Genomic DNA, 144,179 nt, shown 5'->3' with positions numbered 1-144,179 from the left:
CGGACTCCACACATACATTTTTGTGGAACACATGAATTTCAACCAATAAAAGAGCATATGATGCTAGCATTATACACATACAAATATTTAGAAATTGGGGAAAAAGGAATTGTTTCTCTTTTCTGAGTAGGAAGGTGGGGTACAGTACAGAACACAAGGGACCCTCAGTTTACAACAAAATTTAACATTAATCTTCATTCATGTATATATGTTTCAAAATGACTGTCTAAACTGATGTCAACCATACATATATGATAGTAATGATTTTAACATTAAGCTTGAGCGTACCTTCAATAATCAAGCCATAGTACATAATGAAGAAAAAGTTGTTCCATGGAGAACTAGTTATTTGTTCAAGGAATACCTAGTAATAGGATAACTCATTCATTAGAATTTAACTTCAAAACAAGTATCAGGCTTATGAAGACATAGAACCTAATACAACATAATATCATCCCTATAAGTTAAGGGAAAGAGGACAAAGATTAAAACAGGTTAACTATATACCTTCTTAGCAACAGCTTCATTGCCTTTCTGCCCCTTGAAAAGGTTATCCATCAATTTATGGAGATAATGTCCAAAGGGTCCAGCATAGGCAAAACCATAGAGCTGCAAAATGATTAATGTCTTTAAATATCCACAGACCTTCAAAATTCAATTACAATCGTCCAGTAGGATAGCTCAGTTGGTAGCTACTAGAAATATTATTGGAGGGGTCGGGGTTTGAACCCCTGATTACCAATTTCACCACACTCATAGTGTGAGTCTAGCCACTAGACCAAAAAAATATTCAACTACAATCAAACTATAATCTCTACTATCTGTTTCATAGTAATCAAGTTTTTAGACCTGTTTATTTTCTTAAAAGAAAAAAAAAACTGGTCATTGATTGAAAGTTGTGTAGCACGAACACTTCTGAAAAAAAAAAGCTAGTGTCCGACACTGACACGACATGCGTGATTACCTTAAATTACTCTAATTTTCTCAAATTATAAATTATTGTCGGTCTTGACATCTTAGTATCATTGTCGTGTCTCGAATGTCTATATCGGTGTCAATGTTTCATAGATTGAAAGTAGTAATGAAATGGCATACCATGAAAAGTAGCAATCTTCTGAACTGAAGCTTCTTAGCCCCAGAAATCTTTTGTGCCACAGCATCACTAAAACCAGCTAGAACTGCTGAAGTAATAGCCTAACATAACAATTAACAACACAAACCCACGTTTTTATTTTCCAACAACCTCATTAATCTCTTCAAAATTAAAATGAAAAACAACAATAGAATCGGTCACTTAGAAATTAAAATGAGAAAGTAAAAGAAAGTGAAAGGAAGAATAAACCTTGGTTCTGAGAGGATGAAGTTGAAGCTGCAGGAGGTATTTCTTCCAAGCGTCGTTGACTTTGTCCGACATGGTGAATGTGATTGATCAACCTCGGATCGTCTCTGTCACCGAGATTGTATTGTTTTATGTTATAAATTATGACTAATTCTAATATAGGCTTAAATATGTTTTTTATCGGTCTTTCACATGATTTTCGTTTTAAAGTTTGTTTTCATACTTTTTAGTTTTTGAAGTTTCATCGGTCAATATTTTTAATCCCTATTTTTCATTCAATTCGTGTATATTTTCACATTTTTGAATGATTTTTTGTTTTCATGTTTATAATATTATAAGAACATCTCTATAAAAATTTAGAATTTTTTAACATAAGATGAATTATTTATGAAGTTTAATGCAAAAAAACTAAAAAATTTATATTTAATTCATCTTTTGTTAAAAAAATATAAACTTTTGTAAAAAAATATTCATATAATGTACTAATCATGATTCAATGAAAAATATAGACTAAAAATATTGACCGATAAAACTTCAAGGATTAAAAAGTGTGAAAACAAACTTCAAAAACTAAAACGAAAATTCTAGAAAACTATAGGAGAAAAAAACATATTTAACTCTAAATTATAAATGAGTAACGCAAGACGGAATGAGTGTGACATAAAACGAATAGGAAATTCACTCCCTCATAGCGGAAAAAATAAATGAATTAAATGTTGTAAGTGACTATTTTGAGACAGAAAAAATCAGACGGATAAAGTAAAGTAATTGCACAGTAATTAAGGAGGTTAATTAGTTTCATAATTAGCGAGAATAAAAAACTCCCAAAGTATTATTCTTAGGAATAATTACTTGATCTGGTGGTAATTTGCATTGAACATATAAGGAGGATTACAGTTCGATCCTCTATAATTATGATCGGAGGGGTTGCAATTACTTGATGTAAAAAATGACTCCCAAAACAGATTATACAATCCAGTTAGTAAATAAAAATTTCCCCTTCAAAGGAATAAGTGAGTGTTCTGGTTCAAATTTCGGCTCCATCATATATAATATAGTGTCTCTACAAACTGAGTTAAATTCAAGTTTATGAAGATTCTGTTAGTGTTTTTAGATGAAGGTAATTGCAAAAAACTTACAAGTATTTTTTAAATTTTAAAGTATTCTCTTGACCAATTTTTTTTCAAAGTATTCTCTATTTTACTTCTTCGTCTCAGCATAATTTTTTTGGTACATTTCTCAGCATAAATATTTTATTATAAACAAAAATGTGAAATAATAAATAAATATAAAATAACGTCTTCATTTATATGTAAGAGTCAATATTTAAAATTCGACATTTTACTTATTCATTTTAAATGTAAAATTGTAGGAATTAAACTACTTAAAAAAAAATATAAAGTGGTACTATCTCTTTGTGACAATATGGCAATGACATGTAGGGATTGTAATTTGACCCATACCTAGAAGGTAGCCGCAAAAATTATCCACAACGGTAGGATAAAAACCCGCATTTTGGGTACGAGCACGAGTATGGGTAATTACCCGCAAAAATGAACGGGTATGGGTGCGGGTACGGGTACCTTAATACCCACCCCGCCCCATACCCGCATAATATATATTTATTTATTTTATTTATATTAGTATATTATAATATATGTAAATCAATTTAAAACAATACAACTCTACTAAACTATTACATATTTGTAATAAAAATGTTTATTTATACCATAATATAAAAATAATGTGAATATTTAACATAAATATGAACTTTAACATAAGGTTAGTAATAATTTTGTTTATAATTTTCATTAGTCAATATTAAAATCTTTAAACTTTTTTTAATTCTATTAAAATTATATGATATTTTATAATTGATCAATTTATTTTTAGTAAAAATGCAGGTAACGGGTATGAGTACCTACGTACCCATAGGGTATGGGGATAGGGGCAAAAGTTATTACCCACACGGATATGGGGATGGGTATGAGCATTTTTTCAATCCGCAGATATGAAGATGAGTACTATCCTACTGATACCTTACCATTGCCATCCCTAATGACATGACACATAAGGAAAGTGGAAACAAAGGGAAGGATGGTGAAGGAATTGTTCCCATTCCCACCATGTTTTGTTTGTGGCAATTTGGCAATGACCCACGTATGGGAAAGTGGAAGTTTTGACAACATATGAATCCTTAGGATACTCCCATTCCTTTTAAGAATTTTGGATCTCCATTTTGGGAATAAATAAATTAAAAAAAAACTTAAAATTTTAGTAGTGAATTTGTTTTTAATAATGTGAAATTTACTATATACTTTTGAGTCGAGATCCGTTAACACCTGGTGTCAAATAAAAGTTTGACACCAAATATTAACCATTGATTTTTTATAATCCAAAGGCTAATACATGATCACTTAAAATATCACATGCTATTTAATCCACCAAATCACTCCTTTATTATTTTTCCAATTAAGATTTAATTTAATTTTTTGAATGGCTCCAATTAATTGATATCAAAGATTTCATCAGGTTTCCATCGACATAGATTAATAACAACAAAAAAAAATCACAACTTTAATCTCCAAATATTTTATATCAAAATCACATCCATGGATACCAATCTTTATAATTTTACAGGTGGAAGATTGTCACTAGTTTTATAGTTATATTATAGTATGAAAGATTTGGGAACTCAAACTTTTGTTAATTTTATGGATTTCATACTCATTCTTTTTTACTGAGATTTTTCAAAGCCATTATCATGCCATCGAAATTTTTGTTATAATCATGATACTTGTTTACGAAGCTTGTTGAGAGAGGGAATGAATTTGGAGTAGGGAAGAAGATGAATTGTTTTCTTTATTTCACAAAAGGAAAGATAAGATTTGTTAGATATCATTTGATTTGTTTTAGCTGATTTTTTTTTGACAAATTAGATATTAAGTGAATGAAATTGAGCCATTAGATCAAATAAAAATAAATGGATGAGATTTGGTGTCAATATAAACTTTGACACCTGGTGTCAACGGATCCTGACTCTATACTTTTTATATCTATTTCTCTAAATAGAGTTTGTTATTTCTTTCAAAATTTTAAAAACACCAACTATACATATATAATAGATACTCCATCCGTCCCAAAATATAAGGAAAAATTGGTCAAAAAAATTTGATGTATTTGGACAAAATATAGTACATCAACTATTTTTGACCAATTTTCCCTTATATTTTAAGATTGAATGAGTATATAATAATGTACCCAATGTGCTACGTAGACTATTTACTTTAGTGTATATATATATATATATATTTCATTTTGGCTTGTTAAAAAAAAATAATAATGTACCCAAAACAAGGAAATAAAGATATATTAAAGTGTATGTGTGAAGGGAATTTGAGAGGAAAAAAAAAACGGTTATGCTAACTCACAAAAGTGGTAAATTTTGCAATGAATACCTCATCTTTTTTATTTTATTAACATTGACTACATAACTTTTAATGTATTTTTATTATATTCGGGTTCCTTAATTATGCAACAATTTTCGATGTATTAGCATTTTCCAAAAATATAAATAAGACTGACCATACTCTTAAAACACAATTTTTGTTCATCCTTTCAGGTTACTAGGTTACTGATCATTCAATTGTTTACGAGATGTGTTAATTGTTAGGTAAAATGGTGTTCTCTATTATTCACATAAGGCAATGCACCTTATATAGGCAAGTATACAAGGAGATTTAACACTAGCTTGAACAACAAGCAACTAGTTGGTTCAAGCCAACCTGCGCGCGCACGCCTGTGGGCTTGGCAAGCCAGGCCTGCTTAGCTGCTTAGCTTACAATCCAACAAACCCTCCCTTAAGCTAAACCTCTAATACAAGTATGAATTACAAATTCTAAACAACAGTAATGACATCACAAATGCTAAGTCTATCTCTCAATTTACAAAAGCTCTCAAGCTTTAGTGCCTTGGTCATAATGTCTGCAACTTGATCTTGAGTGCTACAGTGCTCCAACTCAACAATCTTCTCTTTGGTAAGATCCCTCAGAAAGTGGTATCTAACATCTATGTGCTTGCATTTGCCATGTAAAACTGGATTCTTTGACAGCTTAATGGAAGAGCTGTTATCACAAAGTATCACAGTTTCTCCCACCTGTGCTTGACCAAGTTGATCAAGTATCCTTCTCAGCCATACTGCTTGACAGGCACTAGATGCTGCAGCTACAAACTCAGCTTCAGTAGTGGAAAGAGTCACTATAGCTTGTTTTTTTGAAGACCATGAGATTGGTCCATTTCCATACATGAACACATATCCAGATGTGGATTTTCTGTCATCCAAATCACCTGCATAGTCAGAATCTGTCCAGCCTTGCAGTTTCAATTCACCTTGATTCTTTTTGTACAATATCCCTAAATTGATTGTACCCTTCAGATACCTCAGAATCCTTTTCACAGCAGCCAAATGTAGTTCAGTAGGCCTATCCATATATCTTGCTACTAAACATACAGAGAAGGCAAGATCAGGTCTTGTGGCCAAAAGATACATTAGACAACCTATCATTTGCCTATATTCAGTAGCATCAACAAGCTTCCCACCTTCATTCTTTGTTAACTTGCAGCCAGTGACAATTGGACTGCATACTTTGTTACAATTCTCCATACCAAACCTCATCAATATATCTTGAGCATATTTTTGTTGATAGATGAATATCCCATTTTCAGCTTGTTTGATTTCAACACCCAAAAAATACCTCATCCTCCCTAAATCTGTCATTGCAAACTTGCTTTTCATTGATCTTTTGAAACTCTCAAACATCTCCTCATCATTACCTGTGTATATCAGATCATCAACATATAGACTTACTATCAGAATTTTTCCTTCTTTTTCATGTTTGATAAAAAGAGTGTGCTCATATGGACATTTGGTGAATGATTCCTGCACAAAGTATGACTCAATCTTGCTGTACCAAGCCCTGGGAGCCTGCTTCAAGCCATATAAGGCCTTTTTGAGCTTGTACACCTTATACTTATCATTGGTCTGGTAGCCACATGGCTGCTCAACATACACATCTTCAGTCAATTCACCATGTAAGAAAGCACTCTTTACATCAAGCTGATACACTTTCCATCCCTTGCTAGCAGATTAGGCCAATATACACCTTATTGTATCCCATCTGGCAACAGGTGCAAAAACCTCTCTGTAATCAACACCATGCTGCTGACTGTAACCTTTAGCTACTAGTCTAGCCTTATACTTCTCAACCTTTCCATTCTCATTGTATTTAGTTTTGAAGATCCATTTCACTCCAATTCTTTTACTTCCTTCTGGTAATTCAGTCAATTCCCAGGTTCCATTCTTTTCAATGGCTTCAATTTCTTGATCCATTGCTTTTCTCCACACTTCATACTTTGCAGCTTCTTCATATGTGTCAGGATCATCATTGCAGAAAACAGCTAAATTGTGCAAACCATCATCCTCAATTTGCTCTTGTCCAGTCACATAGTCTCTCATCCAACCAGGTGGTCTCCTTGGTCTGGGAGAGATAATGGGATTACCATGTAGATCTTCATCAGAACTTTCAGTGTCACTAACATGTTCAACATCAGGACTTTGTTGGCTGCTTTCTCCAACCTCCATTGGCCCATCATTACTCACTTGATCTTTTTCATCATTGTTGCTTAGAGCTTCAATATCATCTAGATCAGTTGCTTGAGCCTTTGCAGGCTTATTGTCTTTCATTTCCCATCCTTTTGACTCATCAAAGATTACATCCCTGCTAACAATTATCCTTTTATTGGCTGGATCATAAAGTTTGTATGCTTTTGATTCTTCACTCACACCAAGATGAATACACTTAATGCTTTTTGAATCTAATTTCTTCCTTTGAGTGTCAGATACATGTGCATAGGCCACACAACCAAAGATCTTGAAGTAGTGAACTGCTGGCTTCACTTTACTCCAAGCCTCTTCTGGTGTTACTTCCTTCACTGACATGGTTGGACTTCTATTCAACACATATGTTGCCCAAATGACTGCTTCAGGCCAAAATCTCTTAGGTACCCCTCTCTCAGTCAACATACTCCTGACCATATTCAGAATAGTTCTATTCTTTCTCTCAGATACTCCATTCTGCTGTGGAGTGTAGGCTGCAGTGAGTTGCCTTTTGATTCCATGTTGACTGCAAAAATCATTAAATTCATTTGAAGTGAATTCACCTCCTCTATCAGTTCTTAGACATTCAATTTGACAACTTGACTCTTTTTCTACTATTGCTTTGAATTTTTTGAAAGTAGATAGTGCACTAGATTTTTCTATGAGAGGATAGGTCCATGTTTTCCTGCTAAAATCATCAGTGAAGGTAATGAAGTACCTGCTTCCTCCATTTGATGTAGGGTTGATAGGGCCACAGATGTCAGAGTGTATCAATTGAAGTCTTTCTGTAGCTCTCCAATTTGAAGTTTTAGGAATAGAATCCCTATGTTGCTTGCCTATAATGCAGCTTTCACAAGTTTCTGCAGTTTCTTGTAAAGCAGGCAATCCCTTAACCATGGATTTCTTTGCTAAAATATTCAACCCTTTAAGATTCAAGTGGCCATATCTGCAATGCCACAGTTGTGTAAGATCTGAACTTGTAGTCTTGAAGCACATTGGAGTGATCACTGAAGCATGTATCATGTACATTCTATTAGCTGACATCTCAGTGGACATAAGCAAACCTCTGCTTTCATGATACACCTTGCAACTGTTATTGGAGAAGACAATTGTCAAGTTTTTTTGTTGTAATTGGCCAATACTCAGCAGATTATTCTTCAACTCAGGAAGATAATACACACTAGTGATGACATGCACTATTCCTCCAATTTGCAATCTCAAATTGCCCTTTCCCATGACTTGCATTCTTGAATTGTCACCCAATTTCACAGTTTCTCTAAACTCTGAATCAAATTCAAACAGCCATTCTTTCTTTCCAACCATATGATTGCTGCAGCCAGAATCAAGAAACCAGATCTCATCTTTCAATTCACTTTTGACTGGTTCTTTAAGCTTTTCTTGCGCCATAAGCAAGACTTCACCATGTTCATCAAACTCTGCATAGTTTGCTTCTTCCCAAGTTGGACATTCACTCTGGTAATGTCCAAGCTTGTGGCATCTGTAACACTCAACAAGCTCTCTACTTTGTTGTCTACCTCTGCCTCTTCCACCTCTTGAACCGTTTCTTCCTCTCCCCCTACCCCCACCTCTACCATGTGAAGCCTGCAAGGCCTGTTCTTCATCTTTCACTAGGGTAGGCTTCATTCTTTTTTCATGGACCAACAAGCTGCTTTGTAATTCATCAATTGTAAGGGTGGTGACATCATTAGACTCTTCTATGGAACACACAACGTAATTGAATTTTTCACTCATGGATCGCAACACCTTTTCTACAACTATAGTCTGAGTCAAGGTTTCACCTGAAGCACTCATCTTGTTTGCAATTGCTAAAGTTCTTGAGAAAAAATCACTTACAGACTCATTATCTTTCATCTGCAAGATTTCAAATTCCTTTCGCAATGCTTGAAGCTGAGCCCTCTTCACTTTGGTCGAACCTTGATATTTCTTGCGCATTGATTCCCAAATGTCACGAGCTGTGTTGCGTTCAAGAATAGTTTCCAAGATTGATCTTTCAATTGATTGAAAGAGAAAGTTCTTGGCCTTCAGATCTTTGAGTTTGCTTTCCGCTGCAAGTTGTCTTTGTTCTGCAGTTGCGTTTGCAGGCGCAACAATGATGCCATCTTCAATTAGGGACCAATATTCTTTCGATCGAAGCAAGTTTTCCATAAGCATTGCCCAATGATCATAGTGTCCATCAAACTTTGGAATTGATGGACGAAGATAATCAGAATCAGCCATTAGAGGGCAAAAGAAAGCGATCATTCGAGGAAGAAGATGAAGTTTGGGAAGAGCGATTTGTAACGGTTTGTAACGGAATTGTAACTGAATTTGCAAAATCTGCGATTTGCAGTTATCAGGACCCTTGTGGGCTCACTGATACCAAATGTTAGGTAAAATGGTGTTCTCTATTATTCACATAAGGCAATGCACCTTATATAGGCAAGTATACAAGGAGATTTAACACTAGCTTGAACAACAAGCAACTAGTTGGTTCAAGCCAACCTGCGCGCGCACGCCTGTGGGCTTGGCAAGCCAGGCCTGCTTAGCTGCTTAGCTTACAATCCAACATTAATGAGATTCAGATATGATATTAGAATTTGAGAAGCCTATACTCAACCACAAAAGCTAGTTTGAGAGTTGAGGTTTGCACTACCCTTATAAGTGGCGGAGCCAGGACCCTAGATTAGGGGTGCAGAATATTAAAATTTATAACTATGATATTTAAACATATTTTATTCTTTCATATACATTAAACATCACATTTTCTCTCTAAAGGAGTATATACGCATATTGGTATACACCAAACATTTTTTTTTAAAATTTAATTTATAGGGTGTAATAAGTCGGTTTGGTTCAACTTTTTGAAAGTAAAAACTATGAACTAATAAAAAAAATAGTCGGTTTAATTTTTGTAATATTTTCATATGAAGTTTGGACTAAACCTATAAAAATTGTAATATTTTCATATGAAGTTTGGACTAAACCTATAAAAATTATGTTAGTTTGGTTCAATTCAACCGAGTTTAGATTTGTCAAACCAATGATTCTCCTTATTTAAATTTTAAAGCAAACACAACAAATAAATTCTACAATTTATAACTAAAGTTATATGTTTAGTCAAAAAAAAAAACTAAAGTAATATGTTATGCAATATATTTTCTATATTCATCAATAATTTGCTAGTCTAGTGAATTAATTACTTTTATAGGAAATGTATGAATTAATTAATTACTTTTAACATGCGACTTTGGATCGATTCTTTGACCCGATTCTTTGACCCAAAATTTCAATTTTAATTCTAATTGTAGTTAATTAACTCTTATTGTATAATCACTAATATATTACTCCCTGATGTAAGTCACTTTGAGAAAAAATTTGTGTCAAATTATAAATCACTTTATATTACCAATCAAACATTTAATGTTATTTTTATTATTATACCCTTAATTATTTATTACTCTCTATTTTTTCAATTATTCAATTTATCTTTCCTATACCATTAATGAAGAACAATTTTGTAAACTAACTCATAATTTCTCTTTTTCATACAACATTAATTACATTTCTTAATTTGTGTAATTTGGCCAAAGTAACTTATATTTTTGGAACGAATGAAGTAATATGAATAATAATGAGGGTGATGAAATAAAATATAAAGAGGTGAAATTGTAACATGTAGAAGGTAGAGTTTGAATTCAAAATTACCTACTTATTTATTTAAAAAAGTAAAATTGTGGTCACTAAATTATTTCACAAAAGAAAAAGAAACTGTTTTTTTTTATATGAGCACATGAATTTTCTACCTTTCATTATTTTTTGAAAAATTAAAACTATAATATTTACCACTTAGATTATGCACTATACTATATATTTGTGACCATTTTAAACATAAGCCAATCTGCCTCTGTGGTAGTAGTTCTTTCTTTGTGACTGAGATCAGTGGATCGTGTGTTAGGAAAATTAATAAAAGAAAATGGAAATTAAAATTCACGAGAATTAAAGGATGGGCGAAACAGCAGATGGACAGTGAATGGGCCGTGTTAGGAAATGTTGGGTTGTGTGTGCAATTGATTTGAACGGTTGCAAATCAGGTGCAAAATAAAAAACTGAGCGGTTGCAAATATTAATAAATGAAGATTATTGGTATAAATTATGAAAATCCAGGGGGTGCAGCTGCACCCTCTCATACATATGTGGGTCCGCCCCTGCTTATAAAGCTATCTATGTTAGAAATAATATAAAATTATTGATATGGCTCTATCCTAACACCTTAAGGTTTTGGGATAATCGGTTAGTTGACATGGTATCGGAGCTTCTATGACTAAGTGGTCTAGAGTTCGATCCCCGCTCCCCTCACTTTCTAATTAAAAAGTGGAATTTAAGCATATGGTAGGTGGGCCTATGCATTATCCACGCTTCAAGCCCAAGTGGGCTCTTGCGTGAGGGGGCGTGTTAGAAATAATATAAAATCATTGATATGGCTCTATCCTAACACCTTAAGGTTTTGGGATAATCGGTTATTTGACAATCTATGTATGTCATATCTCTAGCCAATGTGAGACTTCTAACACACCCCCTCACGTCCATGACTAAACAAACTGGAACGTGGAATCAACAACAACGGATGACCAAAATATGGGAGGTCTCCACAACAAACAACAAATGGATCTAGGATAGACTCTAATACTATATTAGAATTTGGGAGACATATACTCAACTACAAAAGCTAGCTCGAGAGTTGAGGTTTGCAGTACCCTTACAAAGGCTATCTATACCATATCTCTAACCAATGTGAGTGTAACGAATATCGAGGCCTAACTCATCCTTACAAAACCGGCTTGTAAGGTGAGGATTGCCTCCTCTTTATAAACTCTTCTCAAGAGTCCTATCTATCCGATGTGGGACTAAATCCCACTGAGTGTTGGCCGCTAACACACCCCCTCACGTTTCAGCCCGGCCCAATGGGCCTGAAGCGTGAACGATGTCGGAAGCCCAACGATAGACCTGATAGGCTCTGATACCATGTCAACTAACCGATTATCCCAAAACCTTAAGGTGTTAGGATAGAGCCATATCAATAATTTTATATTATTTCTAACAGTGAGACTTCTAGTTCTCAATCTTCGGAGAATGTGGCGTATGATCACGATTAATATTTATTTGGTTCAAAAACTTTTTTTTTACCTTCTACAAAATTTTGGTTTGTTGAGTAAAAAAATAACATAAAATAATGGTTAGCAAGGGTAGTTCAATGATACTAGGTACTAGGAATATTATTGAAGGTACCCCAATTCTCCTTCTCCACACTTATAGTGTGAGTCTAACTACAATAGTATTATACGTAAGAAAAATTGATTTGCATCCGAATACATTTTTCTTTCAACATGTAGTTCTACAATATTTTCGACGTGTAGTTCTACGATATTTTTGACCCATCAGCGCATATAATGACTTTGGCGTCGTTAGCATTGCAGACTCGGAAGTGTGGGTATTTCGAGCAATTCAATTTCATCATATTTATAGATTTTATCACATTTGTAGATATTTGTTGTTATATGCTATTAACATGGTTGTTGTGGGTTTGTTCACAGATTTATCCTTTTTAATTTTTAGCAATTTTAAATTTATATTATTCGATGTATTCTATCAATTTAATTGAATGAATATTATTTTTAATAAAAAATCTTTGGATAAAACAAGATTACTCATTTGAATATTTAAGTGATATATTGTAATAAAATAAAGTACATTATCAAGTTCCTAACAAATACTTATCTAGTCTTAAATATAAGAGACAATTTGGTGCATAAAAATTCATGTGTATAGTTTAAATTTAAATTGAATACATTCAATTTTATTGACATAACTGTCTCTTATATTTAGGATTAATTATTGAAGAGTAATAAGCATTCGAAAGTGGGGTGCTCCAAAGAAAATTGGAGATTTCATGACTATGACACAGAGCAAATGGATCAACGAAACATGGTGGGAGGCATATGAGGTGGAGGAGCATTTGGTGGTCCAATCCAACCTCTAGAAGGGTCAAAACCTCTTGCTTTAAGTTCAGCATGTTCTTGACATAAGGCACATGCATCACAACAAAAATGGACACAGCAATCACAACATGGTTCAGCTGGTAAACCAAACTTTGATCTCAGTTTCTCTCTGTACATGCATGAGTATAGCCAGTGACATGTAATTGTCATCAGTAATCCGTACACACATCCTTGCACAGCACAAGCTGCATTAATTAATTTTTCAAAACCACCAAAGAATTAATAAACATGTAATTAATTAGTAATTTCACAATTTCTACTAATATACAAGTATTTTGTACAGAATATGTATAGCAAAGTAGGCATGTTAATACGGTTCGATCACTAGTAATTGCGATCGGGATGAGGCTGAAACCACTTGATGTCAGAACTGACCCCCGAACCAGATTAAATTGACAGTGAAAGACAAAAAAAAAAAAAAAGTTGGCATGTTAATGTTGTGTACTTACAACTACGTCCTTCATCCACAATTTCTGCAATTTGGCCAAAGGTGATGCATGGTAAACAGCAAGTTATCAAACCTGCAATGTTTTGTATATCAATAACAGATAAATCATTTAAGCATGGACATATAGACGGCTGACACGTCTACACTAATAATAATTTGAAAAATGATATATTTAATATAATCATAAGTGTTAGGGTCGTGTTAGTGTCCAACACAGACGTGTGCCTGATACCAGGACACGCCTAATCCCGAGGAGTGTCTGCACCATTGCAAATTTGCAAAAAACTGAAAAGAAATTGTGGTCTAACTATATGTATTGATTGATCTTACATGTTCCTGCGTTTTCTCCACAGCCACAGAATTGAGCTGACCATTTAGGTGGGGAAGCACGACCAAAGATGTTCATGTTTAGCAGAAACCTTAACTATGAAAGAACACGGTTAATCAAATGATTGCACAGACATATCTCAGAGAATTTGGGTTGTCTTGTCTATATATAAATACAAATATCCATTGGAAACATCAGTTATCAATTGTTTTGAAGTGTTTGTTAGGATTTAGGAATTAGGACTTGTTCAACTCAAATCAGAATGCTACATGGATTTCATTTCATACCTTAGTCATTTGTCTTTTTGCTTCTTAATTATATCAATGCCGTCTGGTAAATCATGACTTAATTACTAATTAATTGCGTTTGGCCGTCTTCATAATTTTCTATTCTACTAGTATATACTCAGTTGTGTTCCCTTTGACCGGAACAATATTTTAGGCCCTTTCTCCTAAGGATTGAAAGATAAGATCATTTATGCAAGACAAGATCATACCGGGCAAATTTGTTATAGATTTCAGAAAATCATTTTTAATAATTGACTTTTTTTTGAGAAAAGTGATTTTCACTATGATAAAAAAAAAAAAACTTCTCCATTTTCTGTATAGTTCTAAAAATTAATCTCTAAACATCTCTAAACTATTGAGTATCAAAATCAATTTTTTTTACTATTTGTAACAAACGGTATTGAATATAAATATATTCAACGATACTTTATCACTTTCGAAAAGTCTTAAAAATAATAGTACTACATGGGTTCAGGGATATACACCGCTTGACCATCGTAGATGGTGTTGTGATCTTCACGCTTGGTGCTTGGACTCTATGCCATGGAATGTACTTCCTTCTCCAAATGATAGTCCGTATTATGTTTGAATGAGTTCCATGATGTGTACAGTGTGATAAACATGTTGATTTCGGCCACATGTTTTAGATCAGACGATTCTGATCTAAAACAATATGATAACTGTGTGGATTTCAACAACATGAAATCTTGTTCCCTCTCCATGTGTTTATCTTTTGAGACTACATTGAGGTAGCTTCCACGCCACATCATCACAATTGATTAAAGCTTCAATGTCATATTCTATTATATATTACCCCAAGATTGACTGTTTCATGTGCGCAGTGTGGGTTGGGCCTATAAGACCCATATCTTTAGAAAAAATTGGTCAGGGGTGTAAGTAAAATAACGTGTGGTGTTAATAGTTTTTATCCACGGGTGTAATTTTTCAGCCCAATAGTACCAAAGAAGCATCGTAACAGAGGAGCGGAATTTGAAATTCAAAAGGAAAGTATCCGTTGCTCAACGATTTAATTTATCTTATTATATATAAATAAATCGTGTAAGAAAATATCTTCATCTTCATTTCTTCAAAAACCACTTTCAGAGTAACCCTAATCCTCTCTCGATCGCGATTTCACATTTTCGCATTTCCAGGTTTGTATTCAATCTACTAATTCGCGTATCTGTGTTGATTTTTCCTCTTGGTGTATTCAATTTCATGCTGAATTAGGTTTTAATTCTGATTTGTTCTACGCCTATCAATTGTTATAGCATTGATCCCGATCTGTTCAAATATCAATGTTTGAATTTTGTTGAATTAAGTTTGTGATTAATTTATGCATATGAATTTTTGTTTAATTTTGATTTTGATTTGTTTTATGTTTTGCTTTGACTTTAGAACTATATCGTGAGAGAGATGGAGAAAATAGGAGTAGTATTATCGGCGAAAGAGGCGTTCGAGAAGCTAGAGAAAGTTGGGGAAGGAACGTATGGGAAGGTTTATAGAGCAAGAGAGAAAGCTACCGGGAAGATCGTTGCTCTTAAGAAGACTCGTCTTCATGAGGATGATGAAGGTGTTCCTCCTACTACTCTTCGCGAGGTTTCCATTCTGAGAATGCTCTCTCGTGATCCACATGTTGTTAGGTATTTGCCTTATCTGCTATTTTAGGGTAAAATAATTACAATTTGAATTAGATGTAAAATGTAAAATTAGGTTAACTTTGTGAAAAAATTGTCTATTAGGTTATTGGATGTGAAACAAGGTCAGAACAAGGAAGGAAAAACTGTGCTGTACTTGGTTTTTGAGTACATGGATACTGATCTCAAGAAATTCATTCGTACTTTTCGTCAAACTGGACAAAATATTCCACCTCCAGTCATCAAAGTACTGTTTATTTCCATTAATTTTTCAGAATTGGAATTATAATTGATTGATTATTGTTGTAATGTAGTTATTAGGTTATTATGCAATTAATTAATGATTTTGTGAATTTGATTTTTCAGGGCTTGATGTACCAACTTTGTAAGGGTGTTGCTTTCTGCCATGGCCATGGAATCTTGCACAGGTATACTTCATTTATTTGCCAAATAGATAGATTCATAGATTAGTCACTACTAGTACATGATGTACATCCACTTACTTAAGATTGGACCTCTATTATTGAAGGGATTTGAAGCCTCATAATCTCTTGATGGACCGGAAAACAATGATGCTCAAAATTGCTGATCTTGGACTAGCTAGAGCATTTACTGTGCCTCTTAAGAAGTACACTCATGAGGTAAAAGAGATATTCCAGAGCTTGATTAGATAGTTTTTGAAATGAAAATATTAGTTTATAATGGTGGATGTGTTATAGTACATTAGGCTTGGCAGGCTAATAATAAAATGTGTGCCTGTCATTGGATCATGACAAAGAGGCTTGACATTGGATCATGATTCATGACAAAGTTGATGTGAAAAAGAGATAGATTTATGGTTTCTCCCCTTTGTTAGTTTTGCATTCAAGGTGTATGTGATCTTATAATGCGGCTGATTGCATTACTTGTCATTTTCAGATACTGACCCTGTGGTATAGAGCACCTGAAGTCCTTTTGGGCGCTACACATTACTCAATGGCTGTGGATATTTGGTCTGTTGCGTGCATTTTCGGTAAGGATATATCTGGTTCAACCAAGTGAAATGATATTTCTTAGTAATTGTTTATCTTGCAGCATGTTGTTTTTAATCTAATTTTTGTTTTGATTATTACAGCTGAACTTGTCACCAAGCAAGCACTATTTCCTGGTGATTCTGAGCTGCAACAACTCCTCCACATATTCAGGCTGTTGGGGACTCCTAATGAAGATATGTGGCCAGGTGTTAGTAAACTAATGAACTGGCATGAGTACCCTCAGTGGAGCCCTAACCCTCAAAATCTCTCAAAGGCTGTTCCCACTTTGGAAGATGCTGGACTGGATCTACTCGCTGTAATTTATCCCCTTGCTTAGTTAACACTTAAACTTAACTGCTATTACTCTTTATTTTAATAATAATAATGTGATTTTTGTTCTCTATTTTGTTTTCAGCAAATGCTGCAATATGAACCTGCCAAGCGGATTTCTGCAAAGAAAGCAATGGAACATCCTTACTTTGATGACCTGGACAAGACCAATCTTTAGGTTACAAATGTTAATTTGGATGTAGGAACTTACTTCTTATCATGCTTCTCTCGAGCGCATATCAAAATCTGTTTAGGATGATTAACATTTCCTGTGTTATTTTGGTATTCTACCAGCATATTTCTCATCCATGGGTTACATAAACCCCTGCACTTAACAGCTGTGCTGACCTAATATCTACTTTGTGGTGATTGATTAAAAGTGAATTTTCTGTTTAACTGAAATTTATCTTACTATTACTTGCTGTTTTGATGATTGAGTTATCCTTCAGTTGATCAACTCTTTCTAACTGAAGCTTTTGTTTTCTTCATTAAGAATTTATGCAAATTCACATTTTTAAAAGCTGCCATATTTATGCAACTTCACAGTTATGCAGTATATGTGCCATTGGTGTTTTTGTTACTGAACATTGCTGTCATGAAAATTCTGCCATATATAGTTATGTAGTATATGTGCCATTGGCGGGGAGATATAATGGTACAAGTTAAGGTGTACCAAAATGGTGGGGTAATGCACAAACTAAGACCATGAGAAAGAATGGGAAGAACTTGGCAAACAGCATCACTTTTTGACTTATTACTTGACATTTCTCCGTCTACAAAACATAACAAACTCTATCATAAAAACATAACAAAATCAATCTGTAAAGATTTCAATTCTATAATTTGTCTGCTTTTATATTTGATTGAGAGTTTCCAGTCAAGGAGAGACTTGATATTGCCTCATGGATTAGGTGCTTAGTCAAGTCTTCATTGTTTATGAAATTGGATTTCTAGCAACACTTGTTTGCTATAGGTTTGAGATTTTGTACTTTACAGTGTGCTTGGATTGGATGTGTTGCTTTCATTGATCTCAAGTACCAGTGTGATTTCAATGTGAGTTCAATTCATTGAAGCACCTGCTGAGAGGTTCTACATGGCCGGCGGTCACACTTGTGGTTTTGTGAAAATCCAAACACATGCTTAGATTACTTTTGAAGTCACACTTGTGGTTTTGCGTAAATCCAAACACATGCTTAGACTACTCTTGAAATGAACCTGCTTCTTTGTTTCTTTTCCTCATTCCCTCATATTTTGGGAAGCCGATCTTGTAGAGAATGCCAATTCTACTTAGACTTGTTCAATTGGGTCCAAACTAAATAAGTGGTTATAATAAACTCTCGATGGTTAATGAGCTATAGTTAAACGACAAATCATTCAAAAAAATTGAGTTTGAATAATGGTGGAAGACTGGAAGCAATCCAAATTATCAATTAAATTAAATAGACTAAACAATATTTGGTGATTTGGGAAATAAGAATGCTATACAATTATTTACCCAAATTACTAAATAGTAAATAGTATGGTCGTAATAAGGATCTTCGGGTTTCTATAAATTCTCAACCTTGTGACTCGCCCCTATGGAAAGCCTTAACAGGTATTTGGGATCAATTCCAACAGTATACGGTTTTACAGTTAGGGGATGGTAATCACACTAACTTTTGGATGGATAGATGGGTGCCTGATGGATCTTCTCTCATGACGAGGGCTACCAACCAACTGATTGATTCGACTCTTGTTGTAAAAGATATTTTAACAGATGAAGGAAACTGGGATCTTAATTTCTTGAATGATAATTGGCCAACCAACATCGTGAACCAATTGGTTGCCCTTCCTGCACCTAGAGACACAGATGGGCCAGACTCTACAGGATGGAAAGACACAAATACTCGACATTTTACTGTTCATAGTGCTTATGATTTGCAACGGGAGAATGTTCACCATATAGATGGGGACTGGACAGGGATTTGGAATTGGAAAGGACCACACAGAATTCAAACTTTTATGTGGTTGACCGCTCATGATCGCCTTCTGACTAACTACCGCAGGAGCAGATGGGGAGTGGGAATTTCACCCATTTGTCATATATGTGGAAATGAAGACGAAACAGTCATCCATACTTTGAGGGATTGCATATATGCAACTCAAATATGGATCAGGTTAGTTGCATCTAACCATATTACTAATTTCTTCTCTTTTAATTGTAGGGACTGGTGCTTCAAGAATCTTAGCAACGAGTATGGAGCGCAAAAAGAAGGGTGGACATCCATTTTCATGGTGGCATGCTGGTATATGTGGAAGTGGCGAAACAAATCAATTTTCGATGAAAACTTTCGACGACCATCTAATCATATTCATGTGATCCTCAAGATGGCTAGAGATATTGACAGTTGCAAGCATAATCATATTATTAGAGGGCAACAGAAAAAGGACACCATTTTCATTGGTTGGAAGCACCCACTTGAAGGTTGGATAAAGCTTAATTGTGACGGGGCTTATAAAGAGTCAGTGAATCTTGCAGGGTGTGGCGGTTTACTTCGAGACTCAAATGGTCAATGGATTCAGGGATACACTCAAAAGATTGGTGCATGTGATGCTCTACATGCTGAAATGTGGGGTATGTATACGGGAATGAATTTGGCTCGAAGACAATGAGTTACTCATCTCATTGTTGAAAGTGACTCCAAAGTACTAATTGACATGTTTACAAGGAGATGCAATTTTAATGGGGCCACCCCCATATTGATCCGTAGAATTCAGGAGCTCATAAACTTAGATTGGCACATCCAGTTTAAGCATACATGGCGAGAAGGAAACAGAAGCGCTGATTGGCTAGCTAATCATAGTTTAGCACATAGTTCTTTTGATGTAATATCTTTGGAGAGTCCTCCTAGAGAGCTCCAGAGTATCCTCTTTGATGATTTTTCCGGGGCTTGCATGCCTAGGAATGTGTGTTTAGTTCCTTAATTTCTTTTTCTTTTGGGCTTTTGCCCTCTTCATGTACCAAAAAAAAAATAATAGTGCAGGAGAATCTTAGACATACAAAGCAGGTTCTCATCTAACTTATGCAAGAGATAAAAAGGAAATCATCATTTTGTTTCAAGGGACATAGATCCGACCCATTCATTTTGTTTCGGATTTGACTAAAGCCCAAATATGCTAAAGGCCCAATAAATTAAAAGGTACGTTAACTCCAATACATGTTACCAAACATATGATAACTCTCTAATATAAGGATATACGCATCCTTATATAACACATGGCTCCAAGTCACCAACCAATAGCAATCCAGGATAGTACTAAAATAGTCTCTTCGTAGTACTATTCTTTATTCTACATACGTAGTGAAATTGTCATTCTTCATATATACTCATGCAAGTTTTGGCGTATAAATACACATATGCCACAAGTTTTGGCCCTCAAGTCAAATAAATCTCTGCCCATATGCCGCAACAAAAGGTAATGCTAAGTGCCATATATAAGCATTGACGATCAACAAAGTGGCAAAAGAATAACGTTTGGGACCTCATTGCAAATAGGGGGAAATTGAGTGACCCAATTGACATAATTAGAAAAGTTGAGGGAATGAATTTTCTGAAGTTTATTGTTATGATTCAAAATAGCAAATGACGAAATACACTTGGCATAACATAATTGGTTGAATTAAATGGATACATGGCTAGGGTTGTGTATAAATAATAAAATGAGAACCAATAGTTGGATATGAAAAAAATTGATGAAGTCTTTCCTCTATCTCTTCGATAAATCTCTAGTAGGGTAATGGTTAAGTCTTAGACTTAATCTTCTTCTATCTTTTCCTTAATTTTTCTTTTGTATTAAGAACACCAATTCTAATTAGATTCATCTTTTAATTTTACTTTGATTTAATAATCAAATTGCAATTATCCATTTTATCACATTCTCAATTTTGTAAATGTTCTTTAAACTTTAAAATCTTCATCGACTTTAAACTAAACGTCGTCTCTTCACTTTTTACTCATGCATGGATTAATATTTTGTTATGTAAATTTTTTTTTTTGTGTTTTTTTTTACAAGCCAAAATGAGATATGCATTATAGAAAAAGATATCTCCTCAGCACAAGGAGTGAGGAGATTATAAAGTTACAAAATAATTCAAAATACAAAAAACAAAACCATAAAGAAAACTATACAATGCCCAAACAAAGTAGAGGATTAGACCACCAAACTATGGCAGTTCAAAGCTAAAGTACTCCTCGTCGCTTTCAACCACCTAAAAGAGAAAGACTTGATCTTGTCCAAAATCTGGTGCACTGAAGTTGCCGAGCCTCTGAACAATCTATGGTTTTGTTCGGTCCACACAACCCACACACAAGCTAACCATATGAGTTGCATGAAAGAGCGTCGAGCACGAGAACCTCCTGCTGAACTAGTGAACTGAACAAAATAATCCGAAATAATCTGAGCAATCACCAAAGAGGAGTCAATCCACGATCTGACAAGAGACCAAAGAGAACCAAAAGTGCCGCAAGATAAGGCTAGTTATGTAAATTATTTAAAAATTTCACAAATCTAATTTAATCTTACAATTCCCAATATTATTATCTGTCATCAATTTTTAATATTTTTTCAGAGCTCAGAAGTGGACAACATGCAGTGTCCCATTTTTTTGAACTTTCCAAACAGATAATGTGTGCCAATGATCCCTGCTGTACATTTTACTTTCTTGCTTTCCTTTTTACTATATTTTATCTCTAATGCAAATGGCCATTCGCCTAATTGCTTTAACTTTTGTTTGATTTAATGCATCCCTAAAAAATTTTACATAAAAAATTAGTATTACTAGTAATATATTCTTTTTTTTTTTTTTTTTGACATTCTCCACTCACTAATGGAAAGCTCTTCTTCATTGTATTGTAGAAAAATATTAAAAATGCATTTTCTTTAGATACATGTACGAGTCTCACCAAAATTATGTGGTGCAATCTCTATCTCTCTTTGTGGTACAAGGCTCACACTCTTTTCAATAGGACAAATATAAAAGTTGTTAACTATAAATAAGTATTTCTTTCCTTCAAAAAAAAAAAAATTATAAGCGTTTCTTCTATATTTTTATAATCTGCATGAAATCTGCCTTATGAAATCCAGTGGTAACCTAACGCTTGGGCACCAAAATATGTCTACAAATTTCAACTAGCTTTAAATATGATTTTTTTTTCTTCATATAAGTATATATATCATTTTCTTTAAATTCTTTTTTTTATATATAGTTCTTGTAAATTCTTTTTTGTTCTGTTTTTAGAGATGCACATATCCCACTTTTATTTTTTATCCTTACTACTTTGTTTTAGTCCCTGTAAAATTTATTCGTATTAAAATTTATTTATGTACGTAATACGCAGAATAATATTTGATGTCAGTCATTTAAAATAAGAACTAAAATAGACATTACACAAACCAATTTTAATATGAACTATTTTACAAAGACAAAAGCAAAACATTAGAGATAAAAATAATATTTGCAAGGATTAAAAACAATTTTTTTTTTACATGAATTAAAAGCAAAAACATAGTATATTTAAACATTATTCATGAAAAACAATTTAAACCTTCCAAATATTTCAGCATTAGTTAATTATTTTAGAAAAAAAAGAAGCATTATATTGTATTTTAGATAAACGGTTATTATTAATAGGTGTACAAAAGCATTATATTGGTGGTGAGTTTGTAAAAGGCCAAAGGAAAAGAAATATAACGTGGACAAAAAAGGTTAATTTTGAGAGAAATACATTGAATTGGCATGATCATGAATCCTGTTTTAGTTCATTGGTGTCTCCATGATAAACGATTGGAATCATTTGACCAAAAGTAAGAAAATAGCTTGCACACTTGAATTCCGGACGAGGAATGCTATGCAAGGTGAAATACTGAATGTCTTTTTCATTTAGAATCATGATATAAAATTGTGACTTTTTATAAATAGCACTATCTCGTTTTATGTTAGTTTATAAATTTTCACTGGTAAAAATTATATTTTTATAAACTATTATTTCATAAAATATCTTAATAAACTTATAAATAATAATAAACTTATTTTATTTGTATGTTGATCATCTAGAATGATCATCACCTTTGATGATGACTGTAATTTTTATCAAATAAAGTTGAATGCAATGTCCGCAAGTAAAATGTCTTGAAATAAAAGTCATTGAGGACATCGGCTGGCTCTTAAACGACGGCTTGTAATTGTTAAGAACTCTCGTATTTATAAGTGAGTGCAATTACCATCTTACAAAGTCGGTTTTGTAGAGTTGAGCTAGACTGAACTTCTAATTCTATGAGTGTTAAGAAATTGCGTGTTTATAAGTGAGGACAATCCTCACCTTACAAGCCGATTTTGTAAGGTGATGATTGCTCTCACTTATAAACACACATTCATGACGGTCCAATAATGGATCGTGGAGAAGTTCGGTCTAACTTACAATCACCATCATAAAATTGAAAGTTTGGTCTAACTTAACCCCGCAAAACCAACTTATAAGATAAGTATCGCTCTGTTTATAAACACGGGAATTCTTAAAAGTAATATTAGCAATCTCATATTTAAAAAATGTCACACCTAAAAAATAAAGCTTAGTCTCATATTTAAAAAAAAAAAGTGTCACCTAAAAAATCAAGCTTATAAACCAATCTGGATTCATCCACTTTAATAGTCAATAATAGATTAATCTAAAAGATTTAGCTTTGTTTTTGACCTTGTGCTACTAACCAAAAGATAATGCAGCCAAGACAACAACTAACATTGCTTTTTGAAAAAAAGCATGCCGCCTAACTTCTAGTTAAAAATAAAAGATAATTCAGTGAATTCAACATTTTTCATGTTTTTGTGGCTTAAAATTTAAGCTGTACGCGTTAATAAAATAAAATCATTTTGTTATTTTGAGTTTGGACTAAGAAAGATAACTTTCCATTGTCGCCACTTCTTTGTGCACTGATTCATATGACCATGATGTGAAGTATTCTTTGTAACGTTTGAGTGAAGTATATTTGGATTGTGACATGATGTGATCAATATGCATTTTGGCATAAACTTTTAAGTTTCTACAAAATTTATAATCTTATTTTGATCGACATACTGAACATTTTGGGCGAGGACCCTCTTCCGTGAGATTCTAGAGCGTCAATCTACACTATCCAACGTATTTTTATTATTACTTTGTCTTCTAGCACACAAAAAAAAATAAAAAAAAAACAAAAATAAATGATTCAGATTTAACTAGACAACATTTTTAATGGGAGAGCCACAGACCACACAAATGAATTTTTGTGTATTTTAGTATTTTCTTTGTGTCGATGTGTTTTTATGTGTTCTCGGTCGCAAGAGTGTTCAGATGAGATGATATATATCTCTTTTAATTAAATAAAGGTCCTGATTGGATTCAAACCATTTTTAATTTAATCAAGGTTCTGGTGGGATTCAAACCTAAATTTAAGAATGTGTTAAAACTCCTAAAAAGTTTGCCACAAATTTAGATTTCACATAGCTTGAATGATTAATCTCCATAATTACACTCGAAAATAACTTAACTTTCCTCGAAATATAATCATATATTCAATTTCGGGTGTGTGATTTTTCTCAAAAATATTAAAATAATAAGTAATAACTAGCCTTTTAAAACATGCATGATGATTAATTTTCTTTTAAAAATGAAGCAGCCGCCTAATTGGAAATAAAATAAGCCACCACCACTAAGCATGCTATTATTAAGTCCCTAATTAAGGTAAAATATGGATTTGGGATATCTTATCAAAATTCAGTGTTGTCACAATGTTAGAACTTTAGAACTGCAAATGAATATACATACTTATAGCTAGGTCTAATCCTCATGAATCAAGTTGCTGTATATACATAGGAATCTACATCATCTTGCATTACTATAATATATGCAATGTTGCCAGTTTATGAAGAAGATACATGCTTAATTTATTTTTCATTTTTAAGAAATAAAAAAATTATTCTAGTAGAACAGTGCATGAGATTTTGATGTTAAATGTTGGCCACTGAATGCCATTCCAGACAGTTGATCACTCACCAAGTGTCTTGTCCTTCACCATAAGGAACATAATTTAATAGTAAATTAATAGAAATTAGAAAACATATGAGAAGAAAAAGAGGGAAGGGAGAATTAGTGGCTTACTATAGAATGCACTACAAAAATATTTGGAAATTATGTAACCTATTGGAATGGCTTCTTGTTGCCATATATAGATTGACAATGATCTTTGCTCCATTGTTGAAAAGTGAGCACTAAGATATATATGAAAGGACAATGCCATTTTAATTTATTGTAGAGAATATATAGAGATGTATGAATTATATATATATATATATATATATATATATATATATATATATATATATATATATATATATATATATATATATATATATATATATATATATACTTACTTAATAGTAGTATAAACTTTTGAAATAATTAGTTAGTAATAAAACTTAATTGAAAGGCTCAAACCTAGGGTGAGTATAAACACTTATCAATAATGTAATAGTAGTTATGCATGAAGGTGAAAACACAAGAAGGCGGTTGAATTGTGTTTTAAGACAAACTAAATTTTTTTCAAATTAAAGCTTAGTTCTTGTATGCAGCGGATTAAGCAACACAATATCAAAGATAAAGAGATCAAGGGAGAGAAGATAGACACCAGCAATTTATACTGGTTTCCCTTACAAACCGAGAGTACTTCAGTACCCTTGCACTTCCAAGAGATTTTCCACTATAATCACACAAGATTACAAATGCTCAAACACACAGCAAGAGACTTCTACACAATGCTCAAACACCTAGCAAGAGACTTATAACCAATGCTCAAAAGTGGTAATGAGTTTTCACTACTTTGTTCCTTGAGAAGATGTACACACCAAACAGAGAAATATTGACGGTTTGACTCCAACGCTCCTCCAAACTAAGAATGGGGTTGATAAGCTTGATTATCCTTTTATTTTCCTTATGTCCAAACAGAGAAAGATCCTTTTAACTTAATCTCAACGTTCTTTGATAAGATCTGGCATGATAGTTACTTATCAACACATTATGTGCTGATCAGCTTCTGATGGCTTCTTGCTTCTGAAGGACAGATGCCTCTGATGCGCGCTTGCCTCTGATAGACGCTTGCTTCTGAGTCTTTTGAAGGGTCAGGAGCCTCTTGGTTCACCTTTGCTTCTGAAACCTTTCAGAACTTATTTCTTTCCTTAAGAACTTAAAAGTAATCAGAATTTGTTTATAAGATCCTGCGCATTTAAAGTAAATATTAGTATTACCAATTGCGCATTTAATACTTATTGTTATTATCAACACTTATAGATTATACTTGGGGTTTTAGAACCAATTTTGTTCCAACAATGCATGCTCCTTAATTTGAGGATTATTAGTTTTTGCTTGGCAACTACTCTTTTTTAATTATTTTTTTAAAAAAATGCTATGAAAAGAGATATTATTATTAATTATTAATTATTATTTTATAAAGACATTCAAATCGTATTGGTATATATACAGTGTTCGTATTGGCCTTTTGTGTTCAGTTATCGTTATTGATATTGGATTCTCTCAAGTGTAGATTTTATATAAGGAGCCAAATATTATTGATTTATCCTAACATTTGTGTGGTAAAGCTATAGGATCAGGATTTATTGCAATGCAAAAACATACAGTTTCACATTGTTTGCATCTTAGTCGTTGATTATTAGATCGAACGAATCAAATTAATTCATTTACAAAATTACTCTCTCCGTCCCGGAACTTTAGTCCTTTTTAACTTGGGCACAAAGATTAACTTTAATCTATATACACCGATTTTCCCCTCATTTTTATTTTATGTAATACACTTGCATTAACTATGAAAAACTATGCAAAAAGTGTCTGCTCCCTTACTTTTGCAATAGCTACACGGCATATTATCTCTTAAGTGCCTTGCCATATGCCCAATGCCATTATGTTGCGTGTGTTCATTAATAAAACCTAGTAAATATACATTTGACTTAATAATTTACTAGTATTTAGCAAAAAGATTCATTTTATAAGGGTATAAATGAAAGAAAAAAAAACGTGTAATCGTTTCTTGGTTTCTTAAAATAATTAAAATTCTAAAAGGACCAAAGTTTCGGGACGGAAAGAATATATACCCCCTCCGGTCCTTTTTATAAGGAACACTTTGGAAAAAAAATTTGGTCCTTTTTATAAGAAACTTTGACCAATTTTCAAATGTTTTAAATGTTCAATTTCACTTATGCCCTTATTTATTATGAGAGAGAATTTAAAAATAAGTAAGTTAAAGAGTAATTAATTAAGGGTATAAATGGAATAAATTTAAATTTGTAAGAGTATTAAATGAAAATAACTATGTTAAATGTGTTGCCTTGGTCTGTGTGATTTTTTCAAAGTGTTCCTTATAAAAAGGACCGGAGAGAGTACTAGAAATGATTTCAGTCACACAATTCTAATCGAACGACTCTTATCTATTACAACATTTTACAGCAGGAATCCAAAGCTATATAGGTGTACCAAAGAAGTTAGTAGCAGGAATAAAATTAACTTAACTTATAGGATATTAAAATGAGTAAACTGTTAAATACCCCCTGAAATTTTAAACTTCGTCACATACCCCCCTGAAATTTGGAAATAGGCAAATACTTCCATGAAATTTTAAAAAGTCAATCAAATTGCCCCCTGACACTACCATTCAGAGTCCACGCCAGGGGGCAATTTGATTGGTTTTTCAAAATTTCAGGGGGGCATTTGCCTATTTTCAAATTTCATGGGGTATTTGACGAATTTTAAAATTTCAGGGGGTATTTGATAGTTTACTCATACTAAAATGGACTCCTAACACTACAAGAAATCTATTTATTTTCTATTGAATTTTCTGCGGAAAAATAATTCGCAGGTATTCCCATGCAATTAGATATAAATCCAAGCAAAAAGTAGCATGATAAATTGTACAATGCCAATATAGGGAAAGAATCAAGAAGGAATGAATTGGTTGAAAATGCAATTGGAAGTTATTTTATAAGTAAAATGATTTTATTGAAAAATAAAGGAATAACTAATTAAGTACAAGAAACACTCAATACAGTTAGAGATAAAGTAAAAAAAACCAATTCTTCAAAGTCAAGAAATTATAGCTTCTTTGTTCTAATTAATTATCCATAATATATATGAGAACTATATAAAGTCTCGCAAAAGCCAAAAAAATCAGTCGACTAGTTTCCTAAATTGTGAATGCAGTTGAAAGTGGAGCACCACATGAAGGAATATATTACACGTGAATGGATAATTAATTGTTGGTGGAATCACGGTTTGGTTTAAAAATAGAGAAAGTTTATTTTAGCTAAAATACTTAATTATTTAGGCAAAAATAACACATTTTCAATCTATAATAAATATGATGGCAACCAATATGGAAAGAAGAAGGCACATAGAGGTCAGAATAGGTTAGGTTGAGTTAAGCTTTGTCAAATCTTAATCTGATTTATCATAAAATCGAAGACTTGAGTCTGACTTGTAGCTTATCATAGATTTATCTTTTAGGTCTAAGTCTGACCTTTTAAAAACATATATAACGTGACCTATAACCTATTTAAAAGTCTATTTAAGATGAACATATTTAACTAAATAATTATATTTATTTTTAAATATACTTATGAACTAATAAACTAATGTCTTTTTGATAATTAACATGATATTTTAGTGAATTTGACAAATGTCATCATATTTCAATTCTAGTTTATAATAATACATTTATATATGTGAAAAACTAATATAGATTAATCTGTAAAAAAAAAAACTAATGTAAACTAATAAACTTTTTTTGAAAGAAGGTAGATTAATAAACTTAAACTACTAAAGTTAATAATTTATAATTTAATCAAAGTATAAATTTTAATATATAAATAATAATAGCAGTAAATATATTATTTATATTTATTTAAATAGGCCGACCTAGTATGCTAAAAGACATTTTTAGTGACCTGTGGTCTGACCTATTTAACTAAATAGGCTTATAAAAAAGCAATGACATGCTCTATTTAAAGAAATATGTTGACCTAACCTTAGCCTATGTAGACTAGACCATAGATCCCTATAGGCCGAACTAACCTATTCCCACCTCTATGAGAAGGCCGCTAGTAAGGACTTCACATATAGTCCATTAAGGAATCAAAGTTTTACTTATACTTACCGATATCAAAATAATGTTAATAGAGTTGGCAATATGATTCTCTTTAAAAAAAATACTTGAGTTTCATTTCTTTAGTCGGTTATTTAGAAGATTTTGAAGTCCAACTTTTGTTTCGAAAATTAGTCTCATAATATTCCAAAGGTATAAGTTGTAAAGATGTTTTAAAAATGTCTTGTTGTCATTGCAAATACACACAATTTACCGCAATAGTGAATCTCGGCTGTCTATATGCGATCCAACGATTCTTATTTACACAATCCAGATTTTGATAATTTCATACTGTAGTAGATCTTAGTTGTACATTAGTTCTTAATAAATTTAAAGTTCATTATAATAAATTCCCCCATGTTGCAATATTTTAGGTCCAACTTTTGGTCTTTAAATTTGGCATTCACCAAAAGTCACCCTTACAAAATCCCATTAACTTGAAGAGGAAAAGTAATATTATTTGAATTTGAGCTATAATGTCTTAGTGGAAGCAACATAATTTTGTAGTCTTCCAACGTCATCCACACTCAAAATTATAAGTACAGTTGGACTAATTGCCTCCACGATTATAATCCCACTAACTAAAACAATTTCACTTTTCTCTTTGCCACTGTAGGAAACAACTACTTGGATCAATTTTCCTAGATGCAATTTTTGCTGAATGGTGTATACAATTTGCCAAGGAATCTTTACACGTGGAGAGCCACTACTATACTATTACTAGTGGTTTTGGTTTTGTTTGGCTTAATTGATGTTATATGTCACATGGGTAAATATTTGCCCCAAAATTATATTATGCACTATATAAATTTTATGATCATTTTAACTTTTCTTCATATTTTAATTAAGGTTGTTCCCATAAGGTTAGTCTAAGTAAGGTCAACGAAACAATCGATCGTATTAAGCATTTAAATATATTGAAAAAATTACTTGATAAAATTTTATATGTGCTATTGCATGGGTCGTAATATTACGACAATATTTTTTTAACTTATAGTTTAGTAATTAAAATTGGTTGCAATTATAAATATTTAAATTGAAAGAAACAATTACATAGAATATATTTATATATCAATTAGAATTTATCACGTGTAAAATAGTTTTTTTTTTAATTTTTGTTAGTTAAAACTTGTCTCACATATGATAATTATTGTGAATTTTTTATCAGTGATAATTTGTCTCATATATGATAGTTAAATTTTATCTATCAGTTAGAATTTATCCCGTGAGAAATAGTTTTTTTAAAAAAATTTATTAGTTAGAACGTGTCTCACATATAATAATTATTTTGAAATTTTGTCAGTGATAATTTGTCCCATATATGATAGTTAATATTTATATATCAGTTAAAATTTATCCCGTGTAAAATAATTTTTTTTATTAGTTTGAATTTGAATGAAAAGTTTGCAAAGAGTGAGAAATATGTGATTTCAAAGTACATGATGTGACAAAGTCACATGTGCCAACTCATATGATTTCCCTTTGTAACCGGAGTGTCATTGTCATGAATTTGTCTTAATGGCTTGGTCCAAACTCAACTTTTATCTTTCCTTTCCACTCACAAAATGCAAAATGGCTTAGATGACTTGGTTTGTTTACCAAATAGTGTGTACTTTTAGTTCCATTACAAAAAATTTGTACACCAAATACCCTTACTTTGGACACATGTCACCAAATGAATTGAGGGCAATTTTGATCTTCCAACATACAACTTTCTTATATTGTATGGATTAATATTCTCTCAACAAAGATTAAATAAATTGATTGATTACTGTATATAAAAAAAATTGATCGACTATTTCAGTTATGACATCAAGTGGTTCCAACCCCCTTCCGGTCGCAGTTGTGGGGGATCAAATTGTGGTCCTGTCTACCAAGTTTAGCGTCAATCATCACTGAACTAACTAATGATTGGTAAATATTGGTCGACTATTATTGATTAAGAAAATATGAAATAAAATTGATTTTATAAATTTAATAAATGATCGTGTATTTTAAATCAGATGAAAAATAACATTGATACTCAACATATTTATTTCTCAGGTATATAGCCTTAGAATGTCGTTTGTCACAGAAAAAAGGATAAATTTTATGGTTCAAAAAGGATAAACATTACAGGGTGGCATGAAAAGGCTCAAAGTACCAATAAAAATTGCCTCAATGTGAATTAAAGTTTAAACCAATCAGCTAGCAGAGAATAAATGCAAGTTCTAGAAAATAAACAAGTACATGGTTACTCTCATCAGATATAGAAAAGAAAAGGTAATACCGTGGAAATATTTGGTCCAAATCCTCACTGACTACGGTATTTGAAAGTTGAATCATTTTACCTTGCAAAACAATGTCTTTCCTACGCGTCTGCCTGTCTCTCGAACCTTCGCGTTTTCATGAGCAATCACACTTTAGTGTTGTCTTTGTGTAAAGGCTTGCAAAATTTAGATCATTTAATTCTATAGCTGTTACCAAACTGAAAACTTGTAGAGGCATAAAAACATGAGATTTAATAATAAACAAACGATTAATTGATTAACATAAGAGGTTGTCAAGAAATGACATTCAATACATAAAAATTAAATAAAATCGATAGGAAGCGAAACAACATGAATGCTTCAGAATTACTACCCACCTTGGGATGAAGATCCACCAGGTCTGAAGAACATAGGGTTAGTTCTTGTTGTTGTGCTCGCTAGGTTTCCTAAACATGATAGGCAGTCGGCTGGTGCACCCAAACACCTCTGACATGGTTATGATGAGTATCTACCCTATCACTCTGTCTCTGAAAATGGGCTTCAAGATCGCCCAACTGAGAATACTGCTGGAAGTATGGCCAAGGAGGATGTTTGGCTTGGTACTCATGGACTGTTGTTGTCAACCCGAGACCATAGGGTGTGTTCGGTCACAACGAGGGGGAAGCCAGGGGGATAATCCACATTGGGGTTAAGAACAACACTAGAAGTGAGTTGGACACCGCACTTTAACCCAAAACCTCAAGGTGTTAGGTATATGGGTCCTCTCACTTATAAAAAGTTCAACCTCCACTTTTCTAAGAAATGTGGGACTTAACTCACACTTGCTACAACAATCTCCTCCTCAAGTTTGAGTCCTTCAATTTTTTATGCTCCCCTTAAAAAAACGGAAGCTTTTTTGGCCACACTACACTTGCACCGCCGTTTTCATTGTTCAACGGGACACGTCGCCTAACAAACATTTGTCAAGAAGACTTTCGATACAATGAGTCAGTCAAACCCTACGTCGAGCCATCGACTCTGATACCACTGCTGGGTCACGAAGGGACAGCCTGTGGGATCATCCATATTGGGCTTAAGAACAACAATACAAGTTTGTTAGACACCACACTTTAATCAAAAACCTAGGTGTTAGGTTTATCGATCCTCTCACTTATTAAGTATTCAATCTTCACATTTTTAAGCAATGTTAGACTTAACTCACACTTGTCACAATAGAGTGGTAGGTCTCAATTACTTGGTTAAATGTTACTACCTTATTACTATTTTTAAATTTGTACCGAATGATATTGATTATAAAAATAAAATATTTTTTTCTAAAGGAAAATGGTAGGTATCAATTACTTGGTTAAATGTACCTTATTACTATTTTTAAATTCCGAATGATTTTGATTATAAAAATAAAATATTTTTTTCTAAAGGAAAATGCTTAAGGCACGACGCATTTTGTAGTCTGAATTGCACGACACATGCTGCTGCTGCGGCTATACATGCAAACGACCAATTTTACCTTTGGCACTTCCTTTAATTATATATATATATATATATATATATATATATATATATATATATATATATATATATATATATATATATATATATATATATATATATATATATATATATATCATGTTAAGTAATTTTTGAACAAGTATCATGTTAAGTAATTACTGCTATATCGAAAGTAACAAAAAAATTGAGAAAATGTTTTAGAATTCTAATAGTAAAATGTTAATGTATTTTGTTTTTTATTTATGAAGAAAGCTAACATATGCCTGTGTCTTAAAATTAGACGTTGAGTCTAATACATTCCTATTAAATCGATTTGTATGGTGAAGATTGTGTCTACTTTATAAACATATATTCATTTCATTTCATAATCGATATGGAACTTCTTAATACACTCCACATGTTCAACATTGTTGGGCTTGGTACGTGGATATAAATGGTGGGTGACTCGATCATAAATCCAATAGCAAGCGTCCCAACGGATCGTGAAGAGACTTTATTACCATCTTAGAATTGGGTATTAAGTCTAACTCAATCCTATAAAACCTACTTTTAAGGTCTGAATTGTCTCTTACTTATAAATGTTTGTCCAAACTATCTCATATTCGATGTGGGACTTCTTAATACACATTCTCTCTCCCAACACTATGGGCTTAGTGTGTGGATATAAATGGTGGGTGACTCTGATATCGGGTACTCCAATGGATCTTAGAGATGTTTTGATACTATCTTAGAATTGAGTAGTTGGGTCTAACTCAACCCTACAAAACTGGCATATGTAGTGGATTGCCTCCACTTTATGAACACATATAGGCCGTGTGTTAAGAAGTCTCACATCGGTTGCAAAATGGCATGAATATGTGTTTATAAAGTAGAGACAATCATCACCATGCAAGTGAGTTTTGTAGGGATGAATTAGATCAAACTCTCAATTCTACAACTAAGGACACATGTTAATATACTTAATATAGAAAATTAGTCGTAAAAGTTGTCGATTCAACTTTTTCAAAGTCAAAATCTTGTCTTTTCAATACAAAACTTTTATTTTTAAGTTCCTTAAAATCTGATTTTAGGGAAGGCACATGTTAGCAAGTCCATTTTATTTTTGTTAAATTGGAGTCGATCAAAATTTAACTTAGAAGATTATATGTGTATACTATTACTTAAACCCTCAACACTAAACCAAACCAAGGGCCCGCTTGGATATGACTTATTTTTTAGCTTAAGAAAATAGCTTATGCAAATAAATAAACTTTAGTGTTATTTATCAATTTTCACCGACAAAAATTGTATCTTTATGAGCTGTTTTCTCATAAACTACCTTAAAAAACTTATAATACGGAGTAATACATAAAAACTTATTTATTTGCATAAACTGTTTCACATAAGCTAAAAAATAAGTCAATCCAAATAGGTCGCTAGTGTTTAATAGTAAAATATTCTTGTAATTAACCAAGTACAAAAGTAAATTTTAACAGTTTGATTTATTTAAGTTTCTTTTATTTTAATGGTTATGCTGTACTAGTTAAAGAAGCCAAAAGAGATAAGTTTTATATTGAAAAAAAAAAATTGTCATATTTTGAGATAATAAATTATATAAGTCGCAAAGATTATTTTACTATATTAGGGTCCGTTTGGCCTAGTTTTTTTTTCCTCTTCTTTTTACTTAAAAGTAAGAAGCTAGGTCAAACAACAATTTCTAAAAGCTATACTGAAAAAAAATAGTTTCTATATTTTAGGAAAAATTCTAATATATTATCAAATATATCTTTTAACCCTATTATAATAAAAAAACAACAACTTTTATTATTATTTTTTTTTTATAAAAAAATTAAGATTTACCAAACAATTTTAACTTTAATTAAAAAACTATTATTTCTAGCTTTATAATTAAAAGAGCTTCTACACCTAAAAAAAACTAGGCTAGTCTCCTTAAAACACTAATTACCATTTTTCTTTTTCTTTTTTTGGTTGATACCATTTTATTTTACAAAACCGTTTTTTTTTTTTCAAGTAGTCCAGTGATTGGACTCATACATTTTAAATGTGGACAAACGTGGAATCCGGGGTTCGAATTCCGGCCACTCCAATAATGTCGGGTGTGGTTATGGTGCATAAGTTTCTTCCTTATGCACCATGCATAAACAATGAAAATTACTCAACGCACCCCCCATTTACTCCACGCACCCTCATATGCTACCCCATTTACTCTGCGCGACCCCATTACTTGTGCGCCCCCCATTTACTTGCGCGCCCCCATTTGCTTAGCGCACCCCCCAATTTTTTTTTCTTTTTCTCCCCTAGATTTCTTACGAGCCCCCAAGATTTCTAGTGCACCCCCCAGTTTTTTTTCCTCCTCCAGATTTCTAGCGTATCCCCCAAATTTCAATGCGCCCCTTTTTTCCAATTAAATAATAACATTTGTTCCTTTGAAATACATATTATAAGAATCTATTTTCAATTAATTGTGTTGGATGATTATATAGTCATATTTTAATTTAAAATTACATACTAAAACATGTACTGTAATTATGGTTTAATTTATTACAATTAACATAAGTCATTAGATGAAACCATTGGTTTTTTGTTTTATCACAAAACCATTAAACAATTATTTTGGTTTCAAATAGAAAACTATCAAAACCATTAAACCATACTTATGGTTTCAGTAATAATCAGTATTTAAAATCATTAAACCATTTAGTGTAAAACTATTTTACAATACAAATGGTTTCAGTGTATAACTATATATCTAAAACCATTTTAACCAGCATAATGGTTTCCAGGATTTTTAAAATCATAAAAACACAATATTGGTTTCAGTAAACACATAAAACCATTTTACAATACAAATGGTTTCACTGTTTAACTTTCTGAAACCATTTAACCAGCATAATGGTTTTCAGAATAATATTTCATAAATAGTATATATATATATATATATATATATATATATATATATATATATATATATATATATATATATATATATATATATGTTTCTCTCACCTTAGTATTTATATAAAACCATTTAACAATACTAATGGTTTCAGTGTATAATATATGATGAGATTCCGAAAATACCAAATTGGATTAATATTAGTTTGTCTAGCTTTATCGTTCGATTATTCGAGGGATGAGCGAGGGATGAGCGGATGTAAACCCATCGTCCCCTTTTTAATCCAATTTTATTTGCGGAAGACAAACAACCGGTAAGCAAAGCGCACGGCCAACATTCGGTCATTCGAGGATTTAGCGGATGTAAACCCGTCGGTCCCATTTTAAATCCAAATTATTTAATTACAAATTGTTATGTAGGTTGTTATCATTTTTTTGATTTTTTGGTTTAAATTAAACAAATTAAATAAATTAGATAATAAATAAATAAAAAAACAAATAACATCACAAGGGTGCATAACGTAAGGAGGAGAGGTGCATGCAGCATGAAAGAATACAGGCTCAACCCACAAGAAGGCCCAGCACAGCAACAAACAAAAAAAACAGGGAGATGATCTGGGATGTTTGATTAATCAGACAACTCATGCTTGATCAGGAGGGTGGAAGCACTAAGACTGCTTAATCAAGAATCAAAGATAAATTGTATATAATGTAAAAGATAAATACCTTTTTGTAAAGGCTACCATTTTACATAATTTGTTGATTAAAATACTATAATGTTTATATTTTCTAAATTAAGGGTGGATTAGATTGAGATTTTGAAAAATTATTTTGAAGAAGAAAAGAACTTGAAGGATTTTAAAAGATTTTTTGGAATTACTCCCTCCTGTCCTATATATAAGAGAAAATTTATTTTTTAGATTTATTAAGAATTTAATGTATCTGATCTATAATATGGTCTAGATAGATTAAATTTTTAATGAATCTAAAAACTAAACTTTCTCTTATATAGGACCGCGGAGGGAGTATATCTTAGAATTAGTAATTAGGTCTAACTCAACTTACAGAACTGACTTGCAAGGTGTGAATTACCTCTTGCTTATAAATTTTTGTCTAGACCATCTCACATTATATTGACTTTATCAGATTTTAAAAGGTTTTTCTTTTACAATCAGGATTTTTAATACAAAATTTTATGGATTTATAATTGATTTTTTAATTAATTTTAAATTAATTTATAAATTTTTAAGATTTCAAATGACTCAATAAAGTTTGACAAAAAAAAAAAAAAACACAATATCAATAAAAAGAAAATAATTTTATGGAGAGTGGAAGGCTTTGTGGTCTTGGATATGCCTCATCTAATTCAAACTTTCATTTGGATGGTTGTCCATGAGCGACTTCTCACCAATTATCGTAGGAGTAAATGGGGTTGCTGGCATTTCCCCTTTATGTAACAGTTGTGAAATCGAAGAGGAGACAATTATTCAATTTATTAATTATTTTTTTAATTTTATAAATCTTGAGAAATTTCAATCGAACAACAGTAAATTTTATTGTCATAAAACAAAATTTTGATTATCTTAACTCAATATGAGAAGATTTATTTTAATTTTATAAAAGTCTTTATCTACAAGTCATAATTCAATACATCTCTATATAAGTTCTTTTTTATAAAATTCTTTTATTTTTTTACAAGTTTATATATATATAAAATAATTGAAGTGGTCGGGGTTGGAACTCCCACATTTTTTCATATTTAAATGTGTGACTTTAGACACTATGCTATTTAACAAAAAAAAGTCAAATTATTTTTTAAAATAAAATTTTATCAATTTTGCTTTTTCAAAATCTCAATATACTGATTATAAAAAATAAAATAAAAATCTCAATATACTATACAGATTAACATTTTCCTTTTCATAATTAACCTCCTAAACTAACTAAATGATTTAACTCAATTGAATAATAAAATTCAGTTATTAAGGAATCTTTCAGAAAAAAAAGTTTAATTAAATTAAAATTCTGACTAAAATTCTCATCTCCAAGTTACTTTCTCTAAACAAAAGATTAATTAATGTTAAGACAAAAAAAAAAATAACAAATCTTTTAATTAAATTAATTAATGTTCTCCACACGGCTCTTTTTCTCCATCTATCTATATATAAAAGATCTCAATCAGATTCTCTCACTGCACCCACTTCAAGTTAACTTCAAATAACCACATTCTCTCACTTTTCTTTTATATATATACAACTACTTAATTCCTTTATAGAAAGAAAAAAACAATGGTGAAATTCTCAAAGGAGCTAGAAGCACAATTGATACCAGAATGGAAGGAAGCATTTTTGAACTATTGGCAATTGAAGAAACAAATAAAGAGAATTAAGGTCTCAAAAATTCCAAAGCAAAATCACCATCATGTTGATGGAGAATCTATTATGGATTCTCTTTGCTTTATTGTCAAGAAAATCTCTCAAAAACTCTCACCTAGTTCAGACCATGATGATAACACCAACATCATTAAGGTACATATAATGTTTTTATTTTTGGCATATGTTGTTAACTTGTGATTAATTAATTTCTTGTATGTTCAAAACTTGTTGCAAGCAAGCAAAATGTTACACACAAGATGAATGCAAGCTTGGTGCGGTTATTGCGTGTGTCTAACTCCCCACTCCCCCCATTACTTTTTTTTTTTTTTTGGTAGATTCTAACTTTAATATCTTAAACAAATATACCCTTAATTTTTTGTCACCTGGTGAAATATTTGACTCCTACTAGATGTTTCAAAGTATCTTTACGATTTAGGGTTTTGTGGCATGCTATCTTTGAGTTGATAGTGAATTATCTGATTTTTTTTTGCCGGAGTTGAATCTGAATTTCTTTTTTTAGAGAATCGTGTTGCCAAATTTTTCAATATTAGTGTTTAATATACACCAATTATATTAGTATGGTTAATGGTTATAGTAGATTTGTTTAGGCAAAATTACATTACGGGTCCTTTATCTTATTTTTTTGTAACACTTTGGTCCTTTATTTTTTTTTGTAACACTTTGGTCCTTTATCTTTTATTTGTAACACTTTAGTCCTTTATTTTTTTTATTTGTAACACTTTAGTCCTTTTTTTGTAACAGTTTGGTCATTTATCTTTTTTTATTTGTAACATTTGGTCCTTTATTTTTTATAAATAAATAAGATAAGGACCAAAATGTTACAAAAAAAAAAAGATAAAGGACCAAATTGTTACAAAAAAAATATAAAGGACCAAAATGTTACAAAAAAATAAGATAAAGGACATGTAGTGTAATTTTGCCATTTGTTTATTTATTAGAATAAGCAATCATATGTGTAGGTAATTTGGATTGCAAAAATAAATACTAGTAACCACAATAAAAATTCTTTAAATTTGGGTTGTGTTTTACTGTATCTTAATAAAATTAACTTATAAGATGAAAATTGTGTCAATTATAAACATGTTTAATTCTTGATATTCAACTCTCATGCCTATGACCGGACATTTATAAGGTGTGATTCAAGTGGCCCGATAGCAGTATTATCTGTATTATCTTATTAAGTATGAGACTGTTAACATATCCAACCCCTTATACCCAAGACTGAACATCTAAAATGTGTCTCGATAGCAATAATCCTATATTAAATTTTGGTTGAGTGAGACATAATTCTCAACCTCAGATGAGAATTGATCTTAAGTCCTAACACTAATTAATTCTGATTGATATGGTTGCCACAAGATTATAGAAAGTGTGTTAGTGTCCCCTAATTAATACAAACATGATTTATAATGTGGGGGTTAAGGATTCTAATTAAAGTGAGTTTATAGTGGCCTCCCTTTTTTAGTGATAAAAGCCTTTTTTGCATTCTTTTTTTCAAGTTTCTCAATCTCTCACGAAACCAAGCAAATTAAAACATGTTGTGGCGTTTGTTAAACAGTGTACATATTTAATTCTATAATAAGCAAATAAAAAGATAATATAAAGTTAAAAACACACACAATAATATAAATAATATGAACATTTTTCTGATGCGTGCAGGTCAGGAAGAAAACCAAAAATGGCAGTGGTGAAGAATTATACGAAACAGAGCTTGTTCAATTATTTTCAGAAGAAGATGAGGTATAAAATTCATAGCTTAATTCTAATAATATACTATACATTTTTGGACTTAAATAAATCAATAAATATGTGAAATATATATATTTAATTGCACTTTTTTTTTGTGCTTGATTTGGTCATTGTGACTGTTGATAGGTTCGTGTGTTTTTTGTGATGCTTGATGAAGAGCTAAACAAAGTGAACCAATTTTACATTAAACAAGAGATTGAATTCATTGAGAGAGGAGAAGCCTTGAACAAGCAGCTTCAAATTTTGCAAGACCTAAAGCAAATTATTAATGACCGGCGTCGAAAAAATCATCCCTCGTCAAAGACAAATAATAATCCTGAGATTTTTCCTCGTTCACCACCACGGGATTCTAATTACTCAGGTCAGCTTTCTTTATATGATTTTCTTAAGATAGGTAGTAACTTTTAATATTTGATTTTTTTTAAAAAAAAAATTATGGATGGAAGTTTAATATGATAATAGTAAAATGGCCATAGATGAAATGTACCAAAAAAAAAATGGCCATAGATGAAAGTTTAATGACAATTGCAAAAGTTAAAAAAAAAAAATTCAAGACAAGCTGTAAATTAAAAGTTTCAAACAAATAAATTCAAGACAATTGAAAGTTTAATGACAATTGCAAACATTTTATTTAAGTAAATGGGGTTAGATTGACTTTCACAACTTGTTAAACCAATTAATGTGCCCACAAACATTTAGTGCACATTAACTTAAAATATATATCTTTGATGGATTCATTTGGATCCTACAAGACTCGAATGATTAGTGTATGCAAAATAACCGATACAACAACAACAACAAAAAAAAGGAAAACCTGCATATATAAAATAAACAAAAAAATATGGATAAATATATAAATTTCAAAAAAATAAACTTAAACCTTTGGGTTTGTCAAATATGAACCAACCATAAGAGTTCAAAGGTGAGCCTATTTTTTGTAAAAAAAAAAAACGAGTTTAATAATAATAATAATAATAATAATAATAATAATAATAATAATAATAATAATATTTTATTAAAAATAGTAAGAGTCCACCTTCAAACTATTTTTCAAAAATTCTATTTAGATTCACCCTTAAAATACAAGTAAAATCTCTTCATTTAAAGCCTATAAAAGAGACTTTTCTTGGATAAGAAGTCATAGACTTGTTTTAATTGAGAATATATCTCTCATAAGCTACAAAGTGATCATAGCCTTTACTAATTTTTCTATTTATATATAAAAGTAATTAACAAATGAGTTACTTAATCATATAAGCTAATTATTTGTGCAGAAAGTTATGGAGAATCAGACGAAACAAATTCAGAAATATCACATACAGATGAAGTAATAGCAAGTTTAGAGAAAAATGGTGTCAACTTTGTGAATTCAGCAATGAGGACAAAAACAAAGAAAGGAAAGCCAAAAATTGCAATGAGAATAGATGTTCCAGGCACAAACGCAACTAGAGCAATTACAGCTATTACTAGCATGCTTTGGGAGGATTTAGTCAATAATCCAACAGGAGATTTCATTCACAAGAAAAAGATTCAATGTGCTGAGAAAATGATTAGAAGTGCTTTTGTTGAACTCTACAGAGCCCTTGGCTTACTCAAAACTTACAGGTTTCTAAAATATAACAAATTCTAGTAAATCATTAAATTAAATTAGTCTCTGAATGAATCTGTAGGTTCTTGATTTTATGAATATTTAAAAAAATTTCCGACTTTATTAAATTGTCAAGTTAATAGGTTTTTATATTTAACCACTTATTTTCAATCAAGTTCCGATATTTTATGACTTACTATTAATTTGGTCTCTGAGTTTATCTATTTATTCTCAATTTAGTTCATAATTCTCTAAAGGCCTATTCTGAGTAATATTTGATAGAATTATGGACCTTTTTGAAATATTTATAAAGTTAATAATCTATTTACAAAGTTGGGGACTGATTTTATGGTTTACTCAAATAAAATTTATACAAGAATATTTTTTATCAAAAGTAATAATATTTTGACAAAGTACACCAATTTTTTTTTTTTAACAAATACTTCAAAACTTTTAAAAATACCATCATTTGGTGTGTTTTATATGCCTTATTCACATACTATACTATATACAACTATTTGATGATTAAGCAAATTCTGGTCATTCTTTGACTTTGGCAGCTCACTAAATTTGGTAGCATTTACGAAGATACTAAAGAAATTCGATAAGGTAAGGCCTAAACTATTTCAGATCTTCTTTACTTAATTAGTACTATATATTGTAAATATCGTAGTAGTTTAATGTTTGGGATCATCACATCAGACCTTAAGGCATTAGGTTTATGGGTCATATCACTTATAAAGTGTTCAACATTTACTTTTCCATCTGATGTGGAACTCAACTCACACTTGAAATATCAACGTACATATAACATGTCTAGTTAACATGTTACATCATAGACAATTTTTGGAAGAAATCTTGTATGATCACAAATATTTTTTAAGCAGTAATCACACATATGCATGTACTATCTTCGGCTCATTTGCTTAGCATTGTTAATTTAGTTCTATAACTAATTTAATTAAGTTAGCTGCATCTCTACTAACATTGCAAGTAATTTGAACATATATACTAAACTTCCAATAATATGAATAAAAATCATATATTTTCATGTGATGAAATTAACAGGTGTCTTGCCAAAAAGCTTCTGCAAGTTATTTAAAAGAAGTGAAGAGATCCCATTTCGTTAGTTCTGATAAGGTATATATGACATTCATTTTCATTACCTTTTGATTTTGGTGTTTCACAAATTATTAATAATGTGCATAATGGGTTATATTATATGGTATTCTAATAATATGTTACTATATATCATCATAAGGTTGTTAGACTAATGGACGAAGTGGAGTCCATATTCACAAAGCACTTTGCCAACAATGACAGAAAAAAGGCAATGAAGTTTTTAAGACCAAAACAACATAAAGATTCTCATATGACCACCTTTCTTGTCGGTACGTAATATAATGCTTCTATCTTTGTCTACCCTTAATTATGGACCACTTTAGATTCACCAACACTGGTATTTACTTTATGCATAATTTAATGGCAACACTAATGCAATACAATATATAATATATTTGAGTAATGAGCTGAACACTAATGTACAATGAAGCACTCACACAAACACTAGACATGACATAGACACTGATGCGCTAATACTGGAATAATTTAAGACAATGACATAATTTATTGGTATCATATGTGTTGTGTCGTTGTCCGACATTGACGCATGTCTGATATTGAGACACGCCTAATTCGAGAAATTGTGCTTGGCCAGGTAAAATTTTGGTGCACACTAGACAACTATATGAAGCACCAACACTAACACAGATACAAGACACAATAATGACACACTAGCATCGATAATAATTTAGAAAATTAACATAATGAAATGTAACCACATGAGTATGGTGTTTAACACTCTAGAGTTTGAAATGTCTGTGCTACATAGTTAGAAAACGTCAAGTAACAACTGATTAATTTGGGCATTGTTTGGACCCCACTAAGCTAATGGGTCAAATTGTAAATATTTTGTTTTTGTTGAAAATATAGAATTTCCTTTACATATTAATATTTGATCTATGTTTATTAATTAATTTCCTTGTTACTGTCTCTGCAGGGTTGTCTACAGGTTGTTTTGTGTCCTTGTTTTGTGTATATGCATTTTTGGCTCATTTGTGCTCTATATTCTCTCCTAATAATGAGTCAGCTTATATGGAAATTGTCTATCCTGTTTTCAGGTACAAAATTAAACACACTTAATAATAGACAAAAAATATCTACATCAATGTAAATGTACTAATGTTACGAGTGATTTTGTGCAGTGTATTTGCATTATTAAGCTTGCATTTGTTTATGTATGGATGTAACTTATACATGTGGAAAAGAACAAGAATCAATTACAATTTCATATTTGAATTCTCTCCAAGAACATCACTTAAACATAGAGATGCATTTTTGATATGCACTACTTTGATGACAACTGTTGTTGGAGCAATGGTTGTGCACCTTCTTTTAAGGGCTGCTGGCTTTCCTCCTACCAAAATTGATGTACTTCCTGCAATTTTACTTATGGTTAGTCCAATCTATCGAATATTTTGACCGATTAAGCTTGCTTAGCTTGCTCGAAAAATTCAAAAAATTGATTCATAATATCGACTATTTAACTTTTAACGATATTTTAGACACCTTTGTGCTAACTATGAACTACAATTTTCAGACTTTCATAGGTCTGCTCATTTGGCCATTCGACATTTTTTATCGTCCAACCCGTTACTGCTTCCTCCGTGTCATTCGCAACATTGTCTGCTCTCCGTTTTATAGGGTAAACATCAACCTCAATTTTCTCCTAAACACAATTGGATACATTGTAATAACACACATGTCGAAAAACTGAACTTAGCATTGTTAATTTCATTTTAATTTGTCTTTTTAACAGGTTCTGCTAGTAGACTTTTTTATGGCTGACCAACTAACTAGCCAGGTGATTATACTCACTCTGGTCCTTTTTTATAAAAAACAACTCACTTTTTAGATTCATTATATAACTGGTGTATCTGGTCTATATAATATAGACGAGATACATCAGTTATTCAATAAACCTAAAAAGTCAACCGTTTCTTATGTACATGATTGATTATATTTTTGTATTTTACGCCTCTACTAATTATGCATCTTAATTAACAACAAATTTTATGTTATGGATACAGATTCCATTGCTAAGGCATTTGGAAACTACAAGCTGTAACCTTTTAGGTAGAGTTTTCAAAACACATCACCCTGATTCCTGTCATTCTGGAAGGCAATATATGGAAATAACTTATATCATCTCATTCATGCCATATTATTGGCGTGCTATGCAAGTAAGCCTAAGATTGTGAACATGTTACATTGCTAATTAAACCTTTTTTTATTATGTTATTGACTAATAGTACACATGCTTATTGAATTTTGTTACTAGTGTGCGAGACGGTGGTTTGATGACAGCGACATGAACCATTTGGCTAACATGGGAAAGTATGTTTCGGCGATGGTGGCAGCGGGAGCAAGAGTAACATACAGCAGACAAAATGACAATCTATGGTTTGCAATAGTCTTAATCACTTCTGTGGTGGCAACAACTTATCAATTGTATTGGGATTTTATCAAGGATTGGGGATTTTTAAATCCTAAATCAAGAAATCCATGGCTTAGAGATGATTTGGTTTTAAAGAAAAAAAGCATATACTATATGTCTATTGTAAGTTATCACTATCTCTTTATGATTTGAATGAACATAAAACGAATCATAGGTTTTTTGTTAATATCAGAAAATGATATTGGATTGCAGGCCTTAAACATTGTTTTGAGAGTGACATGGGTGGAGACTATCATGCATTTCAAAGTCGGACATGTTGAATCGCGACTGCTAGAATTTTTGTTGGCTGCACTTGAAGTTATTCGACGAGGGCATTGGAATTTCTACAGGTACATTTTTTATCTTAAAAACCTTTTAGATTCTTAGAGATTAGTCCATAAAAATTGTTAAATAGTGAACAAAATCATAGAATGACTCAAGAACTTTATTTGAACAGGTTGGAAAATGAGCATCTAAATAACGTTGGCCATTACCGAGCAGTGAAGACAGTTCCATTACCATTTCGTGAGACAGATTCCGACTATTGAAAAGTCATTTTTGTCAAATGTCTTGCAATGCAAAAGATGCATCTTCAATGGCATTTCTCCTGTGAATCAACACTCAAAATTTTGGATTTCCTGTTTTATATCGAACAAAAAGGAGAAAAGAGATTTCGTTGTCTTTCCTTTTGTTTATTGTCTATTTCTCTTTTATTAAACTGATTTCAGAAATTAGTAGCTTGATTCTATGTAACCTATTATAAAATGTAATCAACAAGAAATAAGTATCAATTTAACTAGTTGAATGAGTACTAAAGACAAAATGTAACTCAGTTCTTCAAAACAATTTTTCCGATAAGCGAAGAGCATCTAGACATCAGGGGACAAAGCAGGCTTCACCCCCATCCTTTATCTATATCACCTTTTATATTAAATATAATATATATATATACAAAAACTGGGGGGCATAAACCTAACCCAGTGCGTCCACATAAAAGCGTAGAACAACTCAAACAATTAAAGATAACCAACTTCACCATAATGTTGCTAATCACTTATTCACTGCATGAACTGCTTTATAATTCAAAGTTCCAAACAATGTATGCAAATATTAAATGAAAAGATATTTTTTGCACCGATCAAAATCATTGGCGAGATATACGCTATTCCATCTTCAAAATTACTGCAATTCTCTTGGCAACACAATATGCAATAGACTGAATAGTTACCATAGGGTTGACACCAATTGCAGTTGGAAGCAAACTTGCATCACACACAAATAGTCCTTCAGCTTCCCAACTCTGTCCATTTTCATCAACCGCACCTTCCTTTTCAGTCATCCCTATTCTACAACTCCCCATCTGGTGAGCAGTCGAATACAAACTCCAAACTTCTTCATGTGACATTGGCCCTCCTGTTGCATATACCGATTCAACGAACATATTCAATTCTTTTTCATTAGTTCCACTACAAACAATTCTCTGTCCGTCACTTCGGTGAGTACCTACTTCAACAGCTCCAGCCGCTATTAGAATCCTCAGCGCCCGCTGCAGTCCGTGCTTCATGTTCTCTTTGTCATATCCGTCTAGCTCGTATTTTATCCTACCCTCACTCCTAACCTCTCCACAGCCTTTGTCTTGAATAATTGTGATCAAATGAACTGTTCTCGAATATCTTAACATACTTTCTTTGAAGTTGAATCCTGATACCCAAGGAAACAAGATAGCAAAACTTCCTGGTCCTAATGCTGGAGTTTCAATTATAGCTTTTACTTTGGAGTCTTCTTCTGATAACACTTTGTGCAGAGAAGTTATTATTCCTCCCTCGTAGGTTTTCCCTTTGAGATCATACATCGAGTCCGGAAAATGTCCCCACGCCAATAACACCGGATGAAGATGAAGGTGTCGGCCGATGTTCTTATTCTTTAGTCCACTCGCGATCATTAAAGGCGGCGTGGAAAGTGCTCCACATGATGAGATAGTTGCTTTTGCCTCAACTTGAATTCTCCATGTAATGTTTTCTGTTAAAACATTTGCCATAACTCCTAAACATTTCTTTCTTCTCACACTCCCTTTCTTATTATTCACCAAAATAAACTTTTCAGCTTTGCATTTTGTTAGTATTACAGCACCATGATCAACAGCATCGACAAGCCATGTAACATCGGTCCCTTGCTTATCTCCTTTTCGACAACCATAATTACAAGAACCACAGTAATGATGTTGCGATGAATTTCTCGGCACATAATCGACTTGAAGACCGAGTTTATTACAACCTTTTCTGAGAACTTGATTCTGTAGTCCTTCCGCCACACACTTATCAGTTACGCCAATCCTTTTACACACCGTGTCCATAGCCGAAAGATATTCATTGCCTGAAAAGAGTGGTAGATTATGATTCTCTGACCAATCCTCGAGCACATAATCTGGTGTTTTAATCGATGCTGACCAATTAACAGCAGAACCACCACCAACTGTTGAACCTGCTAGAATAGCCATATTTCCATCCTTTGACGACAAAGTTCCTCCTAATTCAAAAAGCTCATTCATAGAAGGACCTTCTAGAGAAGAATAATCCTTTGGAGTAAAATAGTTACCTTTCTCAAGAACAAGTACTTTAAGGCCTGAACTTGCTAGAACACCGGCCGCAACTCCTCCACCACAACCGGAACCGACAATTACCACATCACATTTCACTTTAAGGATGTTGTTTTTACCATCTATATCAATTTCAAGACCTTTATTAGAAAGGGATTGTGGCAAACTCAAATCATCCTCATTTATAGCTTCCACTATTCCCTTTTCAAGTGGCCTCTCTTTGTGAATATTGCTTGTGTTCTCATCATCATTGTCAACATGATAACCAATGGCTTCCCATGCTTGGTTTTCACCATTCTCATCACACTGCATAAGTAAAGTGAATATTCCATCACAAACACAATTAAGAAAACACATAAAAAAAATAGGCTAAATTGCACTTTTGGCCCCCTAACTTTCACAAACTTGTGATTTTGGCCCTTTATCTTTCATAATAGATAGCCTCTTTTGCAAAAGGATGACCCTCACTGATTTTGATCAAGTCAACGCACACATGGCAAGTGGCTCGCATGCAACGTCAGCATGTTATGTCACCTATGCTGACATAGCATGTGAGTCAGTAGACACCTTTTTCACGGTTTTGGACAGAAAATTGGAAGTATCAACGTTATTGTCGTTTAAAAATTGTAAATTACCATTTTAATCTCAAAAAACAGATAAAGGAGTTTGAAACTATAAATTAAGTTAGAGAACCTCTAGTGCAGTTTTGCCTCGAAAATATTACTAAGATTGTGAATGAAGAATGTGGCAGTACCTGAGAAAAGAAAACCATGAGGCAAAGGACTTTGATGTAAATAAATATAAGCCTAATAGGTGTGAAGAACCTATGCTTCAACCATTTCTGAATAACTTTTTCTCTATTTTCCAAAGAAATATTTGAGAAGTTATTGATGAAAGTCCATTTATTAGTGAGACAGAGAGATCCACACAGCAACAAAGTTCCCAACCTTGTTGATAGCATCCATAGAATCACTCTTAGGAATATAAATGCTTCTGGCAGTGCTCTTTCAACTAGTATCTCTGCAACCTATGCACATTTTTAGATTAATTTATTAGAAATAAAGTATTTTATACATTTCTAAAAGAGAATATCAAAACCATATATGCAAGCTGATAGATATTTTTTTCACTGATTTTATCCAAAGACAAAATGTGGAAAAAAAATTATTTTAAAATTTCAAGAGTTATTTCTTTGCACATTGGTAAGTAGGACATGTATATGTTTACACAGGGGCAGCCCAACATGTATAGAGGCTTAAAGTAACTTTTATTTGTGAGGCCTTTTAGAAATAAAAGTGTTACAAATAAATAAAATCAAAAACCTCTCGGGTGTAAATTCACCCTACTAGTTTGATAATTGATATATACTACCGTTTTGTTGTTCTTAAAGAAAAATGTATACAATAATTTATTTATTTTTTGTCAAGTAGTCTAATGGCTAGAAAATTCACCTTAAAAGTGAATAAGTGAAGTGTCTCGGATTCGAACCCGGCTCTTGCACAAATATAGTGCGATGTCTTTACTAGCTGAGATAAACTCACGGGGACAAAATGTATACAACAATTTTAACAATAACTAATTGCCATCTTTAGTATAGTATTAGTATATATTCTTTTAACTACTTTGATTTTTTATTAGAGATAATTCATATTTAATTTAAAAATTCATCGAATAATTAATATATCGGGTCTATAAATTCGTTGAATAATTAATGTATTTAATCTATAATATTTAAACTAAATACATAATTATTCAATAAATATATAAAGATAAATTGTCACTTATTAAAAAGACCCGAGAAAAAAAAATTGTTTAAACTCAATATCTTTAGTAGTATCACTTCTTATAACTTTATCAATATCTTGATAAAGTTGGATTCACAAGTTTGTAATATAAGTACCAGTAGTTGATAAGTGTTTGAATTATATTTTCTAAGAAAATTTTTTAGAAATGCTACTCCCTCCGTCCCAAAATTTTAGTCTTTTTGAAGTTTTGTACGGAGATTAAGAAATGATAAGTAAAGTCATTTTTATCCTACTTTATTAAGAAAGAGAAAATATATTTAATTAATGCTTTAATTTTTGTAAGGGTACAAATTGTAAAATATCACTAAATGTGCATTGATTACTTAAAAGGGCTAAAGTTTTGGGACAAAATTAAAAAACTAAAAAAACTAAAAATTTGAGACGGAGGGAGTAATAAGTACCTTTGGGACAATAGTTAAGAAAATAAAAATAATAAATATAATTTTAAAATACAATATTTTCTATTCAAAATTTTATATTTTATTTCCAGTTTTATTTCCATAACTATCATCTCGGGAGAGACTTTAGCATGGCCCATTATCTTTAGAGATTCTTTTATTTATTTATTTTAGTATTAGCCCTTTGATTTTTACAGGATGGAGGTACCGATAATTTAAAATTCAGTTGTGGTGTTAGAAAAATCTGATCAAAAACTATTTTTATCAAGAATTGAATCCGAATTTTTTTCCAATAACTTATACTAAAAAAACTTATTAGCAACTTGAGTTTAATATATCTATCTTATCTTTACAGATTTTGATGTAAACGAGAAATAAGCTACGGAACTTGTTATCTTGACCCAAACATAAATTTGATGAGCATTTATTGTCACATTTTGGTTGGGTGTTAAGGTCAAATGGATCATGCTGGAAAAACTGCGAGACAAATTCAATTATTTTTGTCTTAATAGCTAAAAATTTTACTCTTCAACCGAATAAATTGAGTGTCTAGGTTCAACCAAAAAACAATCCAGTGTCTAGGATTCAAATCGGTCCTTGCATATAAAATGTGAGACAAATTGTAAAAAAAATATGCATTTTAATTAGTGATGTTAGTAAAGAAATAATTAATACACTTAGAAATTTGAAAGATCGAGTTCTTATTTAGAGACGAACTTAAGTAATACTCCCTCCGGCCTCTTTTGTAAGCAAATTTTCTCATTTGCACACTTATTAAGAAGACATCTTTTTATCTTGATTTTGTGTGAAATTTATTAAGAATTCCTAAAATACCCTCTTTAATAAGAATAAATGAATATACCGTAGGTAGTTGTACAAATGAATTGAGCTGTCAAAATGGGCTAGCCCGAATCGACTGGCCTGCAAAGCCCGATTTTTTCCGGGCTTGGGCTTTGAAAATCCTAGCCCAAATTGTTGCCGGGCTTTTTAACCCGTCTCGATAAATTCCGTTTAAAATATGGGCTATCCCAAATGCGCCACGGGCGGCCCGCAAGCCCGAATAAATTATAATAATTTTTTCAAAATAAATATTATAAGTAACTTGTTTTGGATGATTTGAACTTAGTTTGTATTATAAGAGTTTTTTTTGCGCTCTACGAGTGTCTCAAATATCATTCGCTACTTAAGTAGCGGACGGTATTTTTTGTCTCAAATTTATCATTTTTACTACTTAAGTAGCGGATGAGTAAAAATAGGGCGCGCGAGAAACTAGTAGGTAGCGGATGAGTAAATATAGAGCGGGCGAGAAACTCGTAGGTAGAAGATGAGTAAAAATAGGACGCACGACATACTCTTAAGTAGCGGATGAGTAACAATAAGGCGCGCGATAAACTGTTGGGTAGGGGATGAGTAAAAATAGGGTGCACGAGAAACTCATAAGTAGTTTTTTAGTTATTTATAATGTTGAGTGTGATTCATGAACACTAAAAGTAAAAGTAAAAAAATATATATATATCCGGGCGGCCCGAAAGCCCGACAACCCGTACCAGGCGGGGATCGGTCACTAATTTCTATATCTCGTTTTTTATCCGGACTTTTTAGCCCGACCCAATAAAGCCCGAAGCCCAATCGGGCCGACCCAAATGGACCGCCCGTTTTGACAACTCTACAAATATGGCACTATCACTACTTTATGTCAGCATGCTCATCCCTATCCAATTAACTCTCTTGAAACTAGGTGTTATCAGCATGCTCGTTGTAGGTAGTCTACAAATAAATAAATGCACGTGTAGGGGTACTTTTGGGAAAAATATATTTAATAGAGTTGAATTCGTTCATTTTTGCTTATATTTGTGGCCAATTTGATTTGATGCTTTTTTCTTGTAATTAAGGCCGGATGGAGTAACTTGTTTGAGGTGTGTTATATCTACATCAACTTACGGGATAAAAATACGACATCTTCTCTCTCCACTCACAGCACGGAATGTCGGAATCTATGCAGACAAATAATATTAAAAATAAATTAAAAAAAAGTGTATTTATTGTATTTTTATTAGAGAATTGTGTTTGAATAGTATTTTCCAACTTGTTTAACCGTTGATTTAAAAACCAAATGACCTGGTCCGTTTTCTTTCTATAAAGTAGCCTAATGACTAGAATGCACCGATATCACGCTAAATTAACACTTTTTATATCATTTCTATTGTCCCCACCTAAAAGATAACACACTGTTCATATGATGGCAACATTCCATCTTCTTCCCTGGATGAACATCATTTCCTAAATTATGAGCCTTAAGACATGATTTTTCAAACTTGTTGAGGATCTCATCCTCCAACTCTATCAAATATACTAGAACTTGAAATATTATTTGCTTAAATTATAATTGAGTAATCTTTATTCTAGACCAAAACATTCTCCAACAAAAAAGTTGGTGTCCCCTTTCTCTTTTTGTACTTGTTTCTTTTTATATATTTAGGATGTCGCAGTTGTACTGTCTGTCTGCATCTCATTTGCTAAAAAAAAACATTCTATACTCTTCAAAATAATCAATGGCTTGATTATCTTTGATTAAATCAAGCAAAAACCAATAAATTAATAAATAAAACAATAATTAAATATACATGTTAATTGTGACACTATAATAAAGAGTAGTGTATACCTGATTAGGGATAGACAAATCAGAGCCAGAAACTTTCCAGAAGAACTTCATAGCTTTGCTTGTTGGTTGAATTCCTTTTGTCTCCAAAAATTCTGACTCAATAGGAGGCAAAATAGCTTCACATATGCTTGCAAGTGATTCCATCTGAGTTAAAGAAAAATCATGTGTATTATATTTTCCTCTACTATTTCTTCTTCTTTTTCCACCTCTCAATAGAGGATGACACTCTCTTCTTCTCTCCATTATTTCTCAATTTCTCTCTTTCAACTAGAAAGTAGTGTGTGGTACAAATAATTTATTCATTTTAGCTAAGAATAAGAATCGTTGTACACTCATATGTGTGCATGTTTTGCTTCTATTATAATTAAAGACAGGTGTGCAAGCTATGACTATGTGTACATATATCATATATAGAGTACAAAATACACTTAATAATAGCGTTTTGTTTTTTAGTAGGGCAGGGTGGGCCCAGCCACAAATTTTTAGTGGGGCTAAAAAAATTTAGACATTACAATTTTTTTTCATCTTGATAATAATTTAGTTAAACAATAAATAATATGTGAAATTACTACTAATACAATATGTATATCCAAAAAAGGAACAATAAACTAAAAACTATTTATTCAAAAAAAGAAACCAATATAAACTATATCTAAAAACCACAAAATTTATATTCGAAAAAAAGACAAGAAAAAACTATAATTTATTGAATATATGTTAAATCATGTATATCACTTGTTTAACTCAATAAGCTTATAACTTATTAATTTTTATTCCAATTTTACCCGTATTATCTTACTTGAAAAAATTAAATATATTAAACATTTTTTTATGTCATATTATATTTATATGCTAGTTCAATTGCTAATTTTACCAAATCCTATAAATTCAATTAGTTGTCCACTATTTTTTGACAAAAAACTCAAAGTTGATTTTTATAAAAGTAAAGGCTTAATTACATATTTGGTCCCTTATGTTTATTTTATATTTCAATTTGGTCCCCTATCTTTAAAAAGTTTCAATTTGGTCATTTTCGTCAAATTTTTGTTTAAATTGTCGATATATCTAATGAATTTGCGTACATGAACCACTTAGGAGAATACTATGTGAAATTTTAGAAGAAATTAACTCAAAATTTAACAAAAAGTTTGAAAAACTTAACTCAAAATTTAACGAAAATGACCAACTTATGTTGAGATCAATAACATAAGGGATCAACTTGAAATTTGTTAAACATAAGGGACCAAATTGAAACCTAAAATAAACATAAGCGACTAAATATGCAGTTAAGCCAAAATTAAAATATATAACTAAAAATAATACTTCATGTATAACCAAAAACTTGAAATCATCAACAATAGTCTATAAACTAATATTTGCACTAAAAATTAAACTAATATGTATACGAGATACTTACAGTTATCAATAATAAACTCTAAACTAATATTTACATTAATATTTATATGAATATGTATACAAAATGACTTCAAATTATTTATAAAATTTTTATTTTTTATTTTTAGAAAAATTTGGGTTAGGCTGGTGTGGCTATAGCCACACCAAGCCTTGAACAGGTCCGCCCATGGTCAAGGGTGATGATCCCACTATAAACAACAAAAACTTCATTTAGAAAAAATTTTGGGAAAGTTACTTCTGGCGCCCCTGACAGTCATGATCATCCCCTGAAAACCTCATTTTACTCCTCTCGCTACTTAGAAAATGAGTGTGTAAATAGAAAAATAGGGGGAAGAAGTTCGCTTTCTAGAATGCGAACTGCAGCTGAGTTCGCTTTCTAGAATGCAAACTGCAGCTGAATTCGCTTCCTAGATAGCAAACTGCAGCTGAGTTCGCTTTCTAGAATGCGAACTCCTTTTTTCATGTTTTTTTTTTCATTCTAGAGGGTGAATTTGAGCTAAAAAATTGACACTCGCTTCTTAGAGTGCGAAAAGTGCTCGCATCCTAAAAAACGAGAGGGTTGGTTTGATAATTTCAGGAGGTGACCGAGTATATTCAGGAGATGCGAAAAATTCAAATCAAAGTTTGGTATAGCAAGACTCGAACAAACCAACAAACAGGGCAAAGGTAAATGGATGTCATGGGCTAAGGCCCATTACTTTAAGGGACCTAATTGTCTATCTATTATTATGTATATAAAATAAAATAAAAAGTACTTATGCTTAAAGAAAAATGCAAAATTAAGGTCCAACTTTTTTTATACCTACTAAATAAGTGAGTGAGGCTCAATTGGTAGAAAGCTTGATTAAGCATAATTGGTAGGGTTACCAAAATAGGACTCCATAGAAAAAAAATGAAATGATGGCACCACTTTTGCATTTGTTCATGTTGGGTTTGTTTTGTGGTTTTCTAATTCCTGAGTTTTTGTAAGCTATGTATGGGTTATAGCTTTTTTTTTATTTAACTTTTGGTGTCGTTTTGTTTTTTGTGTTCCTAATTTTATTAACAAGTTATTTAACTTCTTTTTTTATAAATTGTTAATAATTAACATATTATTTTTTCATCCAATTTCAATCATTTGGATCTTACAGTTTTTCAATTCTTTTTTAAAGTCAGCATTCAACTTTACAGGTGCTATTGTTCTCTACTTGAGTTTTTTTTTTTTTTTTGTTTCTATTTGAAGCTTAGAAGATGTTGCCAAAGAAACATTTATCTGATAATGAAAAATGAAGAAAATAAATTAAGAGCTAATAAAATCACAACAAAGAGCTCTTGATAAATTTGTTTACAAAAAGGTAGATACACAAAAAGATTGGCTCAATTAACAGTTTATGGATTTTTATTGAATACCGTTAATTTTGATGGGTCTCAATAACATATCAAATAATTTCCAATTTTTTTAAAAAAATTTATGGATGATCTATACGATATAAACTTTCAATCCAACGATAGATTTTACAAAATTCGTATTCGTTATAATAATATTGATATTGATGACTTGTGCACCATGAAACACTTAAAGTCTTTCATGTTAGACAAAGCCTCATTTTAATCCTATTATTATTATTAAGTGTTTGTCTAAATTTCTTGAAAGTAATATATTATCAATTATTTAAATATATAAAATTAAATATTTGTAAAAAAAAAAAAATCAATTATATAAATATAAATATATAATCAAATATATAAATTTAAAATTATTTTTGAAGTGTTATTTAAAAACATATTTTGAAGTGTGATATACATAATCGAGCCAGCTCGTGAACTAAATGAGTTAAATTATATATAGCTCAAGTTCAGCTCATTTAATTAATGAACTTAATTTATAGCTCAAGTTCCTCTTATTTGGTTCATGAATCAAGTTTAACGAATCAATTGTCGAATTGAGTTTCGAATTTTATTCGAGTTGATTCGGTTTTGCCTATCTTAATTAGTGGGAGTAGTATTTATTTGTTTTGATATGATGTGTGGTTGGGTTGTTTCTCACTATTATTTTCTGTGGAGATTTTGCGTGTGGGTAAGCCATGTGGACAAATTGGCAACCTTGTATATTGTGTGGAGGTGTTTAGGGTGAGCTGAAGAATCGAAATCAATGACCCACCAAATTTCAAAATCAAATGTAAATCAAATTTTTCAACGGATGAATGTGGAATTCTTTTTTGTTTTTGAAGAAGTTTGAAAGCATTTTATTTCTTTTGAGACTTTGATGAAGAGTAAGAAATATGTAAATGTTGGACATGTAATCTGATTGGCAACTATTTGGTATTTATAGTGTGCTCGTAACAATATCATGTTTAGAGGAGAAATTGTTAACTTGCAATCCTTAATGGATCATATAATGTATATTTTCTGGTTTTGGTTTATAGCTAGCTAGAATAACAAGTTTGTCTTCTCTTGATTTTTCAGATTGGTGTACTGATCCATTATCTTGCAAGTTTGTCTTCTCTTAATTTTTCAAATTGGTGTAAAGATCCATTATCTTATGTTTCTAGCATCTAATAACATCTTCAACAAATTGTAAGGGTTGAGTACTCTATGTACTCCTTAAAATATAAAGAAAGTATTTATAAACTCATGTCATGATCATTTATTTTAGATGTATAAGCGTGAATTTAATAAGTCGTATATTGATACTTATCTCTTGAAGATATCTTTGTTGATCATCACCTCTTTAAAATTGCAGCCATGAATTTAAGTATAAATAAATTATAAATTGAAACTAAAGATTGTGAGAACTTATAGTGGAGGTCTGCTGTAAATACTTGAACAAAAAGAAGATGATGAACGACATGATGAACATTGCACATAAATTCCAAAGTGTGTGTATCACACTAAGTTTTAGGTTCGATTCATCTTCACTGGTTTATGCAAAACGGATACAAATGGGATAACCACTAAATCCCCTTTAAGATATTTTGAAAACCATGATATGAATTGCACACTTATATCAAGCATATCAATCAATGATAATTTATAAAATAAAGTTTCTTCGATGATTGTTGTGCACTAGAGAAATCAAGAAATGACTTATAAATATTTTTGGCAAAATTTCTAACTGGTGAATCTCATGATTTTCTGATTGTGTATTTTCTATCTCTAAAGTATCTCTCTCTCTCTCTCTCTATATACAGTATATATATAGATAGATAATTCTGTATCTTTTGGTGAAGAAAAATAACTCTTGAAGGGCTCGTTTGGTGCGCATGATAGGATAGTGACATGATAAGATATAAAACAGGATAAGGATATATAATATGATATCAACAGGATAACAATTATCTTCAGTTATCCTATCCTGTGTTTAGTGCACACAGGATAACAAACATGATAACTATTATATCATATTTTTAATACATACTTGCTCATAATAATATGATAAAATATATAACATATTTAAATGACAAAATTACCCTTGTAAAACAATTGTTATTTTTCAAAAAATTATTTATTAATACTTTCAAGTTTATAAATAAAAAATATAAATAAGTAATCAAATAAGTTATATAATTTTAAATAAAAATAATGAGAAAATAATCAAGTTTAATTTTTTATATAAATTATGATCAAATAAATAACTCCATGATATATACATGTTAGATAAGCTAAATAAATATGTAATATATCTCATACGTAAATAATAAAATTATCATTGCAAAAATATTATATTTAATTTGTTATAAATTTAAATTAATATCCCTATTTTATAATTTTTTTTAGTAATTATTTTACTTTAAAATATTGTAATTTTAGTAGAATTTTGATTTTTTAGATTATATAAATTACAATTACCCTTGTGAGAAAATCACATATATACTTAAAAATTAATTATTTTATTATTAACTTACTATCAAATTATTTTATTATTTATATTTTATTAATTTTCATTTTTATTTTAAAATATATTTTATAAGAATAAATCGATAATTTTTTTCTTATCATATCCTGCTGATAACCCAGCTCAAATTCAGGATAAGAATTTTAACTAGGGAGGCAGGATAGGATAAGCTTCAGGATTAATTTATCATATCCTGCTGTGTCACCAAATACTGGATTAAGACATGATATGATACAGTTATCATATCCTGTCTCTTATCCTACGCACCAAACGGACCCGAAGAATTTATGTAATTACGGTTGAAAACCAAGTTATACAATTTATCAAACTAATGATGTTAATTCAATCATTGCAACATTCCAAAAATATATTTTACAAATTCTCTCACAACCAATTCCACCAACTACTTGCGAATTGCGGTAGTTCCATTTAAAATCAGAATTTTTTTACTTTATATAAACTAACCCATCATAATTGGTACCAAAGAGCATGTCTTATGTTCATGTAAAACAAAAAAGTGTGCTTAATATTTCTGCCAAAGAAAAATGTATCACCCAAATTACAAACTTTTGTAGAAAATAAAGAAAGAATCTTAAAATATCCAAGACATGTCGACGTTGACTAAATGAAAGACCAAAATCCTAGTTGGAGATTAGAGATAGGTAAAAGGCGCAGAGAGCATTACGTGGCGCCATAATAAGTATGCGTGTGAATGAACAAATAAAAAAGAACACTCTTTGTCTTCTTGTTTTGTCACACACAACACAACACAACACAACACAAAATCTCGTTCACACATACCATAATCATTTTTCTCAATAAATAATCACTTCCAATTTCTACACTTTCCAATACCCTTTTGATAATCACTTCTACTCCCTTTCATGGCTTCTCTCCTTAATCTCGTTCATCACCCTGCCTCAACTTCTCTCTCTCACTCTTTACCATCTTCTTCTTCTTCTTCTTCTTCTTGTTTCTTTCCACGCAACAACATCAATGTTTTTACTCCAAAGGGTAATAAACATATCAAGCCATCATCCCTTATTGTCAAAGCTGCTGAAACTGATGAATCTATAACTATTCCAATTCCTTCAAACCCATTTGATACTATCCCCAACTTGAAGCTCAATCTTCTGGTAAATTTTTTTATTAGCTTAGTTTTTTTTGGATGTTAATTTTTTCTTATTTTTATATCCCTTAATTTTTAGCTTACACTTGTTGGGTTGGGTTGGGACCTTTTGCATGGATGATGAATGTGTGATTATGTGGTCAATTTCATGTTTAACTATAATTATTATCATGATGAGTGTATGATTAGTTACTAATATTGCAGAGGAAAAATAGTTGAGGAAATTGTTATAATATATATGCATTTGACTTAAGTACCTAAATTTATCTTCTTGGTCAAATTGGAAGCACGGACACAGATTAGGCGTGTCCCGGTGTCGGACACCGACATGACACTTATCATTCCAGTGAATTATGTCATTTTCTCAAACTATTATCGGTGTCGACGTGTCAGTGTCGTGTCCGGTGTTTCCGTGCTTCAATCATATCACACATGTTAAAAACAAAATAATTTTGAGGGGGATCTTTTGTGATCATTATATTAGGTTGTTGATAGTTTTAACCTTAGCAAAGTCTGGTTAATGGACATAATTGTTCCTCCCTTAGGAGCATTAGCATATCTCTGGTCTCAGTTTTACGGATGATCTATCTAGTTAAGATTGTTATTGAAATATATGTTGGCCCTCTTTGGATAAATAACTCAGTTAAGTGCTTATAGTATAAGCATGTATCATATAAGTGTTTATGCAAAAGTTATATGCTATCATGGAGAGCTTATGGAAATAAGTTGTTTACATAAGCCCTCTGAAACAGTCTCACAAGTGTTTATTTCGGTAGATAAGCTCGAATAAGTCAATTCAAGCAAACCCTTACACAACTACATAAGGGGGTTGGTCTTGGTGGTCTGTTTTGAGCCATTGGGCAGTTTTCTTTGTTATTCTCCATTGATTGGTTGTAACTCTTGTTTTTTAGGCTTTTTTTAAAATTTCATAAGCATTTGCCAGATGTGGCACATTGTTTTCGATTTTGGAATGGTGGAAAACTTATTTTTATGATTTACAAAATGCTTTTGTTGTTGGTTTTATTTGTTATTTCATTTTTCCAAAACTCGTTTCTCATGTTTGATTTGTACTGCAGAGTGCTGTTTCTGGGCTAAATAGAGGTCTTGCTGCCAATGAAGAAGACCTACAAAAGGCAGATGCTGCGGCTAAGGAACTTGAATCTGCTGGAGGATTAGTGGACCTCTCGGAAGACCTTGATAAATTGCAAGGAAGATGGAAACTGATATATAGCAGTGCGTTCTCATCTCGTACTCTAGGTGGGAGCCGTCCCGGACCTCCCATTGGAAGGCTCCTTCCTATAACTCTCGGACAGGTCTGCTACTAATCTCGTCTATTGATGTAACATTTGTGTTTATCGTTCTTCATTATCACAAAATATGTTTTTATCTGATTTTTGGTCCTATGAATGTGATTTGATCTGGAAAATACTATTCGATAATAAGTGTATGAAATGTTTAATACTAATTGCTTAATTGGTGCTCTTCCTTTGCTGTTAGGTTTATCAACGAATTGACATCTTAAGCAAAGATTTTGATAATATAGTGGATCTTCAGTTGGGTACTCCGTGGCCTGTACCGCCTGTTGAAGTAACAGCCACATTAGCTCACAAATTTGAACTCGTAGGTTAGTTTTATTTATGCTTTGTGCTTCTATTTTTAAAATTATCTGCATATGCGGCATAGTAGCTTTTGCATGATTTTTTTCTATTCGACAGATATTAGAATCGTAGTATTGTACTACTGTCTTGAGATTGCCTCTTTATTGTGTGTGGTTTGTGATGATTCAGGTTCTTCAAAGATCAAGATAGTATTTGATAAAACCACAGTGAAGGCAACTGGGAATCTTTCACAGTTGCCACCGCTAGAGGTACCTCGAATTCCAGATGCATTAAGGCCACCAACTAATAATACAGGAACTGGTGATTTTGAAATTACATATCTTGACTCGGATACCCGCGTCACCAGAGGAGATAGAGGCGAGCTAAGGGTCTTTGTGATTTCATAAGTTCCCGGTGTATGAACTATGTTTTTTATGATAGTGTATTGTCTTGCTATACGATTTTCGATATTGTAACATTGATATAACCAATCCACACTATGCAGCTCCAAGGGAACATGATACTTTTTGTTTACGTGTAACATATTAATCTTAAAGGAATATTTGTTTATAGATAGATACTGATACCGTTGAGTTTCTCGAGTTGCTTTGAAATAAAGTTCTATTGTGAGGTATAACAAAGAGTCATGCATGTGTCTTTACCGACTTCACCTAACAATGTAGCAAAACTTCTATGACCTAACATCGGATATGGTCCTGCAAACGTTCAAACATAAATCATTAAGAAAGTAGGTTTTTCTAAAGTTGTGTTTGTCTAACGTTCACCTAGACACATATATCGACTAAATTGACTGAGATTGGTGAAATGCCACTTCAAATGCACACTACTTTGTTAGGCTTCAAGTTTTGAACCTACAAGCTTGACCAGTTCTTATTTCATTTTAACTCTATTGTTGATTCAACTGCTAATCCTCACCTGTATCTCATCCCCTCGCTGCTGTTAAAGACAAGTCACAGCAGAACATCATGGAACATTCAATGGTTGTGGTTATAACTCGTAGTTGGAACAATCATCAAAAAAGAAAACTCGTAGTTGGAACAGTAGGTTCACTCTTAATTGAAATAAAATAGCTAGGCTCAACATGATGGGGAATGAGCACTGAGAAGAAAGGTTCAAAATCAACATTAAGGACGTCCGACACAACACAAACACATGGACACCGTCAATGTCAAAACATAAGAGAGGAGTGTTAACATTACACTCTCTATTCTCTAACACACTTTCTAAACATTCTCTTTGTTAGAGCTAGCAAAATAAGAACAATATTTATGATAGTACGTCATAGAATAGTCATTCAAAATCATGTTTTTACTAAATGCCAAAGTTGATTCATTTTAACAAAAAATTAAAGAGCCTATTATTAGACACATTTTAAATTAACCAAATATGTACCAATCAAATTACTCTAATGCTCATATCGGATATGGACTAAATTGTCTTTCGAATTTCATGTACCGCCTTAATGACCATTTCAACCCTTGGAACCTACTTTTCCAGGAGACGGAGAGCTGATATCGAGGTGTCAGACCTTTCAATTGACATAGTGTTAAAGAAACAAAAATAGAAAATATTAAATGTTGAAACATTAAATTTTAAATTTTTAAGCTTTAAAATTTGGCTGTCCCTAATATGGTCCTCAAATTTAAGGGTCCACCGGTGGTCCTTTTTATTTGACTGCCTGTATCCGGTTGCTATTAAGATATACTTTATACATCCTGTTACTTTTCTTTCTCCCAGTCCTCTGCAGAGGACCATCGGTGGACCTTTAAAATTGGGGATCATATTAGGGGCACCCTTAAATTTTTGTATCAATAAATATTAAATTTCTATATTAAGATATTTTAACATGTGCCCTATATGCACATGTTAACAACACTCTAAATTTAAACTAAAGTAGAACGTTAAAGATATTTTTATATAAGATATTATTGTCAATGTCGAGATTTGTTTGTGTAATTCATGTTAATTGTTAGTTAGTTAGGCCTCACAATTAGTTAGGAAGTTAAGAAGTTTGTTATGTTAGTTAGTTACTTGTAGCTTAAGAAATTGTGTATAAATACACACTCACTTGTAACTACTTTGTGTGGCTCATCGTGGATGAATAAAAATTTCTTTACTTCCTCCTAACAACCTATTCTTCTCTAATAGATATCATAATCGTCCATTGTTTCTTGTTCTTGCAACTTGAGAGCTCAAGCCTCAACAAGCCTGATAAGGCGCAAACCGCGCCTACCCTTGTGTGTCTAAGTGCTTTTGTTGTTGTTGGATATTTGAATTGGCTTAATTTTGCTAAAACAAATATGCTAACAAGATGTTGGAAAACATGTTACAACATCCTATTTGCTAAGGAAATCTCGCGCATTTAATATGAGCATCTGTTATATATGGAAATCCACTTAAGAACGTGTTTATTGAAGATTTGATCTGATCAGGTGTTTTTGAGATAAGTCAGACTTAATGGAACAACTGTATGACTATACTTATCTTCTAAAGTCATTCAAACACTTTTGGAAAGTTTTGATATATCTTTGATGAAGATTGAAAATGAATCAGATCACCTTTTATGACTCTCAAGGAGCGTCCTATCTTTTGTGAAGCAAGTGGAGCGTGCTAGCTCACTATTTATATGAAGACCAAGATCAAGACTAAGTATCTCATTGAAAATATTTAGAAATATGCAATTCAGTCTTTATTGAGTCAAAGTGTCTGTATTTGTTAATTGTGATTCTTACTTGTGGATTCTATAACACGAGTTAAGAACTGAGTTTGTTATTTGTAAGGTTACTCCTAAGCTTTGAAGTACGGAGTTAACTGTGTGTGATTCACTTGAAGCTTTTAAGCAAGAGTGAAATATTGTCTTGGTAAGTTGTTACCACATTATTCCCAACATTGTATAAACAACACAGGTTGTGTTGGTTGAGTGGAAGTGAGATGGGATCTCATGTCTAGGAGTTCCTAGGCAGAAGTTGCATGAGTAGTGTCGAGGTTATAAGACGTAAACCAAGGGTTTGCTGGAGGTCTTAGTATAAGACGTAGATCCAAGGGTTTGCTGGAGGTCTTAGTGACTAGAACTATTAGTGGATTTCCTTCCTGGATTGGTATCCCCCAAAGTAGGCAGTTGGCTGAACTGGGTTAACAATTACTTGTGCAATTTATTTTCTGTCAGTTTTTACATGTTACGTAAGATGTGCCAACCATCAATACAACATTATTTATAAAGCAGTTGTTGGGACATCTCGGGTAACATCATTCTAGTGATACCAGAATTTCAGTTGTGCGAACAGTCAAGATATTATTATTATAGATAAATTTAAACTAAAATATATAAATTTTTATTTTATAAATGTTTTTTAATTTTAAAAACATTTTTTATTTATTTAAAAATAATTTTTAAAAACTTTAAAATTCCACATAATCAATTTTTTGTCAAAATAGTCAATGAAGACTAGCAAATGCAAAATGAAGACCTTTATAACTTATCGCAATTTATGAATGTCTTCTCCTTGCTTGGGAGTTAGACATTAAGGAGTTGTGGTGTTATTCAGACTCCAAGACGGTGATTAATTTGATTATTGATCCTGTTGACGAGTGGCATTATTATGCAGCCATCCTCAACAATATTAAGGACATCATATGATAAGAGATTGGCAGGTCACATTTTCTCATACCTACGTTGACTACCTTGCCGTGGCTCGCCTGAGTTGGATGTTATGGTGAAGGATGAGATGAGGCAGAGAGGAGAGATGAAAGTGTGAGATGGTGAGAAAAGAGAGAGCGTACGAGAGAGAGAGAGGGAGAGAGAGAGAGAGAGAAGAGAGAGAAAAAAACTTTACAAATGAAAAAAATTTGGGAAAAGAGAAATATATATCTCACTGGGCCCAATGCATGTGTTACATATAACTAGTCATGTGGAAGTTAAATGTAATTTTAACATACTAATACACTTTTAACATACCAACACACTTTCGATGCAATATTAACATATCAACACACTTTCGATGCAGTTTTAACATACCAACACACTTTAATATAAGGGTAGAATATGAATATTTTAAAATATGTGGGATAAAAAGATAAATGTAGGGGGAGGAAAAAAAATCTCATATAAAAAGATAGGAAAAAAATAACTCTTCTATTTTTCTTTTTGAGGTAAACCCTCCAACTCCCTATAATAAAAGTGGTATTTGACTAGTTTCAGAAAAAAAATGCCCGTAAAAAAAAAAAGTGGTATTTGACAAAATAATTTTACTAATAAATTATCAAGTATATTAAAATTCACATAAAGTTTTCAAGTTTTCATGACTTTTGGAATTAAATATAGACGTTAGAGAGCGTAACGGCTACATTTGGTGAAACTTCAAAACCCTTGTTTCAACGTGACTCTCTCTAATTTCTCTCTCTCTTTCTCTATCATCTTCTTCGTCTTTTCCAAACTTTTCTTGCAATTTCTCTCAACTGGGTCTCAGATTCAACCCAAAAGATTCAATCTTTCCTCCATTTCATTTCTGGGTTTTGTTTAACAATTCACATTCATGGCTCCTACACCTTCTTCCAAGCAAATGCATTCAACCCATTTAATAACACCACGTTCAAAGCATCGTCTCAATTTCAATAGCCACAAAGCAGCACCAACACCACCACATCCCAATTTCAAAGAATCCCCTCATGAACACCCAATTGAAGTTATTGCTAGAATTCGCGACTACCCAGATCGAAAAGACAAGCCTTTATCGGTTCTTATGGCAAGTTCAAACTCTAGATCTATTAGGGTTCGTGCTGATTTTGGGTATAGGGATTTTACCCTTGATGGGGTTTCTGTTTCTGAGGAAGAGGAATTGGATTTGTTCTATAAGAAGTTTGTGGAATCAAGGATCAATGGTGTTAAATTGGGAGATAAATGTACTATTATGATGTATGGACCAACTGGTTCTGGTAAGAGTCACACTATGTTTGGTTGTTCAAAGCAAGCTGGGATTGTTTATAGGGCTTTGAGGGATATTCTTGGTGATGGTGATACAGATTCTGAGGGTGGTGGAGATGGAAGTGATGGTGATTCTAAAGGAATGTTTGGATTGAGAACTTTTGTTCAGGTTACTGTTTTGGAGATTTATAATGAAGAGATTTATGATCTTTTGTCCACCAATGGAGGAGGTGCTGGAGGTGGAGGGTTCGGATTCGGTTGGTCTAAGGGCAGTGCTTCAAAGGTAATAATAGAATACATGTAACATAGGATGTTGGTTTATCACTTGATCTGGTTTTTTTTTCCTTGAATTGTTGTGTCTGTACTCTTTAGGGTTTTGCTCTTCAGATTATATCTTATATTTGGCTTTAGGAATATTATTTGGCTAAGCTTCACTATATGCTGATATGCTCATGAAGTTTATTTATTTAGTTATTTTCATTATTTGTACACATTTGGTTGGTTAAACTTAGATGAAAAAAGCTTCTGGACTTGGTTATTATTCAATTATCCAATATCAGATGTTAGTTTTGAAGTGTTAACCAAACCATAGTCTGTTTGTTTGATTGTATGTGCTGAACATTTGGATAGTGCAACTTTCTTACTTATGTGTACTATATATAGGATTTGGCTTTGGGATTGTTATTTGGCTCTGTATACTCATGAAGTTTTCATGTTTTACTTGTGTTCCGGTACACCGAAAAATCAGTGGAGGTCGGAACAACTTATTTTCATAACTTCTAGAAATTTGGTTGGTTAAATTTAGTCTTTTTTAGCTCAGTTTGCTCAGGATAAAAATAGCTTATCTGGACTAGCTATTATGTATGTTATGATACCAGCACTTTCTTATTTCTGCAATTGGAGTTGTAGGTCAAACTTGAAGTGATGGGGAAAAAGGCTAAGAATGCAACCTACATATCTGGAAATGAAGCAGGGAAGATCTCAAAAGAAATTCAGAAAGTGGAGAAGCGGAGGATTGTTAAAAGCACACTTTGTAATGACAGGAGTTCTAGAAGTCACTGCATGGTATAGTTGCTTTTGGAAGGTGCTTCTGATGAAATTTATTAAGTTTTCTTGATTAGTAACTGATGACTTATTTTCTATTCTTATCAGGTGATACTCGATGTCCCAACAGTAGGAGGACGGCTAATGCTTGTTGACATGGCAGGATCAGAAAATATTGAACAAGCTGGTCAAACTGGATTCGAGGCGAAAATGCAGGTTATTATTTTTCTGCGATATTGATTTTCTTTCTTTAATCATGCAGGTTCTCTACTGATTATGTTATAACTGTCGATAAATTTACAGACTGCAAAAATTAATCAAGGAAATATAGCACTGAAGAGAGTGGTCGAGTCCATTGCAAATGGCGATTCACATGTGCCTTTTAGAGACAGCAAACTTACCATGCTTCTGCAGGTAATTGTAGTTTCTTAATTTAGTTAATTGTTGGATTGGATTCCTGTTATTTGATGTTTTACTGATGCAAGTACCTTTTTCTGCTTTCCCTTTTTAAGGATTCATTCGAAGATGATAAGTCAAAAATTCTTATGATACTATGTGCAAGTCCTGATCCTAAGGAGATACACAAGACAATCTCTACACTGGAATATGGAGCCAAAGCAAAATGTATTGTTCGTGGCCCTCATACTCCGGTTAAGGAGGAGGACTCTTCTTCTACCGTCATTTTGGGATCAAGAATTGCTGCAATGGATGAATTTATCATGAAGCTACAAATGGAAAACAAACTAAGAGAGAAAGAGCGAAACGAAGCACACAAAAAGCTCATGAAGAAAGAGGAAGAAATTGCTGAGTTAAGAGCTAAAATGGAAACAGCTCCTGCAAGTGAGGAGGAGATTAACCTAAAGGTAAACGAACGAACACGCCTTCTGAGACAAGAGTTGGAAAAGAAGTTGCAAGAGTGTCAAAGAATGACTAATGATTTTGTTGAGTTGGAGAGGAAGAGAATGGAAGAACGCATATTGCAGCAGCAGGAAGAAGTTGAAATCCTGAGAAAGAGACTGGAAGAAATCGAGTTGCAGCTGCATTGTAATTCAAAGAAAGAGCATATCGATGAAAATGAATCAAAAGAGACGGAGCCAAGTGGGTTTATGAGAAAACTACTTCGTGTTTACAAAAGCGAGGATGATCCTGGAATGGTGAAATCGATGGATTTGGACATGGATGATCAAGAACCCTCCTCCCTTGCACGTGAAGTTATTGTCGGCATGCAAGGCATTTCACCAAATCAACCTCGTTCAATGGTACAAGAAGTTGCTTCTGTTTGTGCACCAAACTTTGGTCAAAAAGCATGTCTAAGTACAGTATATGAAGAAGAAGGAGAGGGAGAGCAAGATCATGAGGATAAAGTGGAAGAAGACGAGGAAGTGGAGAAAGAAGTGATAGAGGAAAAAAGGGTATGTAGTGTTAGCAAAAGTCCAAAGAGAGAAAATTATTCTTCTGAAGCTGACAAGGAAAATAATGGTTCCAATAGACTACTGAGGATTCATAACATATTCACTCTTTGTGGAAACCAAAGGGAACTCTCTCAATATGGAACTCCAATCCCTACAAAAAAGAGGTCTGATGAAGGTTTTGATTTTGATCTCAAATATTCTCCTGTGAAATCAAGTGAGAAGAAAGATTCTGTCTTAAAAATGTCCAACAAAGAGAACATGGAACAATATGTTGTTGGAAATTAGCTTCAGTTTACATGTACTGAAACATGAAAAAAAAAGCTGTACAATATGTGATTGGATTTGTTTCTTCTTGGTAATGTGATTTGATTTACCTATTAATACTACTATTTCATTTTGTGTTGAGTTTGTTCTATATATTAGTAATGTGGTTTGATTTACCTATTAATGTATCTCTGTCTGCCATTTGTTTCCATTCCATAGTTCTAAATCTATATAAATGTATGCTTATGCACATATGAAACTCACGCACACAAAGTGGAGGGATCGGAGTTTGAACTCGTGCACATATGAAACTCACACACACAAAGTGGATGGATCGGGGTTTGAACCCCGGTCAGGGCATCCGACACTAATAATATCAGCATTTTTGTCAGTTGAGCTAGGATTTGTACACATTATTATTATTATTATTATTATTATTATTATTATTATTATTATTATTATTATTATTATTATTATTATTATTATTATTATTAATAATATATAGCAAGTAATACAAATTAATACTCTTATTATTATTACTAGCAAATATACCAAACTAACCTTACCTCATATTTTGACATATGCTCTCTATTTACAATTGTTCTCTTCTCTTAACAGTGCATGAGTATGACACCAGCTTCTCATTGTTTGACAGGTAATGAATGTTCAGTTGTTCACTTGCATTATAAGTAGGATCCTTTTTATTAATTTTCAGATATGATGTGACCAAGGATCAATATGCTCAAATTCTAACTTCAAGTTAAAAACAATTGCAGAAAAGTTAATTCTTATCAAAATTATAAGTTGTTGTCCGTTTGTCTTTCATTTATGTATAATTATCATATAATTATTAATGAAAAACATACTGATTCTGGATTCTAGGTAAAAAAATTACCAAAAATGCATTTGGGAACAATTTCCTCCTCCAAAATTCACTTTGGATCAATTTTTACTAATAAACTTACTCTTTGAGTATATTATTTCCAAAATTAAACCATTTAATTTCTTTTACAATTAAAATCCATAAGGATACAAAATAAACAACAATAACATTTCAAAAATTTAAAAATATATAGAAAAAAAGTGGTATTTTGAAGTGACAACTTCAAACAAGATAATGCCTCAAAAACAAAAACACCAAACAAGATATACTATGATAATAATATTAACAAGAGAAGAATAAAATATATCCTGCTCTTGAAATCTCTCTCTAAAACTGAATTATTATTTATGTCACCGCACTATTAAGGGATTTTCTTTTTCCACCCTACTCATTTTCTCGCGCGCCCTACGAAATTACAAAAATACTCATGTTCGCTACTTAAGTAGTTGAACACTCTACAATATCTGTTTTTTATATAACGTAGGGCGTGCGAGAAACTGGAAATCTCCACTATTAACCACCCAAGAGGTGTTTATTGGGCTGAAGGCCCAGATGCAGACCCAGATCCAAGATCCGTAAAAGACGCATCAGTTAAGGAATCAGCTTTAGACGATCTTCGAGTTCGTCTTCTATTGGAAGAATCTTTATCTTTTTCCTCAGAGGTTGTTTTGGGCTTTCTGCGATGATGTGATTGTTTGGGGGGTTTGTTGTTTTCTTCTTCTTCATTTGATTTGTTTTTTCTAGAAGTTTCGGTGGAATGGTGTCGTCGAGATGGCTTTTCCTCTCGTGGAGAGGTTGGTGCGGAATTGCTATCTGTTGAACGTTGTCTTGACCTTCGAATGTGGCTTTTCTTTCCTTCTCCTTTTGTACTGTTGTTGTCACTATTATTACCAGTATCTGCATGCATAGTTTATATTCATTACAATGTTGACACTAGTCATATTCAAGCTACTACACAATAACTTGTGCAACAAGTTAACTGCCTAACCGTTTTAGTTGGTTAGTTTTTACAGTTAGTAGTTGGTTAGTTGAATAAATGAATGTTAGTTAGTTAGTTGCTAGTTGTTTAATCTTGTGTATATATAGCTAACTCATTCACATTGTAAGAACCAAGTGTGTAATAATAATTTTCTCTGGTTTTTGGCTCAACTTGCGCCTAAACTTTCATCTTCTTCTTTAATCAAGCTTTTCCTCAAGCTTCAATGGCATTTCAATTGTACTTTTCACATATAAACATTTAGATGGTGAAGTATAATTCCATTTTATATTTAAATAGGCAAATATAATTGAATTGACTATAAAATAATGAAATAATCAAACCTTGGCTTTCAGATGTCCTTGCATTTGCACCAGGCTGTTCTTGTGGTTCTTTGAACTCTGTCATCTGCAAAATTTTAACATTGAGTTACTTAATAAATAATTCATTTTTGATAAACCTAGTTAATTAGTAAATAATTAATCATGTAGTGTGAATAATAAATATATTGAAGGAGAGAAAATAAAAAAAAAAAAAAAAAAAAGTACCCAGCTAGGTGCAGTTGCCTTTGCATCTTCACATCCAATATGTGCCAAATGCTTTACATCTGTTGGGAACCCAATTTGTATCTCTTCTTTTTCATCCTCATCTGCAAAATTCTTATCCTTTATTTATTTTGTAAATAAAGATTCTAAACTAAGATTTTCTACCTTGCCCTCTCTAACTTGTTCTTAATTAATCAATTGGAAATATGTAGTGCATGTTTGTTTTACTAAAAGATGACTCCCACCATGCATTCATATAGAAACTCTAGGAAATAACGTTGGGTCGTGAGCCTCACTGGGTTAGATCAATATATTAGGCATTGAGACCGGTCATTTATTACTCCCCCAACCGGGCTCTGATACGGTGGGAAGCTTCACGCGCTCTAGAAGATAGTGTTGGGCCGTGAGCGGGAGCGTCACTGGGTTAGATCAATATATTGGACATTGAGACCGCTCACTTATTGCTCCCTCAATTGGGCTCTAATTTCACTGTTGGGCAGGGTGGGAAGCTTCACTGGGTTGAATCGATGTATTTGGGCATTGAGCAATTTTACAAGTGACCTAACACCACACTTTCACCCAAAACTTTAAGGCATTGAGTTTATATGTTCTCTCACATATAAAATGTTCAATCTCAACTTCTTCAACCAATGTGAAACTTAATTCACACTTGATAGATCTCAACATATATAACTTCGAAACTACACGTCCAAATATGTATTATTCGCCGTAAAATAAAATTAAAAAAACTAGTGTCATATGCAAAATTTTGTGAAAATAGAAGATTAGACTTACCAAACATTTGGGATATGTATCTTAGTCCTTTAAGGAGGCCTTTCATCTGGCCTTTCACAGCAGTTGGGTTCATTTTTACGGTTCCACCTCCTTGATTCATTTTGAAGTACTATAAAACCTTGCACTTAAAGTTGTTGACACTTTCAATCTTCAATGGAATCAAAAAATTAAAATTAAAATAAATCATATAATAAATCTATTCATTTGATCATTTCATCTCATAATAAAGTCATTCATCAAAATAATTACAAGAACTACTTGCTATTCACCTAATCAAATATATTTTTAGCCAAAGTTTTAAGAAAAGTATACATGACAAAATTTTACATATCTACTTTTGCTATTATGCTATATGTTATTTTCACATTCGTGCAATTTTGCGGGAGATCTTTTCTAATTTTTTTTAGATAAGTTAATTGAATATCGTACATCAAAAGATATTTAGACATACCAACTAAGTTGACACAGATCTTTTCTAAATTCAAATGAAACACAACAAAAACTTTCACATATATGCTTAATCATGTTCAATATGCACAATTTGAAAACAAAAACGATTATATTAATACAAGATGGTTAAAATCAAAGTACCTTTTTCCGAAAACCAAATGATCAAAAAAAAAAAAAAAAAAAAAAACGAACGTGACTAAATATGTATTATACCTCAAAAAGAAATGTTGGAATGAACCCTATACTAATTAATTTTTTTGGTTGTCCTTGTTTCAAAGAGCTGAAAATGAGAAATTAAGCATCAAGAAAAAAATGATGAATTAAGAAAAAATGTTGATAACAACAACATGGGAGGAAAAAAGGTTAAGCACACAGTTCTTGGCTGGCTGGGGAAGGTTTGGATAGAGAATGAATAATTATCTAACCAAACCAAAGAAACCAACCAAAAAGAGGGAGAGTTTGAGGAAAATCTCAAAAAGCAAAATTGAAAGCTTACTGGATTTTGATCTACAGCCCCCAATCGGTGGCCAAGCAAATCAAAACCAGTAACTACTAAACAGGTTTTTTTGATGGACATCCATAGTCATAGATGTTGCAATCTAATTTTCATCTACTATTTTTAGTCATGTCATCAAATATGCGACAATAACGGTTTCAACTCTCAAATGTATACTACATATTGCATGGCTTTTCTCAATTTGGTGGGAAACAGGTTTCTCAATTTCCTGTAGTTACAACAGGTTGATGTAACTGATATGGGCCGTCCGATCTCTAATCAGCGATTGTCGATTGGGATTATTTCACTATATAAAACTGTATTTTAAATTTGAATCGTCTAATATCAAATCAACGGTCATGATTAATTATATCGTGTGAAACTGTGGCATTTTTTAACAGCAACAAATCCAGAACCTGATTAAAAAACAATCACAACTAATACTTCAAATTTAAAGTTAAACTTAATTATAATTATTATTACTTTTTGTTGGAATATTTTTTATCAACAATGCTACACATCAAATATTGACAACAATAGTACACCTGATACAACAGAACCTTCTTTTTTTTTTGCATTTTTTTAATTATAAAGATTTATTTTTGTAACACAAAAAATAAGTTGTGTCATTAATCAACTTTACTACATTTCATTAAGCCACTATGTTTGATTTAGTGATAAGAGTTTAGATAGTATGTTAGATGTTCAACATTCAATCCCCAGCTCTATTATAAACAAAAAAAACTTTACTACATTTCATTATCTACTGTTAGAGTATGAGCTGCAGGCATGCTCATTGGCAAGCCAAGCCCGCGTGTGAGCCAACTGCGGCTGCTAGGCCTGCGCGCGCGTGGTTACTTAAGGCCCAAGTTAGTTGGCTTAGTTAGTTAGTTTGTTGTTAATTGATTGTAACCGTTTTGCAAGTGCTATATAAGGCCTTGCCTATGTCAATGAGAACTTAGTGATTGCATTTACCTTAACATTTGGTATCAGTTTACCTCCAAAACGATCCAATCCGTTGATTCCTAACCGTTGTTAGTTACAAAGATTCATCGTTTTCTTTCGTTTCTTGCTTGAAGATTCCATGGCGGAATCAAGCACTTACCTGCAACCATCAATCCCTAGATTTGATGGACACTATGATCATTGGTCAATGCTTATGGAAAACCTGCTGAGATCCAAAGAGTATTGGAATCTCATTGAAGATGGAGTGTTTGTTGCTCCTGCTGACGCATCGCAAGAACAAATTCAACGTGCACATGAGAGCAAATTGAATGATCTGAAGGCAAAGAACTTCTTGTTTCAAGCTATTGATAGAGCAATACTTGACACCATTCTTGCAAGAGGTACAACTAAAGAGATATGGGACTCAATGCGACAGAAGTATCAAGGATCCACCAAAGTGAAGAGAGCACAACTTCAGGCTTTGAGGAAGGAATTTGAAATTCTTAACATGAAGATTGGTGAATCCATTGAGGAGTATTTCTCAAGAACTCTGTGCATTGCCAACAAGATGAGTAGTCATGGTGAGACTGTGACACAGTCTATGATTGTTGAAAAGATCTTGAGATCTTTGACATCTAGATTCAACTATGTTGCTTGTTCAATAGAAGAATCTAATGACACAACCACCATGACAGTTGATGAGCTGCAGAGCAGCCTACTTGTTCAAGAACAAAGAATGAAGAGTCAGAAAGATGAGCAAGAACAGATCCTCAAGGTCTCTAATGGTGGAAGAGGCTACAATGGTGGTAGAGGAGAAGGTTCTTACAGCAGAGGTCGAGGTAGGGCCAGAGGAAGAGGGGGAAGAGGTGCTTCAATCAATAAAGATTCAGTGGAATGCTACAAATGTCACAAACTTGGTCATTATCAAGCTGATTGCCCAAGTTGGGAAGAAGATCATGCTAACTATGCACAATTTGATGAGATAAAAGAAATTCTTTTGATGGCTCAAGAGACTGCAGTCAATAATTCAATAGAATCTGATGATAAGCTAGAATTGTGGTTCTGATGATAAGCTAGAATTGTGGTTCTTGGATTCAGGTTGTAGCAATCACATGGTTGGAAACAAGAACTGGTTATTTGATTTTGATGACACATTCAAAGACTCAGTGAAATTGGGTGATGATTCAAAGATGGCTGTTGAAGGTAAAGGAAATCTGAAGTTGTACATCAAAGGTTTTGTTCAAACTCTCACAAGTGTGTATTACTTGCCTGGCTTGAAGAACAATCTATTGAGTATTGGCCAATTGCAGCAAAAGAATTTGACAATTATATTCAAAGATGATACCTGCAAAGTGTTTCATGATGAGAAAGGTTTAATCATGGCCACAGCAATGACTTTCAATAGAATGTTTGTGATCAAAGCACCTGTCATAGTCCCTCAATGCATGAAGATCTCAGGAGTTGATGACTCTACCCTGTGGCATCAGAGATATGGCCACTTGAGCTTCAAAGGTATGAATATACTGACTCAAAAGCAAATGGTTATTGGTTTGCCTAAGTTGAAGGAATCAAATGAAAAATGTACAAACTGTATGAAAGGCAAACAACAAAAACAGTCTGCACCTAAGAAAAGTTCATGGAGAGCTAGTACAAAGTTAGAACTGGTTCATTCTGATATATGTGGGCCAATTAGTCCTGAGTCAAATGGAAAGAAAAGATATTTCATCACCTTTACAGATGACATGAGCAGAAAGACATGGATTTACTTCATGTATGAGAAATCTGAGGCCCTAACCATGTTTAAGTTCAAAGCATTAGTTGAGAATGAATGTAAGCAAGCCATTCAATGTTTCAGAACAGATAGGGGAGGTGAGTATACTTCATCTGCTTTTAATGAATTTTGTGACATTCATGGCATAAGAAGACAGCTTACAGCAGCCTACACTCCACATCAGAATGGAGTCTCTGAGAGAAAGAATAGAACCATTATGAATATGGTTAGATGCATGATTAGTGAAAAGAATGTTCCCAAAAGTTTTTGGCCTGAAGCTGTGAATTGGGCTGCTCACATACTCAACAGATCTCCCACTTTTACAGTCAAAGATGTGACTCCTGAGGAAGCTTGGAGTGGGATTAAACCATCTGTAAGCCATTTCAAAGTGTTTGGATGTATTGCTTATGTACATGTTCCAGATAACTTGAGAAAGAAGCTAGATGACAAAAGTACAGTCTGCATTCATTTAGGCTTAAGTGAAGAATCTAAGGCTTACAAGTTGTATGATCCAGTTAAAAAGAGAATTGTTGTCAGCAAAGATGTCAAGTTTGATGAAAGCAAACAGTGGAATTGGGATGATAAGAATACTGAAAATTCCAACAAGATGAGACAGTTAGTTGACTGTGATGATGTTGAAATCCCTTCCACAGGTTATGCACATGAGACAGACAATGATGCTGAAGAACAAGCCAGCAATTCTCAGAGTGAAGATATGGATCTAGTTGTGTCTGATTCAGAAGAGGAAGATGGAAATAATGAAAATCCATTGGGCAAAAGAGTTTCAAAGAGGCCTGATTACTTGAATGATTATGAAACAGGTGACATTGAGATTGGAGAAAGCAGCAACAGCCAAGCTTTTTTCATTCCAAGTGAAGATCCTATATCTTACAATGATGCTGCAAAGCATGATGTCTGGAGGCAAGCCATGGATAATGAAATTACAACTATTGAAAGTAATGATACTTGGGAATTAACACATCTTCCTTCTGGAGCTAAGAAAATTGGAGTCAAATGGATCTATAAAACAAAGTATAATGAACAGGGAAAGATAGATAAATACAAAGCAAGATTGGTGGCAAAGGGATATACTCAGCAGCAGGGCATTGACTACAATGAAGTTTTTGCTCCTGTGGCTAGATGGGATACCATTAGAACCTTGTTGGCTATAGCTGCAGCTAGAAACTGGTGTGTATTTCAACTTGATGTAAAAAGTGCTTTCTTACATGGTGAGCTGGATGAGGAAGTGTATGTTGAACAGCCTTTAGGTTATCAGAAAGCAGGGAAAGATATGGTTTACAAGTTGAAAAAGTCCCTCTATGGATTGAAGCAAGCCCCTAGAGCTTGGTATAGCAAAATAGAAGCCTATTTTTGCAAGGAAGGCTTCATGAAGTGTGCTCATGAACACACTCTCTTTGTAAAGAAAGAAGCAGAAAGCAAGGTAATCATTGTAAGTTTGTATGTGGATGATCTGATTTTTACTGGTAATGATCAAAGATTGTTTGATGAATTCAAAAAGTCCATGGAAGAGAATTTTGCTATGACTGACCTAGGAAGAATGAGGTGCTTCCTTGGAGTTGAAGTAAAGCAGACCAAGGAAGGTATATTCATGTCCCAGCAGAAATATGCTTTTGAAATTCTCAAGAGGTTCAATATGGAAAACTGTAATGGTGTGTGCAACCCAATAGTGCCAGGCAACAAATTGATGAAAGATGAGAATGGAACAGCATGTGATGCTACTAATTACAAACAGATGGTAGGATGTCTAATGTATATGCTTGCTACTAGACCAGACTTAGCTTTTTCAGTCTGCTTAGTTGCAAGGTTTATGGAGAGGCCTACAGATATCCATGTTGCTGCAGTCAAGAGAATTCTCAGGTACTTGAAGGGCACCATTAGCTATGGTCTGTGGTATGAAAAGAGAAATGGTGAAGAACTATCTGGCTGGTCTGATAGTGATTATGCAGGTGACTTAGATGACAGGAAAAGCACATCAGGTTATGTGTTTATGATTGGCTCCAAAGTAGTTTCATGGTCCTCTAAGAAACAGCCTATTGTAACACTATCCACCACTGAGGCAGAATTCATAGCAGCAGCCAATTGTGCTTGTCAAGCCATTTGGTTGTCTAGGGTTCTAGCTCATATCTGTGCAGGCAAGGAAGAATGCATTACTATATACTGTGATAATAGCTCTTCAATTAAGCTTTCAAGAAATCCAGTGATGCATGGAAGAAGCAAGCACATTGATGTCAGATTTCATTTTCTTAGGGATCTAACCAAAGAGGGAAAGATTCAAATGCTGCATTGTTCATCCTTTGAGCAAGTTGCTGATATTATGACTAAGGCCTTGAGTCTTGATAACTTTTGTAGGATCAGAGATATGCTAGGCTTGTGTAAGATTGAAGATGTAATTGTAAACTGAATCTTTGTATAGTATGCAGTTTAGGAGAGGCATTGTTAGAGTATGAGCTGCAGGCATGCTCATTGGCAAGCCAAGCCCGCGTGTGAGCCAACTGCGGCTGCTAGGCCTGCGCGCGCGTGGTTACTTAAGGCCCAAGTTAGTTGGCTTAGTTAGTTAGTTTGTTGTTAATTGATTGTAACCGTTTTGCAAGTGCTATATAAGGCCTTGCCTATGTCAATGAGAACTTAGTGATTGCATTTACCTTAACATCTACATATTGTTAATCAATTTTTTAACATATATCTCTCATTAATCCATTTCACTATTTCATTAATAAAAAAAGGGCCATGCATGTAGGGAGAAAAAGCATACGTGGAAGTATTGGTCAGTATATACTACATTTTTATTTGGCTTAAATGCAGTTTTACCCTCATATTTTGAAAAATGCGGAATTTTATCTCCCCTATTTTAAAATGCGGAAACCCTACTAAATTTGGAGTTACAGAGAGAGATTAATTACCGTTTTAGTGAAGGTTTGTCCAATTACTAATTCTGCAGAAATCTACTTGTGATCTTCAAATTCAACATCGTCTACCGAACGATCGTAACTCCAAATTCGACGAAATTGAAATGCCAACAAGGTTAATTTCGTTAGCTTTCCATACATGTAAATAGTATTAAAAAATGAGCTACAGGGTGAGAGGCATGACGAAAATACCAGTAGTAGTTTCATACGATAATTAATTTGAACGGACATTCACTAAAACGGTAATTAATATCTCTCTGTAACTCCAAATTTAGTGGAGTTTGATTCTGTGAAAAACTAACTCGATTGCGGTCGTTTCGGTACTAGTTTGGTGAATTATTGATCCAAATTGAGTTCTGTGCGAAGTTTTGAACTTGAGGCTCATAAACAGATTTTGTGCAAAATTTTGGTGAGGGGCAAAATCCAACAAATTATAAAATAAGGGGGTAAAATTTCGCATTTTAAAATAGGAGGCAAAATTCCGCATTTTTCAAAACAGGAAAGTAAAACTGCATTTAAGCCTTTTTATTTTTATTTCAAACATGCGTGGTACTAGTATGCTATAATCTTACATTATCTTCTTGATTAAGTTGGTATGTTACATTATCAATGCCGCTCTCATATTATCTTCTTTTTTTTTTGTGATAAACGCTCTCATATTATCTTATCATGTAATTAGAGAAACTTCTAGGTAATTAACTTTGAATTTTCCTTCAAAAAAAAACTTTGAATTTAATTTACATTGTAAAATTATTTTCACATGCATTCAATTGTTAATTTATTATATCTCACTATTTATATATTTGTGTAAGCATTTTATGAAATAATATGATAATATGTGCATGTTTAAATAATAAATTTTGATTGAAAATGTCTGGAAAAAAAATGACACTGAATTTGGTGCATACGAATGAAACTCATTAACTTAACCCCTTAACACTACTTGGCTCATCTCCCACATTTAACAGTTGGATATATGATAGAACATAAACATTTGTCCGTGAGCATAGCTCAGATGATTGGGACATCGCATATAATATGCAGGGATCAGAATTCGAACCCCGATACTCCCACTTATTCACCTTAAAAAATAAAGTTCTATTATCAATAAGTTTTTTTCTTGCCAAACCAAATAGCATTTATCTCAACGTTACATATCACCAAACAGAAAACAAGTCATTTGTACTGTAATGACTATGAGTCATTGATTTTTTGTTATCATGTCCATTATTTTGGATGCCAATAGAGAAACATGGAGCTTAAAGATTCAACCAATAAAGAGAGTGACAATGCAAGAACCATTCATCAATAGACTTCTGATCATGAATCCATGCTTTATGAAGCCTTCATATCATCCAAGCCAAATCGAGCCTGTGCCAAAAAAACAAGCTTTTAAGTTCCAAGATCCTTTAAGAAATCAATATATATGTTGGATTATTTTGATTTCACGCAGTAAATGCACGACACATTCATTGATCTCGGCAGTACGATTTCAAATAAATGGTGAACATTATTTAACGATGATTTAGCGAAGATGTCATGAGCTGACCAATCTCAAATCAACAGCCGAGATCGATTAATGGGCGTAAATATGTAGTTTTCTAAATGCAGAGAATCCAGGTCCAAAGAGTTCAATGTCCTTTTTCAGGCCATTTAGATTAACGTCAGCAATCATCATCAATAAGCTAAAAGAACTATCGAAGACATTTTACCAGAAACTTGTGATTCTCTTCAAGGTAAGGAGAAAATGTAGTACAAAATTTCTCTATGTCAGCATTAACATCACCACCTCCTTGTATCACCTCCATGAATTTCTTCCTATCAGGAGCAAGCTTCATCGCAACCTGCAGGTAGAGTATTTATCAAGTTACAAAAACATGTTACCAAAAACTACACGAAGACTCTTAAAAAAATAGAAAATAAATCCATTACAGTGAAGCTTGAACTAGCAAGCCAGCCGTGCCACTTCTTTAGAGTCTTGTTATAGGAATCTGTACAGGCTTGTGACATTGCCCAATCTGGATGCTCAATTAAGTTTCGGAACAGTGCCAACAAGAAATCCATTGCTCTGAAGATTTCACCGGTCAGAAATAAATGTATCATAAATTAAATTACATAAACAAATTATATAAAGGAAACAAGTAAGCATTTGCTGAGGACTCTGACCACAAGATAAAAATTAGTAAACTACGAATTACGCTGAAGCTAGTAATATATCAAAGAAAAATAAAAAGCTTTATAATTGAAGCTACTGAAAGGATCCATTGTTGAGCTTAAAGGGAATAAATATAAATCTTCCTTAACACCTAGAAAAGTGGCTCAATCATAAAAATAAGAAGTAAATTCATTCTTTTGATCGATAAGAAGAACAAACCACACTTGGATTATGCTGATACACAACAAAAGTTACTGGAGAATGTCATGCTAGATATACGATGATAAAAATCCATACATAGTAAACATTCTTGCATGTATGTATGCACACATTACTGTTCCTTGTAGAGTCTCTATTCATTATGTCAAGTATCATGTTGCATTTCGGGCCCAAATTTTGAAAAGCATGTGTCTTGACATGACTTCGAATATCAGATTTCTTGCTAAAATAATTCTTTTGGAATCTTATACGTATCTTGATAACCTTCTCTTTTTTTCCAGATCTTTATTTTAACTGTTCATTTACTCATGCAGAAACAGAAAAAACTCTGCTTGGAACATTACAATGTCAAGAAAGAGTTTTCTATAATAACAGATTTGAGAATGCCATACCAGTAAGAATTATTAGTTAAGCAGTAATTGGTTGTCATTCATTACCTTGTAAGCCAGAGAAGTCCATTGGTACAACTGGATGATGACTTAGCAGTTTTAGTTTCAACTTCTATTTGTACCAAACTATAGAGGCAGTTGAACTTGGCTGGATTAGATGAATATTTAGCTTCCAATCTCTGCAATGAAAGTGAACATAGTATAGAGTAAGAATGCATAGCATCTGAATTATTGACTCCAATATTATTTAAGTTTGGTACATACAACTTGCCAAAAGTTGTATAAACTTAAAAGCATAATCATACATATGTACAAGCCAGTTACACGTGACTTTGAAAAATGAATCTACACTCAGTTTACATTTCAAGATACGGTAAAACCTTGAATTTGAAAAATGAATCTAGAGTCTAGACCATGGCATGTCAATGTCACCTTAAGAAAAAAATATATTTTATCGATAGCAAGCAATCATAAGATAACAAATACCATAAAGAAAAACACAAGATAATAACAAGTGACAAAACATACCGATATATTACCACCTATGTCAGACTTAACAAGCGCCATAGCAGCTCCAAACTTATCTGCCATTAGAAAAACACTAGTTCAGTCAATAATGGTACAAGTACTCATATATTATGGTACATTTGAGACATGGAACAAGCATCAAATTGTAGCAAAATGATGTGCAATCTATCATGTTTTACATGGCTAAGTTAAACAGTTTAGATTATAATGAATGACTTTTATCGATTAAAAGATAAGTGTGTGTGTGTGTGTGTGTGTGTGTGTGTTTTGATAGAGAAGGGTTCATGATCCTCCTGTTTTCTACTCGTGTTCCTCTTAATGAAATATTTCCTTAAAAAAAAACATTTAGATACTTAAATATCTAAGAGACAGGTCAAAAACCGTCTACAAAATGATCACATATTCCTAAGGGATAAGAAGGACACACATCACAAATGCAATGATATTGCACATACAACTCCGTAATATAATTAAAGAACCAACTTTAAACAATAAAACATGCCATACAATCATCCGAGGAACCTGACATTAAAAATGCTAGTATGAGTTGAAGTTAGGAAGGGTGAGGTAAAGGGGCGGGCTCAATAAAAGATACAATGGTCTTTTAAGCTGCAAATAGTAGCCTATGCTCTCATGACCATCATGGAAAATTTGACTTATATGCATCTTATCTTGATCGAAGAGAGTAATCCAAATCAAACACACTAAAAAGTGTCGAATAAACAAGTTTTTCTTTCACTATCCCTGTCTTGCAACAATAACAAAGTAAAGGACCTAGAGCATGTACCTATAACAGGAAGTATATGCTTGCACACATCCAAGAAAGGCTGTGACAGAATTTCTCCCTGTTCAGACTTCACATGCTTAATTCCTTCCAATGCAGGAGCAAAAACAGTCCCTTCCATTTTTTCTTTGCTGCACATGAACATGGCCATAATTCAATCAATATGCAAGAAAAAAATTACCAGACCAAATCTACATAAAGTGATCCCCTATCTTACCGTACACACACACACATACATAACGTGAATAGCATGAGAAGAAAAACACAGAACTTTCTTCAATGGCAAAAATTATCAAAGGTAAATAGCATAGGAATTGGGAAGTATACAAAACTCACACAATTAAAAGGATAGATAGAAATGGAGCAATTTTAACTTAAATTGTCCCTGCAATGCATCCAAATCTTACGATTAAGGCAATGAAATGAGTGAGTAGTCTCCATTTTCCTAATGCTTATCTTAAATTGTCCTAACAACCATTGTTGTCAAATAACGGCTATACCACTATATAATTTGAACAAATCATTATTGTTCTGCGTATAAGCTATTTATTTATTTTTTTCAGTAAACCAAGGTATCCTCTGCGCGCAACTTGACAGGCTAATCCCTCAAGGTAACTGAGATCCATTCAAGTGATTGATCTCTCCTAACAAACATTTTTTCATACGCACAGACTAGAGATCGAACCTTGGACCAAGTAGATAACGGACCCAAGTATCTACCAGTTGTGGCGCACATGTTGTCTGTGCCGTCTGTGTGCGTCTGTGCGCATATGCTACTTAGTATAAAGTGTTATCAACTAGCATGTATAGCAGTGATACTAGTAGAGCATCGTAGGGCAGCAGAATTTGAAAACAAAAACACTATTTTTCGAGATCAATCACCCTACTAACAATGCATCAAAATCATAAAATCATCACAAATTATTTTCCTTACATAATTGAACTAGCCATCATCACCAAATACAAATAAAAAACAGTAAATCAGTAATACCCACTAAGACTATTTGGATTAAGGTAGACAGTTCAGTCACCATATCAAAGAACCCATATGAACAATAATGAGAATAAAATAAAAATCAAAACTTTACTGAAAGAAAAAAAAAAAGGAATATCAATAATAGGGGCAAAGAATCAACAAAATAACAACTGAATTGAGTTGAGGTGCATATGGCAATCAAGTAATTCTACAAAATCTGGGAACTTTTGATTGATCCATTAAACAAATAGAATTGAAAAAGGCTTACATGTAAAAGAAAGTTGAAGAATGAAGAACCGCCCGCGATGATCTGAGACTGTGATAACGCAAAACAAGTTTATAAGCAAAAAATGTATTTTTAATTAATTAATATTAAAAAAATGTTTTTATTATTTTTTTGCGTGTGTTATGGGTTGAGTTCAAAGTATTATTCACGTTTTCAGATCCGTTCATTTCATATCGTGCAAAAGTGATGATTCCCACTCCGAAGTGGGCCATTTATTTTACCTATTTTTTTCTACTCACAAACCTTAATTTAATTTTGTTTTTAACAAAACAATTTCAAAATAGACAAAAAAAAAAAGACAAAATTACACTACAGGTCCTTTATCTTATTTTTTTGTAACAGTTTGGTCCTTTATCTTTTTTTTGTAACAATTTGGTCCTTTATCTTTTTTTTGTAACACTTTGGTCTTTATCTTATTTATTTATAAAAAATAAAGGACCAACGTGTTACAAATAACAAAAGATAAAGGACCAAACTATTACAAAAAAGGGGACTAAAGTGTTACAAATAAAAAACATAAAGGACTAAAGTGTTACAAATAAAAGATAAAGGACCAAAGTGTTATAAAAAAAAGATAAAGGACCAAAATGTTACAAAAAAATAAGATAAAGGACCTGTAGTGTAATTTTGCCAAAAAAAAATTAAAATAAGAGTGAATTACAATTCTCTTCCATGAAATATTCTTGTATTGCAAAAAGATTCTCTCAACTCTAGATTTTAATGCAGAAATAAAACTGATATTTACACCTTTCGCTTAAGAATTTGTTGTCATCGGTTCCTATTAAATGGAAAAGGATTGTCTTCCGTGTGTTTTTCACCGGAGAGGGAGCAGTCATCATCCTTACCCTTAAAACTCCATATCTAATATTTTTTCATTTTTCATTTTTCAATCTGAGGGCTACAAATTCACTGCACGATTATGTCAAGGAGAGAATCCACTCCCCTATTAAATAGATGGAAAAAATTAGGTTTAGGGTTAGCGAAATGTTACAAACTTGGAATATAAGAGATAAAAGATACAACATTTCAACCACTAGTGCATGTGCTTCACTAGTGTCTGTGCTTCTCTCAATCTGATAGTTTACTCCAACACTAAGACTAGTTACAATGGTGGGTTTTAAACCCCAAAATAGGAGTTGATTGCATGCATTGGTGGGTATTAATGCTATGGTTGAATGAGTTGGAGGGGAAAGAGGATGAAAAAATTCAACTCGGTTGAATGGAGAGAAAAGGTGAGAAAGTGGGAGAGTGGAAAAGTGGAAAGGTGAGGGAGTGGAATGGACACATGGCGCAAGCTGAGAGGCCACCTCCAGCAAGTGTGGTTCACTTACTCAAGAGGGAGGTGGTTCTTGTTTTTTCGTTTTATTTTTTAAAATGTATATATATGTGTAATATTTTGATTGGTTGCGTATATTTTTATTTATTCTAATACTTTTTGGGCAATTATTTCATAGCATATTTTTTTCAATTTTTTTTTAATATCAAAATTCATAATTTTTAAAACTCTATAAATAGAGGTATGGTTTGATATACTTTTAACATAAAAAAAAAAAAACTCATTTTTACACTTCTTTCTCTTTTTATTATTTCGTGTGTAACAATTTTTACTATAATCGAGTTGTTTTTGCGTATCTTAATTGAGTTAATAATAATAATAATAAAAAATTATTGTCATATTTAGTTGATAAATTAAGGAAGAATAATAATTTTAAATATTATATAAAAATAAAAATATTCATTATCTTAAAATAAAATATAAATAATTATTATTATTATACGAAATTAAATAATATAAATAAAGAATAAAGAATGTGGGGTATATGAAAGTGAGTTGGAAGAGAGAGTATTTGGTTTTATTTGGTTTAAACAAAACCATTGTAGGAGTAAAAGTTGAATAATAGTTTAATTGTTACGTGGAAGAAAGAGAAAATGATGTGGAGTATTGGGAAGTGAAAAAGTTGGGGTTTAAACTTTCAACCATTGTTGATAGTCTAACATCAATCTTAAATAAAAAATCTTGATCAATCAATTGTCTAGTTTATCTGAAAAAAATATTTTAAGAATATAATTGTTATCAATAACATTGAGACATGTTTTATTGTTCAAAAGGAATCATGAACTGCGAATAATAACATAAAATTTAGTTCATTATAAATATTTTGACAATTGTTGTACACCGTTGTTGTTTGCCTCAACAACACTTTAAAATGATTTATTGAGCAATGAAGACACATCTCGATCAAATATGGCAAGCATTACACTATCAGAATCATCACATACACGACATTTAATTTTGAACCTATACAAAACATGTACATCGATTAGTAAACAAATGTTGATTTTTTACGTGTTGCATGTTAAGAAAATATAAGGAAATAAATTTATACCTAGGTGTGACATGAAAAACATGACGGCTACACCTTACACAAAAATACATATTTGAATCACGGTACATTTTTTGGTTGCATGAGCATGAAGTATACCACCAATCATCGTCTATTTTTTCCAAAACAAATAAAAGAGTTGTTATGTCTATGCAATAACATAAATATTATTCCTTCAAAAAAAAAAAAACATAAATATTATGTTATATTACATGATATTTAATATAAAAATCATCTTAAATTTGTGTATGACATTATATGAAAAATGTAATAAACCTAATTAACCCTTGTAAGCTCTTGAATGGTGATCTTTGGAGCAAGATTCAAAAAATCTTCAAATTTGTTGTTGTGTGATGAATCAAGCAACATTCATGATTTTTTTTTAATACTTGAGTAATCAAATCATGGATATGAGTCATTGTTTTCATGCAATAATTAGATAAACAATCTAATAAAACACAAATCAAGGTATAAGAGAATTAATTCATTTAGAAACATTTAAGTTATTAAGCACAAACTAATGTAGTTTTGTAACACGTACAATACGTGTATTCGTGTCTTTGGTGGAGTGATAACATATTGTTTTTTCTAATGTGTCATATAAACCTTACCAATTACATGTAATGTTTTTGGATCAGATAATTTTTGTCCCACGACTAATTAAAACAACACCACAACACATTAAACACCCTCGTATTAATCCTTATAAAGACGAAGCAGAAAGAAAAGACAAACACATAACTCACTAACCAAAACATGATGAAAATTCCACTAGGTATAATTTAGTGGTGAGAAATTTGGCTACTATGCATGAGTTTCTATGTTCAAACCTCATTTGCTTCATTAATAATCCTAAAATAAAATCCAAAGAGGGAAGTGTAAGTAGTAAATTACAAAAACAAACATGAAATAATTTGTTTTGGGCCTTTAAATAACCATTTAAAACCCAAACCCGAACATAGGCCCATACCAATTTACACCTCTTTATAAAATTACCAGAAAACAAAAACCCTAATTTGTGTTAGACGACTCAACCAAACTTCATCACTGTGTGTGCCTCTCTGCAACCCTAAAAATGGTGAATCCTCTCTTTCTCTTTACTCTCTATTCATCTCTATTTCTATTCATTCTTCTCTTCCACTAACATCTCTCTATCTTCTTTGTTCAGCCGTTCAAGAGGTTCGTTGAGATCGGGAGAGTTGCACTTGTCAACTACGGCGAAGACTATGGAAAGCTCGTTGTCATCGTTGATGTCATCGACCAAACTAGGGTAACCCATCTTCAAAATTTTCATCTTTTTTCATATCTAATCATGCCCATTTCAATAATTTCTTAAAATAATTTGTGCTATTTTTGGTTTATATAGGCTCTTGTTGATGCACCTGACATGGAGAGAGGTCCAATTAATTTCAAGAGGCTTTCTCTAACTGATATCAAGATTGATATCAAAAGAGTCCCTAAGAAGAAGGATCTCATTAAGGCCATGGAAGAAGCTGGTTTGTTTTTTTTATTAATTTTTGGTGTTTTTTGCTTCTTTTTTTTATAGTTACTTTTAGCTTTTATTTGTTGAAATTGTGTTGATTAATGTTAATTTATTGTTACATTTGATAGATGTGAAGAACAAGTGGGAGAATTCCTCATGGGGAAGGAAATTGATTGTTAGGAAGAGGAGGGCAGCACTTACTGATTTTGATAGGTTCAAGATTATGTTGGCAAAGGTTAAGGTATGTTTGTAGGTTATTTCTTTGTTGCAATTTGTGAAACAATTTGATGCTGTTGAATTATATTTTGTCATAGTGCGACATGGTTGTGTTGGTTCTGATGATATTTTTCTTTTTGAAATTGTGCAGAGGGCTGCTGTTGTTAGGCAAGAACTTGCTCAGCTGAGGAGGACTGCAGCTTAGGCATTACTCTACTTCCTGATACAATTTTCAGTTTTGTTATTGATTTTGGTCTATTTAGTACAATTTGGATGTTTGAGGTTTTTGTATCACTAAGACAGTTGTTTAAATGTTTGATCTTCAGATATTTATTGTGTCACAAGGTTTGGTTTATGTTACTTTCTATTTTCATATTATCGTTTTAATGTTTGCTTTTTAGATAATATATAATGAAGCAAGCCAGAGCTTGAAATTTTATTGAATGACCTATTTGTTTAAGTTGTCAGGCATGTGTAACAAATATAATTTTGAATTCATGACCTATTTGCTTATTGTAGTTATAGGACATGTTTTGTTGCATAATGTGATAAGCTATTATAAGCATAAGCTTAGCCAAAAGAGTATGACAGTATATGCATAATAATCTGGCAAAGCCAATTAAATTTTCCATGAACTCTGCCAAGTCCTACTCTCCCAAGTTGATTTGTTGAAAAAAAATTCTCTGCTCACCTCTGCTTCCACTTATATTGTTATTGTTGACAACGATTCAATTATTAGGGTTATGATCTAAGTCCATAAAATAATCTTTGTTAGTTTGTCTTGCATGCATTCCCCCCTTTCAAATCAATGTTTAGTATTAAAGCTAACATTTTATAGAGGATGAACAAACACATACATCCTTCTACTGCAATATTTACACTCCCAAAGATGCCATGTTCTAAATATGAATCTTTATTATCAGCCTGTAGCAAGATAAGTGTATATAATGGTGTATATAGGCAAACTCACTCATTTAGTTGTAAAATTGCAAATGTGCACAGTTGTTGACATTCTGGCTACTCCATTTGCCTTGAGGCTTAATGCTTCTGATTTGTTCACATTTTATGTTCGACAATCATATGACTATGGTTGAGATGGCAGATATTCATAATTTCTATATGTCGTGCGGATGAAATTATGAATCCATATTTGGTCCTTTTAAGTTCCAGCTTGTGTTTAGCTTCCTTTATGGTGAGGTTGTAGAAATGTTGATAGCAACTTTGTCAAAAAGGCATTAACCATGTGGTGTAATTTCTGATAACAATGTTCGTCATTCTTACTCTATGTTACCAGTAAATTTCAAACACACTTGCCAAAAACTCTATCACTCTCCATCTTAGCAGCAACAAAAGGCCAATCGAGTTTCTATAACACATATCTTGATTGTATGCTGTTGAAATATAACATTGTTTTGCATTTCAATTGTTACTTTGAGATCATTCGGTTCAATTTACTCACTACTAGTAAAATTAACTATAATCTATTGTGAGATGTTTTCTCTCCCAACCCCCCTCAATTCTTTTCTACCCCCAAAAATCCAAGTTTGTCCCTTGCGGTTTGAAACATTTTTGCCAAAAAACTTCGGTTCGTATTCACCGAAGCCAAATATTAGACCATTTCGCTAACTGCAAACCGAACATTAGCGTTTTTGGTACACAAAAAACGAACGTCAGCTTGTTCGGTATCTGCGAACCGAAATGTCCTAGATTTCGGTACGTTGGTCGCTGGAATTAGGTCATTTTCGGTAGAATTTTACCGAAATAATTGTTTCGGTACCTGCGAACCGAAATGTCCCAGATTTCGTTAAGTGGTTACCGAAATTTATCAGCATGTCAGCTTATTTCGGTTCGTATAAACCGCAGTACCCCCAGGGGCAAAAACGGAAATTCAGGGGTAGAAAAGAATTGAGGGGGGTTGGGAGAGAAAACATCCTATTGTGATCGTCAATTTTAAATTGGACGATTAAGACCAATAACTATGTGACACAGTTGTTGGGGTGAGTGGACATAGTTGGATCAGTTTAGTCGATTTATGGTCTTCTGAAAGCTCTTTGTGAGTTGGGTTTCCTTTGATCTTCTATGTGATATTGAATGCAAGTTGGTACTTTGTAGCTGACAGGACAAATTGGATTGTGTTAACAAGTGCTCTAAAGACACTATAGTTAAACGAGAATGGATCCTCTCATGTTGAAAAAAATTTGAGGAAATAATGTTGGAATCTATGCCATTAAATATTAAATATAGAATAATATTTAAATTTTAAAGAAATGATGTAAAGTTGATCAATAGTTTTTTTGAAGCAAAAGTTGATCAATAGTTGAAAAGTGAAAATTGAGAAAAATTGAGAGAAGAAAAATTGAGAGGATCTATTTTCGTTAAACATGCGAGATATACAAAATTTGCATTGAAAATGATAATTTAAACTTTAAAAAGGTTGACTATCTCTATTTACATGATATGATATAATATTCCTTATTTTAAATATATCTTAGTTCTATTTAGCGGAATTTCAGAGTATGACCGTAGCATTTATCTTGCTAGCTCATAAACTTGTCAAGGAAGCTCTTTCCATAGCTGGTCAATATTGCTTAATTTTATCATAATCCTCTTCTATTTCCAAAGTGAAAAAAAAAATAATAAAATTAAAGGACAAAGTTGGTATCAATCACAACAAAAAATGTCGGTGTTTTTGTTTCCTATCCAAATCATATGTTAGACATTTGATTAGCCAAAAATAAAAACTCTCTACAATCATTGAATCATATGTTTTACATATTCAAAATTTTAAATATATTTGCATAGAAAAAAAATGAAATAGTACAAATTGTCTCACATCAAACTGCCCGTGGATATGTGATAATAAAGAAAACCACGCTTACACAAGTGAAGATTCAATACATAATATGCTCCCTTCAAAATCACTATCACGATAAGGTACATAAGTAGAGTGTATGAAGTTCGAACTTTAGATATATAATGTAATGTCCTTATTAACCGAGCTTAACTCATGTGGATGACACCGTATTAATGTAATGGAAACCAACTCATGTTCAACACTTTGAAGCACCTTCATGAAGTAACCAAAAGACCATGATTATTTTTTTGCCATTTGTCATTTCTCCACCATATTTTTTTTCTCTCCTTTGCCGTTCACAATTATTTATTCTTCCTATGCTCTCATTTTCAACTTTTTTGTATTGTTTGTTTTTAGGTTCAATATAAATCAAAGGTATAAATCTTTGTAGATTATCGAGAATAGATAGTGTATAGTTGACACTAATTAAAAAAAGTTATAAGAAGCAAGTTCATATTAAAAATATTCAAATAAAATAAGAAGAAACAACAAGATGACCAAGTCATGTTCCCCCAATAGTTGATACTTGATATTTGACACTAAATTACAAACTTAAGAATAACCCATAAAATCCTTCAAAGAAAAGAATAACCCATCAAAGGGGAAAGAAAGAACATAAAAATACTTTCAACTAAGAAAATTTGACTATACTATTACTAATTATATTCAAAATCATCTTAACTCAAATTTGAAGTTTATGAGCTATGGAAAGGGTATCTTTGAATCTAACTTTTTCTTTTGGATTCTGCATGTGCCCATTAATACTACTTTGTGGTCAGTGCCAAGGATCAAATAAATAAGGCCAATCCATTTTTTACTCAACACCTATATATATTCAATACTATATATCACCAAAAACCAAATGCATTAAGGTCCCTCTAATTATTTAGGATAATTGATTTGTTAATATAAGATTTTCTTTCTCCATTCAAGTTCTGTTCAAACAATAGTGAACAACATGAGAATCAGACATCTTCATATCAAGCTCAAGGTAAGCCAATGCTCTCTCCCAATTATTTCCGTATGACATTTAGCTACTACTTATTTTTTAGCTTATTTCCTGTTTGGATTAACTTATTTTACTTGAGCATTTACTAGCACAAGCACTTGTACGACTAATTGAGAGATCTTATGAAAACAACTTATGACATGTTCATATACTGTTTTCAGCTTAATTCCATAAACTCTCTAGGACAACTTATGAAAAATTGCTTATAACTAATATGAAAATAATTTGACTTTATTTTATCTTTTGTAATAAAAACAGCTTATACATAAGTACTTAATTAAGCAATGCTTAACTAACTACTGATTTGGACAGGCATTTAGGTTGAAAAGGTTTCTGCTAAGATTTCTAAGCAGAAAAAGAAGGCTGATGCCAGCAAAAAAGCCTTCATGGATGACACCAGTAACACATGGTTATCAAGTGGTGGAACATCATATGATAAAAAATGGTTCTGATTACTCAGATATTGATTCAATTGTGGTACAAAGGGAGCAAATGGATCAAACTGAATTGTGGTATTTTGGAATATTTGATCCATTAGTTGGAGACAAGGTTACCAAGTACATGCAATCTCATTTCTTTACAAAGAAGCTTCAAGAGGTACTTTGAGTATAAATGATTTTTATTAGCTCATGATCAATAAGCTAGAATAGTATTGCCTTAAAAAAGGGTTTTTCAAACTTTATCATTAAAGATTCATGAAAAATGCTTAATTTTTGTATTGCTTCCTAAAAGTTGCGGATGACGTATAAACTACTAGATTGCCTTTAAAAGTTCCTAGGTTATATATTACGTATTGTCAAAGAAAGGTCAAATTGAAATGGTTTATTCATAATTTTTCCTCTTTCTGCCTATAAATCTGGTATTCTAATGAATTCATTACATGTAATTAGGCTCAAATATGGAGAAAAAGCAAAGAAATAATGAAGAGAGCTTATCTTGGTGTTAGGTCAAAGATGAAAGAAGAACAAAGATATGAAGACACATGTAGAATGAGTTCAGCATCTGTTATGGTAATCAATGGAGAAAAACTTGTAATAGCTAATATAGGAAATTACAGAGTTGTTGTGTGTAGAGATGGAATGGCTCATCAGAAAACTGATACATATCAACAATCAGTCAAACGACATTGGTCTCGCAGAATATTTTCAGGTATCAATGATAAACAGTATGTAAATTACGTATGAGAGGATTCATTCTTTTGTCGGAACTTAAGAATCAAATACATTTTGTTAAAGTAATACTTATTATTCATTATCTATTGAAAAATTACTATTATAGTATTTTTTTTTACTGTTTCTTTTATTAATCAATAAATGGACTCATTTTATTCATTTATTTCATACTAGCATATGAATCAGGAAATGAAGTGGCTACAACTACAAGACATTCTAGCAGCTCAGAACCTGTCATCAGGAGTGAAAGTATTGATTCTGATACTGAATTTTTGATATTAGCAAGTAATGGTATATGGGAGGTAAGCATAGTGAGATTTTTAACTTAAATATTACTACCTCCAATCTTTAATATAAGAGAAAATTTACTTTCTAAATACATTGAGTAACTAATGGGTCTGACCCTCAATGTATCTAAAAAGTGAGTTTTCTCTTGTATTAAGGACCAGAGCGAATAAACAAGAAACAATTATTAAATGTGAGATTTATAACTTAAACTAAGGGTAGTCCTTAATATTTGTAGGTTATGAAGAATCAAGAAGCTGTGAATCTAATAAGTCATATAGAAGATCCACAAGAAGCAGCTGAATGTTTGGCAAATGAAGCTCTAAATAGGATGAGCAAAAGCAACATTTCATGCTTAATCATTCGCTTTGATTGAAGCCTTAACATATTCTGCCATAATAGCCACAGGGATGTACCCCTTATAGAGTGAAGACTTTGTATGCTTAATTGATCCTTACATAGTTGACCCTTTATTACATTATCACTATTGATCATAATCATGCTATTTGTTGATATTTTATGGTTCAAATAATTATACATTCAACTGACTTCAACACTTTTAGAACAGAAAAAAAAAAGAAAAAGGTGTAGTGAATATTTTAAAATATTAAGCATATTTCAATTCATTATTTTTCTTAAGTTCATTCTCTATCTCTCATCAATAATCTTAACATGGTTTATTTTAAAACTTATTCCTATGATGGTTTATTTTGAAATGTTGTAAAATAGAAACTACAAACACATGGATGATAATATATCATGAGGAATTTAATAACAAAGCTTATGAAAGAAGATAATTGCTCTTCTCCCCCAACTCACAGAAAGATATCTTCTGGTAGTGTAAATCGTACTGGAAGATATCTTTAGGTAGTGTAAAATTTTACCGGATTTTGCCTATGTGAGCAATGCAGTGGGAGAAGAGCAACCTCCATTAAAGAAAAGCATCTAAGTTAGGGTAAAAGATATCTAAAGCAATTCTATAAAAGTACAACTAATCCAAAGACATGAAAGTAAATCTATGGTGGCCACCCCCAAAATTTAAGAGGGGAAAAAAACCTCAATCATGTGAGTAGTAAAGAAACTGTATTATGTTTTGCACGAAATGTGTTGTCGGATCAAAACAAAAATGTTCAAATATTTGTTCCGGTGAAAGCAGAAAAGAGAAAAAAGCATCCTTAATCACTTGGGGATATCAACAATGTTTCATGAATATACAAATATCAGTTTCATAGCAATACATAACTCGGTTATCTTTTCCTGATCCCGAAATTTAGGACCAAAAAAAGAAAGAAAATCAAGTGAAGGGTTTAAGCTTGTGACTGCATCAACCTTACCAATAACAGCATCCACTCTATCAAGCCATCATTACCTTTTTTTCACTATTCTTTCGAAATGGTGATAACAACGAAAACGAGCGAGAAGCTGCATAACAACCACATCCATATTCAGATCAGTAATACTATACAACTAGAGACCACCAAAGAGGATAGGAATATATGAAAAGTTGACCAAGTCCACTTAGTAAATTGAGCATGTATTTACTACTTACACTTTTGTTGAGCTGTGCTGGCAGTGGGAGTTTCATCTTGAGAGATCAAATTCTTTAAAGTATGAACTGAAGATGACATGGAAAATTTTATGTTCAGTTTATGTACATATAAATAAAATTAAATAAGTAGGACTTCTTCAAAAAATCCGTCAACATCATTGAATTTAGGTAAATGCTATCACAAGATATGTTAAATTGTATAATCATTCAAAAAGTGGACTAATTTTGCAAGATGCACACTATTGTCATAATTTTGAATCTTCAAAACAATCAGTGAACAAAAACTCTTGAAACAATTTTGGATAGCCTTTAAATGGCTATAAACAGTGCTGTCAATTGCAGATCGTGCAAAATAGCAGTTTGTTCAAATTCCGCTACGTTATAGCGCTATGTAACAACACTACTACTACCTAAGAAGGAAAAGGAGGTATATATAATGTGGTTGTTGAGTTTGTGTAAGGTAGTCCCCAAACTCATTGAATATTGTCATCTTCGACCTAATGTATTGGACCTCAGTCTACACAGCTTGTCCTTAAAAAACATGTGAAGGTTGTGTTTTGTGGATAATGGTACAATAATTGAGGTCCTAGAAGTGGCAGTCTCCCGTCAAAAAGTGTTCCAGCGATTACTAATTTTAATATGATGATGCTTTTAAGGAGCACATTACCTTCGTTAGAGGAGCCATTAGTTCCGATCTCATCTGCCTCGGAACCATCAATGCTGACATTATCTGATTCCACATTGCGTGTAGCCGGGCTATGACTCTTTTTCCCAAACTTCAGCAGTCGTCTGAACCCTTTTGGTGATTCTTTTACTTGAGGCTTCTCAGTTGCTTCTGGTATCTTTTCAAGCGCTGCATTTCTGATGTCAGACACACGTGCTTTACCAGCGTCTGTACCAATTGCTGCAGTGTCTAACATTGTGGGAGCTGCTTTGCCATACTCACTATTTCTTGTACTAGGATCTTCCATAGAAGAAACTCGAGCATATGGAGCATGATATGTTTCCTCAGCAATAGAAATGCTGGATGATTTTGAAGGTTCTTTTTCTGTATTATCCATTTTTACCTGGTTTTCGAAGATATTATATTCAAAATTAGTTGATGAACTAAGAAGTTTTCTCATCCATGAAGAATTTGGATAAACAACACTAGCACATCTAAAATCAAATTGAAATTGCTTGCACATAAGTTTTAAAATCAAATATTATAATGCTATTTTCACATTTTACAACAAGCATGTAGAATTTGTAGTACATATTTTTGCTTTATAGTAGCACAGATTATAGGAAGCATAACATTGAAATATAACAACATTAAAGGAACATACTTAGAAGCTAAGGCATTTGCAATACTCATGTTTACTATTTATTTAAAATAGGATATGATGTTAGACAGTAGAACATTTGTTCTCATAGTCAAAATATAATGTTTTTTATACCTTACCCCTACGAGGGTATAAACTAACAACATATTTAATCACCATTGAAGTTAATTTAAGTTGTGAATACATACCTCAGTAGATATGGGTTGCATGTGTGACTGGCTCTCTGAGGTTTCTTTATCGTCCATGCTTAATGGTGAAACAGGAGCACGGATGGCAACATAATTGGATGATGTCTCAGTTTTCCCTGCCACTTTATCACTATCATATTCTTTCTTTGGGGCATAAATAGCAGGGGCATAAGGTTTCTCGCGCTCAAGCATCACGACAGTTTTCTCAATTACAGGATTGTCATCTCCATCATCATTGGATGAAATTCCTGTTTCATTTTTCTTCAGCATGGTACTTTCTGAATTCATTGAAGACTTGTTATCATTCACTTTCTGTGTCTTCACTTTCACTGATGATGTATTTTGTACAATTTCACTTGCTTTAGATGTTCTAACTTTCAGTTCTGGGAGGGCCGCTATCTTGCTCTTATCATGATTCACAATAGCAGAAATCTTTTTGCTCTCCGGTCCATCAGATGCTTTAGTCTTTGATATTGTCCCTGTACCATGAGGTTTCACAGCGGAAGCCTGACGAACGGAACTCATTTTAGGTTCTGACAGTCTTCTAATCCGTGCCATTGATGCCTTAGTTGCACTATCACCCTTCTCTAGCTTAGATTCAGGCAAAGAAGACACTGATTGGCTTAATTTGTTATCAGTCAAGTGGCTTCTAGCACTCAATCTGCTGGTTTTTGAGGTTTTCACAGAATCAGCTGATCCCACAGAAGCAGTTCTGGCGGGGAATCTTTGAAGTGGTGACGATGGCCCTGGTTCTGAATCACTAAATTTTGATCCTTTATGAGAGCTTGGTGAAAGTTTTGCTGGAACACGTCTCTTGGTAACATGAGATGGTTCTGGCGACTGTGTACCAACTGAGCTACTCTTGGCAGCAATTCTCTTTTGCCTTTCCATCTTTAAAGTTTCTATACGTTTAATCGCTTCCTCTTCCTACATATTAGAAGAAAAACAGTGTTGTATAACAAACGATTCAAATAACTTTTCAATTTAATACAACTAAAGAGCATATTAAGGTCCTGAATACAAGTTTCACATCAATTTTAAACTAATTGTTTGAAATAGAAACGTGAGTGGGAAGGGAGACTGGAAGTAGGAGTGAGTACCTTCTCTTTCTTCATTTTCTGGAGATCAGCTTTGTAGTTTCGTAAACTCTCAGCACGTGCCCGTGCTTCTTCTAAAGGACTAAGTTTAGAAGGTTTCCCTCTCCTTATCGGCCCAACAGTCTTTCTTTTATCAGTACTATTTGGAGTAAGCTTTGATTTTGGCTCCTTATCCAACCTCTTAGATCCTGGTTTAGCATCAGCCAATACCTCTTTGTTTTTATCATGTAAAGCACCACCAGCCTGGGCCTGCATTTCATAGTCTAAAGCAGGGTCGTAACTCATAGACCCCCCTTCAGCTCCTCGTTCAGGCATCATGCTTAATTCATCTAGCTGATAATTTATATGGTTGATCCCATTTGACGGGTTTTCTTCCTTTTGACGGACCGGAAACTCGGAGTCTATGTCGATCATGTTCCTGTCAACATTTCCTGCATCATTGACTTGGATTGATCTATGCTCCAACATGTAGGAATCATCATTTATATCGTGAAACAACTTCCTTTGCAAATTATCGTTTGAATAACCTAGTCCACTGCCGGTAATTTCAAGATCTGAGGAAGGATATGAATTACCGGACTGACTTCCTTGTTTGGAAACAATGAAATCATCACCAACAGCCCTCCTGAAACCACCGCTTCTTCCATTTACTTCTAAAGATTGTGCATCATTAGAAGTACGACTGCCTTGAATTCCATACATTTCCCGCTCATTCAAAACTAAGGGATCATTGACTGAAACATGTTTTTTTCTTCGTGTGTCATCCACCTTTTCCATACCAAATTGATCATGGTCAATGGCATGTCTATCTTCATCGACATCTCTGAGCAAACAATTTTGGAAAGCTTGCCAGTGTCCTCCATCTGCATCCGTAGCATGGTCTGTTTCTTCCTTATCAGATGAATTCAACTTCTTCGAAGATTCTTTTCTGGATTCCCTTCTTTTTGAAGTCTTCACATGCTCCTGATTATCGATATCTTCATCTGTTTCGGAAGCAGAATCTGAATATGATCCACTGCCAGAAGAGTTTTCTGTCTTTGTTATGTAATTGATATTCCTAATAACCACCATGCCAGATTTCTTTCTACCTGATCGGCTAGTCTTCTTTCGTCGATCTCCTGTCTGTGAACCTTCCCTCTCCATATCTACTTCATCGTGCGACCTTGATTCTGATTCATTATTGCTGTTCCTACTATCCATGGAATGCCTTCTGAAACCCATATTTTGACCAGGAGTTAGTCTAGGATCCTCCATGGGTGGATAATTTGGCGGCATATATGGACTGTTTCCAGGATATGTTTGATAGTAGGGTATGCCTTGCACTGGATATGACTGATAGACCGGTACAGTACCAGGGGGAGAATGAACAGGCCAAGGAGGGAGCATATGATGTGGAAATTGACCGTGCATATTATCTTGGTGGCCTTGACGGTCCATTGGAGGCAAATCTGGAAGTGTAAACAAAAATCAAGACATATTTCTAATTAAGAAAAAGCTAAGACATGTACTGTTTGTATACATTAAGTCCTAAAGAATCCATAAATTTACATGTTCACAAAGTTCTGGAATTGTCAGGTACCTGAACTTGCTTTCCCGTTGTTCTCCGAGTCCAATTCAGTATGGGATGCATAGGCCATATTGGGAAGTATAATGCCAGAGCCATTTAATGCAGCAAAATCTGGGCGGTTGGACATCATTTCAGCGGCTTCGATTTCAAGCCATTGTCCATTTTCATGTTTTCTTTTCCAAAGATCTCTAAATTTTGTGGATGCATCCCTGATAAGTGAAAAAAACTAGCATCAGCAAGATTGTCTAGATGCCACGTGTATGTTATAGGCCAATGGCAGAAATAACAGAACACTTGACCAACCAATATTTAAGGTCAAAATGGTGTACGAAAAAATAGAAGTTCTCTTACTTACATCAATCGAGATGCTCCAAAGCATTCAGCAAATGACATCAAAGCAGGTAAATGGTCAATGTCAAAACCAGCAGCAACAGCGCGTGCAAATGCCATGCCTTGCTCTTTCTGCAGCACTGATTTGCGTGTCTCTAGGACTTTCAAAAGCTGAACTCTGAGAAAATATGAGATAGAATTGACTATAAAACATGTAACAATCTGTTTCACAAGCATATTCTAGCATGAAACTTAACTGATATGACTTCAAGTATGCAAAGTGTGGAATGGACACTTGTTGAATTTTATTATTTAATCAGAGACAACAATTGATTAAAAGCTAGACTTTCCTATTATGAAAGATGCTCATAGAGAGAAGGTGAATTAAAAGAAATGTAATTTACTTTGAGTTTCCTTCTGATGTGGCATTTCCATTTGCTTCCGGTGGATGTGCATCAGGCTGAACATAACCATACAAATAGAAAAGAAAGTAAAGTTAATAAATGAATATGGTATTTATTATTTAAGACCTATTAAGTACTACCTCCGGCTCTAAATATAAGCATCCATTTGACAAAAAAATTGTCCTTAAATATAAACCCCTTTTCAAATTACTAGATGCATTTATTGCTACTTTTCCAAATAAACACCTAATTAATATCACCGAGTGTTTTGGAATATGAAAAGTCAAGATTAATTATATACATATTCAAAGGGTATTTTAGGTACATTGTTACATAAAATAGACACATAATACTACACAACCAACTTTTCTTAATAAGAGTGAAATAGACAAGGTGTTTATATTAGGGACGGAGTATTAACCTTGTAAAGTACAATCGCTTTCTCCTCATTGGTATCATGTTGAACCTTCCTGCCTGTGCACACCAGCAAGTTTTGTAAGTTTTAAATGTAAATCTTGAAAATCTTAGCAGAGAATTAAATGCACCCATATTTGTTGAATATAAGTTAGTTGTTCTCAGTGATAATTTAAAAAACTGTTCCATTCAAAAGTACCTTCTGTGTTTTCTGCATGTTTGACTTGGTTTTCTTCCACCTGTAGAAACACATGATTACTGAAACGATCTTTTAAGTGCAGACAATCAATCATATAATAATGCTTAATATTTACTTACAGTGCCAATCCCTATAGAATTATTTCCTTGAATTGCAATTGCCTCTTCAATTTGTAAGATTTCAGATTCTGTAGTATACACACGTTCCAATATCTCTGGAGTGTTTACAAAGCGAACAAACCTATAGAAGCATAGAAAATTAGTCCAGCACACTAAACTAATTGTGAATATAATCTAACCTAAATAAATTGTAATAATTGGGAAGATTTTAAGTCTCTAACCCAACTGTTATAAGTTACTACTTCTATGTTTAATTTCACTTCCCTTTCAAAATTCAAAATGTCATTCTAGATCATGCGATAATACAAATAGTAATGTTTATGAAACATCAAATTCTTTTTTAGTTTCTGTTAAGAAGTTCCACATTGGTTGCGAGATGACCTGAATACATGCTTATAAAGTAAAGACAATCCTCACCTTACAAGCCGGTTTTGTAGGGTTGAGTTAATAAGGTATCAGAGCCTCGGTTTTGTAGGGTTGAGTTAAGCCCAACTCTCAATTCTAAGAGTTTCAAAGAGCCTATTGGCGAAACTCACACACTAAATGCGGAGAATAGGGGTACTGTGGGTTCGAACCCGCACTCTAGCATATGAAATGTCCCTGAAACCTTTTATCATCTGAGCTACACTTACGGGACTATGAAACATCAATATTGAAGGTATGCTGAACACATTAATCCATAAACCAAAACATTAAAACTCAAACCTTTCAAGAGTTCCCTTGGTAAACCACCAGGCATCAATTCCACCCTCAGGCTCAAGAACAATTGAATAACCACCCTTGTCCATCTGATCCTGAGCAGTCTTCAAGTGAGAAAGAAATGGATTGAGCAAGCCTGAGGCAATTTTCTCCTTCTTTCCATTCACAGTTATAATCAAGTCAAACCTGATTCATACAAAGGCAGATAATGTGAAGGATCAAAACCGGTACAACGTGTATTATTTTTTTTTAAGTACTTTTGCATACAACATACTGTGAAATCCACTAAACTTCAAATTAGTACCCCCTTTCTAAATTTGAAATCTAGTACTAATGTTTAATCTTAATAACAACAGCACTGTGAAATCCATTAAACTTCAAATTTGATTACATACAAAATACCGTAACGAAATACAAAGTGGAAAATACTCAGAAATTTCCATGAAATTTATATGATTAAACTTGCACATAAAACACAAATTAAATCAGCAAACTTGACAATTAAACACATTTAAACCACTTTTTGCCAATTAAAGAAATAACATAAAGCCATTAACATCCTTAAACAAATTCATGTACACTACAAAACCAGTATATATCCCAAGTATATTGACTTAGACACAATAAAAAAAAAAAAACTGAAAATCCTCAAACTTGTTCTCTAATTAGTTAAAAGTAAGTTTTCAACAAAATATTGAATCCAAATTCCAAAACCATTGATGAATGAACTATTTTACCTTGTTCTAGTGGGTGTAAGTTGAAAAACAGCTGAATCCAACCTCATTGAAGAACTCATTTTTTTATCACCAAAACAATAACCAACAAAGCTGAAACTAATAATCCACCAATAGAGTTCAGAATCAGATTCCCAATCCAAAAGGGTTGTCAAAACTCAAAAGAAAAAACCAAAATAAGTTCAGTAGAAAAAAAAGATAGTATTTTTATATATATAGAAAAAAAGAAGAAAAAAGAGTTAAGTTTGAGGAGAGAACAAAAAAGAGAGTTAGAAAGTTAAGTGGAAAATGTGAAAGAGAGATAAAGGATCCAAAGACTGTTCTTGTTTTTTGTTTTTCTTCTCTTTGGATACCAACTTCAACCAAAACCTGTGTGACTGTGACCAATAATAATGAATAATATATTCATCAATTTTAGAGAGGAAATAAAGAAAACAGTTGAGGGTATAAATGGAAATATATTAATATTGACACAAACAATTGGAGGCTGTGAAGACAAACACAGATCTGTAGTTTTTGTAGGTTTGAGGTTGTCTTGAAAATTTTACTAACTTTTTTTTCTTTCTCTTATCTGTCTTCCTTTATTCTCTGTTTGGTAACCTCCTCTTTAACCTTTCCGTTTCATTATCATTATTAAAGATTAATTACTTTATCTTAAAATCCACTTTGGTTCAATTTCAAATATGAAATGGAGGTGAAGAAAAAGCATAAAGAAAAAATGTAACTTTACAATAAAATAAAAATATACAATACTTCGATGAACATAATTCAGTTGTCATAGACATTACATGTTATTCAAATCTTGTTACTCTTACTAATTAAATTGTAACGTCAAATTTAAAATTTAGTCATGTGCTCCTATTAAATTAAAGAAGTTTTAGTAGGCAATCATTTTAGTCAAGATTATCACTGTGAATCTCAGTTTGATTTTTTTTTTTTGTGAATCTCAGTTTGACAAATATATCATTCACATGTTTTATTTTAATCGTATTAAAATTGTTAGATTTATTTGATAAATATTTTTAAAATATTAATTTTTTATAATTTTTATTAATAAATAATTAAAAATATTAATAGTCAAAATTATAGTATATTAATAATATAAAATATAGACAAATGGGTCTCTTAATATGTTGAGGATTAATAAGGACATGAACCATTTTATCTGACTTGGAAAATTTAACTAAAAAATTCGATTGAATTCTTGGATCCTATCACATTAATGTGTACAAGATCATGTGCAAGATCTTCAGGAAAATAAGTGAAGATCGTCTCGTCATGAACACACACACAAACAAACCTATTATTGGAAGCTTTTAATGATCATGGAATAAGAAGAACGTATGGAAATAGACTAGCTGAGTTGAGATCCTCTCCATTTTTTATCATTTCCATTTCTTCCATTACCAAAGTTTTTAAATGTTTTTTAGTGTATAAAAAGTATTTGGACCCACTTAATATCACATTTTTGCATTTATATTCCCAAAACTATATAATAATGGAGGAAATAGAAATAATGAGAAATGGAGAGGATCATAACTCTAGACTAGCTAGCAACTAGCAAGCATATATCATTGGCTAATTAATGGCTACAATTTAAAACAGAAATTTACATATAAAGAAGATTTTAAATATAAAAATGGTGGCCGCAAATATAGAATTTTAATTTTAATCTTTATAAAATTATTTTTATAATTTTAGTCCTATATTTGCGGAATCATTTTCATATTTAAACCTAAAAAAAAATCAATGGTCTTGTTATTCTTTTCATTTACATTAAATTTTAACATCAAGGTTTCTTTTTAACAAATGTTCGCAGTATTGTTCATATTGAATTCTACCTACAACCTTTTTTTCGTCGTATACAGATTTCTATAGAAAAGAATCCTTACACCTACTATCATGTAGACTCAAGAAATGGTGGTTTGTGATGAGAGCTTTCTATGTGCCACCGTCGATCTCTTTGGGGCCGGTTTAGCCATTCCCCTCTGACGTCACTCGGTTCAACTTTTGGAGAATAAGGGTTATGTAGGATCCTGTCGAAGCACAACAGTTCTTTAATTTTTGTGGTGTCAGGATTGATTCATGCTATGTTTCTTCATCAGAAGTTTGATTGATGATCTAGAGTTGATTTGTTACGATGGTGTGTCAACCGAAGAATGATCTAACTTGAATGACTATAGACCTAACCAAAGTTAACTTGATTAGAAAAAAATGTCTAAATATGGTTTTAAACCTATTAGAAGGGAGATCAAACCTTCTTCATTTCACCCGGAATTGTTCATTATTAGTAATAATGCAACATAGTTAAAATTAAGATGTACGAAATTAAGGTCCTCTAGGCCGAATGTGAATATGACCTTATTCTCAATGAAAGTCATGCTCTCTAACTTGCTTGCCACGACCCTGGCAAGGCACCACGGGGCCGTGGCAGACTTCAGGTTTTGGCAAATTATTAACTTCATATTTGCTCAGCTTTTAGTGATGGTGCTTAGCTTTATCATTTAGGGAAAAACTAAAATATGCCTTAAGGGCACATGTTAGTGATTCAAAAAATGAAATGTTTTATCATAATTCATGTATTTAATTCACTTTTTAAACTTGATTACAGATTATTTAAATATAATATATATCATATCTTTATTTAATTTATCTAACATAAATAATATAATTATTTATATATTATTTCTAAATAAAATAAGGATTGGACAAGACAACTTCAATTATACTCCTTCCGTCCCAAAACTTTGATCCTTTTAGCTTTTTATTTTTGTCGCAAGACTTTGGTTCTTTTAAGAGACCAAAGTACGATTAATGATGTTTTACCATTTGTACCGTTACAAAAACTAAAACATTTATTAATAAAGTAAGGGTAAAAAGGATTTAACTTATCAATATTTATTGTTCCGTAATTTACAAAAAGGAGCAAATATTTGAGACGGAGAGAATATTGTTTACGGGTCTAACCAAACGAAGGGTTAGGAACTTGACAAAAATTAAAATTGTTGCATTTCACTAAACCACGTGACAACTTTTTGTCTAAAAATATAAGTTTTTTATAATATTAAAATAACATTTTGTCTTTCAAACATCATACGGTACGACATCTTGTATAAATAGGGATGGCAAAAAAATATGTACCCGCAGATCGAGACAGATAGTTTAACGAATATCCGCGGATAAAATAAATAGATATTTCAATTATCCGTATATAATTGATACAAATGCATGTTTAATACAATCTGTGCCCACATATATTTACCCGCTAATAAATTAGTATAATCACGTAAACATTCATATTTAAATATAAACTCTAGTAGTATTTTTATCTTTAAAAAAAATTCTTATAATATTTTTATGTTTTCTCTTCATATTTAATAGAGAAATTTTTTCATGTTCTTTTTTCATCTTTTGAGGTAAGAAAATTTCATCATCTTCTTACGACTTTTCATTTACAATAAAAAAACCCTAATTTGCCTTTTCATCTATGGATATATGTAAATATCCACGAATATCTCAAAATCTCTGGATTACCTGCTTAGCGGATCCCCACACAGATATGGAGCAAACACATATATCATATTTATCCAACGAGGTGAACACGAATATCATCTTATCCGACTCCGTAGATAACCATTTACATCCCTATGTACAATATTTAAAAATTCGTCATGTACAATAATGTCAAATACAAAGATCAAACATATTTTAGTCAAGTACCGAGTGTAACATGTCACCTCAATGTGTAGATCAAAATTGTGGATATTAAAAAAAATTAGGACAAAAATTGACGGTTTAATAAAGTATTTCTTACATCCCAAATCTTTGTCCCGACATTTTTTTTTCTTTTAAAAAAATCAAGATACAATTAATGATATTTTATCATTCGTATCCTTAAAAAAATTAAAATATCCATTAAATAAAATGTTCTCTTTTTTAATAAAGAGTAAAAAGGAGTTAACTTATCAATATTTATTATTTCTTAATCCGTATACAAAACTCTAAGGGGGATGTATTGAATTGAGATTTTATGAGACAATTTTGGCAAAAAAAAGTCTTGATGATTTTATGAGATATTGTGGGACTATATTGATTTTGTGAGATTTTAAAGACTTTTTTACAAGACTTTTTTAGAATCAAGATTTTTAACACATGATTTGAATGAATTTTGAAAGATTTTTTTCAAAATACTTTTTACAATCAAGATTTCATAATACTTTATATATTAGGAAACGTTTGAAAAAGCATCAAGGCTTTTGGTGAGATTGTTGAAAAAGTGAACAAAGAAAAAGAAGAAGAAAAAACTGGGTGCAGTGATGATGAACTCCGAAAGTAATAAAAAAGAAGAAATTTGATACAGTGATGATGAAAGTAAAAAGTCTTGGAGAGTTCAAAAAAGTCTTAAGGCTTTTGGTGAGATTGTTGAAAAAATCTATCAAGTGTATTTTCAACTAAAAAGTCTTTCAAAATCCATCCCAAAGAAGAATCCATCAAAATCGATAGACTTTTGAATACCGATACACATTTTAAAAGTAGTAACAAATCTCAATTGAATACCAACGAATTTTATTGCCCTGAAAAAAATCTCTTTTGTCTTAGTTAAATACCACAAGATTTATTTAACTTTTGTAAAAGTATTGATTGAATACCTCAATTTTTTATCATAAAAAATTATTTTAAAATCTCAATCCAATACACCTCCTAAAAGACCAAAGATTTTGGACGAAAAGACCGATAGATTGATTAATAGATTTGTTCAAAGAAAAAAAATTAAAATTGTGAATTTAAAAAAATAAGACACCAAATCTACATTTAAATCAAATTTTTTGTATTAATTTTTTAAAAAATAGACAATCAATAATATTTGATTATTTTGAAGGCAGCATGCCACAAGTTGGCACGATAAATTTGCGTAATCACCGATTTTTTTTTTCTTAGTGGAATCTACATTTTAAGTTATGATGAAGTAATGGACCTTCCCACTCAATCATTGAAAATGAAGAGGTATGTATTCTTGAACAGCAAATGACACATTCATTGTTTCATATAATATTGTTATGCTTTTGCCTTGTTGCTTCCCTTTCTCTCATTAGTTTCTTATGGGAATATATTTTTATAAAAATAAAAATGTCTGTTTGTTTTATACTATATAATACTCGCAGAACATTAATTAATTTAACAATAATAATCAGATATTCACGGGTAGCCATTACCACTTGCATGAAAATGAAATAATAAAGATAGTTTTTTTTTACGGTACAAAAGTTTATTTTTAATATTGGATCAAGAAATTTTACAATTTGATCAAATAACATGTAATGTGTTCAATAATTAGATTTAAAAAATTTGTGCATAATAAAAGACTTGTATCATTTGTTCTCGTGTGTGAGCTTAATTCAGTTGGTAGGAACATCACATTATATATGTAAGAGTCGAAGTTCGAACTACAGACACCTTATTTATTTACTTTTAAGGGTGAAATTTCTGACCACTAAACTAGTTGACCAAGAAAAGAAAAAAACTTATTCTTATTTCTAAACTCTATAAAGCAAAATATTTTCCTGACTATGGGTTTTTTGACTCAAAGGTAGGACACAAATCCTAGTTTTGTCTGGAGGAGTATTTGCAACTCTAAATTTTTACTTAGAGCAGATAGTCGATGGAGGATTGGAAATGGCGATAATATTCCATTACTTAATGAAAATTGGTTATTTGATGCATCGTCTTTGCAGCTGCAGCAAACTGAAGTGTCTTTAGCAGGTCATTTAGTGGTGGCAGATGTGATTCTTCCTGATACAAAGTGTTGGAATCTGCCTCTTCTCACTACTCTGCTTGATTCTAGTGGTATAAATAAAGTTCTAAACACTCCTTTGATTGATTCTGTGGTGGAGGACAAACAAATTTGGCGTATGGAGAAAAATGGTGCATACTCAGTTAGAAGTGCATATCGCTTGTGTGTGCAAGAACTATTCGATACATCTCATCTTAGGATGGATGACACTTGGAATTTGATCCGGAAGTTAAAAGCTCCGCCGCGAGTTAGAAATTTGTTATGGCGTATTTGTCGTCGGTGTGTCCCAACTCGTGTAAACCTTCAGAGTCGAGGGGTGAATTGCACAACTGTATGTTCTCTTTGTAATGATCATGATGAAGACAACCGCCATGTTTTCTTTGACTGTCCGAGTAGCAGAAATGTTTGGAGCATGTGCAGTTTCAAAAGTACAATTATAGCAGCATTGCATAGTAATTATGCAGCGTCAGATTTGATCTTTGATTTGCTGCAACAGCTCTCTAATGAGGATGCTTCACTCATGGCATGTGTTATTTGGAGTATTTGGAAGCAAAGAAATAACCGTATTTGGAACAATGTGATTGATTCGCAAAATTTTGTCTTTTCACAAAATGCTGCCTTGATTAATGATTGGTGCGTTGTGCAGCGGGCTAGACCTGATGTGATGGGTAGCGTACGACTACTGAGATTAAATGGAATAAGCCGGCCAATGGGCGAGTGAAATGTAATATTGATGCCTCTTTTTCATCGCATAATAATAGAGTTGGGATATGTGTTTGTATTCGTGATGAGAAAGGCACTTATGGGGTCGTGAAGCTTGATCAATTCTCACCAATTTGTGATGTTTGTGTCGGTGAAGCTCTTGGCTTCTTGTCAGCGCTATCTTGGGTTCATGAATTAAATCTACGACCGGTGGATTTTGAACTTGACTCGAAGTTGGTGATAGATGGTTTCCATTCAAATAATCATGATGTTACCGAGTTTGGATAAATCATCTCACATTGTAGAAGACTTTACAATTCTTTTTATGTTAACTCTAGTGTTGAGTTTATTAGGAGGCAAACAAATGAAGTTGCTCATAGTTTATCTAAGGCGGCCACATGTGTAGCTAATCTCCAAATATTGATTAAAATACCAAATTGTATTGAACACTTATTGATTAATGAAATGCTATGAACTATTTATCTTAAAAAAAAAAAAAAAACTTGTATCATCAAACAAAGAAAAAATATAATAATGATAATGAATTGTTCCATACAATTTGTCCTCAAATCCGACAAAGCTATGCGAGCCTACTTTTCATCCCAGGAAAAATGTCCAATTAGGATTTTCATCCCAAACACCCTAATTTTCCTCCTATAAATGCTATCTTATGATTCAAGTCAAGGTACATTGTTTTTAAGCCTCACACTCACGGCTCTTACGTACTCCCTCTTGCCTTATTTATAAGTAAACGTTGTTTTTTAGATTTATTAAAAAATCAATGTATCTAGAAAGCAACTTTTGCTTATAAATAAGGTCGGAGGGAATACTTGATCGATAATATTTACAGGCACACCGCGATCAAGCAGCCGAAGTCCTCATCTCTTCAATAATCTCTCAATCCAACAAAACTTGGGATCAATTTTTAAAAGTTGTAAACACAATTCAAATCACTCCTTTCTTGTGTTTTATTGGATCTTCAATAAAAATTCATAAATTTAGGATATACTCCATATAACATATAAATGATGGTTTAGAAAAAATAAAATAAAACATAGTATAAGACAAAACCAATTACTCTTGATATTACATGTGTGCATCCATATATATTTTATTGTATAGTACTAAATGATTAACAAGCATGTCACACATATTATATATATGACATTTTCTTGCAATATATATAATTGCATACAATACAATACAATATATCCTTTAAAACCAAAGTGAATTTTGACGATCATATCTCTTTTTAGGATCCTTCCTCCCAACATCAGAAATGCATCTAAATTCAATCTTTCCACGATCATTATTACCACCAATAATCTTTGAACACATTTCACTTACAAATCCTTTTGATTTTCCAACTTCTCCATCAGAATCATCACCATCATCAGAATCAATCAAAATCTCTCCAGCTTCTGGATCATCCCAATTGTTCATTTCATCCACATTATTATTATTATTATTATTCTTTTGTGGCACTATATTTTTTAAATTGGAATCAATATTGTCATTATTAATAGAAGTGCTTGTGGTAGAAAATGAACAAAATGATGAAGGTGATGCTAATTGATCAGAAAATAATGAATTAGGTGATGATGTTGATGATGATGGAGAGTTTAATGAACTTCCAAAGCCTTGTATTTCATTTGTTATTTTAAGTGCCTTCAAACGTGCTTGTTTCAGATCTTCACCACCTTGCAAAAGCTTTAGTATTTCATTTGATAGTTTTTGCATTCTAAATCCCCAGTTAAACCTGAAATCAATAATTAACATGTTCATTCATCACCATATTTAAAAATTATATATGAATTTTTGACAAAAATAGAGTAAAAGATGTGTCCATTACGATCTAAAAAAAATATAAGGCATTGAACAAAACTAGCGGATAGTGTTGAATATGTTGTTGTGTCGTTGAAGTTTGTTTGAAGTCCCACATTGTTTATGTTCCCGGACGGTTAAGTGTATAAATACGTGAGGGCAACCTCACCCTTTGAGCTAGCTTTTGGGGATGATATCCAAACATATTTAACATGGTATCAGAGCCGGGTTAAGGACTGCAATGTGAGCATTTGACCCAGGACCACGCTAGGCGTGAGGGTGGGTGTTGAATATGTTGTTGTGTCGTTGGAGTTTGTTTGAAGTCCCACATTGCTTATATTCCCGGGTGGTTAAGTGTATAAATATGTGAGGGCAACCTCACCCTTTGAGCTAGCTTTTGGGGATGAGATTCAAACATATTTAACAGATAGAACATTACAGAACAAATCAGATCAGCACATGACAAAATTTAAGGTATTGAACAAACTTTAATTTGTGTTGTCCGATGTTTGGTGGGCAAAATGTTATTTTGGTATTTTAGACAACTTATGCTGAGGACTAAAAGTTGGTCGTGGTTCTGTGGGGGATAAGAGTTTCAGTTTTTGTCATATCCTTTGGCCCCCAATTTGTCGAGTATCAAGAACAATTTTAAAATCAAACACATTAATTACAGCTAAAGTTGTCATATTCAGTTTCTTATTTTTTTAGCCGATCAAATGCACCCGAAGTATATATGTTTGGATTAGCTTATGCAAAACACTTTATGCACATGAATAAGTTTTTATAAGTTTTTATGTATTATTATAAGTTTGTCAAGGTAGTTTATGAAAAAAAATAACTTATGAAAATATAGTTTTCGTTAGTGAAAACTTATAAATTAACATAAAACCATATTTATTTACATAAGATATTTTGCATAAACAAACTAAATTGGATCACTTAAGTAAAGTGTCAAATCACTTGATTGAGACAAGAGATTCTATTAAAAGTTTTAAAGTATAGAAATTTCTATCTCTTATTTTCCACCCCACATTTTTTTTTTTACATTTCTCAATTTTTAACTCATGTTGTAAATTAAACTTAAGGAAGAAACATACCATGGTAGCTAGCATATATTAACAAGGTTAAAAGGTTACCCTCTTTCATCAATATGAGTAAGACTTCCTAGTTCTTCAATAATTTCTGCATCACTTTGAAATTCTTGAGCAAAATCTATAGGACCATGTGTGAGCATGAATTCTAGAAGAACTAGTGCTTTGTAAGATTGCCTCCATTCTTCCCAATCAACATTGTACAACCTGCACTTTCAATTATATATGCAAATTCAAAATTCTAGAGGAGTGTCATTTTGTAAATTTTACTTTTATTTTTATTTAACACATATACCTTCTATGAAGAACATCAACAATCCTCCAATATTCATCAATATCAAAAGATGCCTCAGCAATTTGAGTCATTGTTTTGGCATCAGGGCTGCAATCATCCTTATTTGTTACTTCCTCAGCTAGCCTAATTAATCATTAATTTATATAATTATTATAATATGTTTATGCCACCAAATCATAAATATGTATGTTAACAAATTAAGAGCAACATTTTATTTACCACAAATTTGGATGAGAGCAATCTATAAAATATTACTAAGAATTGCACTAATATTCTCCCTTTAATTTCTTAAACAAAGCATTGATATGTAATTTATTTATGTCACAAGTGAATAGAAACTACATCATCTAAATACACACATACTTGGACAAGAAATTAGACTCAAGTGGTTAATGATCAGTTCTCTTTAAAGCGAATCGTTCGGGAGAACCTGAGTTCAATTCTTGATGAAAATATTTTTTGGTCAGATTTTACTTACCTCTCCGGCTGAACTCTGGATTATCAGAATCCCCTTTCCCGATAACTAGAGGATTAACACAAAAAAAAAAAAAAAAAATACACACATACTTACAATTCAGCTCCTGTAACATCTGTAAATGTCATCCTAGCAGTTTTGTACTTTTCTTGTATAAAATTTGTTGTCTGCTTTTTAATTTGATCTAGTAGTAGGCTACCCATTTCAAATAAATCAAATCAAACTCTCAATTGGTTGATTATGAGTATTGTTATCTAAACATATGAAAAAAATAGTTGCTACAATAAAATCAGCTAAACAACCAATAAAAATGGTGAGAAAAAGATAAACCATGAGAGTGTGTTAATTGCAAACTATAAGAACACATTTATGGATGACCAAAATTATAGCTCAGATAATGTAGGAACAGTGTTCATTGATGACTGGAAACAGATGAAAGGGGAAAAGAGAGAGATTAATAGACCAATATTAGAAAGTTGACTAAATATAATTTACTAGTATGAATTTTTCTCTAGTCATATTATTCATACAATATTGGCTATACTGAAAAGTAGGATCTTCACACAATACCAACCATATAGATTCACATTGTTATCCTCTCAAAAAATGAATAGTAATCGTACTTTTAATTTAAATTCTCCTTAACCTTTCTTCCTCTGGTTATTAACTTCTTCCATAGGTTTGGTGAAAACTTCAATATCCTTATCTTTAATTTAACGAATACCCATATCCAAGTGTATATTGGATTGTACATTGGATGAATAAAATTTGGCTTAAATATGAAAATGATCCCTACAAATATGAATTGATTGAATGATACAATTGTGCTAAATTCATGTCAAAATTTGGCCAAATTAATGACCAAAATTTATGTACAAAAACTATATGTTCAGGTTATGATAAAACTATGTACAAAAATAGGTTCATAAAAGTAGAAGAAACTTTTTAAAATACTATTTGTCCTTCGATCGCACCCTAATTTTTGCCCCTTTCTTCTTTGCGTTTTTCTTCTTTGCGTGATTTCTTTTTCTATTTGATAATTTATTTTATTTTTTTAAATCTAATATATATTTTTAAATCTAATATATTAATTTTTTTTTGGTAAGTATATTACCTTTCTATTTCTATTTTTCAATTTATTGTTTTTTTTTTTAAAATTTGACATGTTATTTTCCCTTTTTCTATTTTTAAATGAAAATGACATGTTAATTTCATGTCGTCAAAAATCCTAGTCAGCATTTGCCAAATCATCAACTACTTGACATGTCGGCCAAAAATTCACCTCAAGGATCTTTTTAAAAGTTTTGGTATTTTGCAGGGACTAAAATCAAACTTTTTTTTTGCAGGGATTAAAATCAAACTTTTTTTTTGCAGGGATTAAAATCAAAACAAGCTGTAATTGCATGAACCGTTTTCATATTTAAGCCGTTTTCATATTTAAGCCATAAAAAATTTACATGTGCAACTTTTTTTTCTTTTTTTTTCTTTCAAATTTATTTAGTTAAAATTAACATAGTTGCTAGAATTTTACTTTTATGTTTCGTTTGATATGCAAAATATAAGTTCTGTAAAAAAAAAAATCAAAATATAACTATTGGACAGAACAACACAAGACAAACGTTTAAGATATTGAACAAACATTGTGTTGTACGATGTTTGATGGACAAAAGATTATTTTGGTATTTTAGATAACTTGTGCAGAGGACAAAAAGTTGTCTCGTGGTTCTGCGGAGGACATAAATTATAGTTACTGTCATGTTCTTTGGCCCCTATTTTGTCCAGTACCAGAAACAGTTTTAAAATAAACATATAAGTTGTCTTATTCAGTGCCTTAACTTTTAGTAGATCAAACACACCCTTAAGGTGAATAAGTAGGATATCTGATATTCGAACTCTGACTCTTGCATATAAAATGTGATGTTCCTACCAACTGAGTTAAGCTCACATGCACAACTCTTGGTCTTTTAAATAGAAATAAAAGTTAAATTAACCGATCTAACTTTAGGTAAAATTATTTTACATGGATTTTAGTTTTGTGTAAAGTTTTACATGGATGATCTGAATGATATAATATTTAATTTAACGATTAATTTTATAAAATTTATATTTGTCATGCATGCCATATCAAGATAGTAGGGTGAAGTGGCGAAATATATATATAATTGTTATTGGTTAACAGTGTAAAATTATTTTACACTATAGGTATATATTCCTTTTTATCTTAAAGTTTTGTTGAACAGTGTCACATACCAAATATTACACCAAAATAGTTTGATCATTCTATATATATATATATATATATATATATATATATATATATATATATATATATATATATATATATATAATGACTTTATGGACAAAAAATAAAACAACAATGATTAAAGTACCATTTAACCTTTTTTTTCTCGTCTTTTTTCCTTAAAAATAAGAAGTTAGACCAAACAACAAGTTTTAAAAGCTCTAGTAAGAGAAAAAACAGCTCATAGATAGGGCCCAAAAAGTGTTGAACTGGATAATCGGATTACAAAATCGACTATTGGATTGAAAGATACTATAACATAGATCATATATATAAAATATAATATTCATCGGAAATCATTTGATATGTCAATGATATTTTTTTAATGTTCGTAAGACGCTAATTTTGACGTATCTCATTGACGTATCAAATGATTTCCGATTAATGTTATATTTTATATATATGATCTATGTTATAGTATCTTTCAATTTCACGGTCGATTTTGTAATACGATTATCCAATAAAGAATTATCAAATGTGTCATATAAAAAGTTTGACATCTCGGTGTCATTTGATCTTGACCCTATGATAAAAAAAACAACTTTTAACCTTTTTTTTTAAAAAATAAAGTAAGATTTACCAAACAACTTTAATTTTAGTTTTAATTAAAGCTATTACTTCTAGCTTTATGATTAAAATAGCTTCTACACCTTAAAAAAAATTGGGTCAAACTGTACTAAAAAAATTGATATATACCAAAAAAAATTGATATATTTGCAAAAAAACTAGATGTAGACCCAAATTATAACGACTAAAAGGAAAATAATATATATTTACAAGGTCCAAAAATATATTTATAACATATATACTTAATTACTCCCTCCATTTTTTATAAGTGTCCAGTTAAAATAATAACACCAAATTAAGAAAGTGGATTTTTGCACATTCTCTTCCTATTATACCCTCATCTTAATTCACCAATAAATTTCTATATATATCGTTTCTCTCGTAACAATCCATCGTTAGTTATTATTGTAAAAAAAAAAAGTTTCCTACATAAAAAAAAACTTTCTTTAAAAAAAAACTTAAGTTTTTCAAATATATATAAAAACAATTATTGAAAAAGATAAGAATAATTGACAAAGGGTATAATTGACAAATCATATCCTTAAAACATAAACTGGACAGTTAATTAGAAACGCTAAATCTGACAAAACTCAACCCTTATAAAAAACGGAGGGAGTTAAGAATTGTTGGTGTAGGTTTCTGGGATGAAAAGACAGACTGCATGAACCACATGGCTCAAGTTGTATTTTTTATGAATAATAAAATAATACAGTATATTTTAATTGAATAAATATGATTTAATAATTAGTTAGATTTAATATAATTTAGTCAAATGCGTAAAAAAAAATTAGTCAAATTATCTTATAAAAAAATTAGTCAAATTAATAATGTTTATTTAATTCATTTATATTTTAAAATAATAAAAATTGAGTTATTAATTATTGAATGATTTAGAGTCTAACACAATACATGGCGTGCTATTAATCCAATAATTAATCTTTTATATGGTTAACGAGCGTTATCCTGGTATTCTTTATGCATCTAAATAATAATTTTTTATGAAAAAAATTACGAAATGTATGCAGTCAATTGATTAAAAATTGAATTTTATATAATAAAATAGATTAGTGTGTAATTAATTATAATATATTTTGTTTATTTTTCACTTTTCAATAGAAGGAATATAAACATGTTACTAGTTAATCTCATAATAAATCACGTCAAAATGTGCCAAATGATACCAGACAAGAGAGAATTCTTGGTCTTTAAAGCATGGCATGGCTTATGCTTTATGGGTCTTTAATCTTTATTTTGGAATAAATTCTCTTATCTTTTTAAAAAAACAAAACGTCAAAATGTGCCAATTTAATGTTAAGAACATGACTTTGTTTTAGGACACGATTTAAATTCCACCTGAGGCATTGACAATTGTCCCATGTACCAAAAAAAATGACAATTGTCATGATAGTGGGCTTATCTCAGTTGATTGGGACAATCATTATATATAGGGGGCCGAGCTTGAATTCAATTATCTCACTTATCCACTTTTTAAGAGTGAATTTTTTAGCTACTAGGCTATTTGACAAAAAAAATTAACAATTAATGTCATTATTATTATAATAATTTTCTATTGTAAAAAATAAAAATAATAATAATTTTCTATTTCCTAATTTTAAACAACAATCTAATAAAAAAATTATACAATATTAATTATTTGTTTTGTAACAAGGTAAATGCAAAATAATTGAAATAGTCAAATGTACTTAGTCCAAAATTTAGACAAAAAACACTTGATTTTTTTCACGCCTTTCGGATATATATATATATAAAATAAGTTAATACGGAGAATTATATTAATTTCTTTTTTGTAACAAAAACCGAGGGGATGTATAACCTAATCCAATAAAACCACTAGGAATGACAATACAATCCATACTTGCGCGTACCCGCTCAAACTATATCCGCTTTGACGGGGAAAACTCGAATTGACTGAGTTTGAGTTTTCTCCGATTTCAAAAGATGAGGTTGGGGCGGATAATGGGTACATTGATACCCACCTCGAACCTGTCCCCGAACCCGCTCCGCTTATACTAAAAATTAGATTTCACATTTTTTAAATTAGAAACGCTTAAATAATATCTTAAATTATATTCATATGTTTATTTTTTATTTTTTATTTGAGTATTAGAAAACCATTTTCTCTATTTCTTTTCTTTATTTAAAAAAATATTGGTGAGAGAAAATAATTTTGGACATTTTTATTTTTTTTTTTAATAAAAAATACTAAAATACAATCTAAATTCATGTGAAAAGAGGCATAACGGGGATATCCGAAACCCGTTGGGATACCCAATCTCCGTTGGATATGAGTTTGGGTAAACCCGAACTTTATGAGTTTGAGTTTGGGGAGGGCAAAATCCGTCTCCGTCCCGCCCCATTGCCATTAGTATTTAAACCCGTATTTAATCTATCTCTTATTTTTTTCATTTTATACAACTTACATGATTACGGAAAAAAAAAACATAAAGGTGGATATCATATTTTTGGCAATTTTATGTGCTCATTTCACATTTTTATATTATATTATTATGTTAGTATATTTTATTTTATTTTTTCAAAAATACCTTAGAATCTAAATAGGGAATTTATAGAGTAACAAAAGAGAGGATCGTCAGAAAAGTAAACATTGAGATAAAATTAGATGTATATCTAAAAAAAATTAGACAGAGATATCATAAAATTAAATCCTTAACAAAACAAATTTATTTTTTAAATTTCAACCAATAATATCATATTGCAGAACACTAAACAAAACAAACAAATTTCTTAGAGCCCTAACTCCAAATTCAATGTTTCATCATTGACATTAGCAGAATCAACAAACTTGTTATCAACTGGTTTATCCATCTGGTTGATATAATCCTTAGTTCCATCAATTGGTGACACTTCCATAGCATCATTCCCTTGGGGAATTTGTGGAGTAGCAAACGGTGTCATAAGAGGTTGTGAAGCAACATTTTGATGGCTTGTATTTAAAAATTGATTTGTTCTTGGTTGAGACATCATCCCAACCTGTTGTGGTGATACTTGAAAAACTCTATTTCCAACATTGTTCATATCAGTTCCCTCCATAACCATTGATCTGGGAAAATTTGGTTGCGAAGATGTTGCACCAATTTCATGTTGTGGTGGTACCAACAAAACTCTGTTTCCAGCATTGTTTATATTAGTTCCCTGCATAAGAATTGTATTGAAAGGTTATAAAGCAACATTTTTGTGGCTAGTATTTCAAAATTGATTTATTTTTGGTTGAGACATTAACCCAAGTTGTTATGGTAGTACCTGAAAAACTATGTTTCCACCAGTTTCCTGCACAAACATTGACCTGGGAAAATTTGATTGCAGTGATGCTCCACCAATTACAAGTTGTTGTGGAACTCTGCCTCCAACATTACTTATATTAGTTCCCTGCATTAGCATTTTCATTAGATTTTGTGAAGCAAAATTTTAGTGTCTAGTATTTAAAAATGTATTTGTTCTTGATTGAGACATCAACCTAAGTTGTTGTGGTGGTACCTGAAAAACTAGGGTTCCAACAATGTTTCCATCTGTTCCATGCACCAACATTGATCCGGGAAAATTTGGTTGCAAAGATGCTCCACCAATTGCAAGTTGTTGTGGAACTCTGCCTCCATTATTACTTATATTAGTTCCCTGCATTAAAGTTTTCATTAGAGATTGTGAAGCAAAATTTTAGTGTCTAGTATTTAAAAATGTATTTGTTCTTGATTGAGACATCAACCTAAGTTGTTGTGGTGGTACCTGAAAAACTAGGGTTCCAACAATGTTTCCATCTGTTCCCTGCACCAACATTGATCCGGGAAAATTTGGTTGCAAAGATGCTCCACCAATTGCAAGTTGTTGTGGAACTCTGCCTCCATTATTACGTATATTAGTTTCCTGCATTAAAGTTTTCATTAGACATTGTAAATCAAAATTTTAGTATCTAGTATTTAAAAATGTATTTGTTCTTGATTGAGACATCAACCTAAGTTGTTGTGGTGGTACCTGGAAAACTAGGGTTCCAACAATGTTTTCATCTGTTCTCTGCACCAACATTGATCTGGGAAAATTTGGTTGCAAAGATGCTCCACCAATTGCAAGTTGTTGTGGAACTCTGCCTCCATTATTACGTATATTAGTTTCCTGCATTAAAGTTTTCATTAGAGATTGTGAAGCAAAATTTTAGTGTCTAGTATTTAAAAATGTACTTGTTCTTGATTGAGACATCAACCTAAGTTGTTGTGGTGGTACCTGAAAAACTAGGGTTCCAACAATGTTTCCATCTGTTCCCTGCACCAACATTGATCTGGGAAAATTTGGTTGCAAAGATGCTCCACCAATTGCAAGTTGTTGTGGAACTCTGCTTCCAACATGGTTTATATTAGTTCCCTGCATAAACATTTCATAAGAGATTGTGAAGCAACATATTGATCTCTAGTATTTGAAAATGTATTTGTTCTTGGTTGAGACATCAAATCAACTTATTGTGGTGGTACCTGAAAAACTCTGTTTCCAACATTGTTTCCATTTGTTCCCTGCACAAGCATTGATCTAGGAAAATTTGGTTGCAAAGGTGCTCCACCAATTCCAAGTTGTTGTGGAACTCTGCTTCCATTATTATTTAGATTAGTTCCCTGCATAAACATTTTCATAAGAGGTTGTGAAACATGATTTTGAAAGATAGTATTTGAAAATGGATTTGTTCTTGGTTGAGACATCAACCCAAGTTGTTCTTGTGGCACCTGAAAACCTCTATTTGCAACATTGTTTCCACCAGTTCCCTGCAAAAACATTGATCTTGGAAAGTTTGGTTGCAAAGGTGCTCTCTGAGAGTTGATATGGTTAAGATTTCTCATAGCAAAGTTTTCTTGTGCAAAATGAGAGTTGAAATGGGTTTTGAATAATTGGAAGTTGGTGAAAACTTGGTCGCAAAAGTTGCATTCAAAATAAACTTGATTGTGGTTAAAAACAATGTTGACCATGGTGATTGATAGGACACTATGAGACTACTTTACTTTCTCCGCCTCCTCCTCCTCCTCCTCCTCCTCTATTCGGAGCTTTATATAAGAGAAAATGTTGATAAGATTGGATATTTGAAAAATAACAACTTTGACTTTCTTCATTCATAAGATTGAATGTATACATTGATATCGGGAATATTCACAGTAACGCCAGTCGTAAACTCGTGGTTTGTCAGTATATTAATTATATTTCCATATGTAAATTATGATAATAGTTTTCTTATCCAACATTGTGCATATTTTAAACATCTTGACTGCACAAGTTCCAAGATTATTATTCTACTTTTAGTATCCTTAACCAGTGCTCCTGAGACACTATTTAGCATTTTCCAGGGGCACTAGTAAAGGAACTAAAAAAAGGTAAATTTTGCATTGAAAACAACATTGTTCATATTTTAAACATATTGACTGCACAAGTTCCAAGATTATTATTCTACTTTTAGTATCCTTAACCAGTGCCCATGGGGCACTATTTAGCATTTTCTTTTTTTATTTTAATAATGATTTTTTTAATTAAATAATTTTTTTGTCTATCAAAAATTTCCAAATTTCGTTTTTTGTCCCGTAAAAAAGTGACACATTTCTTAACCTACAAAATTTTCTTGCATGTAGTTTTAGTCTATATTGTTAAGTCAATGTGTATTTTTAAAACATATTTTGCTAACATGTTTAGAACGTTAAAAAAATTGGTGAATTTCTAGGTGCGCCTTGCGTCTACAATGAACTTGAGGGTTATTCATTTATCTCTCCTTCTCAAGAAGAAGTAGAAAACTCCTAGGATTAGTCTGTTGATAGTCTCTCAAGTACACAAAAATATCGTCGTAATAAAAAAAATATTGATCCACAGAGATAAGTGAAGACAAGAGATATATTGTTCTATATATACAGGTTTGGTTAGAAAAAGTAATGATTTATGATGGATGATTTATTTTGATTTTGTAAAGATAAGAAGTAAAAAACAAAATAGATAAAAGATAAACACCTTATAATCACAAGTTATCACAATAGTATCGGTTACGGTTAGCAATCCTCTCCTCACTCTAATATTGCTTACTCTCTCTCTCTCTCTCTCTCTCTCTCTCTCTCTCTCTCTCTCTCTCTCTCTCTCTCTCTCTCATTCTGATCTTAATTGTTGATCAGAACAGGTAGAAGGCCAGCTGGAAGTCCGTTGAGCAGGTGGTAGGCAGCAATCCGAGCAGATGGTCCACGGAGGGGGGGGTTGTACCTGCAGGTGCTCCGATGCCTAAGTCAGTAAAGGAAGAGAGCAAGAGAGATACTAGAGAGAAGTTAGAGAGAGAGAGTAATTGTGATAATGAATAGTGTTCTACCTTGCTCTCCCAAGAGGGAGAGTATTTATAGCCCCCCAGCTCTGGGCCAAAGGTCCTCTTAGTGGGCTGGACTAGCCAAGGCCCATTAAGAGGGACTGCCAAGATATTACCCTTAGATAGTGGGTAGAGTAGTAATTTTACCCTATCTTGGTGGAGAGGTTGTGCCATGCTGACATGGAGGTGGTTGGGCAAGCCATGTGGACTTTGTGAGGGTCTAGGTGGACTAGCATTAGTCTAGTCCAGAACAGGAGCCCCCCAAGTCGTTGCTCCTAGGCATAGGAGTGATGACTTTAGGTGTGTGCCCAAACGCAGAAGGAAATCTCCTTGCAACCTCTCTTGAACAAAAGTGGAAGAGGAAGTTGTTCGTCAAAGCATTACTCGTAGCAAATACATGCAATGTTTTGCTCAAATGTGTTGCTCGTATCTCCTGCGAGGAGATACTGCATAAGATGGAATAGTTGCTCGTATCTCCTGCGAGGAGATACTGCACAAGATGGAATAGTTGCTCGTATCTCCTGCGAGGAGATACTGCACAAGATGGAATAACTGCTCGTTGCCATGGCGAAGAGATAACCACGAGAAGTATATCTGCTCGTGACTACGACGAGGGGGTGATATCAATTGTTGCTTGTTGCTGCACCTAAGAAGTTAGCAACGAGGAGGTTTTTGTAAATATAGCCCTTTTGCTTGAGGGCTTGCTCGAGTGAAATTCGGGGAGCTTTACTCGTTGGGGATGTGAAAGGGTGCATTTACTGCTTTGATTTTTACGAGGGAGTGTAAGGACCATTGGATCAAAGCGTCTCTTCACTTTCCTGGCTTGGTCTATATAATAGAGGAGAGTGAATTTCATTTTTACTTTTCACTCTCTCTCTTCAATTGTGAATCTCTCTGAAGTTCCAATTTACTAGTCAAATCGTTCTTCAGATTTTCTTCATATTCAAGGTAATTCTTCCAAATTTTCTTGCTTAGATCTATCTTTTGTCATTTCTGCCCAGTGTAACACCCAAACCCGTTATTTAATTAACTCTACCTTTATAAAATCTTTTTCGAAAATACGCAGCGGAAAAATTGAAAACCTGATTTATAAAGCGCTGGTTTGAATATCACAAACTTCATTCAAAGATAATACTAATGCATTTATCTAGTAAAATATTCGAATGAACTAAAAACAAAACCTCGCATCGAACGATGCGTTATTAGTTATACAAAACGGATACTTTTCAAATGAAAGCTTAAGACCAACAGAGTATACTAAGAGGACTACATGCATATACATATAAAAACCCCTTTTTCCCGTGTCTCAATCAGAGCAGAGCTTCACCATTGCACTCGGACGAGGCTAACACATAACCTGTCAACCTGGACCCCCAAAGGTCCAGCAATTAACACAAAGCAGAGAGTTAGAAAACATAAACATAAATATAAGTGTGAGTAGTATACTACACACTTCACACGCTATCATACTTTTCTAACTCACGCACATACATCGTCAAATACGACTACCAATTAATCATTCATTTACAAACACACCAATCATATAGTTTCACGTCTTCTCGGACACTACCAAAGTGTACATTTTATAGTCATGACGGACTCTACACTTGTTCATTTTATAGTCATGACGGACTCTACACTTGTTCATTTTATAGTCATGACGGACTCTGCTCATATACCAAGACATGGCAACAATCACAGTATTAAACAATTAGTAAATATCAAAGCTTAACACATACGGAAAACACATTACAATCCAATCAGATAATGTCACATAACAATTATCAAATACATGTGCATTTACCCTAATGCATCTAATGCCAATTATCCAATGTCATGTCATCCCTAGACACGACTAATGCATGTGGTACCAATTGCCTTTTACCCCTCATGGATAAGTTAAACAGTTTTACATCTTGCCGGATTGTTCGGAACTTACCAAACCTTCATATCCCTCATGGATAAGTTAAACAGTTTTATATCCTGCTGGATAGCAGCTCTAGATCTTATGGATTCATCTAATCCGATCCTCGGCTTCCTTATGGACTCAAAAATCCATTTAAATCTATTGGAACCCAAGTTTCCAATTTCAACATATATATACATGAATGCATGTATGTTTACACATATCATCAATATGATATTTCTAGCTCGAAGCTACTCATTATGAATGCGGGAACACAATTCCAACATCTAACACATTAGGATAACACAATATCCTATCATTCCAATCATAATTATTCACATGATAATTATCTGCATAACCATTTTTATACACATAAGGTTTCATTTACACTTATGTCATAAAACACACATCATTTCCTTAACATTGCAAATTAATGCTAAAATATCTCATTGCTCACTTTAAGCTACAACTCATTGCATACACGTTTATCAATCATATAACGATTATCAATAAGCATTAACAGTATCAACATGTATCAATAATCATGTAAGGATACTCGTAAACCACGTTACAAGTGCCTAGTTACACTTATAAACATCAACAACAATTGCTGTCACAGAGGCCTTCGCTAAGCGAGGGCTTAGCGAGACATGGCGAACCTCACCAGGGGATCACCTGCTCATAGCGAGCTTCGGCGAGCTTCAGCGAACCTGTTCGCTACAGCGAACTCCTGGTCGCTTAGCGAACCACACCATAACAGAATATCTGTTCTTGAGTTATCTAAGGCGGTTTAACCTCAAATCAACTCAAAAATCCATCTAGACATGTTATAAATTCTTATAAACAGCTAATTCAAGCATATATGGTATCAAGGAACATTAATCATCCCTTCTAAACATCCAAATACATCAAACAATCAAAATCATGTCAATTTCTTGCAAAATAAGCAAAGTTGCATAAACATGCAAATCATTGATCAAACATCTACATATTCCCATTTTCAACTCCCCAAAGTTGTTTACCTCATCTACCATGAGTTCACTACACATGTTAGGATCAAAAGAATCCATTTTCCATTAAGAAAATCACCCACAAAACCCACAAGAAAATAGAGTGGAAAGAGTTTGGGAATGGAGGAATCGACATCCTCCCCTCTTTCGAATCACTCACGAATATGTAATCTAACTCTCGTACCTTAGCTCGACGAATCCACAAGCTTGCTCTTCTCTTTCTCTCCCACGAGCTCCTCTCTTCCTCATGAGCTCCTTGCCCTAGCTAAGCTCTTGAACTTCTCATGGATTTGTAACTTATGAGACTATTCACCCAAACTTATGCTACTTATAGAGCTCCCATTGTTCTCATGGATCCAAGCCCACTTGGCTTAGGCCCAATGCCTATCCCACGCCCAAAGGCCCAACAACATAACTTCTCGCTCATTAACTTACGTTCTCGCTAAATGATTATTCGCCGCTTAATAATTTAATTATAAATCATGCCATCGCGTAATAAAATAATTAAATAACGAATACTAAATTTTGGGTCGTTACACCCAGTTTTGGGCGTTTTTTCATGAAGAATGTATGAATTTATGAACATTAGGATGAATGTGCCGGGCACCATATGAACTTGGTACCGGGGAGATTTCCTCCCTTTTGAAACTCTAGGTTAGATAACTAGTGACGGGGAGCCTATCTCCCCGTTTCAAACTTTAGATAGTTTATTTAAGAGCCGGGGAGCCTATCTCCCCGTTTGAAACTTTTAGATAGTTTGTTTAGGTGACGGGGAGCCTATCTCCCCGTTTGAAACTTTAGATAGTTTGTATTGCTGGGGAGCATGTTCTCCCTTTTTAACTTAGGAATTTTTTCATGAAATTCGTTGTTTGAAATTCAAACCGGGAAGCTTATCTCCCCGTCTTTCTCCTGGGCTACCCTCCTCGGTTTAATTTTAATTGCCATTTGAAAAGGGCTTTGGTCGGGGACAGCGTCCTCGTCCTATCCTGCGCCCTTTCACTTGAATTGCGGTGAAAGGGTGGATTTGATCATCGAATTCACTTTGTTTTTGCTGCATTTCAGGTTGTAAAATGTCAGAATCCGAGGAGGTTGTGGAAAGCCAGGGTGCGGAGAAGTATACATTGGTCGACTGCATAACCGATCCTGCGCTGGATTGGGTTGCTCCAGAACCCCGGGGAATAGCCTCGGCGCTTACTTCCCAGGATCCAAGATTATATATGACCGTCGAGCAGCAGAGAGCAGACGGGCTTCAAAATTGGTCGACCCGTATACCCGGGGAGGGTGAACGGGTGTGCTCGTCTTTTGACGGGCATGATTTCGCTATGTACGAATTTGTATTTAAGGAGATGGGGCTCAGGCTGCCGTTCAGCCCCTTTGCGGCCAGCGTGCTTAAAGCCTTGCAGGTGGCTCCGTCGCAGCTGCATCCAAACTCGTGGTCTTTTATTATGGGGTTCGAGCACCTCTGTACGTATAAAGGCGTTCTTCCCACTCTTCCCCTTTTCTTTAGAATCTTCAAGATTCAGCGTAAGCCGACGAGGGAGGTTGGGCGAGCACCTCGTCAGAATTGGGTTTCATTAAAGCATCACGAGGATGTTAAATTATTCAAAATGTTTGTGGATTCCGTTAAGGATTTCAAAGAGAGGTATTATGTTGTCCGGCCAGAGTCTTCATCTGCCCGGGAGAGTTTAATGGAGCTGGAGGAAGATAGGGACGAGCAAGGTGTTGCCCGTAAGGATGCCAGCGGGCAAGTTATAGTTCGGGCAGTCCCTAAGTTCCCGTTAAGCTGGTCGTACACCCATTTCCTGAAGGAGCCTAAGGAATATACAACCGGGGACGCAGACTTGTCTCCCGAGGACATGGCTGCCTTCGAAAGTCTGAAGACCTTTGTGGCCGGTTTTACTCCCGGGGTCTGGACGACTCGTAAGGGAGTTACCATAAGAGATGAACACGGGGAGCCTAAGGCCTCTCCTCGTTTTATTAATACTAGGACCCTCCTTAAGTGCAAAAATGCCGGGGAGGTTAAACTGTGCTTGGGTATTGTTTCCTTTCTTTTTAACTTAGAAAAATTTATGTTATTGTTGTGTGCATTCCTCGTCTTTTACTAATGTGCTCGTCTTTTATTTGCAGACGAAATGGAAACCATTGCCGAGCGCATGTTGAAGGCCAAGCAGGATGAGAAGGCGAGCAGGTCTGACCGAGGAAAAAAGAAGATTGTTGCCAGGGCTTCCCAGGAAGTGAGGCCGGGGACCCCTTCCGTGCAGGTTATTGGGACCTCGGGTGTTGGTTCGGGCACCCCTACCTCAGCTCCCCGGCCTCCTCCAGCGAAGAGGACAAGAGAAGAAGATCCCCCGGTTGAAGATGCGGGCATGGGAGGATGCAGCAAGTTTCCAGTTCCTCGGTGCTTTACCGTGGACAGATTTTTTGAGAAGTATCCTCCGGAGGTCTTTGAAACTGAAAGGGCTGCTATTCTTGACCAGGAACCAGAGGCCCGTAGGCAGCAGCATGCTCGTGATATGGCTGCTATGGTGCGGATGGTCTCGAGCTCCCTTGTCCTTGGTGACGAGCGGGAGTCCTTAGTCGAGCAGCTGAACACTGCCCAGGCCAGGCACGAGCGGTCCAAAGGTCGGATCAACCAGCTCAAAATTGCTGTGGAAGACCTAAAGGAGAAGCAAAAACATTGGGGTGACCAGCTGGACGAGCACCGTAAAAGGGGAGAGGATTTGGATGCTGCTCGGGCTGAAATTGAAAGGCTTAATGCCGCCATGGCGCCGGGCGAGAACGAGCACAAGGCTGCCGAGGGGTTGACCACCCGAGCAGACTTGGTCAAGGTGATTGCTCAGCTGTCCCATGACTTTGTAGAGGGCACTGAGTACGCCTTTGAGAATGCCGTGCAGCAAATCAAGTGCCTTAATCCTGACGTGGAGTTGGTGACCCGGGGAATGCATGTGAACGGGCAGGTCAAGGATGGCCAAATTGTTATCCCGGCTGGCCTGGCCGACTCTGATGAAGAGGAGGAAGATGCTGAGGGGGTGTTCGAGGAGGGTCATGAAGATGAGCAAGATGACGTGCATGAGCAGGAAGATAGGTGCGAGGAGTAGATGTCCCCGGCCTTTCTATTGTAATTTCCTTTCTATTGTAATTTATTTTGTCTCTTTGAATTTTTGGGGCCTTTGAGCCATGGTTTGTAATTTTGGAACAAGTGGGCTTTTGTCCCCGTTTGATATTTATGACAATTCCGGGCAGGTGCCCGTTTTATTTATATATGCTTGTACATAACTGCTCGTCTATACCTGCTCGCATGTATGTTTCCTTATTTTTTAACTTAGAAAATTTTTCATGAAATTTGTTGTTAAAAATTTCAACCGGGGAGCCTCCCCGTCTCATAACTTAGAAAATTTTTCATGAAATTTGTTGTTAAAAATTTCAACCGGGGAGGTCTGGTCCCTACTTTTAACTTAACCAAATTTTATGCTAATTTATTGCTCAAAATCTGAGCCGGGGAGCTTGTCCCCATTTTAACTTAACGAAATGTGTTGTTTAAATTTCGTGCCGGGGAGCTTACCTCCCCGTTATTGAGGTGCTCGTCTGGCATGCTGGTATGCTCATTCGAGCAAGTTGGTGTGCTAAGTTTTGCCTGTTTATTTTTATGCCTATTTTGTATTCTTATCATATTTTTGCATGTATGAATGCTGCGCTCGTTGTTATTTTGCCGGGGAGGTTTCCCCTGCTTGATACTGAGCATGTTTTATTGAGGGTAGTCTCCTCTGTTTTGACTTAAACAGTTTGGGGAACTGTATAAGCACTTAGAGTTGTTTCTAAGTTACGCGAATACAAGCACGCTAGTGTACCCTTCTTCGCAACCTGAACCTCCCATCGCGAGCTGGGTGCTAGGTCGTGGCACGGGGACGATGGGCTCGTTTCGAGAGTTATCCTCGTCTAGCAGGAGTTCCATTTCCCTTATGGTGAATTAGTTCCCCTGCTATGGTTTTAGATGAGCACGTGTGCCATGGTGCCCTCCGTTGTTTAAGGTGCTCGATTCGTTGTGTTCTGAAGTGCGAGCAGCCTTTTAGTGTGGCAATAACTTAGCTGTAATATTGTTTCAATTTCTGGGCATTCCAAGGTCGAGGAAGTTTCTTCCCTCGAAGGTCCTCGAGATAGTATGCACCATTTTCTGTTTTGTCGATGACGCGGTATGGTCCTTCCCAATTGGGTGCAAGTTTGCCATCCTGGGAGTCTGCATTGCGTCTTAGGACGAGGCTGCCCACCCCGAATTCTCTTTTGATGACTTTGGTGTCATGACGGGCAGCTATTTTCTGCTTCAGGGTGGCCTCCTTTAAAGAAGCTCCTGTTCGAATTTCTTCGACGAGGTCAAGCTCCTCTCGAAGTGCTTCGTCATTTTGCTCCTCGTCAAGAGGCTGCTCAGTCCGACGAGATGGTTCCCCAATCTCTACGGGGATAACTGCCTCCGTTCCATATACCATTCGGAAAGGGGTCTCTCCAGTTGTGGAGTGTGGGGTTGTTCGATAGGCCCAGAGTACATTGTCAAGCTCTTCGACCCATTTCTTTTTGTTTTGGTCGAGTCTTCTTCGTAACCCTCTCAGGATTACTTTATTGGCTGCTTCAGCTTGCCCGTTGGTATGGGGGTGCTCGACCGATGTGAAGTGCTGCTTGGTGCCCAGGGCAACAAGGAATGCTTGAAAATCTTTGTCTGTAAACTGTGTTCCGTTGTCTGTAACTACCACCTGTGGTATTCCGAATCTAGCTAGCATGTTTCTTTTGAAGAAGCGCAGGACTCTGAGTGATGTGATGTCGGAGAGGGGTTCGGCTTCCACCCACTTTGTGAAGTAGTCCACTGCTACAATTAGATAGCGATTTTGATAAAGTCCTTTGGTAAAAGGACCAAGTAAGTCCATGCCCCACCAGGCGAAGGGCCAGGGGGAAGACAAAGATTTTAGTTCTCGAGGGGGGGCTAAGTGCATATCCCCATGTCTTTGGCATTTGTCACATTTTTTTTACGTGGTCTTTGGCGTCCTGTTGCATAGTAGGCCAATAGTACCCTGCTCGTAGAGCTTTCCTGGCAAGTGACCTTCCTCCCAGGTGTTGGGCGTTAATGCCCTCATGGACTTCGCGCAGGATGTAATCTGCTGTGTCCTCGTCCACACATTTTAGGAGAGGAATGGAAAATCCTCTCCTGTATAATTTTCCATCAAGGATGACATAGGAGCAGGCTCTTCGTCTGACTATAGCTGCTTGTTTCTGGTCGTCAGGGAGAGTTCCGTGCTCGAGGAAGTTGTATACTGGAGTCATCCAGCAGTCTTTGTCGCCAATGACGTTTATGTCCACAACCTTGCTTGGTTTTTCTATGCTTGGACGAGGGAGTATTTCTTGGATGACAGATTTGTTTCCGCCCTTTCTTTTTGTGCTTGCCAGCTTGGACAGGATATCTGCCCTTTTGTTATGCTCGCGGGGAACATGTAATATTTCAACAGAGTTGAACTTGGTGATTTTTTCCTTTACTAGCACTAGGTATTCAGAGAGGTTATCATTCTTGGTCTGATACTCTCCTAGCACCTGTGAGGCGACCAGTTGCGAATCTGTGTATATTTTTATCTCCTTGGCTTGCAAGTCCTCGGCCAAACGTAGTCCAGCGAGGAATGCTTCATACTCTGCTTGGTTGTTTGAAGTTGGAAAGGATAGTGCTAGGGACACCTCGATTAGTAAGCCATTCTCATTTTCAAGAATGATACCTGCACCTGCTCCTGTGGCGCTTGATGCTCCATCCACAAAGATTGTCCATTTATCTGCTCCGTCCACTGTAGGGGAGGAGCTCGTCATCTCTGCGACGAAGTCAGCTAGGACTTGGGCTTTTAGGGCTTTTCTGCTCTCGTAGCGAATGTCGAATTCTGAGAGTTCGAGGGACCATTTGAGCATCCTGCCCGCCATATCTGGTCGGCCAAGCAAAGACTTGATTGGTTGGTCTGTTCGGACCACAATTGTATGGGCCAAGAAATAATGTCTTAGTCTCCTCGCAGCATAAACTAGTGCAAGGGCTATTTTTTCAATTTGTTGGTATCTTAGTTCAGGACCCTGCAAGGCTTTACTCGTAAAGTATATTGGTTTCTGCCCTTCATTTGTCTCACGAATAAGAGCTGCACTTACAGCCTCTGAGGCGACGGAAAGGTACAGGTATAATACCTCCTCGTCACTTGGTCGTGAGAGGACAGGTGGCTCTTGAAATTCTGGTATCACTAGAATGATGTTGCCTAAGATGTCCCAACAACTACTTTGTGTATAATGTTGTTTTCTATTGTTGGCACATCTTATATAACATATAAAAGGCTGACAGAAAATAAATAAATGACACAAGTAATTGTTAACCCAGTTCAGCCAACTGCCTACTCTGGGGGATACCAATCCAGGAAGGAAATCCACTAATAGCTCTAGTTACTAAGACCTCCAGCAAACCCTAGGATTTACGCCTTACACTAAGACCTCCAGCAAACCCTGGTTTACGCCTTATAACCTCGACACTACTTATGCAACTTCTGCCTAGGAACTCCTAGACATGAGATCCCATCTCACTTCCACTCACACAACACAACCTGTGTTGATTATACAATGTTTGGAAAGATGTGGTGACAACTTGTCAAGACAACACTTCACTTTTGCTTAAAAGCTTCAAGTGAATCACACATGGTAAACTCCGTACTTCAAAGCTTAGGAGTAACCTTAAAATAATAAACTTACTTCTTAACTCGTGTTATAGAATCCACAAGCCAGAATTACAATCAAATAATAAAAGACTCAACAAAGACTCAATATGTGAACTAATATTTTTCAATGAGATATCTATTCTTGAGCTTGGTCTTCGTATATATAATGATTAGGCACGCTCCTCTTTCTTCACAGATGCTCAGACGCTCCTTGAGAATCATAAAGGATGATCTGATACTTTTTCAATCTTCATTAAGGATATATCAAGACTTTCCAAAAGTGTTTAAAGGACTTTATATGATAGGATAAGTCATCCAGCTATTCCATTAAGTTAGTCTTATCCTTAAAGCTCCTGATCAGATCAAATCTCCATTGAGCGTGCTCTTTAAGTGGATTTCCATAAATAGCAGATGCTCTCATAAATGCGCGAGATTTCCTTGAATAAATAGGATGTTGTAACATGTTTTCCAACATCTTGTTAGTATATTTGTTTTAGCAAAATTAAGCCAATTCAAATATCCAACAATCTCCCCCTTTGGCAATTTTTGGCTAAAACAATTTCAGGCAATTACCTTTGAGAGATTAATAAGCGCAATCCTTCAAATCAACATGATCACACAAAAGAAGGAATGTTAGAGCATCATTTAAACAAAATTTCACATAGGTGAAAATATATGCATCAGAGGCAGCAGCAGCGGAGTTATCATCAATTAGCCTCGAGCAAAATAAAACGTGGTATCAGAGCAAAATATATATCATATGTCATCAAAGATGTTGTGACATATGGGAGCACATCTTCTAGCGCATGTTCGTCCAATCAGGGCAGCATCCATTTCAGCAGCAAACTCCCCCTGACTTCATCAGCTTATGCATCATCTCAGGAAAAAAAAATTTTACTCCCCCTGAATACTTGCTTACTGCTACTTAAACACATGTCATAACAAAAGACACAACAACACGTAGCAGACAAACAAAACAAAGTACTACTCCCCCTTTTTAGCCACAAAATGTGCCAAAACAGGAAAGTTAAGTATCCAAAGTGCAGAATTAAAAGTACAGACCATGCACTCAGAAGGTGCTAAAATCCAGGGCACAAACACCCACAAAACAAATAGCAAAGTTCAGTAAAATATTAAACAGAGTACAAAATCATTCATCATCACTACTGTCAGAGGCTTCATCCTCATCTGTAGCAGTAGCATAACCTTCTTCCTCATCTGCATTGTTTTGATCACCTGTAGCAGCCACATTTGCACTAGCTTTGACAGGTATCTCATCAGTTTCCAATCCTTCAATCATTTTCAAGAACACATTCTTCCTCTCCTCAAGCTCAGCCTGTTGTTTATCAATATCCTGACATTGAGCCTTTAAACCAGCAATAATCTCCTTTTTGGTCATAACAGCAGCTCCACCAGCAGATGTCCCAACATGTTCAGTAACATTGTGATTACCAAAAAGTTTATGATGAAAAGTAAAACCAGATTCCCTTTTCTTGGGAGTGTCAGTCACAGCCTTAATGTCTGGATATTGGGCCAAGATAATTCCACATAACAACGAGGGAAATGCTATTGGCATTTTCACAGCTGTTGATCTAATATGCTTAATGGTTTGATCAAAAATGAAGGTTCCATAGTCATAGTCAAACTTGGTTCCTACAGCATATATAAATCTACCCAGGTTTGTAGCAACATTGGTTGCATGCTTAGTTGGTACCCAATTTGTTGACCCTATCCTATTGAGGATGGCATATTTGACATTCAGTTTACTAGTGGGTATCAGCTTCTTCGTGGGCCAGACCTTAACCTTACCACCAGTTATCTCAGCACTCACAACATCATTAGCAACCTCTAATTCAGCCTTAGGTTCTATAGGTCTTCCTAAGTAGTTATTAATCACAATAGGAGAAAAATTGATACATTTACCTCTGACAAAAACTTTGTGGTAGTCCTTGCTCAGTGGGTTATCACATTCTTCAGGGATGTTCACCAGAAATTCTTTCACAAGCAGCTCATAACAGGGACTGAAGTCACAGACTGTCTTCATCAGACCAGCTTCCTTGATGTAGTCAAAGATGTCTTGACATTTGAGAACATCTTTGGTCAGTTCCCTTTCAACAGCCAATCTCCTTTGGTAAATGTAGTCCCATCTCAGTGCAAAGGCAGCACGATGAAAAGAGATGTTATCACATGGGGCTTCTTCAACACCTTGAGGAGCCTTCTTCATAGTAGCTTTCTTAGGATTGGCAGATGAGATGTTAGCAACATCTTCAGCAACATCATAGTCTGAGTCACTAGATGACTCCTTCTTTCTCTTCAATGTTTCCTTCTTCTTGGCAGGAGGGGAGAGAACCTTGCTCCAACCTTTGACTGGTCCAACACCTTTTGTTTTCACTCTTGGTGCAGGAGTCTTGCTTGCAGTGGCCACAGCCTTCCCTGTACAGCTTCTCAACCTCTTTGTTATACCACCAGTTGGTTTTACAGCAGTCTTGGTGGTGACATAATCATCAACATCAACAACATCTTTTTCTTTTTCTTTCTCAGGTTCTGCAGGCTTGTCAGCTTCAACTTCTTGCTCATCTGTAGGAATGGACTGGTTACTCTCTTCAGATTGAGTGTCCCCTTCATTATCAGAAGTACCCTCATCAGCAGTCCCAGTTTCTTCATCTGTAGACTCAGATGTTGTGGCAGTTGTCTCAACATCCTTTTCAGCAACAGTTTCCTTCACAGGTTCTTCCTCAGCAGTTGTAGTTTCAACTTCTTCATTCTCATTCAAGGATGTGTCAACATCCTTCATAACAACTTCTTCAGTAACAGCAGGGGTTGATCTTTCAGCCACCATCTCAGCAATTGTTGGTGATTTCTCAGCAATATCAGGCTCAACCTCTGTAGGAGTATCTTCCATCTCAGTATCAACAGGCATATTATTCAGATCTCTCTTCTCAGCATCAGACCCCAAATTATCTTGATTAGGGTTACCAGCAATTGAAATGAGTGTTTCAACAACTTCAGACACAGATTTAGGGTTCTGAGATTCTTCTTCAGTTGTTTGCTCGGATGTTTTAACATTAGATTCAAAAACCAGATCAGACATAGAAAGAGGAATTCTAGACTTATAATCCCTTTTCTTCTTCTTAGAACTTCCTTTACCAGATTTATCAATAGAAGGGGAAGTATTGTCACTTACTTTTGGAGCTTTCATCTTTTCAACTGATTTTCCCTTTACCTTCTTCTCAGCAACACTTGATTGAGCTTTGGGTTTGGATGCACGAACAGTCGTAACAGGGACGGCGTCCTTGATGATCTTCGAGGAATCGATCTTCGCCTTTGATCGAGTAGAACGGCCAGACTTTGTAGTTTGTGATGATTCAGACATGTTTGAATGAAGGTTTTTGAAGTTTGAGAAGTTGAATGGATGAAGGTTGTGATGAAAAGCAGTTGAATAGGGTTCACGATCAAAAATTAGGATTTGGGAGAAAGTGCATTGATTGCGTGTACAGACATATTTAAGGAAAGTTTGTAATGATTTCCCTAAATTAGCGTGCATTGAATGATGGGAGAGAAAACGGTTTCCTTTTGCACGCCTCAACTGCTGTAACTGCTATGCTTCTTCATGCAGGCAAATTCCCAATTTGCCCCTTAAAAATTCAAACTGATTAGCATCAAGCGCCTTTGTAAAAATGTCAGCTAGCTGTTCACTTGTACCAATGTGCTTGAGTTCCACACAATTTTCTTCAACAAGGTCTCTGATAAAATGATGTCTGATGTCTATGTGTTTGGTTCTTGAGTGTTGAACTGGATTCTTGGATATATTGATCGCACTCAAGTTGTCACAATATAATGTCATGACATCTTGGTCGACATTATATTCTTTCAGCATCTGTTTCATCCACATTAGCTGGGAACAACTGCTACCTGCAGCTATGTATTCAGCCTCTGCAGTTGACAGAGACACACAATTCTGCTTCTTGCTGAACCATGAGATCAAATTATCACCCAAAAAGAAGCATCCTCCTGAAGTGCTCTTTCTATCATCAGCACTTCCAGCCCAATCTACCAAACTCATTTCAAACTCAGATTGCATCTGTTGTACAAAATGTTGCACCATCTTTTCAGACATTCCACCAAATACTATATCATCAACATAAATCTGGGCAACCATCAGCTTCTCTTCTTGTTCTTTAACAAACAAGGTTTTGTCATGGCCTCCTTTTCTGTATCCTTGATTAACAAGGAAATTTGTCAGCCTCTCATACCAAGCCCTTGGAGCTTGTTTTAATCCATAAAGCGCCTTCTTCAGCTTGTACACATGATCAGGATTGGCAGGATCTACAAAACCTTTTGGCTGCTCCACATAAACCTCTTCATGCAAGTACCCATTTAGAAAGGCACTCTTGACATCCATTTGGTACAGCTTAAATTTGAAAATGCATGCTATACCAAGGAGTAGCCTAATAGATTCTAGTCTTGCTACAGGCGCAAATGTTTCATCAAAATCAAGTCCTTCAACCTGAGTGTACCCTTGAGCCACTAATCTTGCCTTGTTTCTTGTTACAACACCATTTTCATCTGACTTGTTCTTGAACACCCATTTTGTGCCTATGACATTAACACCATTGGGTCTAGGAACAAGATCCCACACATCACTTCTCCTAAACTGAGTTAATTCATCTTGCATGGCTTCTATCCAGAACTCATCAGTGAGAGCCTCTTTTACATTTTTAGGCTCAACCTTTGAGACAAAACATGCATTAGTAACCACTTCATTTGTCCTTCTTGTAGCAATTCCCTGGTTAGGATTTCCTATGATGAGATCCTTGGGATGGTTCTTCTGTATTCTTATTGAAGGAACTTTGCTCACAGGACGAGGTGTAAGAATGGTTGATTCATCATCTGAATCTGATTCCTTTTCTGCTATAGTTTCTTCAGATGTTGGCAAAGTTGTTGCAACATCATCTTCAGTATCAGATGTTTTAGCAGATGTCAAATCATCTATCACAACATTAATAGATTCTACTATTACCTTAGTTCTCTGGTTGTAAACTCTGTAGGCCCTGCTGTTTGTTGAGTATCCCAGAAACAATCCTTCTTCACTTTTAGGATCCATTTTTCTTCTGTGTTCTCTATCAGATAGGATATAGCACTTACTTCCAAACACATGAAAGTGTTTGACAGTTGGTTTTCTGCCTTTCCACAGTTCATATAGAGTAGTAGAAGTTCCAGTTCTGAGTGTGACTCGATTGTGAATATAACAAGCAGTATGCATAGCCTCAGCCCAGAATTGATATGGGAGATGTTTTGCATGCAACATCACTCTGGCTGACTCTTGTATTGTCCTGTTCTTCCTCTCAACAACACCATTTAGTTGAGGTGTGATTGGAGCTGAGAATTCATGCTTGATTCCTTCAGAGATGCAGAATTCAAGAAAGCTTGCATTCTCAAACTCTTTACCATGATCACTTCGTATCCTAACAATAGCAGTGTTCTTTTCTCTTTGGAGTTGAAGACAAAGTTCTTTGAATGCATCAAAACTTTCAGATTTGTCTTTTAGAAATTCAATCCATGTGAACCTTGAAAAGTCATCTACCATGACAAACGCGTACCTTTTTCCTCCAAGGCTCTCCACTTGCATTGGCCCCATCAAGTCTATGTGCAGTAATTCTAGAACCCTTGTTGTGGTAAGATGTTGCAACTTTGGATGCGACATCTTTGTCTGCTTCCCTATTTGACATTCTCCACATATATTTCCTTCCTCTATTTTGAGCTTTGGAAGTCCTCTGATAGCCTCTTTAGCTATTGCCTTCTTCATGCCTTTAAGGTGCAGATGGCCAAGTTTTTGGTGCCACAACTTTACCTCATCTTCTTTGCTAATAAGACATGTTGGTACATCTTCTTCTTTAGGGATCCAGAGATAGCAGTTGTCTCTTGACCTTACTCCTTTCATTAACAGCTCTCCTTGCTCATTTGTAACTAGACATTCAGCTTTCGTGAAGTTAACTTTCATGCCTTGATCACAAAGTTGGCTTATGCTGATTAGATTTGCTTTAAGCCCTTTTACAAGCAGCACATTATCTAGCTTTGGTAAGCCATGGTTTGCAAGTTTACCAACTCCCTTGATCTCTCCTTTGGCTCCATCTCCAAAAGTCACAAAGCTGGTAGCATATGACTTCAAGTCTTCAAGATAGTGTTCAACACCTGTCATGTGTCTAGAACAGCCACTATCAAAGTACCAGGTTTCTCTTGAAGAAGCTCTTAAGGATGTATGAGCTATTAGACCTGTGATCTTCTTCTTTTCTCTCCATTCTTGTCTTGTTGTAACATTAGGAAAGACAGGAGTATAGAATTCTTGATGAACTCTCCTTGGATATCCGTGCAGCCTATAGCAGAAAGGCCTAATATGTCCTTTCCTGCCACAATGATGACATGTCCAGTTGTAGAACCTGGGCATAGAATGTCCCATTAGATGTTGCGACAATCCTCCTGACACAAACGTGCTACTGATTGGAGTATGTATAGTAGCATTGTTGAACTTCATCTGCTGCTTTACTCTTTCATGTTCAAAACCAATGGGCTTAGGTTTCCCATAGTTTTGTCTCTGTAACATTTCCTCAAAAGCATCAGTACCTTTGGTCATCATTTTAGCCACTTTTGTGACTTGTTCTAAATCAGCATTTAATTTGGTTACTTCTACATTCTGTTCAGCAACTTTACACAGGAGGTTAGACTTCTCCATTTCCAGCTGTTGAATTTGACTACTCTGATCTTCAACCTTAGCATTGAGATTATCAATGTTTATGAGTAAGTCATTTTTCTCAGCTTGTAGTTTACCATTGATCTTCTTTTGTTTCTCTAATGCTTTGCAAACTTCTATACTTCTAGTATGAAGATCTTTATAAGTAGCAGCTAGTTCCTCATAGGTTACCTCCTCATCACATGACTCTGAATCAGATTCACAGACTCCTGTTAAAGCATTAACATATTTGGCAGATTCTTCCTCCTCTGAATCTGTATCAGACCATGAAACAACGAGACTTTTCTTTTGCCTTTTTAGAAAGGTTGGACATTCAGGTCTGATATGGCCAAAACCTTCACATTCGTGGCATTTCACTCCTCTTTCATCTTCATTTGTCTTTTTCTGAAAGCTGGACTGTTTGTTGTTGTTGAGTCGACCATTTGGCTTGTGCCTTTGATCCACTTTCTTCATCAACTTGTTGAACTGTCTTCCAAGCATAGCCATAGACTCAGCTAAGCTTTCTTCACCTTCAGATTCAATTTGTAAATCATCAGCAGCACTTTTCGAAGCAAAGGCTAGATTCTTATCTTTCTTTTCATTTCTCCTGTTTAGACCAATTTCATAGGTCTGAAGTGATCCTATGAGTTCATCTAAATTTAGACTTGAAAGGTCATGAGCCTCCTCAATAGCTGTTACTTTCATATCAAATCTTTTAGGCAAAGATCTGAGTATTTTTCCAACTAGCTCCTCATCTGAGATAGGTTTTCCAAGTGCATCAAACGAATTTGCAAAGTCAAGCACATTCATCTGAAAGTCATGAATGGTTTCTTCCTCCTTCATTCTGAGATTCTCAAAATTTGTTTTGAGCATCTGAAGTTTAGATAGCTTAACTTTTGATGTTCCTTCATGAGCTTTTCTCAGAATTTCCCAGGCATGCTTAGCAGTAATACATCTCTTAACAAGCCTGAACATATTTGCATCCACACCATTAAAAATTGCATACAAGGCTTTGGAGTTGCCAAGTGCCAGATCATCCTCATCTTTAGTCCATTCATCATTTGGCTTCTTGACATCAGTTTTATTGCCATCTTTGTCAAGAACCATTGGTGGTTCCCATCCGCGTAACACAGCCTTCCATGTCCTGCTGTCAATTGATTTTATGAAAGCCTCCATTTTAGCTTTCCAATAATCATAGTTCTCAGGACCTGTCAGTAAGGGGGGTTTAGACACTGACCCTCCTTCTTTATCCATTGTACCAGAAAGTACTCTCCCTGGAGCTCACCCAAAATAACAGAACAGGGTGCCTGCTCTGATGCCAATTGAAATTCTGGTATCACTAGAATGATGTTGCCTAAGATGTCCCAACAACTACTTTGTGTATAATGTTGTTTTCTATTGTTGGCACATCTTATATAACATATAAAAGGCTGACAGAAAATAAATAAATGACACAAGTAATTGTTAACCCAGTTCAGCCAACTGCCTACTCTGGGGGATACCAATCCAGGAAGGAAATCCACTAATAGCTCTAGTTACTAAGACCTCCAGCAAACCCTAGGATTTACGCCTTACACTAAGACCTCCAGCAAACCCTGGTTTACGCCTTATAACCTCGACACTACTTATGCAACTTCTGCCTAGGAACTCCTAGACATGAGATCCCATCTCACTTCCACTCACACAACACAACCTGTGTTGATTATACAATGTTTGGAAAGATGTGGTGACAACTTGTCAAGACAACACTTCACTTTTGCTTAAAAGCTTCAAGTGAATCACACATGGTAAACTCCGTACTTCAAAGCTTAGGAGTAACCTTAAAATAATAAACTTACTTCTTAACTCGTGTTATAGAATCCACAAGCCAGAATTACAATCAAATAATAAAAGACTCAACAAAGACTCAATATGTGAACTAATATTTTTCAATGAGATATCTATTCTTGAGCTTGGTCTTCGTATATATAATGATTAGGCACGCTCCTCTTTCTTCACAGATGCTCAGACGCTCCTTGAGAATCATAAAGGATGATCTGATACTTTTTCAATCTTCATTAAGGATATATCAAGACTTTCCAAAAGTGTTTAAAGGACTTTATATGATAGGATAAGTCATCCAGCTATTCCATTAAGTTAGTCTTATCCTTAAAGCTCCTGATCAGATCAAATCTCCATTGAGCGTGCTCTTTAAGTGGATTTCCATAAATAGCAGATGCTCTCATAAATGCGCGAGATTTCCTTGAATAAATAGGATGTTGTAACATGTTTTCCAACATCTTGTTAGTATATTTGTTTTAGCAAAATTAAGCCAATTCAAATATCCAACAGCTCTGATAAGGCCTTTTTCAGATGTTGGAGAGCTTGCTCGCATTCATCTGTCCATTCGAAGACGGCTTCCTTCTTTAGTAGTTTGAAAAAGGGGAGTGCATGTTGTGCTGATTTGGATACAAATCTGGAAAGCGATGTTAGCATTCCATTAAGAGTTTGTATGGACTTCTTATCGCTCGGAGTGGGAAGCTCGGCAAAAGCTCTGCACTTGTCAGGGTTGGCTTCAATTCCTCGCTCGGTTAGGTAAAATCCCAGGAATTTACCTGCTCGGACCCCGAAGGTGCACTTCTCTGGGTTGAATCTCATGTTGTATTTCCTGACCTGCTCGAACACCTTTCGAAGGTGCACGACATGGTCGAGTTCCTCGGGGGATTTTACGATCATGTCGTCCATGTATACCTCGAGCATGTCTCCTATTTGTCCTCGGAAGACTTTGTTCATCATTCGCTGGTATGTAGCTCCTGCATTTTTGAGACCGAAGGGCATTACGTTGTAGTAATAGTTGCCCGACTCGGTCATGAAAGCTGTTTTTTCTCTATCTGCTACTGCCATTGGAATTTGGTTATAACCTGAATAAGCATCCATAAAAGACAATAATTTAAAGCCAGAAGAATTATCAACAAGTCTATCAATGCAAGGTAAGGGATAAGAGTCTTTAGGGCAAGCCCTGTTAAGATCGGTATAGTCGCAACACATCCTCCACTTTCCATTAGATTTTTTGACGAGTACAACGTTGGACAGCCAGGTTGTATACCTGGCCTCCGAAATAAAATTTGCCTCTAGGAGGTCCTTTACACATTTTTCTGCAGCCTCCGATTTTTCAGGAGACTGCCTACGTCTACGTTGTACAATGGGAAGTGCAGTGGGATCAATAGTCAGCTGGTGACATGCTATGTTGGGGTCCAAGCCGGGCATCTCAGAAGCGTGCCAGGCGAACAGATCAGCATTTTCCTTCAAGCAGGCTTCAAGTTGCTTCCTAGCAAGTTCGGGGAGCCCAGTCCCAATCTTCACTGCCCTGCTCGGGTCTTCTCCGAAGGGCATCAGCTCGAACTCCCCGTCTGGAACCGGACGACGGTGCTCTTGGCTTGCCTCGTCGTCTTCCTTCTTCTCCTTGCGGAGCTTCTTCTCATCCTTGTTTTCCTGTTTGGAAAAGCGGCTGTCGAGGTCGATGGAGCTGATTTCTGGCAAGGGCAGGGAAGTTGTTGCCTTGGACTTCTTGGACTCGGGGAGCTGCCCGATATATTCATTTCCTTTGGAGGACGCATTGAAGACTCTCCTTGCAGCTTCAATGTCTCCATGCAGTGTCGCAACTTGGCCTTTATGAGTATAATACTTCATCTTGAGGTGGGCGGTTGAAGGGACAGCCATTAAGTCAGCAATAGCTGTTCGGCCCAGGATGCACTGGTAGAGAGAAGGGCAGTCTACTACCAGGAATTTTACTTTGATAGTTTTTGCAGTTTCTTCAGAGCCAACGGTGACTAGCAGGTCTACATAGCCCCATGGCTTAGTTGTTGCTCCATTAAATCCGGAGAGATCAGATCCAAAATAAGGAGTGAGGTAGGTTTCATCTAGTTGCAGAGTCTTGAAAAGTTGGGAATACATGATATCACAGGAGCTTCCTTGGTCGACCAGTACCCTGCGGACGTCCATATTTGCCATGTCCACTCTGATGAGCAGGGGTATCTGGGAGTTTGCAGTTCCACCGGGCAGCTCTTCCATATAGAAGGCTAAGGGCTTTGATTGCCCTTTCGGTTTATCCAAAGTTGCACTCAGGTTGGAAGAGCCATCTATCAATTCTTCAAATTTTCTCTTGATGGATCCCACAGTCTGTTTGTCAAAACCTCCACCAGAGATCACCATAGCTTGGGCAAGTGCGTCCCATTTGTTCAGTGTAGGAGCAACGTAGGTGTCGTCCAAGTAGTCAGGGACGAAGAAATCTTCAGGTCTGGAGATGGCAAGGGCAACTGGCTTGTGCCCGGATTTTTCTGGTGCAGCTTCTTCAGTGTTGCTGGTCTCAGCAGCTTCTGCCCGGGGAGCATTGCCCCTCTTCACGTATTGTTTGATTTGCCCATTTCTAATCAGAATTTCAATGGCGTCTTTTAATTGGATGCAGTCGTCAGTCAGATGGCCGTAACCTTTGTGGTACTTGCAGTACCTGCTCTTGTCTTGGCCAGGCTTTGTGGGTTGTTGTCTTGGAAATTTAATTCCTGCTTTAGTGAACTCAGCTGAGTTGCACTCTTTCCAAATTTCTTCCTGGGTTTTGCTAAGGGGAGTATAGTTGCTGAACGTGCTGGGAGGTCCACGGGGTTCCCTAGGCCTTTCGCCTCTTCGTCTTCCTCCTCCTCGGCTGGACTGTTCAGCATTTGAACGAGGAGCAGGTTGACTGTTCCCTGCTCGCCCATAACGGGCAGCATCTGCAGCTTGTTGCTCTTCATATTGGATGTAGGGTTGAGATTTGAGGAGGAGGTCGCTAAAGGTGCGCGGTTTTTCGATTCCAACGGCTTTTGCAAAGTCACTGTTTGGCCTAAGGCCCCTCTGGAGCAGGTATTTCTTCATATCATCAGTTGTTTCTACCTGGACGGCTTCTTTGTTGAACCTCTCTATGAAACTGCGGAGAGATTCATTATCAGCTTGGAAGATGGCGTCCAGGACTGCTTCGGTCTTTGGTTGCTTGCGGGAAGCAGTGAAGTGCCTGCGGAATTGGTCGGACAGATCCATCCATGAGGTTATGGAGCGAGGAGCTAGGCTGTGGTACCAAGCCATAGCTCCCTTTCTCAGAGTAGTTGGAAATATTCTGCATCTAATTGCTCCGCTGACCCTCAAGAAGTTCAGGGTAGCATTGACTGATGCGATGTGTTCATCTGGGTCAGAAAGTCCATCATAAGCTGGGAGAGGAGGTGGTCGCTCACATCCCTTTGGAACGGGTGCTTGAAGTATGTCGTGAGATAAAGGGCAGCGGGGATCATCCTCGTCACTCTCTTGCGAGTTTAGGGGAGGTGAGCCCTCACGATCAGGAGTTGGGCTCCTGGAGAATTGGTCAGTGTGATGGCTGCGGCTTACTGGCTGCCCTTGTTTGGTCATCAAGCTGAGTCCCTGGGGAGAATGACGACGAGGAGGTGTTCGGTCCACAATTTTTCCTTTTTTCACATTTGGAGAAGATATACCCTCGCGGGGAGGGGAGACATGGTCTCTTTTCTTGCCAGGCTGCTCGATCCTCTCAAGGGCAGGTCGTCGTTGCCTGACAGTTTCCTGACGAGGAGGGGATTGAGAAGTGGGAGTTCTCCTCGGGGGAGAGTTGTTCCTTGAGAGTCGCTGATTCCTTTCCAAGCGATCTAGTCTCATATTCTGCTCGTCCATTCGGCGATTCTGGCCTTGGAGAGCTTCGGTGGTTTGCTTTAGGGCAGCTATGAGTGCTGCTAGTTCAGCATTGGTAACTGAAGCAGTGGACAAGTCGGTTTCTGCTGATTTGCCCTGCTCGGACTGAGGGCGCTTCCCTGCCTGCTTCTCAGTCAAGACGACCAAGTCGCCGTCCTCAGAAGTCCAGGAAGTTTCCTGCCCGTCTCTAGGGTCAGACTCGGGGAGGGCCTGGAGGTCAGTGATGAGAGCAGGAGACAGACGGGGAGAAGATGGAGGAGCAGCGTCCTCAACGTCATTGTTGAAATGAGATGAACTGGCCATGATGAAAAAGTGATTGATTGGTTTTGTTCTTTGGTTTACTTGCTCGAAACAAAGAAGGGGAGAACTCAGTTCCCCACAGTCGGCGCCACTGATCTTAACTGTTGATCAGAACAGATAGAAGGCCAGCTGGAAGTCCGTTGAGCAGGTGGTAGGCAGCAATCCGAGCAGATGGTCCACGGAGGGGGGGGTTGTACCTGCAGGTGCTCCGATGCCTAAGTCAGTAAAGGAAGAGAGCAAGAGAGATACTAGAGAGAAGTTAGAGAGAGAGAGTAATTGTGATAATGAATAGTGTTCTACCTTGCTCTCCCAAGAGGGAGAGTATTTATAGCCCCCCAGCTCTGGGCCAAAGGTCCTCTTAGTGGGCTGGACTAGCCAAGGCCCATTAAGAGGGACTGCCAAGATATTACCCTTAGATAGTGGGTAGAGTAGTAATTTTACCCTATCTTGGTGGAGAGGTTGTGCCATGCTGACATGGAGGTGGTTGGGCAAGCCATGTGGACTTTGTGAGAGTCTAGGTGGACTAGCATTAGTCTAGTCCAGAACACATTCATTAACGGAAATGTCTCCGTAAGCGTGCCCCAACACAACCTAATTCTCTATTTCCATGGTTACAAGGCTAGTGAACCCATTAAGCTCGTTTCTTATTTATCCCTAAATGTCACAAGAAACTCTATCTATTCTCAAGCATAGGACCCCTTGTTCAACCTTATATTTCCTATTTCAATCTTGGCCTCTCGACCCTCAGATATCCATCTAAAACATGCAAAAATGTGAACATAATGCTTAGAGGACATTACAATACCATACGACTAGATTAATCAATACAAAATGTTATAACATAGATTAAGGGTAGTAATTACACAACCTTCAGCA

The 144,179-nt window shown here is 34.0% G+C and overlaps 13 protein-coding genes across 13 annotated transcripts in view; 6 read left to right on the top strand and 7 right to left on the bottom strand.

Moving 5' to 3' along the window:
- The window catches only part of LOC123902401 (peroxisomal membrane protein PMP22), a 3,313-nt gene extending 1,821 nt beyond the window's left edge, over positions 1 to 1,492 (bottom strand). The window contains exons 1-4 of the mRNA XM_045952112.1: positions 1,343 to 1,492; positions 1,096 to 1,194; positions 508 to 609; positions 289 to 364 (exon numbers count right to left, since the gene is read on the bottom strand). Coding sequence (XP_045808068.1) covers positions 289 to 364; positions 508 to 609; positions 1,096 to 1,194; positions 1,343 to 1,414 — 349 coding nt within the window. The 5' untranslated portion in view covers positions 1,415 to 1,492. The remainder of the gene's footprint in view (positions 1 to 288; positions 365 to 507; positions 610 to 1,095; positions 1,195 to 1,342) is intronic.
- An 11,381-nt stretch (positions 1,493 to 12,873) lies between these two features.
- LOC123902399 (cell number regulator 9-like) lies at positions 12,874 to 13,923 on the bottom strand. Its single transcript, XM_045952111.1, has 3 exons — positions 13,830 to 13,923; positions 13,501 to 13,572; positions 12,874 to 13,236 (listed from the first exon to the last, which is right to left on the bottom strand). The coding sequence occupies exons 1-3, from the start codon at positions 13,903 to 13,905 to the stop codon at positions 12,968 to 12,970; spliced, it is 417 nt and encodes a 138-aa protein (XP_045808067.1). The 5' UTR covers positions 13,906 to 13,923; the 3' UTR covers positions 12,874 to 12,967.
- A 1,188-nt stretch (positions 13,924 to 15,111) lies between these two features.
- LOC123902398 (cell division control protein 2 homolog D-like) lies at positions 15,112 to 17,496 on the top strand. Its single transcript, XM_045952110.1, has 8 exons — positions 15,112 to 15,268; positions 15,513 to 15,757; positions 15,857 to 15,998; positions 16,118 to 16,179; positions 16,281 to 16,392; positions 16,670 to 16,763; positions 16,866 to 17,080; positions 17,180 to 17,496. Exons 2-8 carry the CDS (start codon positions 15,531 to 15,533, stop codon positions 17,270 to 17,272), a joined length of 945 nt encoding a protein of 314 aa, XP_045808066.1. The 5' UTR covers positions 15,112 to 15,268; positions 15,513 to 15,530; the 3' UTR covers positions 17,273 to 17,496.
- A 20,655-nt stretch (positions 17,497 to 38,151) lies between these two features.
- LOC123902396 (phosphate transporter PHO1-like) lies at positions 38,152 to 46,113 on the top strand. Its single transcript, XM_045952108.1, has 15 exons — positions 38,152 to 38,494; positions 40,022 to 40,102; positions 40,238 to 40,472; positions 41,386 to 41,716; positions 42,260 to 42,308; positions 42,768 to 42,839; positions 42,961 to 43,090; positions 43,759 to 43,879; positions 43,964 to 44,213; positions 44,359 to 44,463; positions 44,578 to 44,622; positions 44,849 to 45,001; positions 45,100 to 45,378; positions 45,469 to 45,605; positions 45,713 to 46,113. The coding sequence occupies exons 1-15, from the start codon at positions 38,255 to 38,257 to the stop codon at positions 45,801 to 45,803; spliced, it is 2,319 nt and encodes a 772-aa protein (XP_045808064.1). The 5' UTR covers positions 38,152 to 38,254; the 3' UTR covers positions 45,804 to 46,113.
- Positions 46,114 to 46,286: 173 nt separating this feature from the next.
- LOC123902397 (long-chain-alcohol oxidase FAO1-like) lies at positions 46,287 to 53,119 on the bottom strand. The gene is made up of 3 exons (XM_045952109.1): positions 52,717 to 53,119; positions 48,606 to 48,878; positions 46,287 to 48,157 (listed from the first exon to the last, which is right to left on the bottom strand). The coding sequence occupies exons 1-3, from the start codon at positions 52,957 to 52,959 to the stop codon at positions 46,418 to 46,420; spliced, it is 2,256 nt and encodes a 751-aa protein (XP_045808065.1). The 5' UTR covers positions 52,960 to 53,119; the 3' UTR covers positions 46,287 to 46,417.
- A 5,614-nt stretch (positions 53,120 to 58,733) lies between these two features.
- LOC123902395 (plastid-lipid-associated protein 6, chloroplastic) lies at positions 58,734 to 61,309 on the top strand. Its single transcript, XM_045952107.1, has 4 exons — positions 58,734 to 59,142; positions 60,212 to 60,448; positions 60,633 to 60,759; positions 60,923 to 61,309. Exons 1-4 carry the CDS (start codon positions 58,891 to 58,893, stop codon positions 61,138 to 61,140), a joined length of 834 nt encoding a protein of 277 aa, XP_045808063.1. The 5' UTR covers positions 58,734 to 58,890; the 3' UTR covers positions 61,141 to 61,309.
- A 3,787-nt stretch (positions 61,310 to 65,096) lies between these two features.
- LOC123902394 (kinesin-like protein KIN-10A) lies at positions 65,097 to 68,536 on the top strand. The gene is made up of 5 exons (XM_045952106.1): positions 65,097 to 65,958; positions 66,585 to 66,740; positions 66,828 to 66,935; positions 67,023 to 67,133; positions 67,232 to 68,536. Exons 1-5 carry the CDS (start codon positions 65,287 to 65,289, stop codon positions 68,414 to 68,416), a joined length of 2,232 nt encoding a protein of 743 aa, XP_045808062.1. The 5' UTR covers positions 65,097 to 65,286; the 3' UTR covers positions 68,417 to 68,536.
- Positions 68,537 to 69,810: 1,274 nt separating this feature from the next.
- LOC123889414 (CRIB domain-containing protein RIC10) lies at positions 69,811 to 71,694 on the bottom strand. The gene is made up of 4 exons (XM_045938758.1): positions 71,595 to 71,694; positions 70,803 to 70,903; positions 70,599 to 70,662; positions 69,811 to 70,175 (listed from the first exon to the last, which is right to left on the bottom strand). Exons 1-4 carry the CDS (start codon positions 71,692 to 71,694, stop codon positions 69,811 to 69,813), a joined length of 630 nt encoding a protein of 209 aa, XP_045794714.1.
- Positions 71,695 to 79,260: 7,566 nt separating this feature from the next.
- LOC123902393 (glycolipid transfer protein 1-like) lies at positions 79,261 to 83,705 on the bottom strand. Its single transcript, XM_045952105.1, has 7 exons — positions 83,503 to 83,705; positions 82,262 to 82,389; positions 81,475 to 81,530; positions 80,995 to 81,125; positions 80,116 to 80,251; positions 79,896 to 80,027; positions 79,261 to 79,554 (listed from the first exon to the last, which is right to left on the bottom strand). The coding sequence occupies exons 2-7, from the start codon at positions 82,377 to 82,379 to the stop codon at positions 79,519 to 79,521; spliced, it is 609 nt and encodes a 202-aa protein (XP_045808061.1). The 5' UTR covers positions 82,380 to 82,389; positions 83,503 to 83,705; the 3' UTR covers positions 79,261 to 79,518.
- A 3,188-nt stretch (positions 83,706 to 86,893) lies between these two features.
- Positions 86,894 to 87,958, top strand: LOC123902392 (probable 60S ribosomal protein L14). The gene is made up of 5 exons (XM_045952103.1): positions 86,894 to 86,982; positions 87,073 to 87,174; positions 87,271 to 87,400; positions 87,516 to 87,628; positions 87,755 to 87,958. Exons 1-5 carry the CDS (start codon positions 86,980 to 86,982, stop codon positions 87,806 to 87,808), a joined length of 402 nt encoding a protein of 133 aa, XP_045808059.1. The 5' UTR covers positions 86,894 to 86,979; the 3' UTR covers positions 87,809 to 87,958.
- A 3,084-nt stretch (positions 87,959 to 91,042) lies between these two features.
- Positions 91,043 to 93,510, top strand: LOC123902391 (putative protein phosphatase 2C-like protein 44). Its single transcript, XM_045952102.1, has 5 exons — positions 91,043 to 91,448; positions 91,779 to 92,063; positions 92,357 to 92,615; positions 92,813 to 92,940; positions 93,162 to 93,510. Exons 1-5 carry the CDS (start codon positions 91,416 to 91,418, stop codon positions 93,297 to 93,299), a joined length of 843 nt encoding a protein of 280 aa, XP_045808058.1. The 5' UTR covers positions 91,043 to 91,415; the 3' UTR covers positions 93,300 to 93,510.
- A 483-nt stretch (positions 93,511 to 93,993) lies between these two features.
- Positions 93,994 to 102,145, bottom strand: LOC123902390 (COP1-interacting protein 7). The gene is made up of 13 exons (XM_045952101.1): positions 101,552 to 102,145; positions 100,821 to 101,000; positions 100,116 to 100,236; positions 99,997 to 100,036; positions 99,805 to 99,857; positions 99,384 to 99,439; positions 99,005 to 99,157; positions 98,662 to 98,858; positions 97,086 to 98,530; positions 95,986 to 96,912; positions 95,140 to 95,539; positions 94,473 to 94,538; positions 93,994 to 94,345 (listed from the first exon to the last, which is right to left on the bottom strand). The coding sequence occupies exons 1-13, from the start codon at positions 101,608 to 101,610 to the stop codon at positions 94,278 to 94,280; spliced, it is 3,765 nt and encodes a 1,254-aa protein (XP_045808057.1). The 5' UTR covers positions 101,611 to 102,145; the 3' UTR covers positions 93,994 to 94,277.
- Positions 102,146 to 109,256: 7,111 nt separating this feature from the next.
- On the bottom strand, positions 109,257 to 111,929 carry LOC123902388 (epsin-3). The gene is made up of 4 exons (XM_045952100.1): positions 111,823 to 111,929; positions 111,252 to 111,374; positions 111,002 to 111,163; positions 109,257 to 109,800 (listed from the first exon to the last, which is right to left on the bottom strand). Exons 1-4 carry the CDS (start codon positions 111,927 to 111,929, stop codon positions 109,257 to 109,259), a joined length of 936 nt encoding a protein of 311 aa, XP_045808056.1.
- Between the last annotated feature and the right edge of the window lie 32,250 nt (positions 111,930 to 144,179).

Source organism: Trifolium pratense, linkage group LG1, assembly GCF_020283565.1.
Source record: "Trifolium pratense cultivar HEN17-A07 linkage group LG1, ARS_RC_1.1, whole genome shotgun sequence".
Classification (NCBI taxonomy): domain Eukaryota; kingdom Viridiplantae; phylum Streptophyta; class Magnoliopsida; order Fabales; family Fabaceae; genus Trifolium; species Trifolium pratense.
The sequence above is the reverse complement of the archived record's forward strand: the minus strand, read 5'-3'. Positions and strand labels throughout refer to the sequence as shown.

Coding starts and splice junctions, on each gene's coding strand:
- LOC123902392 (XM_045952103.1), top strand. Junction 87,401..87,515: donor TAAGGCCATGGAAGAAGCTG/GTTTGTTTTTTT, acceptor TACATTTGATAG/ATGTGAAGAACAAGTGGGAG. Junction 87,629..87,754: donor TTATGTTGGCAAAGGTTAAG/GTATGTTTGTAG, acceptor GAAATTGTGCAG/AGGGCTGCTGTTGTTAGGCA.
- LOC123902393 (XM_045952105.1), bottom strand. CDS start 82,379: ATGGAAGGGACTGTTTTTGCTCCTGCATTGGAAGGAATTAAGCATGTG. Junction 81,531..82,261: donor GCATATACTTCCTGTTATAG/GTACATGCTCTA, acceptor TTCTAATGGCAG/ATAAGTTTGGAGCTGCTATG. Junction 80,028..80,115: donor TTGCTAGTTCAAGCTTCACT/GTAATGGATTTA, acceptor CTCTACCTGCAG/GTTGCGATGAAGCTTGCTCC.
- LOC123902390 (XM_045952101.1), bottom strand. CDS start 101,610: ATGAGTTCTTCAATGAGGTTGGATTCAGCTGTTTTTCAACTTACACCC. Junction 101,001..101,551: donor CTTACACCCACTAGAACAAG/GTAAAATAGTTC, acceptor TGTATGAATCAG/GTTTGACTTGATTATAACTG. Junction 99,440..99,804: donor AAGCGATTGTACTTTACAAG/GTTAATACTCCG, acceptor GGTTATGTTCAG/CCTGATGCACATCCACCGGA.
- LOC123902399 (XM_045952111.1), bottom strand. CDS start 13,905: ATGAACATCTTTGGTCGTGCTTCCCCACCTAAATGGTCAGCTCAATTC. Junction 13,573..13,829: donor TGGAGAAAACGCAGGAACAT/GTAAGATCAATC, acceptor AAAACATTGCAG/GTTTGATAACTTGCTGTTTA. Junction 13,237..13,500: donor TGTGGATGAAGGACGTAGTT/GTAAGTACACAA, acceptor TAATTAATGCAG/CTTGTGCTGTGCAAGGATGT.
- LOC123902395 (XM_045952107.1), top strand. CDS start 58,891: ATGGCTTCTCTCCTTAATCTCGTTCATCACCCTGCCTCAACTTCTCTC. Junction 59,143..60,211: donor ACTTGAAGCTCAATCTTCTG/GTAAATTTTTTT, acceptor TTTGTACTGCAG/AGTGCTGTTTCTGGGCTAAA. Junction 60,449..60,632: donor TTCCTATAACTCTCGGACAG/GTCTGCTACTAA, acceptor CTTTGCTGTTAG/GTTTATCAACGAATTGACAT.
- LOC123902398 (XM_045952110.1), top strand. CDS start 15,531: ATGGAGAAAATAGGAGTAGTATTATCGGCGAAAGAGGCGTTCGAGAAG. Junction 16,180..16,280: donor GGCCATGGAATCTTGCACAG/GTATACTTCATT, acceptor CTATTATTGAAG/GGATTTGAAGCCTCATAATC. Junction 16,764..16,865: donor GTCTGTTGCGTGCATTTTCG/GTAAGGATATAT, acceptor TGATTATTACAG/CTGAACTTGTCACCAAGCAA.
- LOC123902388 (XM_045952100.1), bottom strand. CDS start 111,929: ATGGGTAGCCTACTACTAGATCAAATTAAAAAGCAGACAACAAATTTT. Junction 111,375..111,822: donor GATGTTACAGGAGCTGAATT/GTAAGTATGTGT, acceptor ATGATTAATTAG/GCTAGCTGAGGAAGTAACAA. Junction 111,164..111,251: donor GTTGATGTTCTTCATAGAAG/GTATATGTGTTA, acceptor TTGAAAGTGCAG/GTTGTACAATGTTGATTGGG.
- LOC123902396 (XM_045952108.1), top strand. CDS start 38,255: ATGGTGAAATTCTCAAAGGAGCTAGAAGCACAATTGATACCAGAATGG. Junction 40,473..41,385: donor ACGGGATTCTAATTACTCAG/GTCAGCTTTCTT, acceptor TTATTTGTGCAG/AAAGTTATGGAGAATCAGAC. Junction 44,214..44,358: donor TTCCTGCAATTTTACTTATG/GTTAGTCCAATC, acceptor TACAATTTTCAG/ACTTTCATAGGTCTGCTCAT.
- LOC123902391 (XM_045952102.1), top strand. CDS start 91,416: ATGAGAATCAGACATCTTCATATCAAGCTCAAG. Junction 92,064..92,356: donor TTACAAAGAAGCTTCAAGAG/GTACTTTGAGTA, acceptor ACATGTAATTAG/GCTCAAATATGGAGAAAAAG. Junction 92,616..92,812: donor GTCTCGCAGAATATTTTCAG/GTATCAATGATA, acceptor ATTTCATACTAG/CATATGAATCAGGAAATGAA.
- LOC123902394 (XM_045952106.1), top strand. CDS start 65,287: ATGGCTCCTACACCTTCTTCCAAGCAAATGCATTCAACCCATTTAATA. Junction 65,959..66,584: donor CTAAGGGCAGTGCTTCAAAG/GTAATAATAGAA, acceptor TTGGAGTTGTAG/GTCAAACTTGAAGTGATGGG. Junction 67,134..67,231: donor AACTTACCATGCTTCTGCAG/GTAATTGTAGTT, acceptor TCCCTTTTTAAG/GATTCATTCGAAGATGATAA.
- LOC123889414 (XM_045938758.1), bottom strand. CDS start 71,694: ATGAATCAAGGAGGTGGAACCGTAAAAATGAACCCAACTGCTGTGAAA. Junction 70,904..71,594: donor ATACATATCCCAAATGTTTG/GTAAGTCTAATC, acceptor AGAATTTTGCAG/ATGAGGATGAAAAAGAAGAG. Junction 70,176..70,598: donor AAGGACATCTGAAAGCCAAG/GTTTGATTATTT, acceptor CTATGCATGCAG/ATACTGGTAATAATAGTGAC.
- LOC123902397 (XM_045952109.1), bottom strand. CDS start 52,959: ATGGAGAGAAGAAGAGAGTGTCATCCTCTATTGAGAGGTGGAAAAAGA. Junction 48,879..52,716: donor ATTTGTCTATCCCTAATCAG/GTATACACTACT, acceptor AAATGTGCATAG/GTTGCAGAGATACTAGTTGA. Junction 48,158..48,605: donor TCATGGTTTTCTTTTCTCAG/GTACTGCCACAT, acceptor TTACTTATGCAG/TGTGATGAGAATGGTGAAAA.